This window comes from Myotis myotis, unplaced genomic scaffold (assembly GCF_014108235.1).
Source record: "Myotis myotis isolate mMyoMyo1 unplaced genomic scaffold, mMyoMyo1.p scaffold_m19_p_5, whole genome shotgun sequence".
In the NCBI taxonomy this organism is placed as follows: Eukaryota; Metazoa; Chordata; class Mammalia; order Chiroptera; family Vespertilionidae; genus Myotis; species Myotis myotis.
In genome coordinates this window covers 108504002-108612882 of record NW_023416357.1, presented here as the reverse complement: position 1 = coordinate 108612882, position 108881 = coordinate 108504002, and the positions used below count along the sequence as shown (strand labels likewise).

The window sequence follows — 108881 nt, the reverse complement described above, 5'->3', positions numbered from 1 at the left end:
ATTAAAATGAAGGGCTTGCTTCTATTCCCTCTCTCTGGCTTTAGTTCAAGGATGCCACCTCATTGTTTCTTTTCTGTGCACCCTTCCAGGTAGGGCGGACAATCCTATATAATAAAAGGGTGATATGCAAACTGACCCTAACAGCAGAACGACTGGGAATGACTGGTCACTATGACACACACTGACCACCAGAGGGCAGACACTTAGTGTAGGAGCTGCCCCCTGGTGGTCAGTGTGCTCCCACAGGGGGAGCTCTGTTCAGCCACAAGCCAGGCTGACGGCTACCAGTACAGCGGTGGTGGTGGGAGCCTCTCCCGCCTCCTCAGCAGCGCTAAGGATGTCCAACTGCAGCTTAGGCCTGCTCCCCACTGGCAAGTGGACATCCTCCGAGGGCTCCCGGGCTGCCAGAGGGATGTCTGACTGCCAGTTTAGGCCCAAACCCCCGAGGAGCAGGCCTAAGCCAACAGGTGGACATCCCCCGAGGGGTTCCAGACTGCGAGAGGGCACAGGCCGGGCTGAGGTACCCACCCGAGTGAACAAATTTTTGTGCACCAAGCCTCTAGTCCTATATAATAAAAGCCTAATATGCAAATTGTTCCCTCAACTGGGAGTTTGGGAGTTCAACCAGGGGGCAGGGCTGGCTGGCCAACCGCCCTGGCCCCTCCCCCTGGCTGGCCCTACCCCAGCCAGCAGTGGTGGCAGGCAGCCGGGGGGGAGGGAAGGGAGGCACCAGCCGGCAGCCGCTAGGGACCCTACCCGTGCATGAATTTCGTGCACTGGGCCTCTAGTAATATCATAAATGCCTCTCCCTGGCCACGAGTTAAGCATATCTAAATCTTGGATAAGTCTTACTTTTATAAATTAGAAAATATATTAAGACATATTCAAGTAGAGTCATACTCTCTGCAAATTAGGGTTTCTGGCAACAGCTCAAAAAATGTTGAGTGAATGCGGAGAATAAAGTGTTAAGTCTGTTTACATATTCATAGCTAGTGGGTATGGACTCAAAGTTAACTAGTGTCCAGTGGAATTGTGCCACCCATCAGCTATTTTATGCAAACAGTAAATGTTGACCAGTTTCCTTTAAAAAAATAAAGAAGGAGGAGGAGGAGGAGGAGGGAGAAGAAATCTGCATGGAAAAAAATGACACTTTTAAGTACCAAGCCCATTGCTCGGGCTTACTCTATGATAACGTTAGGGATTGAAATGCTAAATTCTTTCTTCAGTTTTCATTCTGTGAAGTTTTTTTACCTCTCTACCAGATTCAGAAGTGGCCTTTTCCCAAGCCCAGGTGAGACGGAGCCCTTCTTGTCCCTTCAGCTGGGACAGTTTCTCTTCCTCACAGTTGTGCATTCGTGTGATTTTCCAAAGAGCCGATTCCTCTCACAGCTGAAAGACATTCTAAGACAAGAGTAGCCATGTCCCAGGTCCTCTGTATGAGGGCAGAGAGAGATTTGTAAAGGATTGCCATTTAAAATATAGAAGAGAGTTCAAAGGGTCAGCTTTCCTCTTACGTGGAACAATTAGAATCATTGTAAAGATATTCTATGTCTTGGAAAGTCCCAGGGTATCCACAAATGGTATTGTAACTCAGTTCATGGTCTTGGCTAGCAACAATAAGATTTTACCCTTTCTTCATGAAATTATGTGAAACTCTGCCATGGTGTATGCGCAGGCCACCCTCTTGGCTAAGGCGTGGCCCTGTGTATTTGTGGGAGGCCGTCTAGCGTAGGGACTCTGAGTGCTTTCCATCCGCCTTGGGTCAGACCGGGTGCTGGGGTCCAACCCCAACAGGTCCAGGGGTCCCCAAAGGTGTGGACGGAGTCGGTGAAGAAGGAATGACACAGAGGCAGCGTTCAGGTGATCATCATAGCCAGGTTCTGTAGCCAGTTCTCCAGCCAAGTTCTGTCTAGGATCTCCAGCGAAGTTCTGGTGTTTATTGTCTTGTTACATCTGTATTTATACCAGTTGATTTTAATCCTGTCAATTTCTATTGCAAAGGTTAGGGCGTTTCTTATCTCCATTCCAGGGAGTAAAGATTATGTAGCTTAAGCGTGATTGTTTGTAGTTAAAGTGATTAACTACCCGCCTGGCACTTAGTTAAGGGGTTTTATCCCCTCCCTAACTTCAGGGAAAAATCCCTACCTGGGGAAACAACCTTTCTCTGAGAGGTGACCTTCGTTAAAACACACAGCGCTAAGGGGAGCAAACATATTAAGAATAGTACACTATATACGCCAGGTCCCTTGAAACATATGCTGTGCAGATGTTTCTTTCCTGCAGCGACTGTGTCAAGCAGCAAGGATGGACCGGCTTCCAGCAACTGGGCTCTGTCACTTACTAGCTAGGCAAGTTTCTTAACTTCTCTGGCCCTCAGTTTCCTCTTTTGTAAAGTAGGAGTAATAGCTGCACCTACTTCTCAGGATTGTTTAGGGGTTTAATAAAATAATTCATGTAAACTCTGGCGCAATGATGCTAAACACAAAGTGAACGCGCACTGGCTCTGAGTGGCATCCACAGTTAATGTTAATATGTCTGCAGGCGCCCCAGTTAGTTCCTTGACCACTGAGTGTTTTAAATGGTCAGGTTTGGTTCGATCATATTAAGTAAACATCCAAGGGTCATTTTCATCAGTGTTAACTACACTAAAGTAACGCTGTGATTTTTTTTCCCCTTCTCGATAATTTTAATGATCTGGAATGCTCTTAATGGGTATTTTTACAATAACTCGAAAGCTGTCTGCTGTTCCAGCTGTCACAGCTGTGTTTTTGTATGGTGCCACTTTATATGCAATAGCCTTCCTGCTTCCTTGGTTCCCTTGGAAATACTATCATGAAGGTGACTGGCTCAGTGGATGTCACCTGATGGTATCATTATGTGCTTTTTTTTTTTTTTTGGCAATAAGAACTTTCTTTTATTGAGCTTCATATATACAGTCATGTCAAGTAAAAATGGTATTCCATTAAAAAAGCAGCTAGTTCAGCCCAGCTGGCATGGCTCAGTGGCTGAGTGTCAACCTATGAACCAGGAGGTTACAGTTCCATTCCCGGTCACAACACATGCTAGGTTGCAGGCTCCATCCCCATCATGCAGGAGGCAGCCAACATTATGTGCTTTCCATAGCACGCCCACCTTTATTCAGCAAGCAGAGTGTGCCCTGTTTGCTGAGATTTTCACTAGACATGAAAGTCGGCCTCGGCTTATTAAATTAACCAAATGGCTGCACTGGTAGGATCTACAAGCATCCTTTTCTGTGGCCTTATCTCTGATAACATGGAAATGGTGCTCAGTTTTCAGGCCGGTGCTGTTGTCCTTGCCATCCTTGCTGCCGCCAGCCTTTACACTGGCATGTATCACATGCGGGGCTTCGAGCTTAAAAGAAGCCCCGAGGAAAACCTGGATCTCCCCTGGACCTCCGTCATCTCACAGATGAAACAGGTCCTGACCCAGAAGAACTTTTGCCTCTTTCTGATAATGGGTTCTTTCCAAGTCTTTCATTTAACCTCATCAGTAACTTCATGACGATCTTCGCAGAGGAGATCATTCCCAAGGAGGCTCTTCCTCCTTCCAGGAGGAGCATCCTGTGCGGAGCGGCTTCATCCGCCCACAGGAATGTGGTGGTTATTCACGGAGCTTCCTGCAGGGCTTCAAGGTTTAACTCCTAACCTGGCTGAGGAAATGAAGATGCTGAAAGAAACGCCACCATGTATTAAGAGAGCCAAAGATTCAGAGCCTCAGACATTACCCAGGATTCAGCACAAACATGGAAACAAGAGATGAAGGGGAAAAGGAAAGAGATTGCAGTGAGAGCTGAGCAACATGATATTTTAAACATTTGAGCTTTTGGATTTTGTACCCTTGAGCTTTCTCATCTACGCCTCAGCAGAGCAATGGAAGAAAACAAGTGGCTTTCTGTGAGTGTAGTTTTGCTTTGCCCTGGCATTGAAGATTCTTAGGGCCCTTATAAGCAAGAAGAGTTACTTAGGAATTCTTAAAGCCAGGTTTCAAAACACTTGGCTCAAAGACTGAGTCCTGGAATTCAAGAGTGTTATTAAAATTCCACGGTCATTACCATCATTGTAGATGGTGTACCCTCCTTTAAAATGAACCTAAATATGTTCTCCAAAACTGTGACTTAACCTACCCATGATATGGGTTTTTCCTATTTAGATAATTAAATAAGTAAAATCTGTTATATATACTCTTTAGAATAAGTCATTCTAGATCAGGGGTGGGCAAACTTTTTGACTCAAGGGCCACAATGGATTCTTAAACTGGAGCGGAGGGCCGGAACAAAAGCGTGGATGGAGTGTTTGTGTGAACTAATATAAATTCAAAGTAAACATCATTACATAAAAGGGTACGGTCTTTTTTTTTTTTAGTTTTATTCATTTCAAACGGGCCGGATCCGGCCCGTGGGCCGTAGTTTGCCCACGGCTGTTTTAGTAGACGAGTTTTTACTGTTTACTAACTTTCAGAAATACTTAAACCATGTGGGATAGAAGTATCTATAATAATAAAAGCATAATATGCAAATTGACCAAATGGCCGAACAGTGGAATGACCGTCCCGACGACCTTCCAGACGAAGCCAAGGCTGTGAGGGCCGAGGCAGCCCGGGCTGCGAAGACTTACTCTTGCATGAATTTTGTGCAGCCAGCCTCTAGTTTATAAATATTTTAAGTGTTGATATACTTTCTTAAGCGAAGTGTACAGGATAGAAATTGCCTTTCTGCCATTAGCTTGGGCCCTTTATTGTAGTTTGGGTACCATATATACCTTAATAATGATAATCCACATGTATTGGGTGCTTGCCATGTGCTATGGACTGTGCCAAGGGCATTGTACACATTATCTCCAATAATCTTCAAATCATCTTTGAGAGAAAGACTATTTCTTTTCTTTTTAAAAAAATATATTTTATTGATTTTTTTACAGAGAGGAAGGGAGAGGGATAGAGAGTTAGAAACATCAATGAAAGAGAAACACCGGATCAGCTGCCTCCTGCACACCCTCTACTGGGGATGTGCCTGCAACCAAGGTACATGCCCTTGACTGGAATAGAACCTGGGACCCTTCAGTCTGCAGACTGACGCTCTATCCACTGAGCCAAACCGGTTAGGGCAAGACTATTTCTTTTTTAAAATATATTTTTATTGATTTCAGAGATGAAGAGAGAGGGAGATAGAAACATTAATGATGAGAGAGAATTATTGATTGGCTGCCTCCTGCATGCCCCCTAACTGGGGATCAAGCCCACACCCGGACATGTGCCTTGATTGGGAATCAAACTGTGACCTTCTGAGTCTTAGGTTGCCGCTCAACCACTGAGCCACACCGGCCAGGCTCTTTTCACTTTTTAATCACATACTTGTCTATAGTATCTCCTGTTCTCAAGGTTAAAAAGTTTGTTAAATTAATATATACATTTTTTTAAAAAAATTGCTAGAACCTGGCTGACGTGGTTCAGTGGTTAGGTGTTGATGTGTGAACCAGGAGGTCATGGTTTGATTCCGGTCCGGGTACATGCCTGGGTTGCTGGCTCAATCCCCTGTGCGGGACTCACAGGAGGAAGCTAATCAATGATTCTCTCTCATCATTGATGTTTTTATCTCTCTTTCCCTCGCCCTTCCTCTCTGATATCAATAAAAAAAATACATTAAAAAGATCAGACAAATTTTTTTTAACAGCTTCATTGAGATATGACTCACATACCACACAATTCACCCATTTAAAGTGTACAATTCAGCCGAAACCGGTTTGGCTCAGTGGATGGAGCGTCGGCCTGCGGACTGAAGGGTCCCAGGTTCGATTCTGATCATGGGCATGTACCTGGGTTGCGGGCATATCCCCAGTAGGAGATGTGCAGGAGGCAGCTGATCGATGTTTCTCTCTCATCGATGTTTCTGGCTCTCTATCTCTCTCCCTTCCTCTCTGTAAAAAATCAATAAAATATATTAAAAAAAATAAAGTGTACAATTCAGTGTTTTTAGTATATTTACAGATATGTGCAACCATCACCACAGTAAATTTTAAAACTTTAAAAAATGTTTTTATTGATTTGAGAGAGAGGAAAGGAGAGTGAGAGAGAGATAGAAACATCAACATCACTGGGAATTGAGCCCAAAATCCAGGTATGTGAATTCCTGACCAGGAACTGAACTGGTGACCTCCTGGATTATGGGTCAATGCTCAACCACTGAGCCACACCGGCCAGGCTCCAGTAGTTTTCTATTACACACTGTACTTAACAGTTTTTTAAAAAATATACTTTTTATTTCAGAGAGGAAGGGAGAAGGAGAGACAGAAACATCAGTGATGAGAGACAATCGTTGATTGGCTGCCTCCTGCAAACTCCCTACTGGGGATCGAGCCCACACCCCAGGCATGTGCCCTTGACGGGAATCAAACCAGGGACCCTTCAGTCCACAGGCTGACACTCTATCCACTGAGCCAAACCACTTAGGGCTGCACTTAATAGTTTTTCATACAGGCTTCTGTGCTTGTTTTTTATGCTTCATTAAATACTTGGAAAAAAAATATGAGTCAAAAGAAACGCAGTTCTTTGGTTATAGTTTTATTGAGGTATGATTGTTCCTCAGTAAACTCACATATTTAAACTACAACTTGGTACATTTGACATATGTCTGTACCATGAAGCCATCACCACAAGCAAAATAGTTAACATACCATCACTCCTCAGAGTTTGTGTCCCTTAGGAATCCCTTCTCTAGCCTTTCCCACTCCCTCATCCCCCAGTGACCGGCTACCTGCTCTCTGTCACTATAGATTAGTTTGCATTCTCTAGATTTTTAAATAAATGGAATAATGCAATTTGTACTATTTTTTGGTCTGGATTCTTTTTTTCATACTCACCCAAGGATATGATTTTATTGATTTTTATAGAGAGAGGAGGGAGGGAGAGAAACATTGATAAGTTGCCTCCCATTCACACCCTGACTGGGGATCAAACCCACAACCTAAGTATATGCCCTGATTGGGAATAGAACCCGCAACATTTTGGTGTACAGGATGACGCTCCAACCAAATGAGCCACCCCGTCAGGGCTTTGGTCTGGATTTTTTTCAGTCATGTTGTTGTGGGTATCTATATTTCATTCCTTGTTATTGCTGAATAGTACCATTGTATGCATATAGCATCATTTGCATATCCATTCACTTTGAGATGGGATTTGGATTGTTTCTAGTTTTTTTAGCTATTGCAGAGAATGCTGCTATGAAAATTTGTGTCTTTGTAGGGACATATGCTTTCCTTTCTCTTAGATCAGTGGTTCTCAACCTTCCTAATGCCACGACCCTTTAATACAGTTCCTCATGTTGTGGTGACCCCCAATTTCATTGTTACAAATTGAACATAATTAAAGCACAGTGATTAATCACAAAACAATATGTAATTATATACGTGTTTTCCGATGGTCTTAGGGGACCCCTGTGAAAGGGTTGTTCGACCCCCAAAGGGGTCGCGGCCCACAGGTTGAGAACCGCTGAATTAAACCCTTACCTGAAATAGCATTAGAAAGTATGTTCTCCCACGCAGTGGGAGACAGTTTTACTTCTTCTTTTCCAATTTGGATGCCTTTTATTTCTTCTTCTTGTTTGATCGCTATGGTTAGCACTTCCAATTCTATGTCGGCAGGAGTTGTTCCTGTCTTAGGGGAAATGGTTTTAGTTTTTGCCCATTGAGTGTGATGTTGGCTATAAGTTTGTCATATAAGGCTTTTATTATGTTGAGGTATGATCCCTCTATTCCCACTTTGCTGAGAGTTTTTATCAAGAAAGGGTGTTGGATTTTGTCAAATGCTTTTTCTTCATCAATTGATATGATTATGTGTTTTTGTCTCTCAATTTGTTTATGTGATGTATAATGTTTATTGATTTGCAGATATTGTACCAGCCTTGCATCCCTGGAATAAATCCGCTTGGGCAAGGTGTATGATTTTTCTAATGTAATGCTGGATCCGATTTGCTAGAATTTTGTTGAGGATTTTAGCATCAATGTTCATCAGAGATATTGGCTTGTAATTCTCTTTCTTAGTAGTGCCTTTATCTAGTTTTGGGATTAGGGTAATGTTAGTTTCATAGAAAGAGCTTAAAAGTGTGCCTTCCTCTTGAATTTTTTGGAATAGTCTGAGAAGGCTAGGTTTTAGTTCTTTGAATGTTTGGTAAAACTCCCCTGTGAAGCCATCCAGATCAGGGCTTTTGTTTGCTGGAAGGTTTTTGATTACTGCTTCAATTTCATCGGTAGTTATCAGGTCTATTCAGGTTTTTTGATTCTTCCTGATTGAGTTTTGGAAGTTTGTATTTTTCTAAGAATATGTCCATTTCATCTAGGTTGTCCAGTTTGTTGTGGTAGAGTTGTTTGTAGTATTTTTTTACAATCCTTTTTATGTCTGTGGGGTTGGTTGTTACTTCATCTCTTTCATTTCTGATTTTGTTTATTTAGATCCTCTCTCTTTGTTTTGTGGTGAGCCTGCCTAGAGGTTCATCAATTTTGTTTATCCTTTCAAAGAACCAGCTCTTGGTTTCATTGATTTTCTGTATTGTTTTTTTGGTCTCTGTGTCATTGATTTCCACTCTGATATTTATTATTTATTTCCTTCTGCTCCCTCTGGACTTTTCTTGTTGCTCTCTTTCTAGTTCTTTAAGTTGTAGGGTTCGATAATTTATTATCATTTTTTCTTGTTTTTTGAGGTAGGCCTGTAGAGCTATGAACTTCCCTCTCAGGACTGCTTTCACTGTGTCCCATAGATTTTGGATTGTCGTGTTTTCATTGTCTTTTGTTTCCAGAATACTTTTTATTTTTTCTTTGATTTCTTTGGTAACACAATTATTGTTTAATAGCATGCTATTTAGCCTCCAAGTGTTTCATTTTTTTCATTGTTTTTATTGGAGTTGATTTCTAATTTTATGCCATTGTGATCTGAGAAGATACTTGATATGATTTCTATCTTCTTGAATTTGAAGAGATTTTGCCTTTGTTCCAATATGTGGTCTATCTTTAAAAATGTCCCATGTGCACTTGAGAAGAATGTATATTCTGTGGCTTTGGGGTGAAATGTTCTGAAGATGTCAATTAATTCCATCTGATCTAGCGAGTCATTTAGAATTGCTGTTTCTTTGCTGATTTTTTTGTTTAGAGGGTTTATCCAGTGGTTTTAATGGGTATTAAAGTCCCCTACTATGATAGCATTGCTGTCGATCTCTCCCTTGATATCTTCCAGAAGTTTTTTTTATGTATTTGGATGCTCCTGTATTGGGTGCATATATGTTTACCAGAGTTATATCCTCTTGTTGAATTGCTCCCTTTAGTATTATGAAGTGTCCCTCCTTATTGCTTGTTATGGCCTTCACTTTGAGGCCTATTTTGTCATACATAAGTATTGCTACTTTTTTTTCTATCCTTTATTATCAGTCTGCGTGAGTCCTTTATTCTGAGGTGGGTCTCTTGTAGACAGCAAATGTATGGGTCATATTATCATTCAGCTACCCTTTGTATTTTGATTGGAGCATTTAACCCATTTACATTTAAGGTTATTATTGACTAGAGGCCCGGTGCATGGATTCATGCACTGGTGGGGTCCCTAGGCCTGGCCTACAGGCATTGGGCTGAAACTGGCTCTCTGACATCCCCTGTGGGGTCCCAGTTTGCCAGAGGGTGCAGGACAGGCCGAGGGACTCCACCAGTGCACGATCAGTGCCGGGGAGGGACCAGGGAAGGGCTCCCGGGCGTGTCTGGCCCATCTTGCCCAGTCCCAATTGGCTGGGCCCAGCAACAGCTAACCTTCCAGCTGGAGCGTCTGCCCCCTGGTGGTCAGTGTGCGTCATAGCAACTGGTCGAACAATTAGAGGGACAATTAGCATATTAGGCTTTTATATATATAGATATGTACTTGTTTGTTGCCATTATTATTCTTTATGCCTGTGTTCCTTCTTCTCTTTCTTTTTTTCTTTTTATTTATTTATTTATTTTTTAATTAAATCTTTATTGTTCAGATTATTACATTTGTTCCTCCCCCCCCCCCCCATAACTCCCCTCCTCCCAGTTCCCGCCCCACCCTCTGCCCTCACTCCCCACCCACTGTCCTCATCCATAGGTGCACGATTTTTGTCCAGTCTCTTCCCGCATCTCCCACACCCCTTTCCCCCCCAAGAATGGTCAGTCCATTCCCTTTCTATGTCCCTGATTCTATTATAATCACCAGTTCATTCTGTTCATCAGATTATTTATTCACTTGATTCTTAGATTCACTTGTTGATAGATGCATATTTGTTGTTCATAATTTGTATCTTTACCTTTTTCTTCCTCTTCCTCTTCTTAAAGGATACCTTTCAGCATTTCATATAATCCTGGTTTGGTGGTGATAAACTCCTTTAGCTTTTCCTTATCTGTGAAGCTCTTTATCTGACCTTCAGTCCTGAATGATAGCTTTGCTGGATAAAGTAATCTTGGTTGTAGGTTCTTGGTATTCATCACTTTGAATATTTCTTGCCACTCCCTTCTGGCCTGCAAAGTTTCTGTTGAGAAGTCAGCTGACAGTCGTACGGGTATTCCCTTGTAGGTAACTGAGTTTCTTTCTCTTGCTGTTTTTAAGATTCTCTCTTTATCTTTTGCTCTTGGCATTTTAATGATGATGTGTCTTGGTGTGGTCCTCTTTGGATTCCTTTTGTTTGGGGTTCTTCGCGCTTCTTGGACCTGTAAGTCCATTTCTTTCACCAGGTGGGGGAAGTTTTCTGTCATTATTTCTTCAAATAGGTTTTCAATATCTTGCTCTCTCTCATCTTCTGGCACTCCTATAATTCTGATGTTGGTACGCTTGAAGCTGTCCCAGAGGCTCCTTACACTATGCTCGCATTTTTGTTATTTTCTTTTTTTTTTATTATTTTAATTAAATCTTTATTGTTCAGATTATTACATTTGTTCCTCTTTTTTCCCCCCATAACTCCCCTCCTCCCAGTTCCCGCCCCACCCTCCGCTCTCACTCCCCACCCACTGTCCTCATTCATAGGTGCACGATTTTTGTCCAGTCTCTTCCCGCATCTCCCACACCCCTTTCCCCCCCCAAGAATAGTCAGTCCATTCCCTTTCTATGTCCCTGATTCTATTATAATCACCAGTTCATTCTGTTCATCAGATTATTTATTCACTTGATTCTTAGATTCACTTGTTGATAGATGCATATTTGTTGTTCATAATTTGTATCTTTACCTTTTTCTTCCTCTTCCTCTTCTTAAAGGATACCTTTCAGCATTTCATATAATCCTGGTTTGGTGGTGATGAACTCCTTTAGCTTTTCCTTATCTGTGAAGCTCTTTATCTGACCTTCAATTCTGAATGATAGCTTTGCTGGATAAAGTAATCTTGGTTGTAGGTTCTTGGTATTCATCACTTTGAATATTTCTTGCCATTCTCTTCTGGCCTGCAAAGTTTCTGTTGAGAAATCAGCTGACAGTCGTATGGGTATTCCCTTGTAGGTAACTGAGTTTCTTTCTCTTGCTGTTTTTAAGAGTCTCTCTTTATCTTTTGCTCTTGGCATTTTAATTATGATGTGTCTTGGTGTGGTCCTCTTTGGATTCCTTTTGTTTGGGGTTCTCCACGCTTCTTGGACCTGTAAGTCCATTTCTTTCACCAGGTGGGGGAAGTTTTCTGTCATTATTTCTTCAAATAGGTTTCCAATATCTTGCTCTCTCTCATCTTCTGGCACCCCTATAATTCTGATGTTGGTACGCTTGAAGCTGTCCCAGAGGCTCCTTACACTATTCTCGCATTTTTGGATTCTTTTTTCATTTTGCTTTTCCGGTTGGGTGTTTTTTGCTTCCTCGCATTTCAAATCATTGACTTGATTCTTGCGCTCCTCTGGTCTGCTGTCGGGAGTCTGTATAATATTCTTTATTTCAGTCCGTGTATGCTTAATTTCTAGTTGGTTCCCCAATATAAGATCGAGGGTCTCATTAGTTTTCTTGTAGATCTCATTAAGTTTATCGGCGGCTTCTAAACAGTTCTTGAGAGACCTTAAAAGTGTGGTTCTGTCAAGTGAATAAATAATCTGATGAACAGAATGAACTGGTGATTATAATAGAATCAGGGACATAGAAAGGGAATGGACTGACTATTCTTGGGGGGGAAAGGGGTGTGGGAGATGCAGGAAGAGACTGGACAAAAATTTTGCACCTATGGATGAGGACAGTGGGTGGGGAGTGAGGGCGGAGGGTGGGGCGGGAACTGGGAGGAGGGGAGTTATGGGGGGGAAAAAGAGGAACAAATGTAATAATCTGAACAATAAAGATTTAATTAAAAATAAATAAATAAATAAATAATTAAATGAAAAAAAAAACAAACAAAAAAAAAAACAAAAAAAAAAAGTGTGGTTCTGAACTCTATATCTTCCATTGACAATTTTGTCCTGTTTCTTTGTCTCCGCATTTTGTTATGCTTCCTTGGTGCACCCCCTAGTGGTCTTTGTGTGCAGTCTTATAGTTAAACCTTGTTGTAGCTAATACCAGGGAGGGTTTGACCTCCAGGCCAGGTGGCTATGAGAATCAGCTGTGTCAGCAGTGAGAGAACTTCTGTCCTCTAGGGACGTGCTAATCTAGCCTTTGCCTGACAAATGCCTCCGTGCAGGGCTTGGGCGGGGTGGGTCGCACAGGATCAACAGGGTGGGTCGGAGAGAGCAGTTATGGCGGCTCTCAGTCCTGTCCCCAGGGGCTCTGCCTCTCTGATTCCCAGCACCCGCTGCAAAGCTCAGAGAGAAAGCTGCACTTGCTCTGACCGAAGCCAGACAGTCCCGCTTCTCCCGTTTGAGTCAGGGTCCCTAGATACTCGCCTGTATCTGGAGCTGAGTCTGTGACTCCCTCCCGATTGAAAACGCCAACCGCGCCCTCCGCCGCCAGCCCGCTCCTCGCACTCCGCACCTCAGAATTTGACTTCAGCACTGCGCCTCCTCTGAGTGTCCGTATGCATTTCTCTTTCCTCCTAGTTGTAGGACTTCCACTCAGCCAGCATTCCTGTGGTTCTTGGTGATGTCCGTTCTGTCTTTTAGTTTCACTTTTGAAGTAGTTGTTCAAAGCAGCAAACTCCGGCGTTAACCTATGCCGCCATCTTGGTTCCGCATTTTTGGATTCTTTTTTCATTTTGCTTTTCCGGTTGGGTATTTTTTGCTTCCTCGCATTTCAAATCATTGACTTGATTCTGGCGCTCCTCTGGTCTGCTGTCGGGAGTCTGTATAATATTCGTTATTTCAGTCCGTGTATGCTTAATTTCTAGTTGGTTCCCCAATATAAGATCGAGGGTCTCATTAGTTTTCTTGTAGATCTCATTAAGTTTATCGGCGGCTTCTAAACAGTTCTTGAGAGACCTTAAAAGTGTGGTTCTGAACTCTATATCTTCCATTGACAATTTTGTCCTGTTTCTTTGTCTCCGCATTTTGTTATGCTTCCTTGGTGCACCCCCTAGTGGTCTTTGTGTGCAGTCTTATAGTTAAACCTTGATTGTTGTAGCTAATACCAGGGAGGGTTTGACCTCCAGGCCAAGTGGCTATGAGAATCAGCTGTGTCTGCAGTGAGAGAACTTCTGTCCTCTAGGGAGGTGCTAATCTAGCCTTTGCCTGAGGCTATCCAGCAAAAGCCTCTGTGCAGGGCTTGGGCAGGGCGGGTCGCACAGGATCAACAGGGTGGGCCGGAGAGAGCAGTTATGGTGGCTCTCAGTCCTGTCCCCAGGGGCTCTGCCTCTCTGAGTCCCAGCACCCACTGCAAACCTCGGAGAGAAACCTGCACTCGCTCTGACCGAAGCCAGACAGTCCCGCTTCTCCCATTTGAGTGTGGGTCCCTAAAGACTCTCCTGTATCTGGAGCTCAGAGTCTGCGACTCCCTCCCGATTGAAAACGCCAACCGCGCCCTCCGCCGCCAGCCCGCTCCGCCCACTCCGCACCTCAGAATTTGACTTCAGCACTGCGCCTCCTCTGACTGTCCGTATGCGTTTCTCTTTCCTCCTAGTTGTAGGACTTCCACTCAGCCAGCGTTCCTGTGGTTCTGGGTGATGTCCCTTCCGTCTTTTAGTTTCACTTTTGAAGTAGTTGTTCAAAGCAGCAAACTCCAGCGTTAACCTATGCCGCCATCTTGGTTCTCTCCCTTCTTCTCTTTCTATTTCTTCTTTTTTTTACAGCAGTCCCTTTAGCATTTCTTGCATTGCTGGCTTGGTGGTAATAAACTCCCTTAGCCTTTTTTAGTCTGCGAAGCTCCTGATTTCCTCTTCAATTTTGAATGATAGCCTTGCTGGGTATAGTATTCTTGGATTCAGTCCCTTGCTTTGCATCCCTTTGTATATTTCATTCTATTCCCGTCTGGCCTGATGTGTTTCTGTTGAGAAATCAGTAGATAGTCTAATGGGAGATACCTTGTAGGTAACTTTCTGTCTCTCTCTGGCAGCCTTTAAGATTCTTTGTCGTTGATGTTTGCCAATTTAATTATGATGTGTCTTTGTGTCAGTCATTTTGGTTTCATCTTGTTTGGGACTATGTGTGCTTCTTGGACTCGTCTGACTTTTTTCTTCCCCAAATCAGGGAAGTTTTCTGTCATTATTTTTCAAACAGGTTTTCTATTCCTTGCTCAGCTTCCTCTCCTTCTGGCACCCTTATTATGCAGATGTTGTTTTGTTTCATGTTGTCCTGAAGTTTCCTTTGGCTCTTCTCCTGCTTTTTAAGTATTTTTTTTCCAGTTGCTGCTCTGTTTGGATGTTTTTTTCTACCTTGTCTTCTAACTCACTGATGCGGAACTCAGCTTCTTCTAGACTACTGTTGAAACTTTCCATTCTTTATTGTATTCTTCATTTCTTCTTAATTCTTCTTCATTTCCTCTTGGTTCTTACACATGTTGTTGAATTTGTCTTTCCTTCTTTTCAGTGTCCTTATAACCTTTGCTCTGAATTCTTTCCCTGACAAATTGCTTGCCTCTATTTCATTTTCTGGTGATTCATTCTTTTCTTTTGTATGGGGGTTGTTTCTTTTCTCCCCATTATTGTTGTTTCTTTGTGAGTGTTTCTATGTATTAGGTCAAACTTCTATGCCACCCAGATTTTTTTAGTTTGTCTTATATATAGACTGGAGGCCCAGTGCATGGATTCATGCACATTGAAAGTAAATTAATTAGAAGGTGGCCAGCAGGGCGGGACTGTGCGAGACGGGCCAGACACACCCTGGAGCCAACCTCCCACGGTGCCTCCCTGGCTGACCACACCTGGGGTGGCGCCGGGGCTTGAAGGGCATCTGTGGAGTGAGCAGGATCCCTCTGGCATGTGGGGTCCCTTGGTTTGGCCTGCGGGGATTGGGTCGAAACCAACAGTCTGACATCCCCCGAGGGGTCCCGGAATGCTAGAGGGTACTCTGCAAAGTTGCTGTTGCTCTGCAGCTCCTGCATTGAGCATCTGCCCCCCTGGTGGTCAGTGCATGTCATAGCTACCAGCTGTTCACTTAGCATTTTATATATATAGATGTTTTGTGGGACCCAGTGGTGCAATCTCTCAGGTCTTTTCTGCTGGGTATTCTAGAGATGCCCCCTACTTGGGATACTTGGGTTCTCTTGGTGTAGTTGGGTCTTGAGTGTTATTGTCCCATTTGTGGATGGAGTCTTGTCTCAGGGTGTCTGGTTACATGGCTTACTTTCTACCACATTGACTGAACAGCACAAAATACAACTTGATAAGACACTACACAAAGGGAACAAAACATGAATGTACTCACAACACAATAACCTCAATAAAAGTGACCAGCAGAGAAAAGATAATTAGAAGAGAGAAAAGAGAGCAAAAATGATATTGAGAATAGAAAGAAAGGTGAGAGAGAAAAGAAAAAGAAAGAAAAAGTATGTATGGATAGAAAACACCACAAAGCAAACAAATAAACCAAAAAAAAAAAAAAATTCAAAAAACAAACACCCACAGAAAGCGACAAAATCTGTAGAGACAGAGCATATACAGAAAGTAAGGTTAAAGAATTGAATGAATAGGGGGGAAACCATGGTTCAAATAGAGGAGGTTGAAAGAGAATGAGTGGATGAGAAGAAAAGAAAAAATAGAAATAAGTAAATAAACGATAAAACAAAAAAATTTTTTAAAAATTTATTCATTCATCCATTTTTGGAAAATGAGAATAGAGGAGAGAGCAGGTAGGCTTGAGTTTAGTGAGTGAAACTAATTAAAGAATCAGGAGAAGAAGACAGCAAGAGAGGAGAGGAAAAACAAGCATAAAAAATTGACTAGCCTGGCCAGCATGGCCCATAGGTTGAGCATCGGCCTATGAACCAGGGGATCACAGTTCAATTCCTGGTCAGGGAACATGCCTGGCTTGTGGGCTTGACCCCCAGTGTGGGGTGTGCAGGAGGCAGCCGACCAATGATTCTCATCATTGATGTTTCTATCTCTCTCTCCCTCTCCTTTCCTCTCTACAATCAATAAAAATATATTTTAAAAAAAATTTGACAAGAAAATTAGCAAAGGAAGAGAAAGGAGAAGGGTGTGTGGACTTGGAGCAGGGGAGAGGAAATTAGATACATGAGTAAGCCCACAGAGACTACAATAATAACACAGCAATAAAGCAGGTAAGATCAATTTTTAACAAGGGGTAAAAAGAAACTAAAAGAATTAAAGTGGGGACAGGAGAAGAGAAACTAGGATGAAAGAGGGAGAGGGGAGGGAGAAGTGGGAAAAAATAATATAAAATAAAATAAGAATAAAAAAATCAAAATAGAATGAAGAAAAAAATACAAAAAAAAGAGAAATTAAAAAAGATAAAAAATAAAGCGTTGTTTGCTTCAGCTGAGTGTTAATGCCCCGGGGGGACCCCACTCTTCAGTTCTGTCTGCCAGTTCTCAGTTTCCTGGTATGTAGTCAGCACCGTGTTGAAGTTCCAAGTGATCCACCGCTCCTCTGTGTCCATCTCCACAGCCTTGGCTGCGAGCAGGCAGGACCAATCTGCCCGCTCTGCCTGTCTGCCAGCTGTCAATCTTAATCTCTCCAGCGTCTACTTCTGATAGGGCTTTAGGTGGGGGTGGTGCTTTATCGCTTTCCAGGACTCAGTGGCCCCTCTTCAGCCCAGTCCCTGAGGGCTCTTTGGGGCTATTCACAGTCTTTGTGTGCTTGTACAGCTCAAGGTGTAGGTTGGGTGTTTCCATAAGGCTGAGACTCCACGTCCCACTCCCCTCTAAAAAGCAGAACAGTAAACGGGTCAAGAGCAGCATGGGGCCTGCGGGGAGAGTTTGGTTCCTCTCTCACCAACTGTGTGTGACCCTGGGAAAGTTACTCAACCTGTCTGTGTCTCAATGTTCTCATCTATAGAATGAGAATAAAAATAATGCCTAACTAATGGAACTATGATGATTACATGAATTAAAACATACAAAGTACTCAAAACGGTCCCTGGCACAAAACAATACTCTGGAATTGTTAGCTCTTACTTAGTAAGACTCAAAACACACACACACACACACACACACACACACACACACACACACACACACAGGACTCAATACAGCAATTATTGATTAGCCTCACTGTCTACACAGCACTGCCTCTATCTCTATCTTGATTTAGGCTTCTTTGGCATAAGCTTACCAACATTTATGCTAGGAAACACTAGTCACAAACTCCTCATTCCGTAAACATGAATGGAGAGCAAAAACATGTTTCTAGAGGGCTTTATTTTAGTAAAAAAACAAAAACAGTCTCATCATTTTTGTTAGATTACTCATCATTGGTTCTTATCTTTTTACATATTGAACACAAAACTAATAACTAACAAGTACATTATATGTTGAATGTGTGATAGATGAGAGAGGCAGAGAGAGACAGAGGGAGACAGAGAGAGAGTTGTAGGAAATGACTCTTAGGTGAAGTAATTTGAACACAGTTGGTAATGTGACAAAGTTGGCATTCAAACGTAGGCATTTCAGAATCTCGCTCTTTCCACTCTGCCACATGTTTCTCACATTATTCATTTCTGGTACTGTTCATGTATTAGAGATTGAGAACGAGAAGCTTCACTTCCATGTGTGAGCAGTATCATTATATGCAGGCATATAAGGGGATTTGCTGGGTGTTTTACATCCTTTCTCTTACAGAACTCTAAGAAATGCCTTGGATTACATTGATCACTGAGCCATTGTTGTGTGTGTGTGTGTGTGTGTGTGTGTGTGTGTGTGTGTGTGTGTGTTTTAAAAATATTTTTATTGATTTCAGAGAGGAGGGGAGAGAGAGAAACATCAATGATGAGAGAGAATTACTGATCGGCTGCCTCCTGCATGCCCCACACTCGGATTGAGCTTGCAACCTGGACATGTCCCGTGACTGGGATTCGAACCATGACCTCCTGGTTCATAGGTTGACGTTCAACCACTGAGCCACGCCAGCTGGGCGAGCCATTGTTTTTAGTATACGGAAAATGAGCTCTTGTTCATTGAAAGTAGAGAAGTAAGCAAAAAAAGCCATTCAGGGGACAAAGCCCTTGTGTATTAAAGAACATTTGTATTCTGCTTACATCATTCAGAATGCTCTTCTAATTGTAATGTATGTATGTTTGGTTAGGGAAGACTTTTCAGGGTTAAGAATGTACTTTTTAAATTGAAAACAAAGCATATCTTCTAATCTTTATTAATGTACATATGTATGTTTAGCATAAACTTTTCAGTCTAGAATAATGAACTTTTTCATTGGTAGCAAGAATGGCAGGAAAAAATATATGAGCGCTCAACACAAATTTTTTAGAATTATGAAAATATGTAAGATCAGGTAGGCAACAAAGCCAGAAGAAATGTAGATAGAATCATAAACTATTATCTATCTCTGGTGTTTGATTTTAGGGTAAAAGTGCATTTCAGACTTATAGTACAGTAAGGAGAATATTGAAATGTTTATTCATTTGTTCAATAAATGCTGGTTTGGCCCTCTGTGTGCTAGGTAAATTCTGGGTTTTCATCCCAAATTTTAAAACCTAGACTTGCTTTAGACTTGAGTTGGACCATTCACATTACCATAGAGCAATGCTGATTGTTTCTAAGTGATGGATTCTTTCAGATGGCTGGTTTTAATAAAACCTGTTCATGTTAGTGTGAAAATAAAAATGTTGGAAACCATTTTCTGGTTTGTTTGTTTTGTAGGAAATAACATATTTCTTTGTTATTTGTGGGATATTATTATCGTTAGTCAATTTTAATGGATAATAGTATTTCTAACCATGAGAGACAGTATTAGTTTTCTGTTTCAACTGATGTTATAATTCAGAAGCAATTTTATTTTTGCTGAGAACAACTATTTATTTATCTTAAATATATTTTTATTGATTTCAGAGAGGAAGGGAGAGGGATAGAGAAGTAGAAACATCAATGATGAGAGAGAATTATTGATCTGTTGCCTTTTTCAAGCCCCACACTGGGGATTGAGCCTGCAACACGGTCATGTGCCCTGACCAGGAATTGAACTGTGATCTCTTGGTTCATAGGTCAACATTCAACCACTGAGCCATGCTTGCTGGGCGTAAATGGGATTTTTAAAGTTTCTTATTCTGAAAGTGCATTACTGGTGTATATAAATGTCATCAGTTTTTGAATGGTAATTTTGTATCCTTTGCCAAATTTATTTATTAAATCTTGCAGTTTTTTTGGTGAGTCTTTAGGGTTTTCTATGTACACTATCATGCCATCCATGAATAATGACAGCTTTACTTCCCCCTTTCCAATTTGGATGCCTTTTATTTCTTCTTCTGATCTGATTGCTGTGGCTAGGACTTCTAAAACTATATTGAATAAGAGTGGTGATGGTGGATATCCCTGTCTTTTTCCTGTTCTTAAGGGAAACACTTTTAGCTGTTGCCCATTGAGTTTGATGTTGGTTGGAGGTTTGTCATATATAGTCTTTATTACATTGCAGTAAATTCCCTCTATTCCTACTTTGCTGAGAGTTTTTATTATAAATGGGTGCTGATTTTGTTGACTGCTTTTTCTGCATCTATTGATATGATCATGTGATTTTTGTCTTTCAATTTGTTTATGTGACGTATCACATTTATTGATTTGTGAATATTGTACCAGCCTTGCGTCCCTGAAATAAATCCCATTTGGTCATGGTGTATGATCTTTCTAATGTATTGCAGGATCTGGTTTGCTAATGTTTTGTTGAGGATTTTAGCATCTATGTTCATCAGGGATATCGGTCTGTAATTCTTCTTCTTTGTTGTGTCTTCATCTGGTTTTGGCATTAGGAAAATTCTGGCCTAGTGAAAAGAGGTTGGGAATATTCCTTTCTTTTGGATTTTTTGGGAACAGTTTGAGGAGGATAGGTGTTAGTTCTTCTTTGACTATTGGGCAAAACTCACTTGTGAAGCCATTCTGTCCAGGACTTTTGTTTGCTGGATGGGTTTTGATTACTGCTTCAATTTCATCTGTTGTTATTGACCTATTCAGGTTTTCTGATTCTTTCTGATTGAGTTTTGGAAGATTGCATGTTTCCAGGAGTTTAACCATTTAAACCAAGGTTGTCCTGTTTGTTGGCATATAGTTGTTCATAGAATTTTCTTATAATCCTTTGTATTTCTATGATGTCAGTGGTTAATTCGTCTCTTTCATTTCTGATTTTATTTATTTGGGTCCTTTCTCTTTGTTTCTTGATGAGTCTGGCTAAAGGTTCATCAATCTTGTTTATCTTTTCAAAGAAAAGGCTCTTTATTTCATTGATCTTTTGTATTGTATTTTTATTCCCTATGCCATTTATTTCTTTTTTTGTGAGTGCAAATTAACTTTTATTTTTTTAAATTTTGTTTTATTGCTTAAAGTATTAAAAAGAGTATTACATATGTATCCTTTTTCCCCCCTCCCCACCCCTTTTTAAAAAATATATTTTATTGATTCTTTTACAGAGAGGAAGGGAGAGAGATAGAGAGTCAGAAACATCGATGAGAGAGAAACATCGATCAGCTGCCTCCTGCACATCCCCCACTGGGGATATGCCCGCAACCCAGGTACATGCCCTTGACCGGAATCGAACCCGGGACCCTTCAGTCCGCAGGCCGACGCTCTATCCACTGAGCCAAATCGGTTTCGGCTTTCCCCCTCCCCTTGACATTACCCCGGCCTCCTCAGTGTCTTGTGTCCATTGGTTATGCTTATATGCATGCATACAAGTCCTTCTGTTGATCTCTTACCACCCACCCCAACCCTCCTCGGGCTTCCTGCTGTAGTTTGACAGTCTGTTCAATTCTGCTCTGCCTCTGTATCTATTTTTGTTCATCAGTTTATAATGGTCTTTATTATCCATAAATGAGTGAGATCATGTTTCATTGACTGGCTTATTTAACTTAACATAATGCTCTCCAGTTCCATCCATGCTGTGGCAAATGGTAAGAATTTCATCTTTTTTACAGCAGCATAGTATTCCATTGTGTAGATGTTTTCTAATCCATTCATCTGCTGATGGGCACTTAGGCTGTTTCCAAATCTTAGCTATGGTAAATTGTGGTGCTATGAACATAGGGATGCACATATCCTTTCTGATTGGTGTTTCTGGTTTCTTGGGATATATTCCTAGAAGTGGGATCACAGGGTCAAATGGGAGTTTCATTTTTAGTTTTTTGAGGAAACTCCATACTGTCTTCCATAGTGGCTGCACCAGTCTACATTCCCACCAGCAGTGTATGAGTGTTCCCTTTTCTCCGCATCCTCTCCAGCACTTGTCGTTTGTTGATTTGTTGATGATAGCCAGTCTGACAGGTGTGAGATGGTACCTCATTGTTGTTTTGATTTGCATCTCTTGGATGATTAGTGACTTTGAGCATGTTTTCATATGTCTCTTGGCTTTCTGAATGTCCTCTTTTGAAAAGTGTCTATTTAGGTCCTTTGCCCATTTTTTTATTGGATTGTTTATTTTTCTTTTGTTAAGTTGTATGAGTTCCCTATAAATGTTGGAGATTAAACCATTATCGGTGATAACATTGGGAAATATGTTCTCCCATGCAGTGGGCTTTATGCCATTTATTTCTGATGCCACTCTAATCTTTATTATTTCCTTCTTTCTACTTCCTCTGGTCTTTTCTTGTTGTTCTCTTTCTAATTCTTTTAGTTGTAGGTTTAGATTGTTTATTTGAACCTTTTTTGTTGTTGCCTGAGGTAGGCCTGTAATGCTATGAATGTCCCTCTTAAGACTGCTTTTGCTATGTCCCATACATTTGGTTGTTGTGTGTTCATTTTCATGTATTTCCATGGAAGTTTTTGATTTCTTCCTTTACCTTCTTGGTAATCCACTCATTGTTTAATAACATGCTATTTAACCTCCATGTGTTTGAATGTTTGTGAGTTTTTTTATTGTAGTTGATTTCCAGTTTCATGCCATTGTGATCCAAGAAGATGCTTGATATGATTTTAATCTTCTTGAACTTGTAAAGACTTATTTTGTGTCCTAAGATGTGGTCTATCTTTGAGAATGTTCCATGTACACTTGAGAAGACTGTATATTCTGCAGCTTTTAAATCCATCTAATCTAATGTGTTGTTTAAGGTTGCTGTTTCTTTGTTGATTTTTTTATCTGGAATATCTATCCAGCAATGTCAAGGGGGTGTTAAAGTTCCCTGCTATGAATCTATTGCTGTGTATCTCTCCATTAAAGTCCTCCAGGAATTAAAAAATATATTTAGTTTCTCCTATGTTGTGTGCATATATGTTTACCAGAGTTACATCCTCTTGTTGGATTGATCCCTTTAGTATTAAGTAGTGATCTTATTTGTGTCTTGTTATGAAGTCTATTTTGTCAGATATAAGTATTGCTGCCCCCACTTTTTTCATTTCCATTTCCAAAAAATTTTTTCCATCCCTTCACTTTCAGGCTGTGTGAATCTTTTGTTCTGAGATGGGTCTCTTGTAGACAGCATATATACAGGTCATGTTTTCTTACTCATTCAGCTAACCTATGTCTTTTGATTGGAGCATTTAATCCATTTACATTTAAGGTTATTATTGTTAGGTATTCATTTATTGCCACTTGTATTGTTTATGCTTGTGCTCCCCTTATCCCTCTCTATTTTTCTTCTTGTTACAACAGTCTCTTTAGCATTTCTTGGAATGCTGTTTTGGTGGTAATAAACTGCTTTAGCCTTTTTTTTTTTTTGGTCTGGGAAGCTCTTTATTTCATCTTCAATTTTGAATGATAGCCTTGCTGGATAGAATTGTCTTGGTTTCAGATTATTGCTTTTCATTATTTTGAATACTTCATTCCATTCCTTTATGGCCTGTAGTGTTTCTGTTGAGATATCAGCTGACTGCCTTATGGGAGCTCCCTTGTAGGTAACTGGGATTGTTTTTTTAGTCTCTCTTTCTGAAAGTTCACTATTGATGTATAGAAATGCCATAGATTTCTTGGGGTTAATTTTGTATCCTGCTACATTGCCAAATTCATGTATTAAGTCTAGTAGTTTTTTGATGGAGTCTTTAGGATTTTGTATGTATAATATCATGTCGTCTGCAAATAAGGACAGTTTTACTTCCTCTTTTCCAATTTGTATGCCTTTTATTGCTTCTTCTTGTCTAATTGCAATGGATAATACTTCCAGTACTATGTTGAACAGAATTGGTGAGAGTGGGCATCCCTGTCTTGTTCCTGTTCTTAGGGGAAATGGTGTTAGTTTTTGTCCACTGAATATGATGTTGGCTGTGGGCTTGTCATATATGGCTTTTATTATGTTGAGGTATGATCCTTCAATTCCCACCTTGCTGAGAGTTGTTATCAAAATTGGGTGTTGGATTTTGTCAAATGCTTTTTCTGCATCAGTTGATATGACCATGTGGTTTTTTTCTTTCAATTTGTTTATGTGATGTATCACGTTTATTGATTTGCGGATATTGTACTATCCTTGCATCCCTGGGATAAATCCTACTTGGTCATAGTGTATGATCTTTCTGATGTACTGCTGGATCCGATTTGCTAAGATTTTGTTGAGGATTTTGGCATCTATGTTCATGAGGGATATTGGCCTGTAATTCTCTTTCATTGTGTTGTCTTTACCTGGTTTTGGTATTAGGGTGATGCTGGCTTCATAGAATGAGCTTGGAAGTGTTCCTTCCTCTTGAATTTTTTGTAGTAGTCTGTGGAGGATAGGTTTTAGTTCTTCCTTGAATGTTTGGCAAAACTCCCCTGTGAAGCCGTCTGGTCCTGGGCTTTTGTTTCCTGGAAGCTTTTTGATGATTGCTTCAATTTCTTCCATAGTTATTGGCCTATTGAGATTTTTAGATTCTTCCTGATTGAGTATTGGAATGTTGTATTTTTCTAGGAATTTGTCCATTTCCTCCAGATTGTCTAGTTTGTTGGAGTAGAGTTGTCCATAGTATTTTTTAACAATCATTTGTATTTCTGTCTGTTGTTATTTCACCTCTATCGTTTCTGATTTTGTTTATTTGGGTCCTCGCTCTTTGCTTCTTGGTGAGCCTGGCTAGAGGTTTGTCAATCTTGTTTATCCTTTCAAAGAACCAGCTCTTGGTTTCATTGATTTTCTGTATTGTTTTTTTGGTCTCTGTGTCATTTATTTCTGCTCTAATCTTTATTATCTCCTTCCTTCTGCTCACTCTGGGGTTTTCTTGTTGCTCTCTTTCTAATTCTTTGAGATGTAGAGTTAGAGGATTTACTACCATTTTTTCTTGTTTTTTGAGATAGGCCTGTAGAGCTATAAACTTCCCTCTCAGGACTGCTTTCATTGCGTCCCATAGGTTTTGGAATGTTGTGTTTTCATTGTCATTAGTTTCCAGGATGTTTTTTATTTCTTCTTTGATCTCATTGGTAACCCAATCAATATTTAATAACATGCTATTCAGCTTCGAAGTGATTGAGTATTTTGGGTTGTTTTTATTGTAGTTTATTTCTAACATTATGCCTTCGTGGTCTGAGAAGATGCTTGGTATGATTTCAATCTTCTTGAATTTGGGGAGACTTTGTTTGTGACCCAATATGTGGTCTATTTTTGAAGATGTCCCATGAGCACTTGAGAAGAATGTATATTCTGTGACTTTGGGGTGAAGTGTTCTGAAGATGTCAATTATGTCCATCTGACCTAGTGAGTCATTTAGGATTGCTGTTTCTTTGCTGATTGTTTGTCTAGAGGATTTATCCAGTGATGTCAGTGGTGTATTAAAGTCCCCTACTATGATTGTATTGTGTTGATCTCTCCTTTGATATCTTCCAGGAGTGTTTTTTATGTATTTGGGTGCTCCTGCATTGGGTGCATATATGTTTATCAGGGTTATATCTTCTTGTTGTATTGATCCTTTAGTATTATGAAGTGGCCTTCCTTATCTCTTGTTATGGCCTTCACTTTAAGGTCTATTTTGTCTGATATAAGTATTGCTACCCCAGCTTTCTTTTCATTTCCATTTGCCTGAAAGGTATTTTTCCATCTCTTCACTTTCAGTCTGTGTGAGTCCCTTCTGAGGTGGGTCTCTTGTAGACAGCAAATGTATGGGTCATGTTTTTTTCTTTATCCATTCAGCCACTCGATGTCTTTTGGTTGGAGCATTTAGTCTGTTTACATTTAAAGTTATTATTGAAGGGTACTTGTTTGTAGCCATTTCTTTTTTTGTGTGGCTGTTCTCTTTCTGAGCTTTTTATTTCTTCTTTTTACACCAGTCCCTTTAGCATTTCTTGCTTTGCTGGCTTGGTGGTGATAAACTCCCTTAGCCTTTTCTTGTCTGTGAAGCTTCTTATTTCCCCTTCAATTTTGAATGATAGCCTTGCTGGATAGAGTATTCTTGGATTCAGTCCTTTGCTTTGCATCACTTTGTAAATTTCCATCCATTCTTTTCTGGCCTGATGTGTTTCTGTTGAGAAATCATTTGATAATCTAATGGGAGATCCCTTGTATGTAACTTTCTGTCTCTATTGCAGTCTGTAAGATTCTCTCTTTGTCCTGAACATTTGCCATGGTAATTATGATGTGTCTTGGTGTGGGTCTTTTCAGGTTCACCTTGCTTGGGTCTCTCTGTGCTTGTGTGACTTTTTTCTTCCCCACCTCAGGGAAGTTTTCTGATATTATTTCTTCGAATAGGTTTTCTAATCCTTGTTCCTCTTTCTGTTGTTCTGGAACCCCTATTATTCATATGTTGTTTTGTTTCATGTTGTCCCAAAGCTCCCTTAGGTTCTCCTCTTGTCTTTTAATTTTTTTCTCCAATTGCAGTTCAGTTTGGGTGTGTTTTGCTTCCTTGTCTTCTAATTCACTAATTCGGTCCTCTGCTTCTCCTAGTCTATTGTTGATACTTTCAATGGTGTTTTTTATTGCAGGTATATTGCTCTTCATTTCTTCTTGGGTCTTACATAAGTTATTGATTTTTTTCATCTGTTTCTTCTTGCTTCTTGCATAAGTTGTTGATTTTTTCCTCCATCCAGTTTATGCACTCTAGGACCCTTATTCTGAATTCTTTTTCTGTCATGTTGAATGCCTCTGTATCACTTAGCTGCATTTCTGGCGAGCCCTCCTTTTCTTTCCTTTGGGGGTTTCTTTGTCTACCCATGTTTGATCTGACTGACATATCTAGATGTTGAGTTGTTCAGTGGCTGCTCCCTGGGTAGCAGTGGCTCCTCCAGCTGTGGTTGCTCCTCAGGCGGTTGCAGTAGCAGCTGCTCCTCAGTTGGCAGCAGCTCCTCTGGTGGGTGCTGTTCACAGCTGTGGTGGCTCTTCTGGCTGGTTGGGGGAGGCTTCACATACCGCTGCTGTTCCTCAGACAGAGGGTGTGGTGCTCAGGAGGCTGATGTTGCTTGGATCTGCTGCGTTGATTTAAAGGCACAAAATACAACACAACAAGGCACCACATACCAGGCACTGAACACAAATATATTCATGATATTAATTACCCCAAATAAAGGTGACCACCCGAATTAAGAGAATTAGGGGATAAGGAAGAAGGAAGAGAAAAAGATAAAAGAGAAAAAAGAAAAGAAAAAAAGGAGTGCAAAAATGAAATTGGGAAAAAGCAGGGGGAAAAAAGAGGAAAAAAGAAAAGAGCGAAAAGAGAGAATGAAGTAGAAGAGGCGAAGAGATTATTTATATGAGGAGAAAACTCTGAAAGAACCTCCACTAATCCCAACAAATTCCAGCAACAGATCCCTGGAGATGAATGCAAACTACAAACGACCAATAATATCAAGTGAGGTAAGGGAAAACAGAAGCACAAAAATAACCGGGGCGGGGGGCAGGGAGGGGAAAAACCAGCAGAAAAAAATAAAATGAAAAATCAAAACAACCTCACAACCAATCCTAAAACAAAACAAAACAAAACAAAAAAACAATATACTCAACAATCAAGCAAACAGCAACAAAACAATAGAAAGATAAAAGAAGAAAAAAAATTTGGATAGTGAAGAAAGATAAAGGAGAGATGTATAAGGATTTAGAGCAGTGGATTGGAAATAGGATATATAAGTAGGGTGAAATTTTGACAGGGGGTAAAAAGAAGGAATAGGGAAAATCTAAAGCAGGAATAGGGTAAGAGAAACAGGACAACAAAAGGGGAAAAGTGAGGAAGAGGGTTTTAGCATAGAGGTAAAATTGAGGTAGAGAAAAATGATGCTAAAGGAACGATGAGAATAGAATGGAGAACACTAATCCCAAAATAAAATAAAGAGAAAATAAAATGGTACTTTAAAAAATGGTAAAATGGTAGCAGTAATAATACTGGTTAAAAATAAAAATGTAGTAATTAAAAGGGTAAAATCAGGTGATGGAAAAAGAAAAAAAAATTGGTTTCTTAGTTAAAAGGTGAAAAAAGAATAAAAAAAAAATTTGCAGTAGTGAAGGTCCTTCAGTTTTTCTACTCTTCAGTCTGACTCGCCTTAGTCCTGCCAGGTATTCAGGAGAGTGTTGAATTTCCCTGCGATACACTGTTCCTCTGTGTTGTAAACCACAGTCCTGATTTTAAAGCAGGCTGTGTTTGTTTCCCAGACTGCCTTAATTTGTGTTTACATAAGAGTCAGTTTGTGGCTCAGCCTCTGGGTGGCAGTGTTTCTGGATTGACCTCTGAGGCTATAGGGCCTCTCTATCCAAAAGATGGGGTGTATTTTCTCTATTGCACTTAAAACTGGTTTGAGGAAGTCCACTGCCCAGAGCTGGTTCTTTAATCATTACCCCGCTCTGTTTCCCAGATTCCACCAAGACAACTTTCCTCTGCAGTCTCTGAGAGTGTCCCCAACTGGGAAATCCCATGCACTGGGTTTAATAATCAAACGCAAAGATTTAAGGAGAAGAGAAAGAAGAAAAAAAGAGAAAAAAAATCAAAAAACAAACAAACAAAAAAAAAGAAGCAAGAGCTTGCGGAGTTGCGCGAATTCGCAACCCTGCACCTTCCAGCCCACGCAGTCTTTTCCGCGCGCCCTCTCTCTCCTTACATTGAATAGCCTGCACACTGGCAAAATCTAAGCTTGCCTTTTTGCATCCAGTCCAGCTCTGGGCTAATTTTAAGCGTTCCCTTCTGCCAGCAGCCCTGTGGGAGCTCTTCCACACTCGCGGATCACACTGGCCCCAAAGGCTGCGGTCTTTGTGGGGCGCAGACCTTCCCACGCACACTCCTCTCCCCAACCTGAATTGCCAACCGCACCTTCAGGCGAGACCGGACCTTTCCGTGAGAAGCAGGACTCCATGTAGTTGCGCTGTCCCAGATCCGGTGTCTACGGGTTAGCAGCCTATCTCTGGATGCCGGGTCTTTGGGTGTACAGTATACGTTTCCAAAAACAGCCACTCAAGATGGCACGGTCTCGCCGCTGAGCCGGCGCTCCGGGAGAGATTTCAGCCGCAGTCTCCAACTTTCAATCAGCTTTCTCAAGGATTTCTCCGCCATTCCCGGCTGCAAACTGTCTCTCAGCTGAATATCCTCTGCTTATTTGGGCTGTATGTTACCTGCTTCAGCTGCTCACCCTAACAGCTCTGGGACAAGGCACGGGACACGTCCGTCTATACCTCCGCCATTTTATTCTCAAGTCAGCACTTTTTGTTTCACATCTGTTCATGCCAGATGCCCTTGTTATAATTACAACATTTAATTACATTTATATTTTATAAACTGAGGGAATATAAGTCTGAAATGAAAGTTATTTCTCTGAAAACTAAGTTGAATGCTTAGAGAGTCTTGATAAAGAAAAGTTGTAAAAAGAATGACCATCAAATCTAATGTGATGAGAACTGTAAATGTTCTGGAGAAAAGTCATAAAAGGTCTCCTGTGCCCAGATTACCTTGTAAACAACTTTAGGTTCTCATATAACTGATGGTAGAAACTGTAGATCATGTGTTATGGACACCACATGCCAGAATGATGGCACAGACTTTCATTAGTGGACCTGGACTTGAAGAAAAAAACCTAGAGAAATTATTAATGAATGATTTTTTTTTTTTTTTTTTTTTTTTTTTTTTGCTTTAGCTGTCATCCTGGTCATGTCAGATAAGAACTGAATACAGTGAGCAAGAACAGACGTGGCCCTGCCCTTGGGACAGTGACAGTCTGTTGAAGGGGACAAAGAGCAATTATATTGTTATATCATCATGCAATCATAATTGTCCCCATTTTCAGGAAACTAAGACTCTTGAGGGGTTAACTTTCCTGAGGTAGTTTAACAAGCAGATTGAAGAACTGGGAATGAAACTCAATCTCTTACCTTCAAATCAAATTTCCTCTGTCTGGTCTCATCTTTTTTTCTTTTCTTTTTCTTCCATTTCTTCCTTAGTTGCAAGGTTTCCATCATTAGTTGAACTATGACAAGATTTCAGCTTATTCAGTCAATGCACTTGATTTGTTTTATATGACACAACTTAATTATCAAAAAGTGGTCTGGAAGGATTCTTACTAGAACACAAAGAGTAAACCTTAATGAAACGGGGCAGAGAGACTTGGGTGTGAATCCAGTTCTACTGACAAACTGGGTGACTGTAGACCCTTAATCTGTTTCCAGTCTTTGAAATAGGAGTGACATTATCTTTCTAATGAAATTGTGGTGGGGCTTAAATGAAGTAATACCTGTGGCACACTTACTACAGTACAGAGCACAGACAGCTCTCACTCAGTGAGCATTTTATTTTTATTTTTTTTAAATATATTTTTATTGATTTCAGAGAGGAGGGGAGAGGGAGAGAGAGATAGAAACATCAATGATGAGAGAGAATCATTGATTGGCTGCCTCCTGCACACCCCTCACTGGGTATTGAGCCCGCAACCTGGGCATGTGCCCTTGACCAGAATTGAACCCGGGGCCCTTCAGTCCATAGGCCGACGTTCTATTCACTGAGCCAAATCAGCTAGGGCTCAGTGAGCATTTTAGAGATCAGCTGTGTCTCCTGTTTGGATGTTAGTTTCTTTATTTAAAGAGCGAGGTTCTTCCAGTTCTGTAACCTCTCATGACTATGGGGTTAGTAAAGATATGATCTATATATGTAAAAGCCTAATATGCTAAGTATCTGACTGAGCAGTTGACCGACCGGTCACTATGATGTGCACTGACCACCAGGGGCAGACACTCCAACTGATAGGTTAGCTTATTGCTGGGGTCTGGCCGATCGGGACTGGGCGAGATGTGGCCAGACACACCCTGGAGCCCTCCCATGGTCCCTCCCACTGTCCCTCCTCAGCCACTGGCCCCGATTGGCCCCTGGGCGAGATGGCCCTGATCAGCCCTGATCACCGGTCAGGTGAAGGACCCTACCTGTGCATGAATTTTGTGCACCAGGCCTCTAGTTAATAGATTAAAAAATATAGTTAAGTCTTCCTTGAGCCTAATGAGATAATAGAAAAAGTATAATAATTAGAGTCAAGGTGTACTTAAACAAAAAGGTGCCTGATACATATCTTCTATATATATAAAAGCCTAATATGCTAAGTGTCCGACTGTTTGACCATTCAACCAGTTGCTATGATGCGCACTTACCACCAGGGGCAGGCGCTCCAACTGGTAGGTTAGCTTGCTGCTGGGGTCCAGCTGATCAGGACTGGGTGAGATGAGCCGGACACGCCCTGGAGCCCTCCCGCAGTCCCTCCCCAGCTCCGATCATGCACCGGTAGAGTCCCTCGGCCTAGCCTGTGCCCTCTTGCAATCTGGGACCCCTCGAAGGATGTCAGAGAGCTATTTTTGGCTGGATCCCTGCAGGCCAGGCCGAGGGATCCTACCGGTGCATGAATCCATGCACTGGGCCTCTAGTATATGTATATGCACATATATACTTACACATGGCATTTGTGTGTGACATAGACCCATGGTACTTTTTCTCTTCCAGGTCACCCCCTTCCTCAATGGTTTTTGGCATCAATGCTTTGTTTACCAAACCTGCTCAGTCTTTAGCTCCCATGGTGATACTCTTTAGTCTAAACCAGTATGTTTATGGAAACCCAAACAAAAGGTAAAGAGACCTTTGAAGTAATGTACCAGTAAAAGAAATATGAATGCAAACTCAGCCTTTCATATTACTAGGCAATTGTCTTGGACTTTGGATATTATTAGTCATTAACTCATAGATCTTGAGTAAGCTACAGTAATAAGCATTAACGTCAAAGGAACTTTAATAGTATCTTTAATGGTATTCTTTAAATTATGTGTACTGTAACTGTCTATGTAATTCATACTAAGCTATATATCGGTTGCTTTATTTAAGTCATTCATTCATTTCTTATTTAATTCCACATATGTTTCTGAGGGCCTGCTATTATTATCTGTCAGGTTCAAAGGTGTGGGGGATTCAAGATGAATAAGGAGCCCCACAAATTACCAAACACTGTGTTAAGGACCCTCTGGAAGCATAATGGGGCACTGTGGGATCAGAGAAGAGATCCTACCTCGGTCGGCCTAGGGTCAGGGAGCATGTCACAGAAGAGGGGTTCTTGAGGTGAGTATTGGAGGCTGAGTTGGATTTCCCCTTCTGGACACAGAAGAATCTCATTCCTGGTAAGGAAAACATTATGGTAAATGTCCGGAAGCATGAGAGGACTCTCAAGCTGTTCATTTAGTCATTCGACAAATGTCATTGAGAGCCTCCCATGTTCTAGGCTCTGTGACAGGGCTATGAGCAGCAGTGAAATCTCGGCCCACACAGCCTTGTGTTCTAGTGGGAGGGAGACGGACAAGAAATTAAATAAGTAAAGTACATAGTATGTTAGATGGTGATAAGTCCTCTGGTGAAAAATCAAACAAGAAAGAGAATAGGAAGTGTTGGCAAGAGTGCATTTCTAAACTGGATAATGGGGAAGGCCTGTCGAGGAGGTGACATTTGAATAAAGAAATAAAGGAAGATGGGAGGGAACCATGGCAGCTCTCTGGGGCAGGGGGAAGGGTAAGGTTGCTGGCAGAAAGCACAGCAAGTGCAAAGGCTCTGAGGGGCAGCATGCCTGGCATTCTAGGCTGATGAGGAGGCCAGCCAGTGTGGCTGGGGCAGGGTAAAGAGAGGGAGGCCAGATCTCACAGGCCAGGTTTCTGCAGCTCTGCTCTGCTATCGCTATAGCTTCACTGTGAGGTCAATGGTGATAGTGAGGCAGTGGATGATTTTTCATTTGATTGTTTAATTGACTTTATTTTTAGAGCAGTTTTAGGGATAAAATTGAGCATAAAGTACACAGAGTTCCCATATTTATCTGCTCTTCCAAATGCATAGCCTTCCCTGTCAACAAGCCCTACCAGAGTGGTGCCTTTGTGACAATAGAGGAACCTACATGGACACATCATCATCACCAAAGTCCACACTTTACATTACGGTTTATTCTTGTGGTATATTCTATGTTTTTGGACAAATGTATAAGGACATGTATGCACCATTACAGTGTCATACAGACCAGTTTTAGCTACTCATCTCTCCCACTTCTCACCCAGACAACCGCTGGTCCTTTCACAGTCTCCATAGTTTTGCTTTTTCCAAAATGTGATATAGTTGGAATCATACAGTATGTAGCTTTTTCAGATAGGGTTCTTTCCCTAGTCATATTCATTTCAGGTCCTCCATGACATGATCACTCGTTTCTTTTTAGAATAACATTCCATTGGCTGGATGTACCACAGTTTGTTTATCCAGTCACTTGCTGAAGGACATCTTGTTTTTTATTGAAGTTTTGGCAACTATGAATGAAGCTGGTGTAAACATCCCTCTGCAGGCTTTGGTGTGGACAAGGAGTGCAATTGCTTGATCATATGGTAAGAAGAGTATTTTAATGTTGTAAGCTACCAATCTGTCACCCAAAGATACTATGCCATTTTGAATTCCCACCAGCAAAGAAATGAGAGTTCTTATTGCTCTATATAGTCGCTAGCATTTGGTGTTGTCAATGTTCTGGATTTTGGCCATAATAATAGGTATGCAGTGGTATCTCATTTTAATTTGCAATTCCCTAATGACACATGATATGAAACATTTTTTTTGTTAATTCTCACCTGAGGTTATTTTTTCATTGATTTTTTAGAGAGTGGAAGGGAGGAGGAGAGATAGAGAGAGAGAGAAACATCGATATGAAAGAGACACATTGATTGGTTACCTCCGACATGCACCCTGACCAGGGCCAGGATGAAGCCTGCAACCGAAGTACGTGCCCTTGACCAGAATCAAACCTGGGACCCTTCAGTCCACGAGCTGAGGCTCTATCCACTGAGCCAAACTGGCTAGGGCTGGAACATTTTTTATATGCCTACTAGAGGCCCAGTGCATGAAATTCCTGCACTAGGGGGGGGGAGGGTCCCCTCAGCCTGGTCTGTGCCCCTTTGCAGTCTGGGAACCCTCAGGGGATGTCCAACTAATGGCTTAGGCCCGCTCCTTGTTGGCCTAAGTCGTTCCTTAGCGCTACTAGGGAGAGGCTCCTGCCACTGCCACCGCTGTAGCACTTGCCAACTGTGAGTCCGGCTTCTGGTTGAGCGGCACTCCCCCTGTGGGAACACACTGACTGCCAGAGGGCAGCTCCTGCATTGAGCATCTGCTTCTTTTTTTTTTTTAAATTAAATCTTTATTGTTCAGATTATTACATTTGTTTCTCTTCCCCCCCCCCATAACTTCCCTCCTCCCTGTTCCCGCCCCACCCTCCCCCCTCACTCCCCACCCACTGTCCTCATCCATAGGTGCACGATTTTTGTCCAGTCTCTTCCCGCATCTCCCACACCCCCTTTCCCCCCCAAGAATAGTCAGTCCATTCCCTTTCTATGTCCCTGATTCTATTATAATCACCAGTTCATTCTGTTCATCAGATTATTTATTCACTTGATTCTTAGATTCACTTGTAGATAGATGCATATTTGTTGTTCATAATTTGTATCTTTACCTTTTTCTTCCTCTTCCTCTTCTTAAAGGATACCTTTCAGCATTTCATATAATCCTGGTTTGGTGGTGATGAACTCCTTTAGCTTTTCCTTATCTGTGAAGCTCTTTATCTGACCTTCAATTCTGAATGATAGCTTTGCTGGATAAAGTAGTCTTGGTTGTAGGTTCTTGGTATTCATCACTTTGAATATTTCTTGCCACTCCCTTCTGGCCTGCAAAGTTTCTGTTGAGAAATCAGCTGACAGTCGTATGGGTATTCCCTTGTAGGTAACTGAGTTTCTTTCTCTTGCTGCTTTTAAGATTCTCTCTTTGTCTTTTGCTCTTGGCATTTTAATGATGATGTGTCTTGGTGTGGTCCTCTTTGGATTCCTTTTGTTTGGGGTTCTGTGCGCTTCTTGGACCTGTAAGACTATTTCTTTCACCAGGTGGGGGAAGTTTTCTGTCATTATTTCTTCAAAGAGGTTTTCAATATCTTGCTCTCTCTCATCTTCTGGCACCCCTATAATTCTGATGTTGGTACGCTTGAAGCTGTCCCAGAGGCTCCTTACACTATCTTCGTAGTTTCGGATTCTTTTTTCATTTTGCTTTTCTGGTTGGGTGTTTTTTGCTTCTTTGCATTTCAAATCTTTGACTTGATTCTTGCGCTCCTCTGGTCTGCTGTTGGGAGTCTGTATAGTATTCTTTATTTCAGTCGGTGTATGCTTAATTTCTAGTTGCTTCTTTATCACAACATCAAGGGTCTCATTAGATTTCTCGAGGATCTCATTAAGTTTATCGGCGGCTTCTAGACAGTTCTTGAGAGACCTTAAAAGTGTGGTTCTGAACTCTATATCTTCCATTGACATTTTTGCCCTGTTTCTTTGTCTCCGCATTTGGTTATGCTTTCTTGGCGCACCCCCTAGGGGTCTTTGTGCGCAGTCTTGTAGTTAAGCCTTGATTGTTGTAGCTAATACTAGGGGGGATTTGACCTCCAGGCCAAGTGGCTGTGAGAATCAGCTGTGTCTGCAGTGAGAGAACTTCTGTCCTCTAGGGAGGTGCTAATCTGGCGTTTGCCTGAGGCTATCCGGCAAATGCCTCTGTGCAGGGCTTGGGCTGGGCGGGCGGGTCACACGGGATCAACAGGGTGGGCCGGAGAGAGCAGTTATGGCAGCTCTCAGTCCTGTCCCCAGGGGCTCTGCCTCTCTGAGTCCCAGCAACCGCTGCAAACCTTGGAGAGAAAGCTGCACTTGCTCCAACCGGAGCCAGACAGTCCCGCTTCTCCCGTTAGAGTCTGGGTCCCTAAAGACTCGCCTGTATCTGGAGCTCAGAGTCTGCGACTCCCTCCTGATTGAAAACACCAACCGCGCCCTCCGCCGCCAGCCTGCTCCGCGCACTCCGCACCTCAGAATTTGACTTCAGCACTGCGCCTCCTCTGAGTGTCGGTATGCGTTTCTCTTTCCTCCTAGTTGTAGGACTTCCACTCAGCCAGCATTCCTGTGGTTCTGGGTGATGTCCGTTCCGTCTTTTAGTTGTATTTTTGAAGTGGTTGTGCGAGGCAGCAAACTCCGGCGTTAACCTATGCCGCCATCTTGGTTCTCCGAGCATCTGCTTCTTGTTGGTCAGTGCGCGTCATAGCAACCAGTCACTCTGCTGTTCAGTCGATTGGCATATTAGCTTTTTATTATATAGGATTTGCTATCTATGTGTATGTCTCTGGTGAGGTGTCTATTCATGTCTTTTGCCCATATTTAAATTAGGTAGTTCATTTCTTATTGTTGCGTTTTAAGATTTCTTGGATTACAGTCCTTTATCAGATATATCTTTGCAAATGTTTTCTCCCAATCTGTGGCTTGCCTTTTCATTCTCTTGACAGTGTCTTTAGCAGAGCAGAATTTTTTAACTTTAATGAAGTACAGCTTATTAATTACTTATTTCATGAATTGTGCCTTTTGTGTTAATGCAAATAATAATTGAGCCTGGCCAGTGTGGCTCAGTGGTGAGCATCAACTTGTGAACCTGGGGGTCACAGTTTAGGGCACATGCCTGGGTTGCAGGCTGAATCCCCAGTAGGAGGCAAATGATCAATGATTCTCTTATCATTTATGTTTCTCTCTCTCTCCCTCTTTTGCTCCCTCTCTGAAATCAATAAAAATATCCTTAAAAATAATAATTGAAATACCTAAAGTATTTGTTGTTTTGAGTTTTTAAAAAATCTTTATTGTTGAGAGTATTAAAAACGACCCTCTTTCCCCCCAATTGTCCCCCTCCACCCAGTTCCCACCCTGCCCCAAGTCTACGCCATCCTATTGTCTGTGTCCATAGGTAATGCATTTATGCGTATAAGATCTTTGTTTAATCTCTTCCTGCCTCCCTTATCCCCCTTTCCTCTGAGAATTGTCAGTCTGTTCCATTTCCATGCCTCTGATTCTATTTTATTCACCAGTTTATTCTGTTTATTAGATTTCTTATTCATTTACTTTGATTTTTAGATTCAATTGTTGATAGATATGTATTTATTGCCTTTTTATTGTTCATATTTTTTGTCTTTTTCTTTTTCTTCTTCTTCTTAAAAAATACCCTTCAATATTTTATGTAATATTGGTTCAGTGGTGATAAACTCCTTTAGCTTTTTCTTGTCTGTGAAGCTCTTTATCTGATCTTTAATTCTAAATGATAGCTTTGCTGGGTAGAGTAATCTTGGTTGTAGGTCCTTGCTATTCATCATTGATTATTTCTTGCCACTCCCTTTTGGCCCGCAAAGTTTCTGTTGAGAAATCAGCTGACAATCATATGTGCACTCCCTTGTAGGTAACTGTCTGCTTTTCTCTTGCTGGTTTTAAGATTCCCTTTTTGTCTTAAGCCCTTGGCATTTTTATTATGCTGTGTCTTGATGTGGTCCTCTTGGGTTTCTCTTGTTTGGGACTCTCTGTGCTTCCTGGGCTTGTAAGATTATTTCTTTCACCAGATAGGGCAAGTTTTCAGTCATTATTTCTTCAAGCAGGTTTTTAATACCTTGCTCTCTCTTTTCTCTTTCTGGGACCCCCATAATGCAGATGTTGGTACATTTGGAGTTGTCCCAGAGGCTCCTTACACTATCTTCATATATATATATTTTTCTTTTTGCTCTTCTGATACGGTGTTTTTTGCTTCCTCATATTTCAAATCATTGATTTGATTCTTGGAATCTTTTACTCTACCGTTGAATCCCTGCACATTATTCTTTATTCCAATCAGTGTATGCTTAATTTCTGATTGGTCCTTTTCCATTTTTTTTTTTTTTGCATCTTCACTTAGATCCTTGAAAGTCTCACTAAGTCCCTTGGAGGTCTCATGAAGTTTCTTGAGTAACCTTATAACTGTGGTTTTGAACTCTATATCCAGTAGTTTGCTTTCTTCCATTTGTTTCATTTGTGACATGGTTCTTTGTCTCTGCATTTTGGCTGCTTCCCTGTGTTTGTTTCTATGTATTGGGTGGAGCTGCTATGTCTTCTTGAGTTGGTAGAGTGGCCTTGTGTAATAGGTGCCCTATAGGGCTCAGTGACTTAGCCTCCCCAGCCATCTGAGCAGGGCACTCTAGTTGTGCCCCTGTGTGGGCTGTGTGCACAGTCTTGTAGTTAAGCCTTGATTGCTGTTGGTGTCACTGGGAGGAATTGACTTCCAGGCCAATTGGCTGTGAGGACCAGCTGCATCCACAGTGAGAGAGCTGCTGTGCAGGAGACACCCCTATGGAGCAGGACTTGCTTCAGTGGGGCTTTGGTGCTCACTGAATCTGCCCCTTGAGTATGTTGCTTATGGATGTGCAGAGTTGTAATCTGGTATGATCTGATGCTGACCACTGGGTGCACTGGCTCTTGGGTCTCCAGGCAGGTGCAAAGTCAGCCAATGCCTGGGGATCCCTGGCAGGAGCTACTGAGAGAACTGCAGATTCCTCCTATTTGTTTAGGGTTTGGAAGTGCCCAGGTGAGGCCCAGCTGTGAAGCAAGGCAGGCTGGTGCTGGTGCCAGGTCTTGGGCCTTTTACTGATAGGTTTGGGGCTCCCTGACCCAGATGCAGTTTGTTTGAGTAAGGAAAGGCCATTCATATGCAAAAGCTGCTGTTGGGTGGGGCTTTAAATTGGATGGGGCAGGGTCTCAGGGAATCACCAGGGAGGAGCAAACATAAATGGCTGCCAGTCAGCCCTGGCACCTGGAGGAACAATGACCCCTGCGATTGCCTCTGTCTGGGAGAAAGCCACCCCCCATTTCCTGCTGCGATGCCGACAGTCCAGTTCCTACTCTATGTGCCTGGGTCTCCCAGAGCCTTGCCCTGGCGCTGGAGCTCAGAGGGATTGAGTTGGAGTAAGTTCAGTTTGTGTGCTGGCCCTTTAAGAAGACCAGGTGGATCTCCAGCAGCCTCGGTGTCACTGAGCCCCAATCCCCGCTTGTTTTTACAGCCCATAGTTATGGGGACTGCCTTTCCCAGCTCTGGGAGCCTGGGCTGGGGCCTGGTGTGGGCTGGGACCCCTTGCTCTTCATGGAGGCCTCCGCAGAGACTGTTTCCCACCCGAATAAAATAGCGACACATGTGGGCATTAGCCCAGCCTGTTCTGTGCCCCCACCCTTCCTAGCAGTCTCACTGTGCTTTCTTCTTTACTCCTATTGCTGTAGGACTCTCATTCAGCCAGCTTTCAGGGAGCTCTGGATGATGGTTGTTCTGTTTTTAGTTGTAGTTTTGATGGCTTGTGGCGGGTGACAAGTACAGGCATTTACCTACGCTGCCATCTTGGTTCCCCTGACCTTTCCTTTTCAATAGTGTTATTATTATTTCTTAAATCTCTTGCCTCTCCATGTAAACTTTAGAACAAGTTTTGTTGATATCCACAAAATAACCTGCTGGGATTTTTATTGGGATTGCATTGAATTTATAGGTCAAGTAGGGAAGAGCTGACACCTTGACAATATTGAGTCTTCTTATCCATGAACATGGAACATCTCTCCATTTATTTAGTTGACCTTTGATTTATTTCACCAGAGTTTTGTAGTTTTCCTCATATAGATGTTATACATGCTTTGTTAGATTTATACCTAAGTATTTCACTTTTGGGGTGTTAACGTAAAGGTATTATGTTTCTAATTTTAAGCTCCACTTGTTCATGGTGTAGAGCAGTGGTTCTCAACCTTCCTAAGGCCGCGACCCTTTGATACAGTTCCTCATGCTGTGGTGACCCCCAACCATAAAATTATTTTTGTTGCTACTTCATAACTGTAACTTTGCTACTGTTATGAATCGTAATGTAAGTATCTGATATGCAGGATGTATTTTCATTGTTACAAATTGAACATAATTAAAGCATAGTGATTAATCACAAAAACAATATGTAATTATATATGTGTTTTCTGATGGTCTTAGGCGACCCCTGTGAAAGGGTCGTTCGACCCCCAAAGGGGTCGCGACCCACAGGTTGAGAACCGCTGGTGTATAGGAAAGCAATTGATTTTTATATATTAACTTTGTATCCTGCAACCTTGCTATAATTGTTTATTAATTCCAGGAGTTTTTTGGTTGCTCATTCTTTTTGGATTTTCTACATAGTCAAGGATTTATTTTTTAATGTTTTTCATACAACTACCCCACCCCCATTTTATTATGAATATTTTTAATTATACAACAAAGTTGAAAAAGTTGTACAGCGAAGACTCATATATTCACCACATAGATTCAACTATTTATATCTAGTTATATTGGTTTTAGCACATATTGATCAATATATCCATCTCTCTATCTATACATCAAGACCTTATTTTTCTCACAACTTTTTATTATGAAAATTTGCCAGGGTCCAACCCCAGCAGGTCCAGGAGTCCCCAAAGGTGTAGATGGAGTCGGCGAAGAAGGAAGGACACGGAAACAGTGTTCAGTTGATCAGCAGCCTAGCCAGGATCTCCAGCCAGGATCTCCAGCCAAGTTCTGGTCTGGATCTCCAGAGAGGTTCTGCTTAGGATCTCCAGCCAGGTTCTGTGTCCATGTTCTCTTGCTAGGTTCTCCAGGTTCTCCAGCCAGGTTCTGTAGCCATGTTCCCTCGCTAGGTTCTCCAGCAAGGTTCTGTCCAGGTTCTCCAGCCAGGTTCAGTCACCAGGTTCTAGTCAGGTTCAGTCCAGGATCTTTTGCCATGTTCTCTCAATCTAAGTTCTGTGTTCTAAGTTCTGTGTTCTAAGTTCTGTGTCTTGCTGTCTTGTTGCATCTGTATTTATACCAGTTGATTCAATCCTATCAATCTCTATTACAAAGGTTAGGGCGTTTCTTATCTTCATTCCAGGGAGTAAAGATTATGTAGCTTAAGCACGATTGTTCGTAGTTAAAGTGATTAATTACCCGCCTGGCACTTAGTTAAGAGGTTTTATTCCCTCCCTAACTTCAGGGGAAAATCCCTACCTGGGGAAACAACCTTTCTCAGAGAGGAGACCTTGGTTAAAACACATAGTGCCAAGAAGGTGAGCAAACATATTAAGAACAATATGCCATATATGCCAGGTCCCTTGAAACAGCAAGGATGGACCGGCTCCCGGCAAAAATTAAAAAAATAGTTGAAAGAAAAATACACAAAAATCCATAACCACTCCTTACAGTCAATAGTTGTTAACATTGTACCATATTGACTTTATCTGTATTTATGTGTATTTGTGTATTTTGTTCAGGTTTAGTTGCAGATATAGTGGAACATCATACACCTTATATTTTATACAACCTTATAGTTTAGTTTACATCTAGAAATAAAAAGCTTTCTAATTGGAGAATTTTGAGCAGAGTAATGACCTGATTTAACTTCCCTTTCAACAGCACCCCTCTGGCCACTGTGAGAACAGATTCAATGAGGGGCGTATGACAGGGGGACCTATCATTTAGTAACATGGTTTATTGTGCTTGCTGACAGCTGGAGGGAGGTGAGACTGGAAAAGTAATCGGGCTGACGAGAAGGACCTGCATGCTGCAGTTAGACTTTCTTAATCCTGTACATCAGGGTTTCCCAAATAGGGTGACTTTTGACTTTGTTATAGGAGTACTTTCTGTGCTATTACTTATTTAATATTTTTCTTCAAATTTATTTTAAGTCACTAACTTAAAAATCATAAGTGTCATAAGTGAAATTATACATAAAATCATTCATTTGGTGGGTTTCACTTTTTCTAACACAATTGAAATACGTAGCCATTAAAATAAAAAAATAATGTATAACATCTGAAAATTGTCACATGTGCTGCCAGGTCAGTCATTGAAGATTTTTAAGCCTTGGAATGACATCATCTGAATTTTGTTTGAGAACATTCTAGCAATGGTATAAAACAAGGATTGGAGGGGGGCAAAAACGAAAGCTTTGTTACTCACCACCTGTTATGGAACAAGTGCTCAGAATATGGAGATAAATGGAATAGGTTTCTGCCAGCAAGGAGCCTACAGTCTAGTAAGGGAGACAGACATGAGGACATAAGCCAGCAGAGTTGGAGGTACTAGTGTTGGGAGTGTCTAATGGTGGGAGGAATAGGCACGGTCAGCAGTGCCTTGGAAGCCAGGATCAGGAAGGCTCGACCGAGGAAAAGATGCCTCAGCAAGGTTTCCGTGGGGATGTGGAAACTGTGACTGCAGATTGGAGGTACCCAGTGAAGAGGAAGTACATGCAAGCAAGGGCATGTGAAATGATGGGCATCCATTCGGGAAATACTGACTGAGCACTTACTGTTCACCAGGTCCTGTGCTGAGCCCGAGAAAAAGGGCTGAAGATGCAGTCCTCACTCTGAGCAAGCTCCCTGTTAATTACAGTGGGAATCGTGCTGCTCTGTAGCAGCGCTACTGATAGAAGTGGGTGTGGGTGCCGTGGGAGGGCACCTGCTGAGCACATCGTTCACACTGGGCGGCATGGAGAGGACCTTTCAGGTGAGCTGTGAAAATGTGCCCAACGCCTGGGCAAGCACAGGACGCATGCGATCAGGTGACATACTTGCAGAAACTGCAAGTGAGTTAGTGGAGACGTGTGGAATTGATCCTGAAAGGAATGCAATATTACTGTTACCAAACTGAGGACTCCTAGTATCACAGCTGCCTTTGAAAAGAGCATCTTGCAGAGTGGAGGATGGTTTGAAGGGCGGCTACACGAATTGCAGAGAAAGAACAGTTTTGATGGCTGAGCTGATTTTATATGAACTAGAGCAGTATACATGGGAGGCAGGGAGGAGACTGACACGAGAGAGATTAAGGCGCCAGAACCAACAGAACTTGGTGATACCTGGTTATGGAGGCATGACTCACAACCTGTGTAATAAGAAATGAGGTGAGCCCTGGCCGGTGTGCTCAGTGGTTAGAGCGTTGGCCCATACACCAAAGGGTCATGGGTTTGATTCTGGGCCCCAGTTGGGGCACATGTAGGATTGATGTGTCTCTCTCACATTGATGTTTCTCTCTCGCACTCTTGCTTGCTCTCCCTCTCTCTACCTCTATCTCTCTCTCTACCCCCTCCCTCCCTTCCACTCAATGGAAAAAAATCCTCAGGTGAGGATTAACAAAACAAAACAAAATAAAAAAAGAAATGAGGTGAGTGTATGAAGGAAGTGACTATGGACTGTTCTGAACAACATTTCTCCGTAGAATTGGAAGGGACTCTTTCTCCATCGACTACATGTGTGTTTTCCACCTGCTCTGGGGAAGGAAGTTGCTTGAAATCCAAGTAACATGAAAGGCTTCTGGCCGTGCTGCAGAAGCAAAGCATGGTGCCTGGAGGGGAGAGGAACACACTCTGGGGTGGAAAGGGCTCTGCGCTCACTTGCTGATTGATGTGAGGGCCGTGCAGGAAGCAGGGGGCATCTAACTTGTGCTTCTGAGAATTTTCTTCGAGGACAGAGGCCCTGAAGGAGTGGCTCTCAGCCTGTCGCACATTAGAACGACTTGGAGCTTGCGAAAGTCCTGATGCCCTGACTACACCCTAGACCAGTTAAATCGGAGCCTCTGGGGTGAGATCGGTGTCAGTATCTCCGAAAGCTCCCTAGCTCATTCCATTGTGCAGCCAGTACTGGCAACCTCCAGGTTGACTTCCTTGGAAACAAAGACTCTAGAGACCAATTCTTGAAGACCTGGCGCAGATACGGGGACAACCAGACACGTTGGCAATTGGGTCTCGTGATACCGTAAGCATTTTTAGAGGCACAACTCAATCAGGGCTCCTAAGTATCATTTCTCTTTGATAACTTGATGTTTGTTTGCCATTTGATTAGGTAATGCTAATCTTGTCTGACTGAAGTCCAGAGGCCAGGTGTAACTCAGCAGGGTTTGGTCAGATGATTAGAGCATGCTCTGAGGCTCACCAGCATGACGAATTTAGCACACGTCTATCTGAGATAGATTTCCTACTGGCCAACATGCAGGACTGTATAGTCCAGGGGCATTATTCTTCCTTCTGCCATTTTGGAAAAATGGTTAGTGATTCCTTGGCACAGTTGAGATATGTTGGTCCTACAGGGTGGATTATTTTACTAAGTTTAATAGATCCGTATTTTACTTATTGACCCAAGGATATACTACTCAGCAGCCTGTAAATGTAGCAGTTAAGTTTATTGTTAATGGAGGTTCACAACTGGGGCGCTTGGTCAAGGAAGTCAGCGTGTAGTCTTCTAAGTATAGGGGGTAAGACCTTTAATGTGGTAATATTAGAAACTGGTTAGCTTACTTGTTTTTCATAGGGAGCGCCTATTTAAAAATTGCAACGAAGTCTACACTTTTCACACAAAAAGAAGCAACAACAATGAAATTCTCGTGTGCTGTGGAGAAGGAGTACACGCCTCCTCGTTGGCCAGTCGGATGCTCTTTGGTCAGCACTCCTTTATGCAGCGCCTGCTCGGTGCTAGCGGCCGCTGGGGGTGGAGACAGCCGCATGATGTGCTGCCCTGGCCTTCGTGGGTGAGGCAGCTGGGAAGTCCCGTGCAGGGAGCTAAGTCCAGGGTGGAGGTAAGCACACAGAGCAAGAGGACCACAGCTTGCCACTGAGCGGCTTGTTGGGATGAGGGCGCTGCACTGGCCCCGTGGAGCGGGCCTGCCTTACAGTCCTGCCCGCATTCCTGCTGCTCCCCAGGACGTTTGGGATAGAAAGAAAGATACGCTTTCCCCAGGACTGATTTGCTGAATTGCACTGTCATCTGTGGATACTTTGCAGGAAACATAAGTAAAATCCATTACTTAAAAAATTTTCTTCTGCCCCAGTTGGAGCCTCGTTCCATTCAACAGAAGGTTTTCGCATTTGGGTCCCGGTTGGAGCATGTGTGAGAGGCAACCAACTGGTGTTTCTCTCTACATCCATCTCTCTCTTTCTCTCCCCACCCCCTTCCTCTCTAAAATCGGTGAACATGTCCTCAGGTGAGGATTAAGGGGAAAAATATAAATTCTTCTACACTCAATCTGCTATATAGACAAGTGTGCTCTTAAATTTTATGTCTGCAGTTTTCCCTTTACTTGTCTTTTGTCTGAAACCCTCACAATAGATACTTCCAAAAATATACTTGCAACAAAAGTTTAGAAAGTGACTCTCCTCTTAATGACAGTAAAGAAGCACATGTAAATGAATTGTTTAAGAGAGACTAATTGACCCAAATAACCTCAAGGCTTTGCCATTTCAGTGATGACATATTCTTGGTGTTGAGTTGTGTGGTTAATCATTGGTCACTGAAGACAGGCGCCTTCCATGGAGAGTCACTGTAGCAGCCACAGAAAGGAGCCACCCCTTCCCAGCAAGCAGCACCCGCTTGTTCAATGACTTCTGCTTCCTCTCAGCACTCGGTTGGTGGTGTCAGGGTTAAAGGTTAGGGTACCTGGACTAGAAAGGACTAGTCTTGTGCACTATACTTGGTGCTGGCGGGTTTGTGCTCTCCAAGGAGCAATTCTAGATGAGCCTGTGGCTTCTGCTGCCGTTCTGAAATGCCTATTGGGGATTTCTTTATTAACGGTTTGATGCATTTTTGACGTATGGAGGCCATGGGAACAGCCAGAAGAGCTAGAAAGAGTCAGCAGTTGGAATCCTGCCTGTGTTCAGAACCTCAAATTTTGTGCTTTGATGAGACATGACCCCCTGCTACCATCTATTTGGGAAGATAGGATTAAAAACATATACAAAGTACTACAGTCACAAAGACCTGTGTCCATAGCATCACATCGGTTGGGGTTGCTAGGCTAGCCAGTTAGTCTTTAATGAGGTTCTTATCCTAAGTCCATGTGCCGACTATAATGAACATGGGCACTGTGGCCTTCTAAATTGGTCCAAAAGATGACAATTGAGGCTAATGAACTTACCAACACTGGGTCAGAAATAGGGCCATGGTGTGAAATTTTGTGAGAGAGTTCTACCCAGGAGTGCATTGGACCACAGTGATATATTTGCTTACTAAAGGCCCAGCATGCGAAATCGCGTGAGACCCAGACTCAGAGATGCAGCATCAAGTCCCTCTTGGTGACCGGTCTTTAGTTGTTATGACGTTACAACTACTGGGTTTTTATTATATAGACTAGTGGCCCAGTGCACGAAATTCGTGGGGGAGGGGGGTTCCCTCAGCCCAGCCTTCACCTTCTCCAATCGGGGACCCCTTGGTTATTAATTGTCCTAGGCACTGAGCCAAGTACTGGGCATTCGATGGTAGGCAAACCTGAGGAGTGCAGGAGCTACGTGTCTGTCAGGTCGTCATAAGTAAAGTTATTTCCATATGATGACATAAGATACTGCAAAAATTCCGTGGTAGCAGGTGGAGTCCAGGGAGACTTCTCTGGTGAAGTGGTATCTGAACTGAGTTCTGAAGGACAGGTAGGCATTAACTAGAAGGCCTCCACCCATCACTACCTCCTCCTGTAACTGCGGAGCTGGGAATGGCCCTGGTACCCTGGACTCGACTGCATCTGTTAGGTCTGGCCATCCCTCCCGACTGCTGCTCCACAGAGCACCCTGCACACTGCCTTCTTCTCAGCCCAAATAGTGAATGATTATGCCTTACCCATTCCCTGATCCTCTGCTGCTGCGTTCTGGGCTCTGAGACAAATACAGAGCCTTCGGTCCTGGGCTGCACCATCCAACACTGCAAGACAGAAGACAAGGTAATGACATTTTTAAAATATTGAAATAAAAAACTTGTCAAAATTTTATACACAGTGCAAATATCTTTAAAAATTAAGATTAAATAAAGATTAAGAGTGTAAAGGGCGGGATAAATGATGATGAAAGGAGACTGGACTTGGGGTGGTAAGCACACAATACAATATACAGATGATGTGTTGTAGAATTGTACTCCTGAAACCTATATAATTTTATAAACCAATGTCACCTCAATAAATTCAATTAAGAAAAACTGAACACATAGATACAGAGAACAGATTGGTGGTTGCCAGAGTGGGATGTGGGTGAAATGGGTGAAATGGATGAAGGTGATCAAAAGGTATAAATTTCATTATAAGATAAATAAGTTTTTATTATAGACTAGAGGCCCGGTGCACAGATTCATGCACCAGGGGGTCCCTCGGCCTGGCCTGCAGGGATCAGTGGACCTCCGCACCACTGCAGTCCAGCCTTATCCGCCAGCTCTTTGGGCTCCAGCCCGCTGTCCACGTTGATCCGCACAGCACAAAGTAGTGCCTGAAGTGGCAGGCGGCCAGGGAGGAGCCCGTGCCTGTGCTGGGCGCTGCTCCCGCTCATCCTGGCCCCGCTGCACCTGCTGCCTCCGCTCGGTAAACTCACTGCTGCTATGTTGCAGTCTCCACGCACCCGTCCTAGGGTGACCGGCATGCCCATGATTGCGCAGCCATTGCTCGTCATTGCAGCTTCACTTCTGGTGTGGGGCGGGAGAAGCGGCTGCAAGCTCGCACCTAGTCAGTCCCAATGTTGGGACCAGGAGCCATGAGCTGGCGCCTGTTGGTCAGTTGAGTGGCGCTCCCACTGTGGGAGTGCACTGACCACTGGGGGGTAGCTCCTGCATTGAGTGTCTGCCCCCTGGTGATCAGTGTGCATCATAGCTACTGGTTGAATGGTCACTTAGGCTTTTATATATACTAGAGGCCTAGTGCATGAGTTTGTGTATGCGTGGGGTGCCTCGGATTGGGCTGAAACTGAAGTCCAATGCCGCCTGCCACTCCCGCCTGCTGCTCTTGCTCATCCCAGCCCACTGTGCCTGCCGTGGACTCGCACCCAGTCAGTCCTGCTTGGGAGAGGCTCGTGCCCAGCGGCACTCACCAGTGTGAGCCGTGTCTGGCGCCAGTCCCAAGGAGGGTTGGGGGGGCCGGGACGCAATTGGCCTCTGGGTGAGCGGTAGGATGTCCTGCTGATGTTTGTGCCGGTTGTCGGGAACCACCTGGAGGCCGCTTTTATATTGTTTCTTCCTTGCGGAGTGTCTAGGGAGGGTAAGTGGCCGTGGTACCTGACTTTTAGGAGGTGGGTGGCGCTGTCAGGATTGTGCCGGTGGTGCCGGTCTGTTGGTGCCTGGCTCGTTCTCCTGAGGGAGTGAGTGGCTGCTGCCGGGCTGGTGGGCTGCCGGGATGGGCTGGTCAGCTGAGTGGCACTCCCACTGTTGGAGTGCACTGACCAGCAGGGGCCAGCTCCTGCTTTGAGCGTCTGCCCCCTGGTGGTCAGTGTGTGTCACAGCGACCAGTCAACCTGTCATTCAGTCACTTAGGCTTTTATATATATAGATAGATTTAATGGGGATGTAATGTAGAGCACAGTGACTTAGTTAACAATACTATATCGTGTATAGGAAAAATGCTAAGAGAATAGATATTAAAAGTTCTCAAAACAAGAAAAAAATTGTAAGTATGTGGTGGTATATCAAGTCATTATGTTGTATATCTAAAGCTAATTAAATGTTACATGTACAATAAATAAAAATGAAAAGAATTTCACACTTGGAATAGAGTCAACAGGTTACTCTGGCCAATCAAACTTTATATGTTCTAATCAATCTCCTTAACTCATCAATGTTTACAGAATCCTATCTAATAAAGAGGGAATATGCAAATTGACCATCACACTGTCACAAAGATGGCGGCGCCCACAGCGGAGGCGGGGTTTCCATAACACAAGATGGCTGCATGCACAGCAGAGGCTGACTTTCTGTAACGAGCCTTAAAGAGCAATCAGCAGGGACCTGAGGCTGTGTGGCACTGGGCCTGGGCAGGGAACCTAAGGCTGTGCCCTCTGCCTGGTAGGGCTTGACAGGGGACCTCAGGCTGTGCCCCCTGCCCTGGCGCCAGGCTGGGGGACCTCAGGGCACAGCCCACACCAGCAGGGCTTGATAGGGGACCTCAGGCTGCACCCCTGGCCCCAGTGCTTGGCCAGGGGACCTGAGGCCACACCCACTGCCTGGCAGGGCTTGACAGGGGACCTCAAGGTGCACCCCCCGCCCCAGGCCAAGGGACCTCAGGCCGCACCCCCCCTCCCAGTGGGGCTTGACGGGGCTCTGAGGCTGTGCACCCTGCTCCGGAACCAGGCTGGGGGACCTCAGGCTGCACCCCCACCCTGGTGCCAGAACAGGGGACCTCAGGCCATGCCCCCCACCTGGTGGGGCTTGACAGGGGACCTGAGGCTGTGCCCCACGCCTGGCAGGGCTTGACAAGGGTGGGGCCGGTGGGGTCTGGATCTCACCCAATGGGGGTGGGGCCAGCTGGGTCTGGGTCTCGCACGGTTTTGAGGTGCACGTGGGTGGGCTCGGACTTGACTCTGGGTCCCACGGCGTGCCCCAGACTCTGACAGGAGGAAGATTTTCATATACATTTTACTAATTTTCTTTCATCTCTGACACTTCTATTATAGAGAAAGGGCAAATAGCAATATTAAAATAGTCCCTCTAATTCCCTTTTAATGTGCATGAATTTCATGCACCAGGCCACTAGTACTTTAATAAATGTGAAAATTTTTAAAACACTTTTGATCTTTGAAAGACATTGTTAAAAAGTTGAAAAGGTAAGCCACAGAGTGGGAGACAATATTTGCAAAATTCCTATTTGATAAAGGACTTGTATATAGAACAGGGGTGGGCAAACTTTTTGACTCGAGGGCCACAATGGGTTCTTAAACTGGACCAGAGGGCCAGAACAAAAGCATGGATGGAGTGTTTGTGTGAACTAATATAAATTCAAAGTAAACATCATTACATAAAAGGGTACGGTCTTTTTTTTTTTTTTAGTTTTATTCATTTCAAACGGGCCGGATCCGGCCCACGGGCCGTAGTTTGCCCATGGCTGGTATAGAACATATAAAGAACTCACAACCGTCCTAGCTTGTTTGGCTCAGTGGAAAGAGCGTTGACCTGCAGACCAAAGCGTCCCAGGTTCGATTCCGGTCAAGAGCACATGCCCAGGGTTGCGGGCTTGATCCCCAGTAGGGGGCGTGCAGGAGGCAGTCAATCAATGATTCTCTCTCATTATTGATGTTTCTGTCTCTCTCCCTTTCTCTTCCTCTCTGAAGTCAATAAAAATATATTTTTAAAAAAGAACTCACAACCAATTAAAAGATAACAAACAACCCAACAAAAAGGGCAAATATTTGCACAGATATTCCACCAAAGAAGATATACAGATGGAAAATAAGTACAGGCAAAGATATTTTACATTATTGGCCAGTAGGAAAATGCAAATTAAAACCACAACGAGATATCACTAGGTAACTATTAGAATGGCTAAAATAGAAACTGACAATTCCATATGCTGACAAGGTTGGCAAGCACCCAGAACTTATAAAATCCTGGACAGAATGAAAATGGTACAGCTGCTTGGAAAGCAGTCTTCGCAGCTTGTTAGAAAATTAAGTATACACTTAGCATATGATCCAGAAACCCCATTGTAGCTATTTGCCCGAGAGAAATGAAAACTATGCCCACACAAAACAGGAATATAATTGTTTAGGCAGCTTTATTCATAACCATCACAAAAAATACTGAAAACAACTCAAATGTCCTTCAACTGGTTCATAGGTAAGCATTGTGATACATCTACACCATGGAATAGGACACACCAATGAAAAAGACTGATTTACTGATACAACAGCATGAATTATGCCAAGTGCATAATGCTATATTAGGAAGCCAGACTCAAAACAATATCCACTGTATGATTCCATTTATGTGGCATTCTGGAAAAGGTACAACTATTGGGTAATAAACACACTAGTGGTTGCCAGGGCCTGAAGGTGGGGAGAGGGGTTGATTACAAAGGGACATGGGATAGTATTAGGTAATGGAAATATTCTATATTTTGATTGTGTTGGTTACACAGTTGTATGCATTTGCCCAAAGCCATAAATTGTACATTACCGAGGGTAAACTACCTGGCTTAAAAAAATTTACAGATCATAGAAATTGTTTCCATTTCATTTTTGGAAGGTTGTCCTGAAATAGTTACACAAAAACCATTTGACTTGCTATTTAGAATTGCCATTTTCTCCTTTTAGGTTAACTCAACATTTAAAAAATAATGACCTCATTCAAGAAATAATTTCATGACTTGTGAATATTTTTAATGAAAGTGCATACTGCTTCTGCTAAGAGCCTCTGCTCTGTCTTCTCCCCCGGGGCCAGGTTGAAACGCCCTTTTTACAGCCAGCCCCTGGGTCAGTGCCGCAAGCTGCTTGGTAACCAGCACCGCCGGGCTCCCATGCTGTGATCGCTACTGAACACTAGGAGGCAGCAGGGCCCCGTGTGAAGAATGTGGGCTCTGAAGTCAGACTGCTTGCTCTCAAATCCTGCCGCAACTCACCTGCTGTGCAATGAAAGCTTTCTGTGCCTGGAGTGCTCTGTAAAGATGATAGATGATAGATGATAGATAGATAGATAGATAGATAGATAGATAGATAGATAGATAGATAGATAGATAGATAGATGATAGATGATAGATAGATGATGATAGATAGATGATAGATAGATAGATAGATAGATAAATAGATGATAGATAGATAGATGATAGATAGATAGATAGATGATAGATGGATGATAGAGAGAGTGGTAACAATGTATCAGCCTCAGTAGATTGTAATAAGGATTAAAAGATGACATATCTCAAGGGGGTCTAATATGGCCATTTGTTGTTGGTGGCGTGTGTGTGGTACCTTGCAGTGGTATTGAAAGAGGCTCTTTTTCACTCTAGCTGGTTTGGCTCAGTGGATAGAGCGTCAGCCTGGGGAATGAAGGGTCCCGAGTTTGATTCTGGCCAAGGGCACATGCCCCAGTTGCAGGCTCGGTCCCCAGTAGGGTGTGTGCAGGAGGCAGCCTATCAATGATTCTCTCTCCTCACTGCTGTTTCTCTCTCTCTCTCTCCCTCTCCCTACCTCTCTGAAATCAATAAAAAAAAATCTGTCTATCTATCTATCTGTCTGTCTATCAAGAAAGAGGCTCTTTTTCATAGAGAACAAGGCTGTGGCCCAGATCTAATACTTCCTGGGATAAAATATGTCTATTTTTATTTCTAGAGGACTTTTCCTCTTGGGTGCTCCCCAAGGGAACAGGCCAGCCTCGCACTGAAACAGCAGGTGGCAGCAAGGGGGTGGGGCCGTGAATATGGGGAGTAAGAAACGGGAGAGTTTGGGTTTCAGGCCATAAGAAGCTGACAGTTTGTCCAGCACCCAACTCTCCAAGCAAAAGAAGTCTCCACTTCCCAGTGGAAACTTTGTTGCAGGTCTGTACTGCTTGCAGTGAATTATTTCCTGGTGTTATGGAACTCCCAATTTGTGAGGTCTGTTTTTTAAAAGTGTAGGGAAAACACAGGGAATTATATCACTTCTCTTGTGGACTATATAAGTGTAGGTCTATTTTTGTTAGCATATGGGAACATCCACAGACTTCATATTTCATAAAGAAGGTAAGCGGGTGAAGGAATGGAGCTTATGACTGATTGAAGGAGCTTGAAAAGTCTCTGATCTGGGTCTGTGACTTTGTAAAGGTCTTTATTAATGACCTTTTTTTAAAAAAAAAAATATAAATTTTTTATTGACTTCAGAGAGGAAGGGAGAGGGAGAATGAGATAGAAACATCAATGATGAGAGAGAATCATTGATTGGCTGCCTCCTGCACACCCCATACTGGGGATCAAGCCCACAACCTGGCCATGTGCCCTGGCCGGGGAATTGAACCGCGACCTTCTGGTTTACAGGTTGACGTTCAACCACTGAGCCATGCCAGCCGAGCTGTCAATGACCATTTTTTACAGACAAAATTGTTGAGGTTATGTGATTTTCCAGGGTCACATGAAAAATATCAGGAATGCCACTAGAATTTGGGTTCCTGCCTCCTAGTGCAAATGCTCACCCTGTTTTTGATGACAAAGATGAGGGCTGGACAAATTGACATGGGGTTTGAGGATTGAGAGAGTGTGGTGGGCCAAACAAATTGGCCTTGGGAAGCACCGTGGGCACCTGGGAAAGCCCTTGTTCCTGCCCATTGCACTTCGCAGGCCACTGAGGCCTGATTCTGCTGGGTGAGGATGGCTGGCTGGGACTCTTCAGTGTGATGTGCAGAAATGCATCATTTTAGGAGGGTTTGCTGGGTAGAAACTTGATATGTGGTACACTGGGAATGGAATCATCTCTCAAAGGCACATTTGTGTGGATTAAACTAAAAAAACCGATGCAACCCCACCCCCACCCCCCAACACTCAAACCTACTTACTAATTTATACTGAGACTAGAGGCCCAGTGCATGGTGTGTGTGTGTGTGTGTGTGTGTGTGTGTGTGTCCCTCAGCCCAGCCTGCACCTTCTCCAATCTGGGACCCCTTGAGGGATGTCCGACTGGCCGTTTAGGCCAGATCCCCGTAGGGATCCCAGTAGGATCTGGCCTAAACGGCCAGTCGGACATCCCTCTCACAATCCAGGACTGCTGGCACCCAACCGCTCACCTGCCTGCCTGCCTGATTGCCCCTAACCGCTTCCTCCTGCCAGCCTGATCACCCCCTAACCACTCCCCTGCCAGCCTGATCGATACCTAACTGCTCCCCTGTTGACCTGATTGCCACTAACTGCCCTCCCCTGCTGGCCTGGCTGCCCCTAACTGCCCTCCCTTGCCAGCCTGGTCACCCCTAACTGCCCTCCCCTGCTGGCCTGGTTGCCCCTAACTGTCCTTCCCTGCAGGCCTGGTTGCCCCCAACTGCCCTCCCCTGCAGGCCTGTGTCCCCCCAACTGTCCTCCCCTGCAGGCCTGATCGCCCCCAACTGCCCTCCCCTGCAGGCCTGGTCACCCCTAACTGCCCTCCCCTGCTGACCTGATCGTGCACAACTGCCCTCTCCTGCTGGCCATCTTATGGCGACCATCTTGTGTGTTGGAGTGATGGTCAATTTGCATATTACCACTTTATTAGATAGGATACTTATTCCCCCATCAGCACATTCCCGCCCCACAGAAGGGATGTGGTGAGCTTGGAATGAGGGATCTGGCTGCGTGGGAAGACAGTAATGGATGATGTCCTGGAGCCTCCATGCAATGGCTGCACCCATCCTCATCCACACAGAGGAACTTGCAAAGCAGACCAGGGTTCTGTCTCCAGTGGTGATGGAGATGCGCTAGCAGATCAGCCTCCCCGGCCATCTCATGCGTTTCACAGCTGACCCAGCTTCTCCTGCCCACCCACCTGGAGCTGTTATTTCTGTGAATGCTATCTTCCTGCAGCCAATTTGCAGCCAAGTTGTGGCTCGGGGACCTGCCTTTTTAAAAAGTGACTTTGCATCTCTTTGCTCCAATCCATTATATTCATGCTTTTTTAAAAAATGTGATTCTCAGACAGCAATGTTATTTCCTTATTTCCAGCATTTTTATGATCAACTCACGTACTGCCTATTATATCATAAAGACCTGACTTAATTTTTTTCTTAAACAGGCATGTCAAAATGTAAGGTGCTCCTGATCCTGTGTCCAACAGATGTGAGTCCCAACAAGTGTGCTGGGTTACCAGGCGCCAGATGAACGTGTGCCTGAGTGGGTCCCGCTGCTACAGCACAACAATGCAGAGCCGCTAGTGCATGAGCCAGCAGGTGCTCAGGGCTAACTTAGTTCCCCCCTGAGGACTTAGTCCCCTGAGCAACATGGCAAGCGCGTTGTAGATGTGGTGAAAATTACTGTGCATGTCCCCTCGTGAGAGCAAAACCAGTGCATGTAGGCAACCAAAGCACCTTGTTACAAGGGTCAGATGCCTGTCTGAAAGCAGCAAGTTTGGCTCCGAGGTCACCTAGAGTTTGGGTCATGGAGTGGCCTTTCCCTGAAGGGAGACTAGCCTGCTCCACCTTCACAAACCCCAACCGCAGCTGTGTGAGTCCCGGGAAGAGCCACTCACGCTGGCCGGGCCCTCAGGCTCGTTGGCTGAAGGAAAAAGTGGGGGAGGAAAGCTGCTCGCGGACCATGTGTTATGTCTAACACCTTTTTTCAAAGGCGCAGAGAAAGCTAATGAACTTCAGAGTAAAGTCTCTCTTGTGGGGGGCTTAATGGCTGTTTCACACTGACCTGCCCAGTTTGGAAGAAAGGGGGCGAGGGGGCACCTGGGGGCTCTCTACGGGCCCCCTGGTCCTGGCCACAGGCCGTTCCGGTGATGATTTGTGTCCTCAGTTGAGGGAAGAGCCTGGGCTGAGTTGTGACAGACGCATCCGTGGGGCTGTGGCCATCAATCACGGCCTTCAGCAGAGCAGGGAGACAGTCTGATTTGCAGGTTGGTGAGTGCGCAGATCTCCTCTTGCATAAAGCTGTTCTTCCTCCTCCTCAGACCGCTTGCAGTTGTGCAAAAGCAAAACAGTGGTCCCCTTGCAGGCAGCAGAGGCATCCTGTGGCCTGTCAACACCTTCTTCAAGCCCACTCATGTTCATGTACATACGCACATATTTTGGCTACTATACACTATTTATATTTCAATTCTTCAAAGCTTGCTCATTGTACCAGGCAATTTTTTCATGTATTTCATAGAAACCATAGTTTGAATGTTTTATAGTCACAAAATAAGAAGGCTTCATAATTTCAACATAAATATATGAAAATACATTGGCATGATTGGCGGGAGGGTAGTGATGAAGCAGCCATTCGTAAGACCAAACCCACATACATCAGGGGACAGCAGTTAAGAGAGCAAAGATGGAGAGGGTTTGAAATATGCTTAAAGTAAGATGAAAGATCTCTTTCATCAGTGATCTAGCTCAGACTTGCTATCAGTGGGATCTTGCTGAGTTGGAATATATATATTTTATTTTTTTAAAATATTTTATTGATTTTTTTATAGAGAAGGGAGAGGAATAGAGAGTTAGAAACATCGATGAGAGAGATCAATCAGCTGCCTCCTGCACGCCTCCTACTGGGGATGTGCCCACAACCAAGGCACATGCCCTTGACCGGACTTGAACCTGGGACTCTTCAGTCCCCAGGTTGACGCTCTATCCACTGAGCCAAACCGGTTCGGCAGAATATATATATTTTAAAAGCCCATATATTCCTTTAAGTGGCTGAAACTATGATATTTACTTTAAAGATCCGGAAAGCAGCTGTGTATAGCATAACAGAAGCATGCAGGGGCCTCCTGGGTTTATAGGAACTGCAGGCATGGGGTGGGGGTACAAGGTGAAGTCACAGCGCCCAGTTGCACACCTGTGGTTTAGAAGGGGCATTGCAGTGAGAGGAATTTGGGCAACTTGGAAGCTCGCCAGCTTAGCAAGGAGATGTCCAAACAAGGCCGCAAACCACCTTTCCTCAGGGCAGCTTTCCCGGAACACTCCTTCACTCGCCCCCCACTTCAGCGGGTCTCCTCTGTCTAAGTTCCCCTAATGACATGCAGTTCCTCCCAGCATTCAGCAGTCCGCACATTCTGTGGTTGCTTGGAAGGTCTGCCTCCCTTCTAGACAGTAAGCTGTGTGAGGCTGACACACTGAGTTTATTTTGCTTTCCATTTCATTTAGTACGATGGCTAGTGTGTTGTGTGTACTCAGTAAGTCTTTACTGACTATGCGAAAGTGGTATTTCTTTGACTTTCTGCTGTTATTCCTGACAGAAACGGAAACAGGTACGAGTTTGCCATCGGAGGGAAGCTCAGAAGCTTCTGTGCAGGTGAGCTACCGGCCTGACACGGAGGGACACGAGGGAGCCCGCTGCAAGGGTTCCATATGTCAGAGGCGGGAAGACTTTCCCACTGAACAGACAGGCATTGCTGACAAATACATGGCTTATTTTGTGATTTAGGTTTGAAAGTTTCATAGTTTTGTATTTTAGATTCATTTCCTCCACTCCCATCCTCATTCCCTTAGGCTCAGGAAAGCGTCTGGGAATAGATACATTATGAGGAAGGGTTGCCATTAGGGGCTCTAAGGGAATATTTTATGGAGAAGAAGCTTTGCAGAGACCACAGTCACAGCAGGACTATTGTGATAACCTTGGTTGATGTTTTCACAGTTTATGTATGAAGCTTTCACATCATCTGAGTCTCACAGACATATTGTAAAGTAAGCAGCTCACCATCATGGCAAATTAACATTTTTTAAGAGCTCATTCTGTGCTGAGGCACTACACTGAGCCCTCTATATTCAGAATATATTATTTAATCCTCACAACATCTCCATGATTATTCCCAATTTACGGATGAGGAGACAGACCTAGAGGTCAAGTTTGCCACAAATTGCATAACCAAGAAGCTTGGAGTCAGGAATCAAACCCAGGCAGTCTGCTCACCAGCCCAGAGGATAAACCACTACCTAATGAACAGCATTGGGGGATCTCCAACAGATACATTGTTGCTACTATAGGTCTTCCAACTGCTGGTTCAATTCTGTTACTTTATGTTGCCATTTTTAAAAAACTAGTTTACACTTTCACTTTAGCTTAGAATTTATCAATTAGAGGCTATGGTGATGTAATTGTATATGATTAAAATTACATCAATCAAGTCTAGATAAGAATCCTCTACATTTACTAACTTAAAAAATTGCTGAACACATTTACTGATTTTATTTTTTACAGGCAGTCATCGTTTAATAACCATTGGACACATCTACTGAATATATTGAGGAAAACTTGCTCCTTTCTCTGATACTCTACAACATTGTTACGAAGCATAAAAAATCTAAGTCCATGAAAACATGTGATTATTTTCTTTTTTTTTTTAGTCTTCATAATATTATCATGGTTTTTATTTATTTTATTTATTTTTATTTCTTAAAGTATTACAAAGAGTATTACACATGTCTCCTCCCCCCCGCCCCCCTTGACATTCCCCCGGCTTGCCCCACCCCCCAGTGTCTTGTGTCCATTGGTTATTCTCATATGCATGCATACAAGTCCTTTGGTTGATCTCCTACCTTCCTCAACCCTCCCCAGGCTTCCCACTGTAGTTTGACAGTCTGCTCAATGCTGCTCTGCCTTTGTATCCATTTTTGTTCATCAGCCTATAATGGTCCTTATTATCCATAAATGAGTGAGTTCATGTGGTATTTTTCTCAGCTTCCCAGGGGCCATCTCAGTCTCACAGGGGCCATCTCAGCCTCACAGGGGCCGTCCCAGCCTCACTGGGGCTGTCTCAGCCTCACAGGGGCTGCCTCAACCTCACAGGGGCAGTTTCAACCTCATCGGGGCTGATTCAACCTCACCGGGGCCGTTTCAGCCTCACCAGGGCCGTCCCAGCCTCACCGGGGCTGTCTCGACCTCACCGGGGCCGTCCCAGCCTCACCAGGGCCATCTCAGCCTCACTGGGGCTGTCCCAGACTCACTGGGGCCATCTCAGCCTCACATAGGCCGTTTCAACCTCACCGGGGCCAATTCAGCCTTTGAGTTCTTTTTAGATTGTTAATTCTTCAGGGAGATGCCAACGACCAACAGTGACTGGCATGATTTTTGCCTTCTAGAGATCCAGGTCTCTCTCCCTATGGGTTCTCTTTACACTTTACTTTGTGTTTGAAAAGAAAACATGAAAATGCCATAATTTGTAGCTGGTAGGAACAATTACAACAAAAAGCCCCTCACCTAGAACTCTAGATGGGAAAGTGATCCAGTCAAGATTTGGGGCCTGTGCAGTGCTGTGACCCAAGCTAGGCAGAGTTCAGCACAGAGGGTGGCACTTAGTCTTTGGAATATCACTGCCTGCATTTCGAAGCCATATTAGCAAGGATATTGGCTCATATTTGTTTTTGTGTGTTATCTGTGCCTCTTCCCCTCTCCATGCTGGAGAATTAGGCTTTAATATGCAGTAGTGACAGTCTAGTTCTGGCAGATGAAGGAAGGGGGCAGTTCCGGAGGGCAATCTCAACTTCTGCTTAGCATATTTACTCTTGCTGTTCCCCCTTCCTCTTCATTTGTAATGCAGGAGGCTCTCTGAGGAGAGCGAGCGAGACTTCTCAGATGGAGCAAAGGACCACGGGCTGGGATGCCAAGCGCTATGAAAAGGTCTGCCATTGAATTTGCTCATTTGATCACTGTGCTTTGGTTTCTCCCTGTGCTTGCTAAGTGTGCATAACATGTGCTTGAGTGTTTTGTGAGTATTATAGAGCATTATACTGGGTGAGCGAGTAATTTTCCAGACCCGTTGCTCAGGTATGAAGTGAAAATCTGCTTCTTTTGAGATGCTGGGCTGTGGCAGTCAGCTGACCTCCAATCCTTCAGACCACAGCAGCCATCTAGTTGTTCTTGTTCATGGGACACATTTTGCAGTCTCTGAGCTGCCGTTCATCAGGCTTATAGATGAGGGACAAGCTTATTTGTTTCCTTTGTTTTTAGAAATGAAATATGTAATTTTATATACTCTTGCTACTTTCGCCCACCTCCCCAATCCACCTCCTTTAAAGGTTTTTATTTTGCTTGGGGCACAAAGTTGCTGTATCTGACATTAATCCCAGGAGACAGGAGGGAGAGGTGACGTGGTAAATAAACTGAGTTATTTGGACTTACTACTATAGTTCCTTTTGAAAATTTTTATTGATTTCAAAGAGAGAGAAAGGGAGAGGGAGAGATTGAAACATCAGTGATGAGAGAGAATCATAGATCAGCTGCCTCCTGCATTCCCCCTACGGGGGATCAAGCCTGCAGCCTGGGCATGTGCCCTTGACCAGAATCAAACCTGGGACCCTTCAGTCTGCAGGCCAACGCTCTATCCACTGAGCCAAACTGGCTAGGGCCACTATAGTTCCCTTTTGATGATTTGGGCCAGGACCACTAGAGGTCTGAACTAGATTTAGTAAGATGCAGGTCCCGGGGTTTTGGCAGGAAGCACTCAGGGAGTACGCTGGAAAGAGAGAACACGAAGTACCTTCCCGGTCCTGCCCCACTCTTCTTTGTTGTTGTTGATATTGTCTATGTCACGTTTGGCAACAAGATGCCTGTTGGCGAAAGGTGCCAACCTGAGATTCTTAGAAGCTAATAAAAATGTTTGTGGGTAAAGAACAACTTTGTTTCATAAATAACAGCTTTTGAAGTGCAACACTGGAGTTAACAGGCTAATTTCTTTTGAACGAAGATAAAATGTATGTACATTATTTCCAGTGCGGTTAAATTAACCGCATTTTCTAAACAAATCTAGGAAGTTAGGGAACCCATGAACTGCGTTACCCCTTAGTTGCAGCTTGGTTGTATTTAGTTGCAGCAGGAACTTCAGATACAGGAACACAGTGCAACCCTTCAGTTTTGAAACGTTGCTAGGCCTCCCGGGCTATAAATGACCAAAGAAACATCCGGGTAGTGTGCTCCCAGAGCTCAGTGCCCGGTGAGAGTTGTGCCATCTTCCGGCTGTTGGTTGCAGCCCGGGACTCTCACTTGGGGTCTTTGTTCTTTTCTTATTTTTTTTTCTATTACTGCATTTCTCCTTTTATTGAGACACAATTCACATTCTATTCCCGTACATGTTAAAGTGTCCCTTGCAGTGATTTTTTAAACTTGTTAAACATGTTTGACTTTTTAAAATTAAAATGACATTTTTTCAATTAGTTGACATGCAATATTAGTAGTTTTAGATATACAGCATAGACATTTATCTAACTTACTAGAGGCCTGGTGCACAAAAATTTGTGTACTCAGTGCGGGGGGGGGGGGGGGGGGTGTCTCTCAGCCCGGCCTGTGCCCTTTTGCAGTCTGGGACCCCTCAGAGGATGTCCACCTGCTGGCTTAGGCCCGCTCCCTGGGGGATTGGGCCCAAGCTGTCAGTCAGACATCCCTCTGGCAGCCCGGCAGCCCTCGGGGGATGTCCACTTGCCAGCAGGGAGCAGGCCTAAGCTGCAGTTGGACATCCTTAGCGCTGCTGAGGAGGCAGGAGAGGCTCCCACCATCACCACTTGTGGCTGAGCAGAGCTCCCCCTGTGGGAGCTCATTGACCACCAGGGGGCAGCTCCTGCATTGAGCGTCTGCCCCCTCGTGGTCAGTGTGTGTCATAGTGACTAGTCATTCCCAGTCATTCTGCTGTTAGGGTCAGTTTGCATATTACCCTTTTATTATATAGGATAAAGTGATCGATCCTCTGATAATTCAATATTGTAATAACATTATGACAATATTACTGACTATATCCTCTATGCTGTGCTTTATATCCCTATTTTATAACTGCGAATTTGACTTACTCCTTTCACTGTTTTCCCCCAGCTCCCCATCCCTTTCATCTGGCTGCCAACAATCTGTTCTCTGTATCTATGAGTTTGTTTCTGCTTTGTTTGTTCATTTATTTTGTCTTTTTTATATTTCTTTTTGCCCTGTATTTAAGCCCTCCAATGGCTTTCTTTTTTTCTTTATTTCATTTGACTTTTTACAATATACATAATAAATCTATTACCAGAGTGTATATACAAAATAGCCATTTCCATGCAAAAAAATTAATATTTCAAGAAAAATGATTTGAAATACAATGTTACATGCAATAAACGTTAATATTTCAAGAAAAACGATTTAAAATGTTATATGCAATAAACATTAATATTTCAAGAAAAGATTTTAAATATAATTACTACCAAAACTGTACTAACATTAATATCACAAGTTGTAGGAAATATTAAAAATCTGCAAATAACAGGATTACTCCTATTATATTCTAAAATATTTTTTTCCTCTGGATCTGTTTTTGTTCACCAATTTATGTTGTTCATTATATCCCACATACGAGTGAGATCATGTGATATTTCTCTTTCTCTGACTGGCTTAGTTTGCTTAGCATAATGCTCTCCAGGTCCATCCATGCTGTTGCAAATGTAAGAGTTCCTTCTTTTTTACAGCAGCATAGTATTCCATTGTGTCGATGTACCACAGTTTTTAATCCACTCATCTGCTGATGGGCACTTAGGCTGTTTACAAATCTTAGTTGTTGTAATATTGTAAATTGTGCTGCTACGGGCGGGTCTTCATTCTTGGACAGGGTCATCAATACGCCCAAACGCGGCTTGCAGGTGCCCCAGCTGCAGCAGCTTCAACAGAGCCAGAGCTTTCATTGATGCCTCTTGGCAACCAGTAGCAACCAGCCTGGCTCAGGGACCGGGCGAGGTGGTATCGTTTCTCCTCAAATTCCTGTCTGATTTGCAGTCCCGGCAAAGGGTGGACGCCTTTGGGTGCGGGCCTAGCTCGTCGTCGTCGTAGGTTCTGAATGTGAATAGGAAGCCACGCAGCTGAGCCAGGAACAGCGAAGACCTGGCAGTGCCGGTCGCCAAGGCCTTGGTCTGAGTGTCCGGGAGGTGCGACGCCCCTCAGGCCTGGCCAGTGTGCACACCCAGGTGAAATTCCGGCCCAGAGACAACCACTACGGCGAGGGAAGGCCAGGAATCCTGCGGCCACCACCCCGGAAGGGCCTGGAGGCTTTAGCCACCGCCTTCGGAAGGGAGCGCACCTGCCGAAGAAACTAAACCCACCTCCGCCATGACGGGGAGTACCGGCCAAGCTGGGCGAGGGCGCACTCCGGAAGAAGGAGCGCTCGCGGTCCCGCCTCCCGGCCGCCTGGCCCGCTGATTGGGCGGAAGGAGCGCGCCCGCTCGTCCGTGCTCCGGCTGGAAACGCGTGCCGGCGGCAGCGGCGTTCCGCGGCGGAAAGGCAGGGGCGGCGGGAGGCTGCGCGCGGCCCGCCCCGCCCACCCGCCTCGGCCCTGCAGGGGCTGGATGGGCAAGTTGGGCTCGATGGCTCGAGCCCGGGCGGCGGCGGTGGCCGGAGGCGGCGGCGAGTCCTGCTCCTCGCCGCGGCGCCGGCGGTGAGAGGAGCGAGCGCGCGGCCCCCGATGAGACTGCTGGCGGGCTGGCTGTGCCTGAGCCTGAGCCTGGCGGCCGTGTGGCTGGTGCGGAGGATGTGGACGCTGCGGAGCCCGCTCACCCGCTCGCTCTACGTGAACATGACGAGCGGCCCGGGCGGGCCGGCGGGCGGCAGGAAGGAGAACCACCAGGTACGGGCCGGCCGGCTGGGCGGGGGCGTGGCGGCCCGGCCTTCGCGCGCTCCGCGGCCATTGTACCGGGCGGCGGCCTCGGCGCCTCGGAAAGTTTCCCCGCCGGGCCCTCGGCCGGGGCCCACGGCGCCTTTTGTTACCTGCGCGCCTGCGGAGGCCTCCGGTATCCCCGCCGAGGGGCCGAGCCTGGCGCCCCGGACCCGCATTGTTCCCGCGCCCGGGCGGGGGCCGCCGACGCTCGGCCGCCTCGGCGCTCGGCGTGGGGCACCGCCTGGCCCGGGCCCGAGGGAGGAGCAGCAGCCACGCCCGGGACACTCCGTACCCCGCAGTCGCCCCTCTCTGTCGGGTGAACCTCCGATCGTACAAAGGGCCGTGGAGGGATGTCACCGTGTGTCGCCAGCCCCTCAGCTCCCCGGGGTGGGCTGACCTGGTGACATTTGCCCGAAGCGCTCAAACGCGTGTTTGACGGCCCTCGCGCCCGCCCCCCAGCCTTCCTCCCACCCAAGCGACGTCTGCTCCGAACTCCGTGTCTGGGCGGGAAGGCGTGAGGCCGCGGTGCCGGCTGTCGCGCAGGGCTTTCCCCAGACCTGGGCGGGTGAAGCTGAGAGTTGTGCCTGCAGCGGGCCGGCCGGGCCGGCGGCGTCCTCTTCATTAGCTTCGTTGGTGCCACTTGCAGAAGTCGGTGCAGGTCAGCTCAGAGTCAGGGGTGAGCTCCTGTTTGACCGCGATGTCGTTTGCAGTTTGCATTCATTGAAAACAGGCTTTTGAACTCAGCCAGGGTGTGGGCTTGTCTAGCTTGCTTTCCACTCGGGAAAGCAGAAACGACTTACTCCCCATTTTGTGTCACATCATTTTCACAGATTTCTCATTTTCCTCTGTTGTGTTTCTTATTATGCCAAGGGGTGCAGCGAGTTTACACTCAGGTCGATTTCATGCATTTTAATGAAAGCAAAGAATTATCTAAGGAGGTAAAACAATTCATTTAGAAAAATAGCATTTAGTTCTTAATTAACAAATAGTTATAATGGCCCTTTTTCTACTTTTAAAGGAAATAATATATTCCCATATTTCTTGGGGAGGGTAATCCCACAGCTATTGCAATTTGTTAGGTAATCACTCCTATGGTATTGTTAGGAGTGAACATAAAGCTAGTAGGTGATAAGTTGTAAAACCACATTCTTTGCTGTGAATTAATGACTCACATAGCTAGTCATTTTTAGATAACTCTGGCGTCCTGTAGTGATAATGTAAACTTACCAAAATGTCCCATCTCCATCTGGAACACAGATCATGGTGTAAAATGATGAATTAGAAATGTCGTTTTCAGCAGCTGGTTGAATAATGCCTGGCTAGGGCAAAAAGGCAGCGTATTTCTGATGAAATGCCCGTATGGGTGAGCGAGTCTCTCAGCTGCAGGTGTTTGTTCTAACCCTTGTCCTGCTGCCTCTACAGCATGCTTGATGCCTTCGGTGCTCATAAAATTGGATGGATTTTAAAAAACGAAAACCTTTCAGTTCTTTGATTTTTTTTATTGTTTTTTTTTTTATTGTTTTATTGCTTAAAGTATTACAAAGAGTATTACATATGTCTCCTTTTTTTTTCCCCGCCCTTAACAATCCCTCGGCCTCCCCTACCCCCCAGTGTCTTATGTCCATTGGTTATGCTTATATGCATGCATACAAGTCCTTCGGTTGATCTCTTACACCCCCCCTCCCCCCCCTGCCGCCCCTCAACCATCCCCGGCTTTCCCGCTGTAGTTGGACAGTTTGTTCGAGGCAGCTCTGCCTCTGTATCTATTTTTGTTCATAAGTTTATCATGGTCTTTATTATCCATGAGTGAGTGAGATCATGTGGTGTGTTTCCTTCATTGACTGGCTTATTTCACTTAGCATAATGCTCTCCAGTTCCATCCATGCCGTTGCAAATGGTAAGAGTTCCTTCTTTATTACAGCAGCATAGTATTCCATAGTGTAGATGTACCACAGTTTTCTAATCCATTCATCTACTGGTGGGCACTTAGGCTGTTTCCAGATCTTAGCTATGGTGAATTGTGCTGCTATGAACATAGGGGTGCATATATCCTTTCTGATTGGTGTTTCTGGTTTCTTGGGATATATTCCTAGAAGTGAGATCACAGGGTCAAATGGGAGTTCCGTTTTCAGTTTTTTGAGGAAACTCCATACTGTCTTCCACAGTGGCTACACCAGTCTGCATTCCCACCAGCAGTGCATGAGTGTTCTTTTTTCTCCGCATCCGCTCCAGCACTTGTCGTTTGTGGATTTGTGTTTTTTTTTCAATTAAATCTTTATTGTTCAGATTATTACATTAGTTACTCTTTTTTCCCACCATAACTCCCCTCCACCCAGTTCCCACCCCACCCTCCGCCCTCACTCCCCACCCACTGTCCTCATCCATAGGTGCACGATTATTGTCCAATCTCTTCCCTCACCCCCACACCCCTTTCCGCGCCCCCGCCCCCAAGAATAGTCAGTCCATTCCCTTTCTATGTCCCTGATTCTATTACATGGATTTGTTGATGATAGCCATTCTGACAGGTGTGAGATGGTACCTCATTGTTGTTTTGAATTCTTTGATTTTTATGGAATCTGGGTAGAATTATAGCCATAGATACAGCCTCAGAACATAGCCTTTTTAGTGGTGTACCTTTAAAAATTTTTTAAAAAATTTTTGTTGACAGTATTACAGATGTTCCCCATTTTTCCCCCTTTGCCCTCCTCCACCCGGCCCTGGCCCCACCCCAGTCCTCCACTGCATTATTATCTGTGTCCAAGGGCTGGGCATATACATTTTTTGGTTAATTTCTTTCTGCCCCCCACCTCCACCCTCCTTGCCTCTGAGATCTGTCAGTCTATCCCATGAGTCCATATCTCTGACCTATTTTGTTTGTAAGTTTATTTTGTTCATTGGATTTCACATGTAGGTGAGATCATGTGATATTTGTCTTTCTCTGACTGGCTCATTTCACTCAGCATACTACTCCCCAGGTCCTTCCATGCTGTTTACTGTGTCAGGTTCTAAGGAAAACGAATATTGGTTTCAGATACTTCACTTTTGTCGTTATGCTTCTCAGATGCTCACGTGTGCATGTGTGTTAGTGTGCATGTGTGTATGTTTGTTGTAACCAGTTCCCCTAACAGTTTGGCAGCTAATTTCTCCAAGGTGAAGACTTGATCTGGTGTCTTCTGTATATTTAGGGGGAGATTAGCTCTTTTCCTTAGAATAATCAATCTTGACATTATTTTGAAATTATACAGCTACATTATGAAAATGTCCATGAATAAGGTTAAAATGAGCAAAAGAAACGTGGGTATAGAAACCACAGTGAGGTAAAGTGCAATAGGCAAAATTGGGTTTATAGTTGTGAGGACATGAAAGTTTATTTTTGTATTATTATTTATTGTATTATTTTCCACATAAACAACTGTAAACTTACCCCCTTCCCCCCCAAGTCCCCCATATTCCAGGATCTTGGATTTACTTTATAAACCGTGTTGCTTGTGAAGTAACTTTACTAGTGTTTTTTACCCCCTTGAAATTAATAGTTTTACACCAGGCCTTCTGATGTTCATTTGTGTGTGTGGGTTCCATAGCCACTCACATCTGATTATTTTGGAGTTGCACGCAAGTAGGGTTATGGATTTAATTGGACCATACTTAGACCATTTTCCTTATGGTTAAGAAATTATGATGGAGGGTTCTATGGTTAAAAGAATCCTCTACCACTTGGACACTTGGGCAATGTTTAGTCATTAGCAGTTGCTATTTAGTTATTAGAGAGATGAGCCAAAGCAGCTCTGAAACGACAGTAGCAGCACCATTTTAGTAACTTGGTTTGGTGTGCTTGCTTCAAAACCAAGATTATGTTTCGCTTTGGGCAAGCGAGAAGCAAGGACTGACTTACCTCAGAGCAAGGCTATGGCTTGTGGGCCAAACTAGGCTCACTTACTTTTTTGTACAGCCTGTGAAGCAAATTATATTTTTAAGTGGTTGCAAAAAAGACAATATTTTGTAACATGAAAATTTCTTATATGAAATTCACATTTTAGTGTCCACAAGTAAGGTTTGTGGGAACAGAGCCACCACATTTATTTACCTCTTGTCTGTGAGTGCTTGCAGTCTGCAACAGCAGAGTACTAGTTGCTGCTTTGTGACCTGCAAGTTCAAAATATTTACTGTTTGGTCCTTTACAGAAAAGAGAGTTTTCCCAGAGAAAAATTTCAGCTTCCTTAATCAGAACAGTCTTAATTACAGGTTGCAAGGCAGATAGATTGACTTCTTGGGGAAAAACTAGTTATATCACTTTTCTGTATTGGCAGACTTGGGGCTTTAAAAACAAATGACAACAGAAACTTGGGATCTGATCTTTTCTATGTATTGCATCTGGTACTTGAAGTTAATGAAAATGTTATAGACCTGTTGACACTTGAAAGGACCCTTACGCCCCACCAACTAGGTTTTGGAAATAACAGTCATTCAATAGCATATATATATATATATATAATTTCAGAGAGGAAGGGAGAGGGAGAGAGATAGAAACATTAATGATGAGAAAGAATTATTGATCGGCTGCCTTTTGCATGCCCCCCACAGGGGATCAAGCCCGCAACCCCAGCATGTGCCCTTGACCAGAATCGAACCTGGGATCCTTAGTCTGCAGGCTGACGGTCTATCCATGGAGCCAAACCAGCTAGGGCTCAATAGCTTCTTCTTTTTTTTTTATTTATTATTAGTTAAGGCATTACAAATGTGTCCTCATCCCCCCCATTAACCCCCAACCTCCCCCCCGGCTCAATAGCTTCTTAATTGATGGAGTGAAAAGAGAATTATTATAGAACTCCCAGAGCCAAAGCCAAGAGAATTTCTCCAGATGACATGCTGTATGGTTTTTTACAAGCACAAACAACATCCAATATCTGCAATTATTAAGGTGTAACCTAAAATTGCAAGTATGTGTATGTTTGACTTACTTTATGTTTTCACCTTTATATAAGCTCAGAACTTTGCTATATAAGTGATGATGGATTCAAGATAGAATTGGTATGATTTGGGGTTTTTTCCTAAATGGAAAAATACTTGGACATGACAGCCAGAGGTCAGAGGTTGTGCTAAAGGATAGAGTCGGAAACCTAGCTCTCCATTTACCGGTGGAGGTGGACTGAAGTCAGGCACAAGGTAATGCTCAGGGCAGTCACCAGCTAGCCAGAGCGACGCTGGCGGACCCCTGTCCTCTGTGCTGACTTCTAGAGCCTGGGGGCCTTGCAGCTGAACACCAAAGAGATTTTGAAAAGAGGTTATTTCCTTCCCAATAACCTGTGCTGAAACCCTAAACAAGTGTTTGCTTCGGTTTCCTGGAACACTGGGATTTCTCTCCTGCTGCATATACCAAGGGCCATACAGGGCATATAAAATGCCCTAGGAGACCTGCAAAGCCAACTCTGTGTAGACACTGCCCCAAAAACACTAGCTGAAGGTTGTGAGTTAAACAAGGATGGCAACTTCCAGCAAAAGACTGTTCTTTAGACCCAGAAGTTTTGTTCACATCTGAGGATTATAAAATACTAACAGTGACTATCTGAAATGAGTAATTGACAATTATTTATGAAAGCAAAGCTGAAGCAGCTTAATCTAATCGGTGTAAATTGTTCCCCTGAATGAATATGTGGGTGCCTTGGGTTGGTTTGTAGCATTAGTAAAAAAATAATGAATGTTTGACTGTTTATGACTGTGCTGTATTTATTTATTTTATTATGGTTTTATTGATTTTACAGAGAGAGGAAGAGAGAGAGAGAGAGAGAGAAAGAAACATCAATGTGAGAAAAAAACACCTATCAGTTGTCCCCTGTACACAGCCCGCCAGGGGAATGAGCACGAAACCTGGGCATGTACTTTGAAGGGGAATCGAACCAGTGACCGCTTGGTGCACGGGACAACGCCCAATCTACTGAGCCACACCGGCCAAGGGCTGCCTGTGCTGTGTTTAGATGCACGAAGGTGTCAATGATGAAATGTGTGCACTGGTTTATATTGCAAAAATGTAGAATGTGATTTTTGAGTCCTTAATTGTCAAGGGCAATGTCATTGGACTTGATCTGGCTATCCTTGTAGTAGAAAAGATTTTGTGTTCAAGGACCCTATCAGTGGAGCCTTCCTGATGGTTTTTAGTGGCTTTGAATACCTCAGGTCTTTGGTTACTTACTGCTTTGAGAATGGCTACATGCCCAGACCAATGACTGTGATTTGAGGCATCCCCTTGAACTTTAGTTCTCCTCTGACCGGATTTTTCGGGCCTTGGACAGGAAAGGGAAGGAAATCTAGTTGCTGCCTTCTGTTGTGTACCGGGCACTTTACGTGCATTATCCCCTCTAATCCTGACAACCCTGGGAGGCAGGTGGCACACTCCTACTTTACAGACTTGCTCAAGAGCACAGTTGCGCGATGGTGGAGTTGGGTGCTGCACCCTGGTCTGTTCCATGATGCCCCGCCTGGGAAACCTGGGAAACAGGCTGCCTTCTCAATAGGAAGTGGCCTGACTTCTGTGGCCCTCTGGGTGGATGGGGAAGTTATGCAGAAATACCAGCTGCAGTGTTTGCAGTTTGTTAAACAGGGTGGGACAACTGCTCTGGGTGCTGGCCTTTATCCAGTGTGATGTCGGGAAAAATTCTTACCTGTGGTGTCTTTTTTTCTGTCACCGACCAATTCTCCAGTTCTCTGACATCAATGGGATGCCCTGCAGGTGAGCCCTGTTCTGACATTAGTGACTGGAGCTCGCGTCCCCTCACAGATTGCCCTCACCTTGGGTGCTGCCCACCGTCACGGTCCACTCAAGTACGAATTCTGGGGTCCCCCAGGTTAGGTAATTTGCTAGAAAGACTCCCATGGAGTTTAAGGAAAAACTTGACTTATGTTTACTGGTTTATTAAAAGGGTACAACTCAGGAACAGCCAAACAGGAGACAGCAGGGCTGGGGAGGGCTGGGGAGGGCAGAGTCCACGCCCGCTCCCTGCACACCACCCTCCCAGCTCACCAGTGTGTTCAGCAGCACAGGTTCCCAAACCCTGTTGTTGGGACATTAGTGGAAGTTTCATAATTAGGTGTGATTTAAGTCATTGGCCTTTGGTGATTGAACTCAGTCTCTAGCCCAGCCGTGGGCAAATTACCGCCCGTTTGAAATGAATAAAACTAAAAAAAAAAAAAGACCGTACCCTTTTATGTAATGATGTTTACTTTGAATTTATATTAGTTCACACAAACACTCCATCCATGCTTTTGTTCCGGCCCTCCGGTCCAGTTTAAGAACCCATTGTGGCCCTCGAGTCAAAAAGTTTGCCCACCCCTGCTCTAGCCCCTGCCCCTTCCTGGAGGTTGGGGGCTGGGCTGAAAGTTCCACACTCCATCTCATTAGCTTTCAGAAGTTGCTCTTAGCACTCAAGAGTTTTAGGGGCTCTGCCTGGAACCAGGGCTAAAGACTAAGTACTTATTTTTTATTATACCACATTACCAAAAATCAGGAAGTTGTTCTTTAAAAAGAATTTTCTAGTTCTAATGTGCTCAAATCCTTTATATTTCGGAATAAAAGACCATTATATTATACAGCTCATGTTTGACCAGTTGAGGAACTCCAAAAAATAATTTCAGAAAAATTTTTAACTATCCCTCAGTCTGATAAGCAAATATAGTTGTTGTTTTTTTTTTAAATATATTTTATTGATTTTTTTACAGAGAGGAAGGGAGAGCGATAGAGAGAAACATCGATCAGCTGCCTCCTGCACATCTCCTACTGGGGATGTGCCCGCAACCCACGTACCTGCCCTTGACCGGAATCGAACCTGGGACCTTTCAGTCCGCAGGCCGACGCTCTATCCACTGAGCCAAACCGGTTCCGGCCAAATATAGTTTTATAGGAAAATTGCATTTCTACACTTTGAAGGAGTGATTCAGCAGGCAGTACTTCATTATTTTGGTTTTTACTGTCAATACATCCAGAAATATGTCATGTACCTGATTTGGCTGTTCATTGTTTGGCTAATTTTTAGAGTCTTTGAAGTCTTGCTGCAAGTAGGGAGGACACTGCTAGTTGCTGTCATTTTAGAAGACGTTATGTTTAGTTATCACATTCCATCCACTTTATACTTGGCATCAGCAGATGACCACCTAGCATAACTCTGGGTTGATTAGAGTTTGTTATTTGGTAAAAGATTTACTTATTTAGACTGAAGAAAGTTGGAGTGAGCTTCAAAGGAAGATGCCAAGACGAGGCTTTTTCAGACACTGTGGGTGTCTCCAGATGGGGAGTCCAGCCTGGCACACGGTCCTTCCAGTGTGAAAAGTTAACAGGCATAATCTTTGTTCTGATCTGCGCACCTTTGTCTTTGTGGTCTTTGAGGAGCACACATTCAAAGGACTCACCGGCTTGAAAGTGCACAGGAATCTGCAGACAGGTCACCACGTGCTGCGAGCTCATTACAGCTTTTCATTGAAGCTGGGTTGTCTCAGGTGGAACTCCAGGGGGACTGCCAAAGGTTGCAGGGGCTCCCACCATGATTTCTCTCTAGTCAGCATCTCGCCTTAAGGGCAAGGGGCCACTCATTGAAGCCTGGCCACGATCATAACCCCACTACTTGTCTCTTTTGGTTTCTGACTCCCCCACTGGAGCATAAGTTCCCGAGACCACTGTTAAGCTTAGGTAGTTAGGAAACGCTACTGGAAAGTCAGAACGATATTTTCTGTGGAAACCCATGTAGGGATTGTAAGCAGTGGGGATTCTGCCTCCTCGGGACATGTGGCAATGCCTGGGACATTTTGGCTGTCACAAGGAGGGCTGCTGCTAAACACCCTGCAGTGCCAGGACAGCCTGGTGGCAAGGGTTATCCGGCCCAGATGCCAGGAGTGTTGAGTTGGGAAACCCTGTCCTGTAATAACTTAGTTGCTGTGTAGATGAGACTACTTCTTCTCTAAGCTCATCCAGTCCAATTTAATTAGGCCGAATAGTCCTGCTTTTCTTCTCTGAAAGTGAGTCTCAAGCAGACAAACTGGGTGGAGGTGAAGGGAAGCTTCTGTGAAAGAAACTCCTTATAAAGCATGCACCTTGACCAGGAACGTGAGCCAGTGGGAGCTGCTCAGGCCCAGCTGCCCCACACAGAAGCCAGGAGGTGGAGAGTGAAATGTGAGGTGCTTGGCTGGGTGCCTGGTACAAGGTAGATGCTCAGCCAGTGTCCTTGCAGAACTGGGTTTAAGCAAGGCCTTGCAAAACCCTTGGAGCTTTAGGAGTCGACAGAAGCCCAGCGACAGCTGCTGGTCTTTAGGTTCCCTCCAGGATTTTGCTAGAAAGTCCACTTTCTATCTGTTGGACTGCCTGTGATTTTGAACAGTAATTCATGTGATGGATATTCATGATTCATCTGTATCTCTGCCAGGCACTGAAGTCATTCATTGTCCCGATTTTATGAAACTTTCTGTCTACCTGGGATGGTTGACACTGAGCATGCAAGTATGTAGTTTTTTAGTTCAGTGGTCATGTTACTGAGGAGAGGGTGTTAGAATGGGGTTCCCAACCTAGTATAGAAGTTCAAAGGAAACGTGGTTGAAGAAATATTTAGGCATGAGTCGAATAAACCAGGTGAAGTGGGAGGGAGTAGGGGTTGTGAAAAAAGTAGGGATCAGAGCAGATGCCCTGTGAGACAGCAGGGAGAGGAGCCTCCCAGGTGTCAATGGGGTGATAGGGACTGTCCTGAGGGGAGGCTGTGGCAGAATGGATTTACCATGTAGAGTTTCCTAAGCCAGATTGAGCTTTTTGATTTATCCCAAGACTTCTGGGAAGTGACATCATCAGATTTGGATCAAAATTTTGCATTTTTAAAGAAGTTTGCTTGATCACTTCAAATTTCAAAATGCTTTTAATTTCTGGAAATAAAAATCTAGATGTCTATATGTGTATTTTTTAAAGAATATATTTTATTGATTTTTTACAGAGAGGAAGGGAGAGGGATAGGGAGTTAGAAACATCGATGAGAGAGAAGCATTGATGAGAGAGAAACATTGATCAGCTGCCTCCTGCACACCCCCTCCTGGGGATGTGCCCGCAACCAAGGTACATGCCCTTCACTGGAATCAAACCTGGGACCCTTCAGTCCACAGGCTGATGCTCTATCCACTGAGGCAAACCTAACTGGGCTATATGTGTATTTTTAATAACAGCTTTATTGAGATATACTTCATATACCATAAGATCCATCCTTTTAAAATATACAATTATGTGCTTTTTAGTGCTGTACATTCATGATGTTGTGCAGCCGTCACCACTCTCTAATGTCAGAATATTTCCATCGCTCCAAAAAGAAGCCCCCTGCCCATTAGCAGGCACTCCCCACGGCCCCTCCCCCAGCCGTTGGCACTCACAATCTATTTTCTTTTTAATCTTTGTTGTTGAAAGTATTACATTTATCCCCTTTGACTAGTTCTAGCCCACTTCAGGCTTTCACCACCCTATTGTATGTCCATGGGTTATGCATTATGCATACAAGTTCTTAGGTTTATCCCTTTCCCCCACGCTCCTATCCCCGCCTTCCCTCTGAGATTCAAGAGCCTGTTCCATGCTTATATGTCTCTGGATCTATTTTGTTCATGAGTTTATTTTATTCATTAGATTCCACATATGAGTGAGATCATGTGATACAATCTACTTTCTGTCTTGGGATTTGCCTATTCCTGATAATTCCAGTAAATGAAATCATATAACTTCTGTGACTGGATTATTGTGACTGGATTATTTTACTTAGCGTAATGTTTTCGAAGTTCATCCATGTTGTATGAATTGGTATTTCCTTTCTTGTTATGGTTGAATTCTATATCTATAATAATAAAAGGCTAATATGTAAATGGTCATCATGCCCTCACGCTGTAACGACCGATCAGCAGGAGGTGCTGGAGCACCTCTCGGGCCCTCCCCCTGGCCCCTGAGCAGTGGCTCTTGAGACGAAGATGGGAGGCGGGGCGCCTCCTCATGAGGCTGGTGCAGATGGGCAGTTGGGGGTGACCAGGCCAGCCGGGGAGGACAGTTGGGGCAACCAGGCCTACAGGGGAGGGCAGTTGGGGGCGACCAGGCTGGCAGGGAGAGGCGGTTAGGGGCGATCAAGCAGGCAGGGGAGCTGTTAGGGACATCAGGCAGGCAGGCAGGTGAGTGTTTAGGAGCCAGCGGTCCTGGATTGCAAGAGGGATGTCTGTGGGATCAGGTCTAAACCAGCAATCGGACATCCCCCGAGGAGTCCTGGATTGGAGAGGGTGCAGGCTGGGCTGAGGGACCCCCTTCCAGGCCTCTAGTGTGTGTGTGTGTGTGTGTGTGTGTGTGTGTGTGTGTATGTTCTTGTATGGGTGAATCACAACTTGTGGATCATTAATTGGTGAGCGTGAGAATGCTGCAAAGGGTCTGGAGGGACAAACACTTCAACCCTCGTCTTTAAAGAGAGAGCTTTACTCCTTCTGCAGCACATTTTGTTCAGTAAGCAGTTTCTTTTCTGAAAGATGCATGTAGCAGTAAAGGTTTAGCCATATGTGCTAACGTTGATGAATTGAGAATTGTTAAAAGGAGTTTTCCTTTTGGCATTTGCAGTTAATAGTGCTACTTCTTGCTTAGTTCTGGAAGTCAGAGTCTATTGTTCTAGGTTTCCATTTATAAGTGGATGCAAGAAATGGTAATCTTAGTCCTACAGTTTTATCTGAAGGACTTCTTGTCAACATTAATAGAATGTACCTGATTGCCTATTACCAAGGAGATGGCTTTCATCTTGATTAGTCATTTCAGAGAACAATCTATACTAATAAAAGGGTAATATGCTAATTAGACTGGACATCTTCCGGACAGCCTTCTGGACATCCTTCTGGACAGAGCCATGGTGGCAGGGCCAAGGCAGAGGCAGTTAGGGGTGATCAGGCCAGCAGGGGAGAGCAGTTAGGGGCAATTAGGCTGGTAGGGGAGGGCAGTTAGAGGCGACCAGGCCGGCAGGGGAGGGCAGTTAGGAATGACCAGGCCGGCAGGGGAGGACAGTTAGGGGTGATCAGGCAGGCAGGGGAACAGTTAGGGGCATTAGGCAGGCAGGCAGAGTGGTTAGGTGTGATCAGGCAGGCAGGCAGGTGAGCGGTTAGGAGACAGCCGTCCTGGATTGCGAGAGGGATGTCCGATTGCTGGTTTAGGCCCGAGTTGGACATCCCCCAAGGGGTCCTGGATTGGAGAGGGTGCACGCTGGGCTGAAGAGACCCCCTCCCACCCCACCCGTACACAAATTCTGTGCACTGGGCCTCTAGTAAATAAATAAATGTCAGAGTGGCATTAGTGTTACAGAGTTCAGAATGTGCATCAGGAGGCCATGAGGATAAAAGAAAACAGTTTATGACCTGCACTGGGCATCCCTTAAGGCACAGTGAATATTAAGAACTAGTTAGTGATTAAGGATGAACATTTTAGACCAAGGAAAAAAGTGAATGTAAGTAGCTTCAGAGCTTGTCATATAGATTGGTAAAAACAAAACTCATCTTCAAGTGCAAGCAGTCTTGATAACAGTGTGTAAGTGGTAAATTAACACAAATCAGTCAACAGTTGGAAAGATTTGGATTATCCAGTTCAGGGTACAGGATTTGTAAAAAGATTAGGTAGTCTTTGAAACTTTTGTGCCTATTTGCTTGTTTGTATTGGTTTATACCTACCCAAGAGTTCCTTCAATATTTAGCAAGATTAGGATAACTATAAAATTGGTCCACCAACTGTGCAAGCAGTTATGGAACATCTACAGCTGGTAAATAGTCTTATTTGTTAGGGGAAATACATTATTTTTGGCTCCTTATTGGGAAACAATGGATTATCTTTTTTAGCACATAATGGATTAATAGTAATGGGTTGTGTCATTGTACTTAATGGGCTTACTGTTACTTATCAGGCCATTAGAGGAATCTCATTGCTATTATTATTCAGAATTCTCCTGTGTGTCTAGTCCTACACTGAGGTTTTGTCTGCATTACCTTATTTAATCCCCTCAGCATGAGGACAGATACTAGTAACATTTCTAGTCTGCAGATGAATGAATAGAGGCTCAGAGATTAAGTGAGTTGTCTGAGATCATACAAAAATGGCAGAGCCAGCCATGGCCAGTGTTGGTTGGGCATTGTCCTGTGGTTGCCTATTTGGGTTCCCAGTAGAGGCTCGATCCCTGGTAAGGGGCATGTAGAAGGCAGCAGGCAATCAATGTTTTGCTCTCACATTGATGTTTCTCCCTCCCTCCCTCTCTCACTTTCCCTTCTTGCCCTTGAAATCAATTAAAAAAAAAAGAAAAGAATGGCAGAGCCTGTCTGTTCCCCCTTCTCTGGTTCACGACTGCTAAATGCAAATGGAAACACTTATTGTGGAAGATTAAATTTCAGACACAGTTAAAATTCTTGAATTTTGTTCTGAAAAGTATATTCCTGGAAATCTGATTCTTAGCACGTGATTACTTTGTCTTCTTATTGATCACAGTGTGTGTGGCCTTGAGTAAGTTCATAATCTTTCTCAAGCACATCTTGCCCTGTCTGTAAGAATGTCTTATGATCTGATAAAGCACACTCAGTATTTTAGTGGAGTGTATGTAGCCCACAGGAAGAAAAGGCAGCATAATCTGGTCTCTAGAGGGTTAAATGTTGCTGCTTATTCTGCCATTGATTTGTTGGTGGTTTTGAGTTAAATGAGTTAAATCATTGCTTCAGGTGACTGCTCTCTTACCTGAGAACAAGGCTCACAGAGCTGGTTATGGCTTCTGCGCTGCATCCCAGTGCAGGAGAGGCCAGCGGAGTTTTCCCTAATCTCAGAGTCCAGAAGGTACAGTTGTGTGTTTTCATTTTCTTCTTCTTCTTTTTTTTTTTAGTGGTACGAGTGCAACAGAGAGAAATTGTGCGAATCACTCCAGGCTCTGTTTGTTCAGAGTTACCTCGATCAAGGAACACAGATCTTCTTAAACAACAGCATTGAGAAATCGGGCTGGCTGTTTATCCAGCTGTACCACTCCTTTGTGTCCTCTGTTTTTAGTCTGTTTATGTCTAGAACATCTATCAATGGGTAAGTGACTCTTGGATTTTTTTCTTTACCCTTATGTTTAAGAAAAAGAAAAGGAAAAGAGATCTTGTTCAGGTTGTTGACCACCTCAGCAGTGAGTCAAAATCCTTGGCACTAGATCCAGTGTCTCAACCTTGTTTTTCAAGTTCACCACAACTTGATAGACAGTCTCATTTGTCTTCGTCTGCGTTTCTCCACTGGGAAGTACTGAGAGCAGTGGTTCCCAACTTTGATGTGCGCAGGAATCACCTGGGATCTGGTTAAAATGCAAAATCGAATCAGTAGGTCTTGGGTGGGGCCTGAGATTCTGCATTTCTAATGGGTGATGTTGTTGCTGCTGATGAAGCGGGGGTAGCACAATACTTGACCCCAACCCCTTGCCATGGAAGGGCTGAGGAGTCAGATCTTGGCCTCAAGCACATGTCCCAGGAGCAAGTTTTTGGGGTCATCTGATTTACCCCAACCCATGGGTGATGGCTTCTTTCAAGTGAACGGTCCTGTATCTGTTCTTACGTAACGTCTAGGCTCAGCCGACTTTTGTAAACTTATTATGGAATTCTCTATTCCTAGAGTGGTTCTGTCATTTAAATTTATGGAAAAAGCTTAGGAATGTTTTTTATCCTTTCTTGGCCACATTTTCAAACATCCCAACGCCCAAGAATCCAGAATGCCAAGGAGAAAAGCCTGTGGGACCATTTAAAGCCACTGGTTTTTTATGGTTGTTTTTTCCCCACTGAGGTTTGGAGCCAGCTTCTACTGAATGTCTGCATCCCCAGTCTATCATCTGGTCCTTTAATATGTTTTTAGGCACCTTGAGTCATTTCTCAAGATTTCTTACTTGGTTTTCTTCATCGCTTATGTGCAATTGGCTAAGTTTGCTTCAGCAAACAGTTGTTATTTTTGTATTGGTAGTTGAATTTCTACAACGCGGTCTGACATTTTGCTTCTCAAATTGGCTTCATTGAATTTCTGTTCTATTCCATTTATCTTTTCATTGGAAAGCAGATAAGTCACTATAGCAGTGATTTTTAACCTTTTTGGGGCCCTGTACCTCTTTGAAAGCTATAAAAGGTAGGAATCCTCTTTTCATTGTCCTTAAATTCAACATTTTGCATGTAATTTGGGGAAATTTAAAACTCTGAGCTGCTTCCCCCTACTTCTACCCCACTGGACTCTGCTTAAAATTCCCTGCATGTGGAACTTCACGGTTTGGTCAAAGTGAGGGAGTGCAGTTAATAAGTCCTTTTTGGCTTCCCTTATTTACAGCTCTTAGCCTTCTTCTTAACCCTCATCCCCACCCTACTCAAAACAAAAACCACTCTTGCCCTGTGTTCTTATTCTCAGCTGAAAGCTTACTTTTAGTCCCTTGGTACTTCCATCCGTTGTAGTGCTAGATGGTTACTTTGAGTGGGTATCTCTCTCAGAAACAATTACTATGGCACCTTCTTGAATTAAGATGAGATGCTTATCAGCCTTCCTTTGTAATGGAAGGGGAAGGCCAGGTAAGGAGAGACTTGGTGGCTGTGTTGGTGTTGATTTTATAAGGAAGATGTTTATAAGGAGGCACACCTCCTCTGCAGATTCTGGAGTCTAGAGGGGACTTAGATTGTGACCAGAGAACCTAGAATGCGTATTCAACACTTAAAAAAAAAATCACATGGACATCACTAACAAAATAACAAGAGAGGCCACTGCATAGGAGAACATATTTGCCAATGATACATCCGATAAGGAGTTACTCTCCAAAATATATAGGGAACTCATACCACTGAACAAAAGGAAGATAAACAATCCAGTTAAAAAATGGGCAAAGGACCTAAATAGATACTTCTTCAAAGTGGAATGCAGAAAGCCAAGAGACATATGAAAAAATGCTCCAAGTCACTAATCATCCCAGAGATGCAAATCAAAATGACAATGAGCTATCACCTAACACTTGTCAGAATGGTTACCATCAACAAACTACCAGTATTGGCGAGGTTGTGGATAAAAGGGAACTCTAGAAGCATGAACAGACTGTTGAACCTCAGAGGGATGGTAGGGGAGGGTGGTTGGGAAGAGATCAACCAGTGAACTTGTATGTGTATATGCTTAACCCGTGGACACAGATAATGGGATAGTGATGGTTTGGGGGCAGACGAGTGGGCTGGGAGAGGTTAATGGGGGAAAAAGAGGGACCTATGTAATACTTTCAGTAATAAAGATTAAGAAAAAAGAAAGAAAGAAAAAATAGTAAAAACAACTTGTCTTGCTCTGGCTGGGTGGCTCATTTGGTTGGAGTATTGTCCCATACACCAAAAGGTTCTATTCCCGGACAGGGCACATTCCTAGTTTGTGGGTTTGATTCCCTGGTCTGGTCATCTAGAGGAGGCAACTGGTCAATGTTTCTCTCTTACATCTCTTTCTCTCACTCTCAATGTCAATGGAAAAATAAAATTAAACTTTAAATTTAAAAACAACTGTCTTTCCAGGATACTGTTTTCTCTAGTCAGCAGTTTTTGTGAGCCGCACCGTGTTTCCTCTCTGACCCCCCACCTCATTTTTTAACATTTCTGTGGGGCGGGAGATTTATTGGTCAAACAATATTAGATTTGGTTAAACTCTCCTATGGCTTTAGTAGGAAAATAGGAGGGGGAGTTTGTTATATGCACTCCACAGGTAATATTTTTTTCCTGAAACTGGTCTTACCAGAAGTACCAAGTTGCCTGCATCTTTCCGGTCCCTGTACGTATAACAAATGTATTGTGCCTCATGGCATTTCCAGAAAGTGCCAGTGCAGGGCAGAGTTCCTGCTGTCTCTTAGCCCTGTGGCTTTCAGACTGGCTCCCAGGGCCGAGGCGGAAGTGGCTCCGGAGCTGTTGACTGTACAGAAAGGCCCTTGGGGTGCCCAGATCGCGCTCCAGCTGGCTCCCGGATCGTTGTGCACTGTCTATGGGTTCCACTTCATGTAAAGTGTGAGGTCCCTGCGCTAGACCAGCCATGATTTGAGAGCCAGAAAACCGGTTCTGATTGGAGTTATTTCCACGAGGCTTCTAGGAGGCCTGGCGTGAGCTGTGCCTTCTTTTCCAGGATTCGTTTCCCCTTAACGCCTCAGTCTACTTTCCAAAGGCATTCCTGTGATTTTGAGTGTTTCTTTAGGATCCTTAGAAATAATAGGCCCCACCAATTGTATATAAATTGACACGAGTATGAATCTACTTTCTTAATGCAAATTAACTGATAGCACAAGGACCACTCTTTTTCTCTTTTGTCTTAAAAATAAATCATACTACAACTATTTTTTCTTACTATTTTAGTTTCATAAAGGCTTCTTTTTCATATTTGGTGTTTCTGCTTAGTATTGTTGGCTAGTGCTGTGGCCTGTTTCTGTTGGTCTGCCATCTTTTTAACCTGATAAACATGTTTATGGTTGCTCCTTCCATCGCTTTCCTATTTTGACATAAATTTTTCACATTCATCTTTCCTTAGTCATTTTTCTCTTTCCTTCCCCTCTCATTCTTTTCCCTTTCCACCTTTTTTTTTTTTAAACATATTTTTATTGATTTTAGAGAGGAAGCGAGAGGGAGAGAGAGATAAAACATCAATGATGAGAGAATCATTGATTGGCTGCCTCTTGCATGCCCCCTACTGGGGATCGAGCCCGCAACCCAGGCATGTGCCCTTGACCGGAATTGAACCTGGGACCCTTCAGTCTGCAGGCGGATTCTCTATCCACTGAGCCAAACCAGCTAGGGCCTCCCTTTCATCTTTTATTCCTCTCCTTGCCCCACTCCTTTTGGGTTGTTATTTGCAGCCTCAAAGACAAATGATGCTACCTGGAGGTATTTCCTTATTTTACTAACATTGCTTTTTAACCATGACATAAATCATATAAAATATTACACATGTTTTAATCACATAATCATATAAAACTAAACATTTTGTAAGTTCAAAGAGCTGTTGGTGCTGAGTCCCCACGGCCGCTCTGTGTGTGTATGTGTATGGGCAGTGCTTACCTCGTGTTGACTCTTCCATGCTGTCCTTTCTTTTCCAGGTTGCTCGGAAGAGGCTCGATGTTTGTGTTTTCCCCAGATCAGTTTCAGAGACTGCTTAGAATTAACCCTGACTGGAAAACCCATAGACTTCTCGACCTAGGTGCTGGAGATGGAGAAGTCACAAAAATCATGAGCCCGCATTTTGAAGAAATTTATGCCACTGAGCTGTCTGAAACGATGATATGGCAGCTTCAGAAGAAGAAATACAGGTATAACTTTTAGACATGATTTGGGCTAGTTTTCTTGATTTTAGGTGTATTTCTTCTTGACAGCGTATTATTTAAAGGATATGAATCAGAAACAATTTTCCATGATTAGGAACTAAAAAGAACAACTTTGCACATTACAGTGAAGTGGATTGAGAGACAAGTCCTCTTTCCTTGGCAGAGTTGGGACTACTGGGCGGGAGAGAGCAGGTCGGAGCCAGTCTGGAGAGAGATCAGATGTAGGGGCTCATTCCCTGGTTAGAATCTGGCATTCTGAAATATTTTAGTGAAAAAAAAATTTATTGTAAAAATATATAACATAGAATTTACTGTTCTATTCATTCCTGAGTGTATAGTTCAGTGGTGTTAAGCACATTCACATTGTTGTGTAACCATCCAGAACTTTTCATTTTCTCAAGCTGGCTCATGCCCATTAAACACTTAAGTCCCCACTCCTTCTCCCCATCTCTTGGCAACTGCTATTCTACTTTCTGTCTCTAGAAATTTGACTATTCTAGGTACCTCAAATAAAAGGAATCCTACCATATTTGTTCTTTTGTGACTGGCTTATTTCACTTAAAATAGTACCTTCAGAGTTCATCCATGTTGTAGCGGGTGTCAGAAATCTCTCCTTTTGCATCCCTTCATCTATCATGGCCACTTGGCTGTTCCTGCCTTTTAGCTGTTGTGAGTAATGCTGCTGTGAACCTGGGTGTACACATACCTGTTAGAGTCCCTGCTTTCACTTCCTTTGTGTATATACCCAGTGGAATTGTTGGGTCATATGGTAATTCTGTGTTTAACTTTTTTAAGAAAGACATGTTTTTACTGATTTTTACAGAGAGGAAGGGAGAGGAAGGGAGGGAGGGAGAGAGAGAGAGAAAAAAACATCCATGTAAGAGAGAAACATCGATCAGTTGCCTCCTGCATGCGCCCCAACCAACCTGGGATTGAGCCTGCAACCCCAACATGTGCCCTGACTGGGAATCAAACCCTGATCTCCTGGTTCATCGGTCAATGCTCAACTACTGAGCAACACCGGCTGCTGTTTAACTTTCTAAGGAAATTTTTCCCATAGCAGCTACACCATTTTATAGCAGTGTACAAGAGTTTCAGTTTCTCTACATCTTCGCCAATACTTATTTTCTTTCTTTCCCTTCCTTCCTCCCCCTCCCTCCCCCCACCCTCCTCCCCCCTCTTTCCCCTCCCCTCTCCTCCCCTTCCCTCTTTCAATAGCTATCCTAATGAATATGAAGTGTCAAATCTTGGTTTTCAGACCATCCATTGCTTGAGAGACTTAGGAAGAAGGCTCTTCTTTGCTCAGTATGGGTTCTGTTGAGTGGGAGAAAAGGGGGCTGAGTTTAGAATTGGGAGGTGCGAAGTGGGGGGAACCTAAGAGAAGCTGGGCTTCGCCTTAGAAAGGAGAAAGAATTACATACTCACTTTTCTATCCACCTAAGTTTTTGCTTATACAGTGTGTCAGCGTAGCTCCTGGAGCAAGACAAAACAAGCTCTTAGAACACTGGCAAAACACAGAGATGTTTAGCCTAGGAGACCACATAGGAAAGGGTGGAAGGGAAGTTACTGCAAACAGATATCTAATGGGATTTTTCATGGAAGGGGGGAGCACGTGTGTGTATGATCTGGCACAACTGGGCCTTAGAAGTTGAATTAGAGGTCAGGGAGATTGACCTTCCTCCCAGCTCCAGCATCCAAGTCCTTGTCATCCTCCGTAGGGATGTCACAGGACTGACTTGTAAGACCTCCCTTAGCTCCAGCTATCTGTCTCCGATAAATCCTCCTGGGTCTATTAATTAAACCATATTCCTTTAGTTAGAAATTAATTTACCATTTCAAAATGTCTGACCTTTGTTATAACAGTAGCTTAAGTCATGCTGAATTCCTAATCTGACTCTCTGCCCATTTTTAAAAAAATCTGTGTTTTGAAAGTGAGTGTGGGAAGCAAAGTGAGTTTTCGCCAAGCAGCCCTCAAGATATGTTTAGAATTTTCTAGGTTATCTCTGCTATATCTACTCAGCATTATGAAAGACTTGTTTACCAGACTCCTTTTTCTTAAATCCTCACCTGTGGCCATGTTCATTGATCCTTAGAGAAAGACTGAGAGAGAAACATCGATTGGTTGCCTCCGCACATGCTCCAACAGGGGGGATTGGACCTATGTATGTGCCCTGACCCGGAGTTGAACCTGCAACCTTTGGTGTATGGGACGACGCTCCAACCAACTGAGCCACCCGGCGAGGGCTGGGGATCCTTTTCCCGTCTCTTCTAACAGGCAGCGCCTACCACATTCTGATTGCTATAACCAAGTAGGAGTGAAGAAGATATAAAATGCCGTGATGGTGTGGCTGAAAAAGACTCTTGATATAAGATCTCCCCGTTTCGATGAATAAACATTGTAAAGCACTAGGAGTGTTGTTTGAGAAAAAGAGGACAGGGCAGAGGGAGAGATTGAGGGCTGGGGTAGTGTGCGGACTGTGCTCTGCGTGAGTCACGGCTTTAATGGGTTGTCCTGTGCTTTCTCTTCTGTAAAGGTATTTAGATGTGAAAATCTTAAAGTATGACATAGTATCTCTCTTCTGGGAACAGATATGCTCAATAGGTCATAGGTTGAAAATGGGAATTATCTGTACCACCCCCAGCCTTTCTTAAAATTAGGAGGGGGTGAAGACCTGGGTGGGGTAATAACTGGGACGAAGGGATAAGGGGGGAATGGGAGACATCTGTAATACTATCAACAATAAAAAAACATTTTTTTTTAAAAATAGGGACACTAGGAATAGAAACCATAAATATGTATTTTATGATTAAATACCAGTGAATGTAGAAAGTAGGACTCTTCCTTCATTAACTGATGTTCAAGGATTTGGTGCTTTAGTTTTATAATCATTTTTATCATCGTATTGTCATACTTATTAAATATATGATTAGCTCTTGAAAAGAAAATGTTATATGTTTTGAGATTTGGAAATAGGTGAAATGCTAAATTAAAAAAAAATACGGTAGCTATTTTTCTCTTGCCCTGGCCCTTTTATTTCTGCATATATAGGTTATAAATGAAGATTTTGAATTCACTTTGAATTAGAAGACAAAGTTAGAGCCTTTACTGGCATCTCAATTATTTTTAAAGGTGTCTGTAAGGGAGTTTTGTATCAATCCAGTTCTTTCTGATTTTTCCAGAGTGCTCGGTATAAATGAATGGCAGAATACAGGGTTCCAGTATGATGTCATCAGCTGCTTGAATTTGCTGGACCGCTGTGATCAGCCCCTGACTTTGTTAAAAGATATCAGAAGTGTCTTGGAGCCAACTAGAGGCAGGGTCATCCTTGCCCTGGTCTTGCCCTTCCATCCCTATGTGGAAAACGGTGAGTGTGGTCAGGCCGTTCTTTCCCAGCATAGGTGGTTATTGGTGCTTGTGATTCTGTTTCTTGGAATGGCCTGGAAAATACCTCCTTGATGAATGTTCATCTCGATGTGGAGTTTTTGTTTTGTTGTTAATCCTCACTCGAGAATATTTTTTCCCATTGATTTTTAGAGAGAGTGGAAGGGAGGGAGTCGGGAGGGGGAAGAGAAACATCTACGGGAGAGAGATACATTGATCGGTTGCCTCCTGCATGTGCCCCAGCCGGGGCCAGGTGTTGAACCTACAACCCAAGTACATGCCCTTGACTGGGAATTGAACCCATGACCCTTTGGTGCATGGGGCCGGTAATCTAACCACTTGGCCACCGGCCAGGGATTGATGTGGCTGTCATAGAACTCTTGTCCCTTTGCAGTGGTAATAATTAGTGCTCAGTCAGGTCTGCCCACTCCAGATGGGAAGCCTACTGTGGGCCCATATTTTCTGCTTTTAAATGGAGCTTGCACCATATAGTAGCTTATAAGCTGAGTCAAGCTATAAATCATGCCTTTGAATCTACCTGTATATACTTGCAGAATGTTGTAGCAATTTTGTATTTTAAATTTCTTGTCCTAGACTCTAAAAATGATAAATGCTGTCACCTGTTTTTCCCTTTTTGTGTTCCAGCTTGTATCATTTCTTTGTGTAACGTTTGGTTTTTCCATTGTGTGGTCTGCTCTTCAGCACTGCTGAAGGGAGAGTAGATGAGAAGAAGTGGTTTGGTTCTGTTCGTTCAGATGCGCTGTGGCTAGTGGCTGCAGTTCACACTGACTCAGTTTCAGTTAGTGTGGTTTGTGTTTCAGGTCATGTTGAAAGTTATGACTTTAAGACTCTCTTTTGCATTTTTGTAAGTTAATGTACAGCAATATAAAATTATCTGTATACTGGCCTAAGTGACCTTTATGACTGGTTGACCAAACGACCGGTTGACCCGTCAATATGACATGCACTGACCACCAGGGGGCAGACGCTCAGGCAGGAGCTGCCCCCTGGTGGTCAGTGCACTCCCACAGTCAACCTCCCCCGGCCAGCCAACCTCCCGTGGTCCCTCCCCCGGCTGGCTGGCCCTGGTAGCTGGCCGACCCTGATAGCTGGCCAGGCCGAGGACCCCACCCGTGCACGAATTCATGCACTGGGCCTCTAGTTTATTATATAAGTAATACATGTTAATATTTTTAAATCTTTAGGTTTTTTTTTTTTTAAAGTTTACTGCCTAGCTCAGCCGGGTTAAAACTCTAAGAGCTTGCAGACATTATAAAGAAACCCATTATTTTGTAAGCATCGTGGTGAGTGAATGTCTGTGAAGATCTGTGGATCTGTGGATCTGTGTTGCTGCTCACCTGCTCCTTCATTTCCTGTCTTTATTTCCCCCTTCAGGTTCGACTCTGTTCATATTTAATGCTTGTCTTAACATTTACCAAATGGTTTTATTTTTATTTATTTATTTATTTTAAAAATATATTTTATTGTTCTTTTACAGAGAGGAAGGGAGAGGGATAGAGAGTTAGAAACATCGATGAGAGAGAAACATCAATCAGCTGCCTCCTGCACACTCCCAACTGGGAATGTGCCCACAACCCAGGTACATGCCCTTGACCGGAATCGAACCAGGGGGCCCTTGAGTCAGCAGGCCGACGCTCTATCCACCGAGCCAAACCGGTTTGGGCTTACCAAATGGTTTTAGATTTGTGTTGATGATAGACAAAATGGAGGGTGGGAAAGAATAGACAGATGTTCCCTCCCCCATGTTTATTTTTACATACCTGTTGTTGAACCGTTTGTCATGGTAAAGAAAAAGCCGCTGTAGGCGTGAGTGCCCCTGTATCATACACGTATGCTGTGCAATGAGTGTCCTCGGGGTGACTGCCACAGTCACAGTCATCAGGTGTAAGCCTGGCTTCCTGGGTCCTGCTGGGCAACCACTTGACAGAACTTGAGTGCAACTTCCTGGCATAGAGGAGGTGGAAGCACAGGGGAAGAAATACCAGTTTGACCATGAGTTTTACTTCCTTGTGCTTCCGACACTAAATATTGAGAGGGAGTCACATTGGACAAGAGGGCGGTTTCCAGTAAGGACTAAAACAAGCCAAACCGGCCAGGGCTGGTCAGTTCTTTATGTTCTGTAGTAATACAAAATTTTCTAATCGTGTGTGTGTGATATTTTAAATAGGAATTTTTCTTCTATTATATTTTTTATTTTTAAACTTTCCCCAGCTTTATTGAGGTATAGTTGACAAATAAAAATTGTATATATTTCACAGACAACAGTGTGGTGATGGCCAGAGGGAGGGCGGGTGAGGGCTGGGTGGAGGTGGGCAAAGGTGGAGGGAAATGAGGACATTTGTAGTAGTGTCAACAATAAAAATAAAGTTTAAAAATTATATATAAGGTACACAATGTGATGATTTAATATATGTATATTGTGTAAGTGATTATCCACCTCCTCATATAGTTACATTTCGTATATGTGAATAAAAACACTTAGGACCCACTCTCTTAGCAAGTCTCATATATACTATGCAGTATTATTAACTACTAGATTCCTAGTGCACGAATTTGTGCACGGGTGGGGTCCAGCCAGCCGGCCCCGATGGGGGCCCATCAGGCTGGGCCAGCTGGGGGGAGGGGCTGCAGGTGGTTGGCTGGCTGGCCCCACCCTGATCAGGGTGTTGGGGGCCGATCAGGGGCCAGGCCGGCTGTGGGGGGCGGGGGTGCCGATTGGGGCCCATATCGGGCTGGTTGGCCAGCCGCAGTGCATGTCATAGTGACTGGTTGCTCTGGTCATTCCAGTCGCTTGGCTTTTATGTATATAGACTAGAGGCGTGGTGCATGAAATTCATGCATGGGGAGGGGTGTCCCTCAGTCTGGCCTGCACCCTCTCCAATTTGGGACCCCTCGGGGGATGTCTGACTGCCGGTTTAGGCCTGATCCCTCTCACAATCCGGGACCACTGGCTCTTAACTGCTCTCCTGCCTGCCTGCCTGCCTGCCTGCCTGATTGCCCCTAACTGCTTCTGCCTGCTAGCCTGATCACCCCCTAACCGCTCCCCTGCTGGCCTGATCGCCCCCAACGGCCCTCCCCTGCCGGCCTGATCGCCCCCAACTGCCCTCCCCTGCTGGCCTGATCGCCCCGAACTGCCCTCCTCTGCCGCAACCCACCTCCTCTGCTGGGACCCGCCTCCACCGTGTGAGGCGGCGGAGGCGCTGGGACTGGCCTCCTCTGTGCCAAGTAGGCCTTACCATGCGGAGCAGCCACCTGGCCCCGCCTTTCTGTGCATGTGGCCATCTTTGTGGCGGCCATCTTGTGACGACATCACGACCTAGGCTTTTATTAGTATAGGTAGTCACTTGCTGTACACCAGATCTCCAAGACCTAGTCATTACCTGGCAGTTTGACTAGCATCTCCCCACTTTTCTCACACCTCAGCCCCTGCCAACTGTTGTCCTCTCTGGTCTAGGAGTTTGGCTCGTTTAGTTCCCATGCATGAGTGAGATCATACAGCATCTGTCCACTTCACTGAGCACCAGTCTTCCAGGTTTGTTCCTGTTGTTGCAAGAGGCTCTTCCATTCTGTTTTAGAAGGAATACCATGTATATGTAGGGAGTTGATATTTTTATCTTTATCTTACTGAATTATTTTAGTGTTTCCAATAATTGTTTTTATAGATTCTCTTGTGTTTTGTTGATACACAGTTACAGCATCTGCAAGTGATTTTGCTACTTTTCATTTTCAGACTTTTTGTTTTTGGTCCAAGTGAATTGGTAGTTAATTCCAGAAAATGATAATAAAAAACAGTGGACATTTTTGTCTTGATTTTGACTTTAATGAAATGTTTCTACTTTATTTTTATTTATTTATTTTTTTAAAATTAAATCTTTATTGTTCAGATTATTACATTTGTTCCTCTTTCCCCCCCATAACTCCCCTCCTCCCAGTTCCCACCCACCCTCCACCCTCACTCCCCACCCACTGTCCTCATCCATAGGTGCACGATTTTTGTCCAGTCTCTTCCCGCATCTCCCACACCCCTTTCATCCCCAAGAATAGTCAGTCCATTCCCTTTCTATGTCTCTGATTCTATTATAATCAGCAGTTCATTCTGTTCATCAGATTATTTATTCACTTGATTCTTAGATTCACTTGTTGATAGATGCATATTTGTTGTTCATAATTTGTATCTTTACCTTTTTCTTCTTCTTCCTCTTCTTAAAGGATACCTTTCAGCATTTCATATAATACTGGTTTGGTGGTAATGAACTCCTTTAGCTTTTCCTTATCTGTGAAGCTTTTTATCTGACCTTCAATTCTGAATGCTAGCTTTGCTGGATAAAGTAAGCTTGGTTGTAGGTTCTTGGTATTCATCACTTTGAATATTTCTTGCCACTCCCTTCTGGCCTGCAAAGTTTCTGTTGAGAAATCAGCTGACAGTCGTATGGGTATGCCCTTGTAGGTAACTGAGTTTCTTTCTCTTGCTGCTTTTAAGATTCTCTCTTTGTCTTTTGCTCTTGGCATTTTAATGATGATGTGTCTTGGTGTGGTCCTCTTTGGATTCCTTTTGTTTGGGGTTCTCTGCGCTTCCTGGACTTGTAAGTCTATTTCTTTCACCAGGTGGGGGAAGTTTTCTGTCATTATTTCTTCAAATAGGTTTTCAATATCTTGCTCTCTCTCATCTTCTGGCACGCCTATAATTCTGATGTTGGTACGCTTGAAGCTGTCCCAGAGGCTCCTTACACTATCTTCGTATTTTCGGATTCTTTTTTCATTTTGCTTTTCTGGTTGGGTGTTTTTTGCTTCCTCGCATTTCAAATCTTTGACTTGATTCTTGCGCTCCTCTGGTCTGTTGTTGGGAGTCTGTATTCTTTATTTCAGTCAGTGTATGCTTAATTTCTAGTTGGTTCTTTATCACAACATCGAGGGTCTCATTAGATTTCTTGTAGATCTCATTAAGTTTATTGGCAGTTTCTAGAAAATTATTGAAAGACCTTAAAAGTGTGGTTTTGAACTCTATATCCTCCAATTCTGACATTTGTGTCCTGTTCTTTGTCTCCGCATTTTTTATGCTTTCTTGGTGCACCCCCTAGTGGTCTTTGTGTGCAGTCTTGTTGTAGCTAAGCCTTGATTGTTGTAGGTAATACTGGGGGGGATTTGACCTCCAGGCCAACTGGCTGTGAGAATCAGCTGTGTCTGCAGTGGGAGAACTTCTGTCTTCTAGGGAGGTGCTAATCTAGCCTTTGCATGAGGCTATCTGGCAAATGCCTCGGTGCAGGGCTTGGGCGGGGCGGGTCCCAGGGGATCAACAGGGCGGGCGGAGCAAGCAGTTATGGCTGCTCTCAGTCCCGTCCCCAGGGGCTCCGCCTCTCAGAGCCGAGCAACCGCTGCAAACCTTGGAAAGAAAGCTGCCCTCGAGTTCCGACCAATGCCAGACAGTCCCACTTCTCCCGTTTGAGTCTGGGTCCCTAGAGACTCGCCCAGATCTGGAGCTCAGAGTCTGAGACTCCCTCCCCATTGAAACAGACAACCGCTCCCTCACCCGCCAGCCCGCTCCGTGCGCACCTCCGCACCTTAGTATTTGACTTCCGCACTGCGCCTCCTCTGAGTCTCAGTATGGTTTTCTCTTTCCTTCTAGTTGTAGAACTTCCCCTCAGCCAGCCTTCCTGTGGTTCTGGGTGATGTCCGTTCCATCTTTTAGTTGTATTTTTGAAGTGGTTGTGCAAGGCAGCAATCTCCGGTGTTTACCTATGCCACCATCTTGGTTCCCAATGTTTCTACTTTAAATATGATACTATCTTTTGCCTTGAGGTTGCTGTTGTTTGCCTTGAGCTACATATTTTTTAAGTCCTGTTTTATTAAGAGTTTAAAAAATCGGGAATCACTATTGAATATTTCACTGGTGTTTTCAACATTGATGGAGGTGTGGTTATCCTGCCTTTTCTCCTTTGAATTCATAAACTAAAAGCACTTTTCTCATATATATATCCAGCCTTGCAGTTCTGGGTTTAGACTGGATCGTCTTGCGCATCACTGGATTGTTTTTTTTAAATTCTAAGTAAAATATGAGCATTAATGCTGGTGAATGATGTTTGGCCTGTGTTTATTTGGTGGATGTTATCTGTGTCATGTTTTGGTATTGGTGTTCTGCTGGCTTTGTAAAAACTGATTTGGAAGGTTTTTTATGCTCTCGGACAGTTTAAGTGGCACGTGGTTATCTGTTCTTGGGAAGTTCAGTAGTTTTCTCCGGTGACAGCAGCTAGGCCTATACTTTTTGAAAGGTAGCCTTTGGCAGCTTTCTCACTTTTTTCCATGCTGATTGTTCTAGTTAAATTAGACACATTTCGTCTGAAAGCTCCCATCTGTCTAAATAGAACAAGCAAGACTGACAGGCTGTTTTCTGGTAAGAACTTGGGCCTTGAGGGCCAGCCTATGTTAGAAACATGGGTAGCCCTTACTACCTGGGCCTCTCATCTGTAAAATGGGCTAATACTTATTTGGAGGTATGTTGTGAGGATTAAATAATCTGATGTATAGGGTAGTGCCCAACCGTGTCCATTTTAGCACTGGCATTTGCCACACCAGATTTATGTTATCCCATCTGTTGTTACTTCGTTTTTATTTGTGGCTTTATTGATCATATATGTTTACAGTTCTTCCGTTTGAAACATTTGTCAGTGTCCTTTAGATCTGCCTGTCAAGTGCCTTTAACAATAATGATCATAACCTGCTTTCTGATTTCAGCTCAGAGGTTGCACTTGGCATGGGTTTATGTGACTTGCTCCACAGAGACTCAAGTGCATTCTATTGGCCGGGCATGCAGTTCTCCTCTTACACAGCAGGGGGAGTGGGCTCATTCTGAAAACCCACCACCAGCTTTCCGTATGTGGTTTAAGTGCCCTGTAGGGTGTGTAGACACTAGAACCATGGCTCAGTCTGTTTCTCTCTTTAGTTCTTTCAGTATTATTCTGTTTTCATTGTCATGGGAAACTTAATCTAAATGGAAATCCATTCCAGTGTAATCCTTTCCAGCGCCTATTCTGGGTGCTCAGATAATAGGAATGTTAATAGTAGGGATTCAACAAGCAGTCTTTATGGAGGGGTGTGAGGGTCGATGGCTAAGCAGTGAATGTGCGTCATAGCTCAGTTGAAGTGCAGAAAAAGTATTTTTCTATAGAAACATTGTTCAGTTGCATTCATATAATGACATTTGAGAGCCTACTACATACCAGGCATTGCCTGGACAGTGGAAATACAAAGATATAATGAAACACATGCTTCTAGCCTTAAAACACTCACAGAATAGTACCGAAGGCAGATGTAAATAGACAGTGGAGGGTAGTCTGATAGGAAATATGACAAGGTGCTGTGGGTTTCCGTGGGAGGTGACACTGGAGCCGTGTGGTTTCTGTGAAGCGTTTTGCTTGGCAGAGGGAACAGGATGAGAAGAAGCACGAGAGCATGGACCGGGGCTGGGAAGGGCACGCTCGGCAGGAGCCAGGGCAGTCCGCAGAGACCTTCGACTTGCACTCATAAAGTGCTCAGGAAGTATTGTTGGCTAGACGGATGAATAAAGGAATACACATCAGCCCGGCTGGCGGGGCTCAGTGGTTGAGCATCGACCTGTGAACGAGGAGGTCACAGTTCAATTCCCGGTCAGAGTACTTGCCCGGGAATCGATCCCCAGTGTGGGTTGTGTAGGAGGCAGCCGATCGATGATTCTCTCATCATTGATGTCTCTATCTCCCTCTCCCTCTCCCATCCTCTCTGAAATCAGGAAAAATATATATTTTTAAAAAAAGAATGCACATTATACATATACCAGGCACTCTTAATAACATTTTATCTAGCTTACTTTATTGTAAGAACATAGTAAATATATATGTGTGTGTGTGTGTGTGTGTGTATATATATATATATATACATACTAATAAAAGGGTAATATGCTAACTAGACCAGATAGACTGGATGTCTTCCAGACATCCTTCCGGACAAAGCCACAGCAGCTGCAAGGGCCAAGGGCCGGCGGCGCAGGAGAGGCCGCAGCATGGGCCAGTCCAGTGTCACAGCCCCTTCTGCAGAGGCAGCGGGAGAGGGGGCTGTGCAGTCCCGGTCCCAGTGCTGCCCCTTCCACAGAGGCAGCCACAGAGGCAGTGGCACAGGCCTGGTCCCGGCGTCACATCTCCACAGAAGCTGGACAGGGTGCGACCTGCTGTGCCTCAACCTCCCACAGCCCCTCCCCCAGCCAGCCTGGTCCCAGATCGCTGGGGGGGGCGTGGGGGGGCGGGGCCAGCACTAAGAAGTGAGGGCCAAGCGCCTGCAGCCTCAGTGGCTGGCAGTGGCAGCAGCAGGGGGGTTATGGAAGTGGCACCTTCCCCTGATTGGCCCGATTGGGCCTAAGCTGTCAATAGGACATCCCCTGAGGGCTCCAGGACTGTAAGAGGGGGCAGGCCGAGCTGAGGGACCCCACCACCACCCCAGTGCACGAATTTTCATGCACTGGGCCTCTAGTATATATATATATACAAAATATGTGTTGGCTGTTTATGTTTTTGGTAAGGCTTTCGGTCAACAGTAGGCTATTAGTAGTTAAGTTTTGGGGAATCAAAAGTTATAAGTGTATTTTTGACTGCTCAGGGGGAGAAGTTGGTGTCCCTAAACCGTGCACTGTTTAAGGGACATCTGTGTATTACTTTTTATGCCAATTGTTTAATTTCTATTTTGATGTCTAAGATGCACACATACATGCTCACACATACACTGCACTTAATAAAACATACATACACAACATATGTATACACACAAATAAAATGTGTTTACATGCTCCCCTCTTTCCATTTTTTCTGGCATGTGTAACTAGAAAGATTGAAGATTATGGATTTATGTCATCCATAATGCAAAACGTTTTCAAAGGGATCTTAAAATATTTAAAAATTCTATCTGGGTTTTAAAAATAAGAGTACACTTATTTAATGCCATTTTAAAAGAAACACTTTAATGAAGTAAAAGCAGTAGGCTGTAACTCATATTTAGTAATGAGTGTACACTTGAAGGCACTTTAAATAAATTTTTTTGCACTGAAGTAGCCTTCAAAGAACAATCCATAACCTGTTTTCTTGGCACAACATGGACATGCGGAGTTGGCTATGGTGATCTGCTCTGAGGCTTTCTCTGTTCAGCCTTCTGCTTTGGGTGGTCTGTATTTTAGCTCCTGTGTTCTTACTCTGCTCTGTGCTAGTCTCACTCTTTGTTGGTGGCATTGTGCATACCTGGCTGAGAATGGGTGCCATGCAGTGCCCAGGCCGTAGGAAAGGAGATGAGTTTTGCTCCAAGGTACTTTGTGAGGTGATTTTTCTCCAGCTCAGATTTCCCTCCCTCCCTCCCTCCCTCCCTCCCTCCCTCCCTCCCTCCCTCCCTCCCTCCCTCCCTCCCTCCCTCCTTCCTTGCCTTCCTTTTTCCGTCCCTCCAGCTTAATCTCATTGGCCTACTACTTGTACAACCCATAGACTGTTCCTCCACTCAAGACTGAGGCATATGGTATGACTTTAGATCTTCTTCAGGGTAATGGTCATCACACACCTCATGTTGAATGAGGCAAATATAGAATGCATGGTGTAAAAACGAGCTTTCTGGAAAATGTTAGAATGCTTAGAATTCTATTTATTTATTTATTTATTTATTTATTTATTTATTTATTTATTTATACAGTGTAACATTTTTAGACTTAGAATTACGCAGCTTGACTCAGTTTAGATGATCCCAACTTTGTTGGCAACATCCAAAACTTCATAGTCAGGAGCCAGCTGAACACATGCCTTCTCTCCATCAGGCCTCACCAGGGTGTTGATCTTGACCACATGAGTGTAGAATCTTCTAGCGAGTTAGGGAAGTACGTGCAGTTTCATTGAGTTTGAGTGTTTGGTAGTTGTTGCAATTGTAGTTTCTTGTACTCCGGCATCCTTACTTGTGCCCAGTTGTCTTTTCCATTCATCTTTGTTTATGTTTTTAAAGCCCTGAAGGGTATATGTCCATTAAAACTACCATAACTTCTGAATTTTCAGTGACTTACTTGAAGGTTAAATAGTTTCTATGGTCTTTCATAGTTGTCCAGTGCTGTCCTGTTTTCATAAGTGTTGTCTTTCTCCTGCAATAGTCAATAAGCCATATTTAAGGTTATGTAATCACTGATGCCACATTGAACACAACATATAGTGCCATCGTGCATTCTGGGTCCTGAGTGTCCTTCCAGTATTTTGAAAGGCCAAGTATTTAGCAAAGTTGTGGGGACGGAAAGTTCCTTTTCTTGTTCAGATGCCATTGCCAAAGCCCTGGCTTAAGCATGTTGCAATTCCGATGCCCAGGCCTATCTGTAGGCCACTTTGCCCCTTTGCCAGCCTCACTGAGAAAGGAGTGTGAACGGGCATTATAATTATTCAGAGCGGCATCTCGGGCGGCATACCACTTCTCTGTGTATCTGCATATATACCAAAGAATGAAATGATTCCTTAGACGATATTCTCTTCTGCATGAAAACTCTTTTTAAAAGTTGATTTTTAAAAAACGCACCTCTCTCAGAAACCTGTTCCGTTTAGGAGGAAAATGCCCTTCGTAGTACATACGTTCAGTGTTCTGTATAATTTTAACTCAAATCTGAACATCTGGTCATGTGTCATGGGATCTGAGTATCGCTCTGCTGGCTGTGAACCAGCATCTTGTTGGGAAACCTGTTCACACAGGGCTTTGGCGAGACACTGGCCGAGGTGTCGGGCATTCCTCCTGCCACTCCAGCCCCGGAGCCTGAAGACACATTCAGCTTTTATTCCCATTAGCTGTGTCTTTCCAGCTGTGAGTTTCTTTCTGCCTTATTAGCAACAGATAATGTTTACGATATAGCGCGATCCACAAGTGTGTGCAGCATCGGTGCGGTGTCTCCCTCTGCATACTATACGAAGGAGCCGCGGACCCCAGCACCCTCGTCCGCACTGAAAGCATTGCCAGTAGCCACTGTGCTTCTCAGAGTCCATGTCACTGCGGGGCCTGCCGGGTCTCTGTGTGTCAGATGCCTTTGGGGTGCCTTTACCCAGACGGCTCTAAATGAGAGCTCGCTGCGTGCGAAAGCCCTCTATTGGACTCCTCCACAGGAAGCCGTGATTATCGATGGCTTATTGGCAGCTTAGTGTTTAGTCAAACATGCTGTATAATGGCATGACATCTTTTTCATACTTTATACTTACAGGTTGGTGACTTGTTCCCACATGTCTCTTACTGTAAAGTTCTTGAGCAATTTCCCGAAAAATACGCCTGGCACTCTTTTTCTGTAAATACAAATGAGAAAACAGTGCCTCTGTCTTAGGACTGGAAGTGCTGGATGTTGCACCTCCCCCCGCCCCCTCCTCCCCCCCAGCATACCTAATCCTACCATTACCTCTGATATTTTTAGTATATTAAGTTGAATTTATGGCTGAGAACTATCAAGTTTAAATCCCAGTTTATCATTTGAGATTATCATTGAGTTTCTCAACAATAGGAGACAGTAGCTATGGTTGAAAGTTACCATGATGCTCTCTGTGTCTCTTAAACTGTTTCAGATTTGAAATAGTTACAACCTGCCACAATGTAAAAGATATTTTACAAGCATTGGTCTGTACCTTTTGTGAATCTTCTTTTTCTTTGTTTCTTAGAGTGTTAAATTTTGACTGTCAAAAAGAAAAGGAGAATTTTAAGAGATATTTTATGTACTCAAAACAATTGCGGCAGATACCTCCCATAAGATTGAACTAACAATATTTAAGGCTATACAGTAAAAATTAATCATTTTCATGCCGTTTCTGAGATGCTTTTATTATATTAATAAAATAACTCAGACTGATATTGATTGTTGTATTTATAGCAACCCTGATATCACACACATAGACCCCCTCTTATAGCAGCATATGAGCAGCCAGGAGATAGGTACTCTTTCTCAAAAACTTTAGGCCTTTTAAAAATATTTTAGGGCAGCTCCTGATCTTTTTGTTAACTCTTTTTTGCTCATTCCTTTTTTAAAAAATATATATTTTTATTGATTTCAGAGAGGAAGGGAGAGGGAAAGATAGAAACATCAATGATGAGAGAATCACTGATCGGCTGCCTCCCGTACCCCCACTGGGTATCGCGCCCAGTCATGTGTCCTGACCTCCTGGCTCACTGGCCAACGCTTAACTGCTGAGCCACACTGGCCAGACCCTTTTTGCTCATTCTTAACTCCCCCTGCCCCCAGCAGACAGATAGCATATAAGGTGGTTTTGAAGAAGGGTCCTTATTCCAGTAATATAGGTTTTAAAGAGAAAACATTGGGTCCTCTGGTCAGTGACGATTGCTGGGATGAAAATGTGCTTGCTTCTCCGACTCCCCGGCAGGCGGTGCTTACTGCCGCCACTCAGGGAGCCAGTCGCGAGGGGAGCTGTTCTGAGGCTCCGCGTGGAGGGGTGGGAGTCATTTCCTTGTGATGAGAGTCAAGGCTTTGGGGTCCAGTGTAAGGCAACTGGACTTACCCTGGCAAGGATGACGAAGATCCCGAGCACCACGACCACGTAGACGGAGAGCAGAGCCAGCAGAGCCGCCAGGAGCCCCCGCAGGGCCTTGCCTGGGCCTCGCGCTCCTGGTTAATTGCAGAACAGAGACAGCCAGTCAGTGGGAACTTACTACTGTGAGTGCACATGTAAGGCTCAACTGAAGCTACATTTTAGAGGTAAAACACACACTCCGCTTGGCAATTCATAAAAATGTATTTATGGTCTCTTGATTTTAAAGACATTCAAGTATATGCTATAGTGAAAGCCAGTTCATCAGTTTTTTAAATGTATTATGCTGAAAATGTTACTTGTTTTTAAAACTAAGAAGTTTTAAAATCCAATTGTCACAAAGGTAAGAATCACTTTTTATATAAAGTGTTATTTAAAGTTAGATATTTCAAGACAGTTAGTTCAAGGGCATGGGAGGCTGCTCTTGGTGGAGACGGTGAGCAGTGTCTGGGATCTGTCTGTGGGTGGAGATGTGTCCCTGTGCTTGTCAGCGCTGTGGCCTCGAGCTGTTGAGAACGCTAGCCGACCAGCGCCATCTGGGAAGGGCCCGCCAGCCGGGCGTGGCGGCTGCAGTGCATGTTACACTCTTAGACGGCAGCTGCTGTTCCATGCCCCTTCTTGCTCATGAAGTCTTGGAAGGAGAATTATTAAGTCCACTTTCACATTCTGAATGCTCCCTGCTTGCAGGAAGTGTGCTGGGCTCTCGGTAGGGGCGGGGTCATATGCTGCCTTCAAGTACTTGATTATTTGAAGTGTAAAATACAATTTGATTTGTAATCATTATCTGAATAACCTGTACTTTTCAATTACATACCTATAGATGCTTATCCTGTGAACTCGGTTTATACAATGTATATTTTTGTTCTGAAACTAACAAATTAACCATAGCGGGAAAACTTTTAAAAAATGTTCCAAGTGCTAAATTAGGAGTTCTACGGAGAAGATAGGAATTTTTCATGTCTGTATTAGCAATACTTTCATTTCTGCTCCTAAAACGAGAATTTCTCTTCATACAAGCTTGCATTTTTCTATGGCTGCTGTTTTTACAGAGGACCAATGCAGTGAGCTGTACAAATCTCAAGTCGTGTGTTTGTTCTCATGTCTGTAGCTAACATTTATTGAGGACTTGCTATAAGCTAGGCACCGATAAAAATGCTCTTTGCACATTAGTTCATTTACAATTTATCTTACAGGTGAGAGTGAAGTAAGGCTAGGTGGCAGTGGGATGCCCAGAGCCCACGAGGACACCCTAGTAATGAACAGCAGGATGCAGAGGGGAGCGGGCCTGCCGAGTCCTGTGCAAGTGCACTGTGGCTGGTGCACACCGAGTCCATGTTTCCATGCTCTCAGCGCCCATCGCACCGGAGCCATTTTTAAGGGAAGAGATGGGGTCTGGGAGTTACTGCCCCTCTCTTTTCCCATCATGTGAAGCTCTATCCCTAAGTTTAAAAATTTTATTTCTTAAATATAGGACTTGGCTAGGGTCAGTGTCTTCACTTGAATGAGGAAATTGTCGTGGGTTTTAACAAATCTCAAGAGCCAGAGCCCCACTAGCCCCTTCCTCTTCTGTGCACACAGAATGGCAGGGTCAGGGACATCCTTTGGCTTCTCCCCAAATTTGTATTTATTCTCCATTATGCATATTTTTTCTGGGTCCAATTTATCAATCACTTATGCGCCCCTGCAGTGCTTTGTTCTAGATCAGTGGTTCTCACCTTCTGGCCCTTTAAATACAGTTCCTCATGTTGTGACCCAACCATAAAATTATTTTCGTTGCTACTTCATAACTGTAATGTTGCTACTGTTATGAATCATAATGTAAATATCTGATATGCAGGATGGTCTTAGACAACCCCTGTGAAAGGGTCGTTCGACCGCCAAAGGGATCGCGACCCACAGGTTGAGAACCACTGCTCTAGATGGTGTGATATCGGGCCAGTTCCTGAGAAAGGGGGGGTTAGCATGGCATGGGATGCTCCACCACCCACCATCACACAAGAAAGGTCACCCTCACTAGTGACATCTGGGTGTGGGGAGAGGGCGGAGTGCCGACATACCGCCGACTGTGGAGGCTGGAGAGGGGCTCCCAGGGGTTTTCTAACCAAACCGTGTGCTGGCCTTCCCTGGCCAGGGAACTAAGTCGGCAGAGCTGTGGTGCGCTCCGAGTGTAAGGTGGGCAGTGTGTTTCAAGGCCGCGCAGCGTGCGGTGCGCTGGAGCACAGCCGTGACCACTGACCTCTCACCACCAGCACGGTCCCCGCTCCGACCTGCTTGGCCCTTGGGTCCTCTGAGCTGGGCGAGGCGAGTCCACAGATGTATATGGCACTGTCATTGGGCGTCAGCTGGTTGACTGTGAGGGAGACCTGGTTCTGTGCCAGGGCCTTCCTCACTGTAAACTTGTCGGCCTCACTTGTGCACCCGTCCACGCAGAGGGTCTCCGTCCAGTGAGCCCCGTAGCGGAACCACAGGCTGCTGGGGAGCTCGGGGGGGCAGCCCGTCGTGGAGAAGGAGCAGGGCACGGTCACCGCCCCTTCCGCGTAGTCCACTTCGAGGACAGGCGGCTGCGAGACGGACACGGTGCAGCCGCCCGCGGCACCTGGAGGAAGACAGCGCTGCTTGGACCTCGCTGACACTTGTGGGCCAGAGAGCCCACCTTTCTTTTTCTTACCTTACGCTCAGCACCAACGACTGAACAAATAAGACACCAGTGCCCTCACTTTGCCTTACTCCCCATGTTTCCTGGCCTGACCTGGTTCACAGCGACGTCTGCTTACTTGGGAACAGCCCCAGAGAAGTTCCAGTGGCGTCGGCCCTGCCCGATCAGGAGGTCGGGGTCCCCGTGGTCACACCCGACAGACTGACTGACCAGCTGCCCTGGGACCTCAGAGCCTGCTTCCCCATCCATATCCTAGCCTCGCAGGACTGTCGCGTCCAGTGTGGTGCTGGGATCAGAGCCCCTCATGCAGGTGCTGCTGCCATGACAGAGCCACGTGAGCAGGAGGCATTTGGGGTTTTGCCCTGTGGGGGTGGGATTGCTAGGAATTCGTGGGCCTTCACATTGCCCCTCTGTGAGCTGGGTTGTCCCTGTGGGCAACATTGTGAAAGGCGAGAAGCACACCTGGGGCAATGCTGCCCTGGCTCGGGTGCTGAGCAGAGGCCTAACGAGCCAGGCCTGCCTGGCCCAGCAAGTTTGGCTTCGCCCTGGCCGCCGTGCTGCTCGGATGGAAACACTGGGACAACAGGCACAGACTGGAGGGGGGTCCTGGCTCTGCCTGCTCTCTGGTGTGGCTCAGCTACTCACTAGCAGAACGGGGGGTAGCGTTCTGCCCCTCAGGGGCGAGTGAGACCCTTGATGCAGAAGGATGTTTACTTGCTTGCCCATGGAAGTATTTAAGAAAAGCAAGATATTGCTGCCGCCGCCGCCACTGTTCCTGCTTCTGCGCCATTTTAGAGACTATCGTGGGCGTCCAGTGGGTGCTAGCAGGCTGGACTGGACACCCGGCCGTGCTGGCCACCTGCGTGCTGCTTCCCCGTCATGCAGGGTGGCCCTGCCTCCACCTTACCCGGCGGGTGAAGCTGGGAAGCCATCAGGGGTTTATAAATGGAGATTCTGCCCACAGCCCGTGGGGGGCGTGAGCTCTGCCTGGAGTAGTATTGGCTGAGACACATTCTAGTTATTTTGGCCTGTTTTTAGTCTGACTTCTGCCTGGTTGTATGTTTCTAAATGGTCTGTGTCTGCAAATGAAATGGAAGAGAGACCAGCTGGTCTGGTGCTCGAGGTCCGGACGGGCCTGGTTCACTTGCACTTTATTACAGGCCTGGTTGTGAGGCAAAGCTGTTCTCGCCGCTTTTTAAGTTTAGTGTTTGTACAATTTGAGATGAGCCGGGAGCTTTTAAGTGACCTCTTAAACGTGAGCCACATGAGAGGGTCAGGCCACCCCGAGCACCCGCTGGCACGGCCAGGCTGCACAGGCTCAGCAGCGGCGCGCAGGCCTCCTGCCCACACGTCACCTTGACGCTAGAGAACACTGATCATTTTATCTTGGAGGCTTTGAATTTGACTTGGGCCTGTTGCAATGTAACAGATTAACAAAGTGTCTCAGTTCCAAGTCCTTTGTGGGAAGGAATTCTTAAAAGAGAAGCTGGCTTTTTTTTGGTTTGTAAATCCTAACCCGCCCTAGCTGGTTTGGCTCAGTGGATAGAGCATCAGCCTACGGACTGAAGGGTCCCGGGTTCGATTCCAGTCAAGGGCACATGCTTGGATTTCCCCCTCAATCCCCAGTGAGGGGGCATGCAGGAGGCAGCTGATCAGTGATTCTCATCATTGATGTTTCTTCCTTCCTCTCTGAAATCCATAAAAATACATTTAAAAAAAAATCCTAACCTGAGGATATTTTTGCTATTGAGTTTTAGAGAAAGTGGAAGGGAGGAGTAGGTAGGGAGAGGGAAAGGGAGGAAAGGAGAGAAAGAGGAAAGAGAGAGAGAGTGAACCATCAGTGTGAGAGAGAGACATCGATTGCTTGCCTCCCACACATGCCCGACAGGGCCAAGGATCGAACCTGCAACTCAGGTACATGCCCTTGACCGGGCATTGACCCCGAGGCCCTTCTATGCACAGTTTGACACTCTAACCACTGAGCAAGAGACCAGGGCCAGAGAAGCCAGCTTTTAACACTTTCCTTGGAGAACTAATGCCCAGGATAAAAGAACTATTTGCAGTTCTGGAGTTTTATATCTCCGCCTATTTCCAGTTCTGCAAAATGAGTCTGCGTGAGAGCACATCAGTGGTAGGGTTTCCGGAGTTGTCAGAGCAGACTTGTGAGGAAACTTCTGTTTCTTCATGTCCCAGTTAAGCAACAGCTCCAAAAAAAGAGAAGCTGGGATGATGTGCCACACACAGCCTGCTCCTTTAAGAGCTCTCATGTTCTGTAGGATATTTTAAACGTAGTACCCTCTGAAAGGGTTGAAAGTTTATCTCCTTGGTGGAGGGAATTTAAAAAGGTTATTTTACTATTTTTAAAAACAAAACTAGAAAATAAGTTAAAAACGAATTTTTGAAAAGGAGAAAGCCCCTCAGGGACAGCTTTGAGCATGCGGAATAGCAGCTGGCACAGCGAGCTCCCTGGCCGCGCCACCTGCGCCCACTCCCCCTTAGGCAGCTCCCAGGCACTGTCCGCACCCCTTCAGGGAGCATCGTTAAAAGAGCAGGGTTCTACTTTACAGTCACACCAGTTACAAGCTGATAGACATAAGGTGCACCTCATAGAAAAAATAGGATATTGAAAGTGGAAGTGAGAAATCACCCATAGAGTCCTTTAACCCAAAATAACCACTGTTAACATTTTTATATTTATTTTTAACAGGTGAAAAAAGTTAATTTTAAGAGCTTTTGCTGCCTTCTCTGCCCTATAACCCAAACTTTGTGGGCAGAACTGAGATCATTATATCAGGACTATGATGAGATGATTAGAACTGTGAGGTGGGAACCACTTTCTTTCATGGTTGAAAACAGCAGCAGCAGAATTTAAACTCAGTTCTGTGACAGGGTGGTTATTCTCGGGAAAGGAGCTGAAGCAGTCCGCCCCCCTCCCCCCCCCCCGCCCCGGTAGTCCCTCTCTTTTATAGAGATTCAGCTTTTCAGAAGCACCGTTCTGTGAAGACATTCAGGGCTGTGCTCAGCGCTCACTGTCACCCTGTGGGGTTGGGAGCCCTGTCCCTGAGCTGTAGGACTAGCTCACCCTTTGGTGCGGTGCTCTCTGTAAAGCAGCTAATAGCAAAGGGAAGTTTCCAGTGCGAATATGAAACGTTCTCAGCGATTCTCTTATCACCATTTCCCCCGGGAAAAGGAAACTTACCACTTTAGACAATTTCTGTAATGTTACACATTTTAAAATTATTTTGTAGGGGCTTAAAATATAAATATAAATGCATTAGGCAAAAAATAGCAATTGATTTAAGTCAAGTGGAGGAGAAAAAGCGGCTTACCGACACAGCACAGAAGCAGACTGACTTCCAGGCCGAGGAGGGCCCTGGCCGCGTCCACAGCCTCCATCTCTGTGTGTGTGTGGGGTGGGGGCGTGTATTTGAAGAGAGTTGCCCTTTTTTCCTCTTTTTAGAAGGAAGAACTGAAGAGAGGAACTCTTATTAAGGAACCATAATCAGGAACTTTTTGAAATTCTGTAAATATTGTTTGTAATGCAGTTTCGCCATTTGAAGTTGAGACTTTAGCCTAGAGCACATGTCTAGGTGTTCATATGACACATTTGTCTTGGCTTTTCGCAAAGCCTCTTTGGCTCTAGATGGTGTGAGTGAGACTTGATTTGTGGGTATTCCCGGGAAGGAGTATTACTTAAATGTCCAGCGCAGTCCCTTTGCCGGTCTTGGGAGTCACCGCTGGAATCGCCACAGAGAGATCAGTGAACAGTAAACGCATCTCAGCATAATGAACAACACGCTGTGCCAGTAAGTAGCTGAGCCCAGTTGTGTGGCCCCTTTTGAACGTGTCAGTGAAGCAGGTGTGTGGGACCTGTCGTCCGTCCCTCCCGCCCTGCTCCCTGCCCCCTCCGTGCTCAGGCCTTTCTAAACAGCAGAAATGGACTCTGCTGACGTAAGCAAAAGGGAACTTAAGGAAAGGATGGAGGGGGTCACAGAGCCACTGAGAAGACGGCAGAATCGCATGTTGGCTGCAGCCAAGAAAAATGCCCCGGTCACTCCATCAAGCTGATCTGAAGCCCACACCACCGCCAAGCACCTGCCAGTGCTGCCCCAGCCTTGGCGCCCTGCCACTGCTCCCCCCCCCCCCCCAGGAGGCTCCGCCCTCACTCCTGGGGCACCAGCTCTTCCTGCCAGGGCTCAGCCAGTGTGTCTGAGCTCAAAGGCAGGAGAGGGTGTCCTGTGACGTCTTCCCACTGCAGGGCTTGTGCTCTTGGCACTGACAGTGACAGAGTTTCCCGTTGACAGCACGTTATTCCAGCTGAATTTAGTAACACTTAATTTTTGTGTGTTTATTTTACAATATCATAGTATCTACAAGCACCTGAATTTACATTGTGTGTGTCTCTCTCTCTAGTCGATGCTTGGTATGTATGTGAACCTGAAGACACCCCCCCACCCCCCGTGTTGCTCAGATGAGGTGGTTGACATGGTGTCAGTGCAGGGAATGCGGGACGCATCCGTTCTCGCTGTCTCTGGTCCTGGAGCTTTAATTTATAAGGTTGTTTTGAAAAGTTAGGGAATGGCCCTAGCTGGTTTGGCTCAGTAGATAGAGCGTTGGTTGGCCTGCAGACTGAAGGGTCCCAGGTTTGATTCCGGTCAGGGGCACATGCCCAGGTTGTGGGCTCAATGCTCAGGTTGTGGGCTTGATCCCCAGTTGGGTGCATGCAGGAGGCCGCCAGTCAATGATTCTCTCTCATCATTGATGTTTCTATCTCTCCCTCTCTCTTCCTCTCTGAAATCAATAAAATATATATATATATATATATGTATATATATATATATATATATATATTTTTTTTTAAAGAAAAGTTAGTGGATCAACTTCCCTTGAAAAGCACACTAATTATTTATTTTTATAAATTAAAATCCTGTATTAACCTAGTTTTATTTTCAGCCTTATAAACTTCTCTAATTAATTTGTTGCATAAGTTTACTACAGCAGTGGTGTTTTCTTGTATTTATCCAAAACCCTCCTTCCAGTATCATGTGTTGCTCCTGCCTCAGTTTTCCAGTATTTAGTGAACTTTGGGGCAGAACCCGACGCACCTGCCTGCTCTGGCGCTCACTGGCCTTGCAAGCTGGGCTCCTCCCCTTTTTCAGTCTGCCCCTTGTCTCTGTCCCCTACCTCAGGAGCCTGGGAGGGAGTCAGCAGAGCACCCAGCGCTTGGCACACTCGTCCCTCCTCCCCCCTTCAAACAACTCGTTTGTTCAAGAATTTAACTTAATGTTTTATTTGTTTTAGTAGGTGGCAAGTGGGAAAAGCCATCAGAAATTTTGGAAATCAAGGGACAGAACTGGGAAGAGCAAGTGAACAGTCTGCCTGAAGTTTTCGGGAAAGCGGGTTTTGCGATCGAGGCTTTCACCAGACTGCCGTACCTGTGTGAAGGGGACATGTACAACGACTACTACGTCCTGGACGACGCTGTCTTTGTTCTCAGACCCGTGTGACCGAAGAGCGTCTGCATTCTCCACCACGCGGGGAGGAGCTGGGGGCTGTCGGGCTAAAGATCATGTAGGAATTTAAAAAGCCAAAATACTAATTATTTCTTTGTAGTGTGTAAAAGGAATGTTTTTTTAAAAAAACAACCCAACTCTTTGATGATTTTATCAGCTCTTACTCAGTATGCAGGTCTCACTCCAATTACAGGAGATATTTTTTATACTTCATTGCAGTGGGGACTCCTTGCCAGTCCTAGCAATAGTCATGCCTTCTCATGGGAACAGCACATGCGGATTGTTTCCAGTGAAGTGAGGGCTGGCAATGAAGGTGTCCTTCAGCTGCAGATACTGGGTATAAGGTATAGCCACTGGCACTCTGTCCTGTTTAGACATCTTTCTGTCCTTATTCAAGAAGCTGTTTTAATCATGCTAATAAACTCTTTTGGAGATGACTTCAGTATCAGGTTTGAGTTCATGAAAGGCTCCCAGCACCTTGCACTGCTTTGACTTCAGGGACACCCCACTAGTCACGTTTATGTGGAAGATGCAGCTGCAGGAAGGCCCGTGCGGGGCGGGGGGCTGTGAATTGTGAACACGGAGGCAGTCAGACCAGCCCTCAAGAGAGCCACCTCACTGGGATACAGTACTTCAGGGACTACCACCCACTCTCCAATTCACGTTGCTTTGGGGAATGCAAAACACTGGCTCAGCCTTTGTGGTAGCTAACGTCCTACACTCAGAACTTTGTGTTTCTGGACAATCTCAGGTTCTCAGAACTGAAACATTCAGTTATGTCTACCAAAAAAACAGAACCTAAAGATGTTTTAATTCCACTTCTTCCCCTACACTTGTATACCTCTTTCCCAGGACTTGGTTCATCCTGAAATCCTCCCCTGAATTTATTAGTTGCCAAGCATATGGGTTGATGAAGACTGTGTCGGACTCGTGCATTCTAGGATCTGTGAGTGCCTCCACCACATACCCAGACATGTTGCAATGCAGGAACTCACTAGCTGGTCAGTAACCATTGTGGATATTCCAAAGAGCAGAGCACTTAACCCAGAATCTAATATCTCAGTAATCGCAGAGATGCCGATCTGAGATTGATGTTTATAAACAATATGTTATTGTTACAACTTCATTTCTTTTCCCAGCCAGGTGTTTCACTAAATATTCCCCTTTATATGCTCATAGAAGTCATCAAATCAACACGTTTACTGCAACACCTGGGTGTAAAGGCGCATTGAAGCCTTGAGAAGAATAGCTTCGTTATCCATTAGGAGCGGCACTCCACCTCCTCACGCCCGTGTCTCCCGCTGTCATGGTGTAGTCACAATAAGAGTTGGGTTATGTGATTTATGCAAAATTGTTGGTACGTTCTAAAGCTTTTTTCCAGGAATTCAAATAAGCGAAGTGCAAATACTTAGCACCCTAGACTGTAAAGATAGAAGGCGGAAATGAGTAAACAGTGTAGTTCTTGTGCAGTGGAGCTTTGCTTCTTTATGAACTGTCTGTCATTACCAGGGGTTGCTATTAGACTGTTGAGCAAGAGTGCAAGAGTGATAGATGTTCAAAGAGGCGGTTGCCTCGGTGTTTCATAACTTTGAAATCGAGGCTTAATTTGATGGTCTGTTCAAAACAAAACTCATTTGTTACTCAAAAAAGCAGAGAAAGCACAAACATTTATGCATTTTGAAGATAAAAATCGTTTCTTAAAATTAGATTCTCTGAAGACCTAATTATCTTTGATGTTTTGTGGTGAAAATTTACACCAGCAAATCTCACAGCTCCTGGCTGGTCTCTGAAGCCTGGTGGTGTGCCATTTCGCTAGATGGCGCTGTTGCTCACTCAGTGTCAATGGCTTTTTTTTCCCTTCCCTAAATGGAATCATGTTTTTTCCCCCCCAAAGTACAATAAAGCTGCCTTCTTGTCTGCACCATTCTTTGTGTAAGTGCCTCATATCAAGTTCAGGTTGTGCTAGAGAAATTGAGAGCTCTATTTGTGGTCAAAGCAGGCTAACTATCTGACCTTAGGTCGTGGAGGAGGGAAATGCAAGCTGCACCTGTGAGCCCTAGCCCCTGGCACCTGCGGCTGCAGCTCCTCGCACCTGCGGCTGTAGCCCCTCGATGCTCAGACTGCTGGCTTTGGAGAAGGGAAGGAAAGGAGAGACAATGTCCTTAGTCATTTCTCCCTTGGGCAGAGTAGGTAAAAGCGACAGTGTATTTCCTACGCGTCTATAAGTCATATCAGCTTTTACATAGTTGGCCTGTAATAGAAGAGAAGCTGGCTGGGAAAGAAAACCTCAGTGTTTCATGTTGTCTTTCTGAGTAAAGCTTTGTTTTCACTTCGTTCTGAGCCTAGTATTTAAATACACTCGGAATAAAGCAAGAAGTTTCTACCAGTTGCTTCCCACGACTTGGTGACTGATGAAGTTTCGTGGTCTTTTTCCTCCAACTGCAGCACATTGAACCTGGGCTTCCAGTGGCTAAAGTGACCCACACGTGTGTGCAGGTGCCTGTATGCTCCCAGACAAGCTTACATTCTGTGCACCCTGTGGAAGCGGGAAGATGGACCGCGAGCCAAGGCCGGATGGTCTGAGTGGTACTGCCTGGGTTCATTATTGACTCCAAAGAGGATGCTCACAAACTTACAATTGACTTCCCAAAGATGTAAAATCATCCACTGGCTGAAGGAAGTTTACACTGTATCCACAATAAGAAACCTGTGTGATCTAAGTGGAAAAAGGCACCCAGATCATTAAGGAACTAGTACTGCAATACAAAATTCAACAACCTGCCTTTTGCAATTAGTGGATCATGAGATAATAGCTAGGCAACAGTGAACAGTACAATAAAAATAAAACTCCACACCTGTAGCTATCTATGGGTGTTCCTATTTTGCTGCTTGCTTAGTCAATTTTAATATATTTGTGTTGTGTTTGTCTTCTATGTAGGAATTCTAACTTTTTAAAGTTGCTTGCTTTTTAAAACTCATTTTAAAATAAACTTTTATTTTGGAATAATGTTAGTTTAGAGAAATCTTGCAAAGATAGTACAACCAGTCCCTGTATCCCCTTTATCTAGTTTCCCTAATGTTAACATCTTAGTGGTCATGGTATATATATGTCAAAACTAAGAAATTAGCTTTGGTACATTAGTATTAAGTACACTACAAGCTATTGGCCCATTTTTTCGCTAATAAACTTTTCTGTTTTAGGCAATTCAGGATACCATATTTAATTGCTCACTTTAAAAAATTTATTATTGATTTTAGAGAGAGAGGAAGGAAGAGAGAAATGTCAATGTGGGAGGGTAACATCAATTGGCTGCCTCTTGTATGACCCCCTACTGGGGATTGAGCCTGCTACCTGGGCCATGCCCTGACTAGGAATCGAACTGTGACCTCTCAGAGCATAGAATTGTTAGTTTACTGACACAGTACCATGATTTGTTTTTCTTCCAATTTTTTATTGAAGTAAAATACACATAAAAATTACCATCTTAGCCATTTCCAGGTGTATAGTTCAGTGGTACTTAGGACATCCAGTGTGCCGCCATCACCATTTCATCTCAAAGGCCTGAAACTCCCCACTAAATACAGCTCCCTTCCTCCTTCCTTCCTCCCTCCCTCCCTTCCTTCCTTCCTTCCTTCCTTCCTTCCTTCCTTCCTTCCTTCCTTCCTTCCTTCCGTTAATCCTCACGAGAGGGTATTTTTTTCCATGATTTTAGAGAAAGTAGAAGGAAGTAGGAGAGACAGACGGAAACATCGATATGAGAGTGACATTGACTGATTGCCTCCTGCATGTGCCCCAACTGGGCCTGGGGATTGA

The 108881-nt window shown here is 44.2% G+C and overlaps 2 protein-coding genes across 6 annotated transcripts; one reads left to right on the top strand and one right to left on the bottom strand.

The window, feature by feature from the left end:
* The first annotated feature begins 58582 nt into the window (after positions 1–58582).
* METTL9 (methyltransferase like 9) lies at positions 58583–107951 on the top strand. Of its 5 annotated transcripts, XR_004967368.1 has the most exons (8): positions 62245–62594; positions 76502–76692; positions 80723–80932; positions 84128–84312; positions 104856–105125; positions 105920–106068; positions 106247–106424; positions 107513–107951. XR_004967368.1 is itself a non-coding variant. In XM_036307970.1 (5 exons), the coding sequence occupies exons 1-5, from the start codon at positions 58598–58600 to the stop codon at positions 105059–105061; spliced, it is 837 nt and encodes a 278-aa protein (XP_036163863.1). In that variant the 5' UTR covers positions 58583–58597; the 3' UTR covers positions 105062–105504. The 5 variants fall into 5 exon arrangements, 3 of the variants coding, with proteins under 3 accessions (XP_036163863.1, XP_036163862.1, XP_036163861.1); XR_004967367.1 differs by lacking the exon at positions 105920–106068 and having other exon boundaries at positions 107513–107921; XM_036307970.1 differs by lacking the exons at positions 62245–62594; positions 105920–106068; positions 106247–106424; positions 107513–107951 and adding an exon at positions 58583–58642 and having other exon boundaries at positions 104856–105504.
* IGSF6 (immunoglobulin superfamily member 6) lies at positions 94267–102995 on the bottom strand. Its single transcript, XM_036307971.1, has 6 exons — positions 102884–102995; positions 99135–99494; positions 96869–96975; positions 95984–96031; positions 95570–95650; positions 94267–94479 (listed from the first exon to the last, which is right to left on the bottom strand). Exons 1-6 carry the CDS (start codon positions 102948–102950, stop codon positions 94423–94425), a joined length of 720 nt encoding a protein of 239 aa, XP_036163864.1. The 5' UTR covers positions 102951–102995; the 3' UTR covers positions 94267–94422.
* Positions 107952–108881: the final 930 nt, after the last annotated feature.

Bases quoted from the DNA above. Each gene is read 5' to 3' on its own strand.
- METTL9 (XM_036307968.1), top strand. From the start codon at position 62,433: ATGAGACTGCTGGCGGGCTGGCTGTGCCTGAGCCTGAGCCTGGCGGCC. The intron at 62,595-76,501 runs GTACGGGCCGGC...TTTTTTTTTTAG, and splicing joins GCAGGAAGGAGAACCACCAG to TGGTACGAGTGCAACAGAGA. The intron at 80,933-84,127 runs GTATAACTTTTA...TGATTTTTCCAG, and splicing joins CTTCAGAAGAAGAAATACAG to AGTGCTCGGTATAAATGAAT.
- IGSF6 (XM_036307971.1), bottom strand. From the start codon at position 102,950: ATGGAGGCTGTGGACGCGGCCAGGGCCCTCCTCGGCCTGGAAGTCAGT. The intron at 96,032-96,868 runs GTAAGTCCAGTT...TCTTTTTGACAG, and splicing joins TCTTCGTCATCCTTGCCAGG to TCAAAATTTAACACTCTAAG. The intron at 95,651-95,983 runs GTACAGACCAAT...TTGTATTTACAG, and splicing joins AAAAAGAAGATTCACAAAAG to AAAAAGAGTGCCAGGCGTAT.